This window comes from Sorex fumeus, unplaced genomic scaffold, assembly GCF_029834395.1.
Source record: "Sorex fumeus unplaced genomic scaffold, SorFum_2.1 ptg000005l, whole genome shotgun sequence".
Lineage (NCBI taxonomy): Eukaryota > Metazoa > Chordata > Mammalia > Eulipotyphla > Soricidae > Sorex > Sorex fumeus.
In genome coordinates this window covers 4,606,349-4,750,527 of record NW_026606062.1, presented here as the reverse complement: position 1 = coordinate 4,750,527, position 144,179 = coordinate 4,606,349, and the positions used below count along the sequence as shown (strand labels likewise).

Genomic DNA, 144,179 nt, shown 5'->3' with positions numbered 1-144,179 from the left:
AAGCACCCCTAATCAACAAGTCACTCTGACAATAAACCTTTGAAATAGGGGACCAGAGTTATAGTAAAGCAGTTAGGATACTTGCCTTGCATACTCTTGACAGTGGTCAATACCCAGTATTCAATATGATCCCCCTGAGTATCACCAGGCATGATCCTGAGCAGAGCCAGGAGTTAATTCCTGAGAATGTGTCTCCCCAGAAAAACAAAACAAAACAACAGCAAATAAACCCCAAAAGCCTTTGAATGTATGCAACTAGAATGAAACTAAGTTAAGTCCCAGCCCTCTTCAGATTTTGTCAGTTGCTGGCAGAGGTTCTTCCCAAATAACAACCCTCTCCTTCTCCAGAAATTGACTCCCCAAGAGAAGTTCTGGATGACAATGAGCCACACTCACCCTGATGCACCCAACCCAAAGTAGACTTTGTAACTGCCTCTTTTTATGCTGACAGTTACAGTCTTATATTAGTGTGGGGTTATTCTCCAAATAAACTCTATGATAATTATATATGATTTGATTATGTTGAAAGTGAAACCTCTTTACCCAGGCAGGAATAGACTAGAGATGGACCATATACAACAGTCAAATAGTACAGAATCATCCTAGGTTTCAATTTAGTAACTGATACAAAGGAAAGGTTAAAGATGAACTCAGGGGATTAGGGGGTTAGGATTATAAATGCTCACAAGAGGACTAGTGGGAGGAAAATGAGCAATTCACTGATGAAGCCTAAAACACTTAGGGTGAATATCCAACACTCTACCACTGAGCTCCATCTCTAGCACAGCTGGTAGTCGCCATGGCCATTGCCCCAGTCTAAGCTTGTTCAGTCTTTTCCTGTGTGTCAACTCTAATTCGTTTTCATGGAAAAACTTACAAGTAGGAAGTTCTTGAGCAAGCCATCCCAATATTAGGTATCAGAGTAAACATAAAACATAAAATGTCCTTCACTGGGAATTATCTGCTCTGGTTATGGATGTTGCTTCATACTCAGATAGTCCTCTTGATCATCTTGATTGTATTTGGCTCACTTGCGGTCAGACTTTTCTTCTGTCATTCAGCAAATTTTTATGGAAGCACCCACTATGCGCAGGTATAAGATGTTAATGTTAAGATGTCTGGGATATTCCCCTGGGGAGATGAGTTTTCATAATATCATTGTCATTTGCCTCCTGTTTGTCATTCTTTTTATATCATCCTAAAACTCTCCAAGATGTTTCCATGCATTAAAAGTTAAGTATTTTATTTTCCAACCTCGAAAATTGCTTCATTCAGTTGAAGTCAATACAAGACAAGTGAGTACAATAAAGTGCTGATTTCTGTACAAATAGTCCCATCACAGCTGGAGAAGAAATGTAATTTAATAGTAGTTCTCTATATGACAACTTCCAGTAATTGAAATGAATTAACAAATTCAAACTAGAGAGAGAAAGAAAGACCAGAATGAAATTAGCATTATAATTTCTGGCTCATCTGAAAGTCTGACAAATTTAAAAAGAGAAGAGAAAAAAGATCCTAGAAGAAAACATGAACAAATCACTTTAAATTTGTGAATTTAGCCACCATTCCACAGACAAATGCCTGTAGGCATAGAACAGTTGAAATTTACTGAACTAGAAACCACAACATTCATCCTTTTTATCATATAGACCTTTTTTTAAAATGAAATATATCATATTTTCCATCGATACTTTCTTCTATTGTTCTAAATAAGCCTCAATGTTGTATTTTTCCACCACCACATTGCACAGTGTTATAGTAGCACTGTAGTACTGTAGCACTGTCCTCCCTTTGTTCATCAATTTGCTTGAGCGGGTACCAGTAACATCTCCATTGTGAGACTTGTTATTGTTTTTGGCATATCAAATACAACAACAGGGAACTTGCCAGGCTCTGCCATGCGGGCGGGATTCTCTCAGTAGCTTGTAGGGCTCTCTGAGAGGGATGGAGGAATCAAAGCCAGGTCAGCCGCATGCAAGGCAAAGACCCTACCCACTGTGCTATCACTCCAGTCCAGTGTTATAGTAAAAAATAAAAATTTTAAAAAGACATTTAATTAGGAAAACATAATTTACTGCTAACTTTTTACCTTTCAGGCCCTGATTTTTCCCACTGATTTCCCTTTTTAGAACACTTCAGCTCAAAACAACTTGTGTCTAAATTGTGGCTAGTTGAAACCAGATGACAAATCTAGGTCTCCAGTCTTGCCTTTTCTTGTTGTAGTGGAAAGTCACCTCCACTTGATCTTGCTGAGGGGAGAGGAAGCTTTTCAAAAATCAAGAAAAACAAATGAGCCAAAAGTTTACCCTTGATGAGTTTGACCCAAGTGTGTCCATCCAGTAAGAGACTCATTAAAAGTGGTTGTTGGAATATTATCGGATTGAAATTCAATCATGAACAACTTTGTAAAAAAAAAAAAGATTAAAAAATAAAAATAAGTGAAAGAAAAAAACGTGTTTTGCTATCCTGCCAGAATGACTCTTATCTAAAAAAGAAAAGCAGAGCTCTGAAGAAACTCTTTATCTAAGACTGGCTCTCGAAAGAGGAATGCCACCTAGATGCCCTTATAGCAGCCCCTGCTGAGATAAAAATTCCACTTCAGTTGAAAGAAATCTCTAACCATCTGAAGTGTCTGAAAAGAAAATGACAGTCCTAGAAAACAGTATCCTGTCAAACTTGAGACATTACAAGGAGTGGAGGGTCCTTGACTTTGAAGAGAGTGGTTGAATAAGATGATTTTGGAGATCACTTGAGCTATGTAAGTTCTAACTCTGTGCTTTGCTTTAGTTTCTAGATGTCGTGCGGCTGGTTCATCAGAAGTCCTGGAAAGTGGGGGATATCTTTCATGCAGTTGTCCAGTACTGCAAAATGCATGAGGAGCAGGAGGAAAGGATCCCAAGTCTCTTTGATTGGCTCTTAGAACTGGGATAAAACAACTATGCCCTGTAGGGTATTCTTTTCTTTAATCCACCTTAGATTACAGTGGTTTGCTCGAAATTTTCTCAAAACATCTCATCACATTAGCAGAGCTATTAAAAAAATGAACAAACAAAATCTGCTGCTCAAGTCTCTCACACATGGAAAAATCTGAAGACAATAAAGTGATAGGTCTTTATAGAACCATAGAAATGGTAGAAGAGTTCAAAAGAGTTTGTATTAGATTGACTGGCTGAAAAAATAGAAACTTTAATGGGGTTCAAATTCAGAGCATATAACTAGTCCTAAATTCCAGGAACCTGCATTTACATATTTTTACATCTTTTTAATAATATAAAATAATGCAATGTCTTGAATTTTTGTGAATCAGTTGAAAACAAAGTGACTCATCAAAATAATTTTATAAATTATACTGAGACCTTTGTTTTACCCTTCTGAACAGTTGAGTCCAGGAAAATATGGATTAAAAAGTTTCCAGAAATATGAGATTCACATTTGCACCCCATTATCAGCAGATATTAATAGAAGTAATATCATACGAGTCTTCTACTGGGGAGATTCCTTTATTTACTGCAACCCACTGATCCCCAACAATATCAGGTTCTGAATTAACCACAAAGTATTTGCTTCTGTTGAGCAAGAGGAAGATCAATGAAAGATTGCCCAATTTCCATCTCTTTATGACTTGAGTTACATGATTATAGAATCTTATTCTACAAAAAAAGATTTCTTATATTAAACAAAAGACTTCTGACACAAATTCTGCTTGCATATTAAATTAATATAAGACAAACTTTCATTTTATTTTTATTGTAAATGATGGAGAGATAGTTATCCTAAGTAATATATTAAGGTAGTTGAAAGGGTCATAAATAGAAAGAAATTATTGTTTTATGTCATTTGTAACATAGAAGCTGGTGACTTGCTTCCTCATTAATGAATTGGGCACAAGTGGATGGTTGTGTGTGTCCTTTTTAAGGCCAAGAGTGGTATTTGACATGCCCAGGAAGGATCAGAAACATTTCCTGTTTCAGAGACAACGCTGTTAAACTTGTGGAATAAACACTTCATCTTGTTTAGTATTTTAATAATAGAGATTTACTGTTTTGAAAAAATGAAAGTGTCTGATGTCTACCTAATAACTATTTTCCCTGTAGCTAAATAAGCTAAGCTGTCTTTTATTTTCTTGATCAAAGAAGGTATTTGTTAAAGATTTCCTGAAATACTATGCTTTTACACTATTTTTAAAGATTGTGATGTAATTTTAAATGTGAACAAGGCTCGTGTCATCATTGCAAATCTTCTGTGTGATCCACACCTTGAAATATCAAGAAAGTTTCATTAAAGACAAGTGTCGTTCTCACTGTTCCTCAGTACTTTCCCAATGCTCATAAGACTATACCACACTTAGGTTGTAAGTTTAATTTGACACATTAAGAAGTATCAAACTTTAAAATTTACCCATGAGCTCAAATTGAAACATCTTTGTGACATTGAAAAATGATCTATTTATTTTAAAAATAATCCTGGCATAGTGTGTTGACTTTTTATGCTCCAATGAATGTTTACTTATTCTATAAAGCACAAGTATTGGATTGTAATCATGTGATGAAGTTATATGTGTTGTACCTTATGTTGCAGAGTTATAAATAAATTTTTGTTGCTAAAATATTGACAACTGTCTTCCAAAAATATAATCATCTATAGAAAAGCAGTCACAGAGTAAAAGCACAAAGTTTAATGTCATAGATAAGTTTTGCTATCTTTACTGAATTTCCACATTCAATTTTGGAATAAGAAAATATTCTGATTAAATTTGTAAAAAATAGTTGCCTTTATATAACTTTTTATGAGTCACATTTCTCTATTGTTGCACTGTTGAAATTTAGAGCTTAATCATTATATGATGCAGAGGGTTATCCTGCATTTTATAGGAAGTTTAGTAGCATCCCTGACTTTTAACTGCTGTACTCTAGAAACTATTTCCACAACAGACATGTCTCCATATACTGTCAAAAATCCCCTGGAGCTGGGGTTAAGGACAAAAAGCACTATTGGTTGAGGATATATGTCTCAATGCACTCATGGGGTTCTTCTAAGATTCCAGGTATCTGGATAAAAGAAGAGGAATCTATGACTCTAGTTTATGGAATTCTATGAGAAATGAGAAAACCAGGCTTATACACACACACACACACACACACATACAGACACACACACACACACACACTCCCCCAAGGCTCATAGGTTGTGACTTTTACAGCAAGACTGAGAAATAAGAGCTAGAGGGCAGAGGTCTACATACCTTGGGAAAAACTAATCTAGATGCCAGCTCACTGGCAGTAAACTCATCAAATTTTGAAATTAAAGGTCACTGCACTTTCAACCCAGGAAATAAATGATTTGACTTTATGCAAATAAGGCATGGAGAATCAAGAGCTCTTGATCCACTGAAAGGAAAACATGAGTAAATTTATGTACTTCAGAATTTGCCAGTAGGCAAGAAGAGAATATCAAATAAATGCAATCCCTGGAGGCTTGAAAGACAACACAGTGACAGGCACTTGCCTTGTGTTTGTTTTACCTGGGTTCAATTCTCCAGCAGTATGGATGGTTCCCCAGAACCACACCAGTGGTGATTGTTGAGGACGGAGCTAAGAATAAACATTGAGCACTGCTGGGTGTGGTCCCAAACCAACAACCAACCAAGCAAAAACAACAAGATGTCTCTGGACATTAGGAAGCAGAGATTGTTTTTGAAAAGTTATTGCAAGAATTTTAAAGAAAAAGAAATATTTGTATTGCCAGTGGGACTCATTAGAGAGACCATAGCAAAAAGCATGTCAGCTCTGTCATGGTCTCAGGGTTAAGCAAAAGAGGCTTCCTTTGATAGCATCCAAGCTCTAGAATCAAGTTTGGGGAAGTAGGATGGATAAGATGAACCAGTGGAGGAGAAGACCAATAGATGAGAAAGCATTTTATCGTAAACACTGTCAGGGTCGATCCAAACCATTCTGGGCACCATAATGTCTAAACAATGCTGCATCTTCAGACTCAGACATTGAATTGCCAACCAGGCTGAGGATTGAGGGCACCTAGGAACTCCTGAACAACTAACTCTTAGGAGGTTCAAACCCCTCCTTCTGCCCCCGCTCAAATGCTTGTCCTCAGTATCTTAGATTCAGCCTCACTTTCTCTCGTGTCTTCCTTGTTCTTCAATTAACCCCTTCAGAGATGGTCTTTGGCTAAGCACTTATAAGCAATTATTTATTTGCTTTTGGAGGATTCCCATCACTTTAACCTTATCCCCTTTACTCTTTTAACTGTCTTCTCTGCCATTTTCTGAAAAAGAATGTGTCAGGGACTTCAAATTCTACCAGGATGTTCTGAGTACAATATGACTCAGGTGCAAAATTATTTCCTGACAGATGGTGTTTTCTCTCAGCTGGATATCTGACCCAAATCTAGACACTCATAATGCATTCTTCTTCTGTCATATTACCAACACTGAAGCAAGACCAGTTAGGAGCAAGAGTTTCTCTCTTGCAGAGGAAAGCCAAAGGAATTTTCATTAGTAGAGATGGAATATATAAATATATGCCTCTCGGAGATCCCAGTAAGCTACCGAGAGTATCCCGCCCACACGGGCAGAGCCTGGCAAGATCCTCGTGGCGTATTCGATGTGCCAAATACAGTAATGACAACAGGTCTTATTCCCCTGATCCTGAAAGAGCCTCCAATCATTGGGAAAAGTCGAGTAAGAAGAGACTGCTAAAATCTCAGGGCTGGGATGAATAGAGATGTTATTGGTACCCGCTCAAGTAATTCAACAATCAATGGGATAACAGTGATACAGTGACAGTGATACTGAGATGGAATGGAAGTGGAGGATAGCAGGAGATTCTCCAGCTTTAAGCTTCCTTGTTTCTTCTTGCTCAAGTGCACTTTTGGTAACATTTCTCCTGCCTGAGCTTTCAAACAACAGGACAACTGTTAAAAAGCGAACAACTGCCAGGTTTAGGGGAGTGGGGTGACAGGCACAAATACGTTGCAAAGCAATAACACAGAAATGTATATGAAGGGTCTCAAACACATGGGTGATGCTGAGAGAGTAACACAGTGCGCTAAAATTGTAACCATCAATTAACAAATAATGGGAGGGAACTGGGAGAAAAGGAACATTGGGTTGGAGGTGACAGAGGAAAGGGAATAGAGTCATGAGCAACTTTGTACACCAGTACCAAAAACTTGAACCCAAGTGCCTACACTATTATTACTTTTCTAGAATTAAAGTTAGTAAAGAAGACCCAGCAACATTTAAGAGGCAGAAAGCCACCAACTGCACACCAAAAGTGTCTAACAATGCCTAAATTAGATAAGGTGTCTCTTCCTTCATTTTTGGGGCAGCAGGATATTTGGATGAGGATTTAGAGTTAAATTCAGGCGTATTTTATTATTGTAGACATATCAGGCATATTATCATAGCAACTTACATTAAGGTGCCTGCCTCATAAGCTGAAATTTTAAATTTCCAGTTGTATGTGCCCTCCAGCATTGCACTAATAGTTTCAGAAAGATCCTGTCTAATTCCATTTTCCTTCTTAATATAACAAACTATGTGGTTAACCTCGTGTATGAGATAATTACCCACTGGAATGTCCTACAAATTGCTTTTTCGTAGCGAGAAGGGAAAACATGTTCTCAACATGAGGCACAAAATCAGTTTTTTAAATGGACATCAGGTACATGAAATTTGGACTACAGCATTTGGGTTGTTTCCGTCTTTTGGCCAATGTGAATGAAGCTGCAATAAGCATGGGTGAGTCTGTGTCTTCTCCAAATCCCATTTCCCTTTCTGAGGCTAAGCACTCAGAAGTAGGACGCTGAAATATAAGATAGGTGAATGTTAAATGTTTTTGAGGAAACTCCATATTATTTCCCATAGTGATTTTGCAAACTACAATCCCACCATAGTGCATAAGGATTCTCTCTCACTGAATCCTATGTAGTATAGAAATGCCTTTTAGTTCTTCATCAACTGCCAGAGGAAAAGTTCTGTTGCCCTGAAAATTTATTTTTCCTTCATTCTAGGTTTTCTGAAAATAGATATAAAAGTTTTAACAACTGCCACTCAGAAACTAAAATATACTTTTCATTTAAACACATAACAATTATAATGTTTCAGATAATAGTTATCTTAACCATAGTAAAAGAGGCCTTAAAAATGACATCAATAATGATATAGAATAATTCCCATATATTCCCATATATGACACTAAAGAAATTAGAAGATCTAGATTTCTATGCCCTAAAAATCTATTAGTGTTTGGCTAAGTATTTCTTGACATATAGGCCTTGGTAGGGCCAGTGTCCAATTCACAGTAAAGTAAACCAAGAAAAGACCCTCAATATACCGTCTTTTCTACTGAGCATCCCACATATTTAGCTATTCATTCCCCACACGTCTTTGGGAACAGGAGTAATGAGCACTCCGATAGGCCAAGAAAATCCTAAGAATATACAAATTTCTTGTCATATTAGAATTTTTCATCAGATGATGTTCACAGCTGGTGAGCCATAATAATAATAAAATACATAGAAGTGATTATATAGCACCAATAACAAATGCAGGAGAAGAATCATAACTTGAAAAGCAAAGTGAGGGTAAAAGGATGAGAGGGTATGAATGTAGATCCTGTCTTATCTCAAAAATTCCAAGTTCCCCTCTCTGTTAAATGTGAAATCTTCTGAAGATTTCAGAAATGTCTGAAATAGCTCTTGACATCTTATGTATCAGTTAACATAAACATGTGGTTCTGGATACTCAATAAGGAGGTAGCGATAAAGTGAGCTCCCACCTACCCTTCAGCAATGAAAAGATCCTTAGCTGACTTGTAACCATGGCAACCATGACCCAGGGTAGCAGTGGGAAACACTGAGAACAGGGGTGAAACCTGAATGTATGTATGGACACTGCATCTCCACTACTCATGGAGTTTTCAATCTCATCGCCAAATCACTCTCACTCTTCTTTTTCCATCCTTAACTAAGATCTCAATGTATATCCTCACGAGTTCTTTTGAACCATTTCCAGCTCTTGAAATTTCCCCATACAGCATGGACATGTTCTACATGATCTATGGGTTAGGTAGACTGCTGCCTGAAGCAAGGAGTCTTGGTTTCTGAATTGTCTGGGACAACGCTCACATCATTGGAATTCCAATGACTGAAGAATCAATAACATTTAAAAATGAACAAAGTCCTTAAAGAAAATGAATATCCACCCACATCATGAAGGTTGGGCTGGAGCGATAGCACAGCGGGTAGGGCGTTTGCCTTACACGCAGGCAACATGGCCGACCCGAGTTTGATTCCTCCGCCCCTCTCGGAGAGCCCGGCAAGCTACCGAGAGTATTCGATATGCCAAACACAGCAACAACGAAGTCTCCAATGGAGACGTTACTGGGCCCGCTCGAGCAAATCAACGATCAATGGGAGGGCCTTTATCATGAAGGTTTCCTAAGCTCTTTTTTTAAAATTAATTTTATTGAATCACTATGCGATAGTTATAAGCTTTAATGTTTGGGTTACAATCACACAATAATCAAACACCCATCCCTTCACCAGTGAACATTCCCCACCAGCAATATCTCCAGTATAACCCTGCTTTCCCACCCTCCCTCTGCCTCCATGGTCAATATTATTCCCCATAATCTCTCTCTACTTTGGGGCACTATGGTTTGCAATACAGACCCTGAGAGGTTATCATGTTTGGTCCTTTATCAACTTTCTGCACACATCTCCCATCCCGACCGATTCCTCCAGCCATCTTTTTCTTAGTGATCCCTTCTCTATTCCAGCTGCCTTCTCCCCTTTGCTCATGAGGCAGGCTTCCAGCTATGGAGCAATCTATCAGTCTCATGTATCTACTATCCTTAAGAGTCAGCCTCATGTTATGTTGTTTTATACTCCACAAATGAGTACAGTCCTTCTATGTCTGTCCCTCTGTTTCTGACTCATTTCACTTAGCATGATACTCTCCATGTCTATCCATTTATAAGCAAAGTTTCTGACTTCATCTCTCCTGACAGCTGCATAGTATTCCATTGTGTAGATGTACCAAAGTTTCTTTAGCCAGTCATCTGTTCTAGGGCATTTGTGTTGTTTCCAGATTTTGGCTATTGTGAACAGTGCATTTACTAAGCTCTTGAGTGAGACATAGTAAAATTTGCTAGGAAACATCTAACAGACATCTGATGGTCCACATCTGACTCTGGAAACAACGCAATGCCTTGACCAGAAATTCCTCATACTTAACTAGCATATATATGGTCAGTTTATTTTTCTCCCTGTGGTCTTGTTCAGGATCTGGGGTTCATTTAGGGTGGAAAGAAGTTAAAAACCCAATTTTGCAAACAAGAAAATGAAACAGAAATGTAAGGGATTTTTCCCAAAGTAACTCCAAATAATAGCAATATTCACTGAATGTTTACTCTATATTTCATAGACATTTTTAGTTTGTTTGAGGGTCGTGTCCTGCTGTTCTTTGGGGCATAATCCTGGATCTGTGCTCAGGGTCCTCAGGGTCACTCCTGGTGGATGCAGGGAACCATATAAGGTCCAAGGAATTGAATCTGTGTCAGCCACACATAACTGGAAGCACTATAATAGCTGTAGTATGTCTAGCCCCTAAGAATAGGGCATTTTACTTTGAGGGGTCACATCTGGCAGTGCTCAGGTATTACTCCTGGATCTGTTCTCAAGGACAAGATGGGGTGCAAGAGATTGAACCCAGGTCAGCCACATGCAAGGCCACCTTATCCACTGTACCATCTCTCTGGCCCCCCAAAGCAAGATATTTTAAAGTAACTCCTGTTGGGTCTGGGAGTTAGATTAATCTTTTCCCAAGGCTATCCAGTTGGTAGAAAGAAAGGGTTACAAAATGATCACAGTTCACAGACCTACTGGAGATGTCTTCTATCTTTTCTCTAACTGAGCATGAACTGACTCCCTAAGAGAATGAATAAGAAATTTTTTCATGGTGCTCCCTAAAATAAATTGTTCAACTTTCCAGGACCACATGGTTTATTGCCAAGAGAGATAAGATTCTCATTGTATATGGTTGGCTCCTTTATGTGATTACGGGGAGTTTTGTGGGTCCATCAGCAACATCCTTTTTATTTTTTCCCTTACGTCTTTTTATGTAGGTATCCAAATTTTTCCATATAATCCATGTGATTCAAGAGAATCTGGCTCCATTCGGTGCCTGGGGTGGATGCAAAATATTCCAAGACTGTCAGAATCCAGTCTTCCAAAATAAAAAAAGGCATGGAGTGTCCAGAGCAATAGTACAAAAGGTAGGGTGTTTGTCTTGCGTGCAGTATGACCAGGGTTCTATCCTTGGCATCCCATATCATCCCCCGAGCACCGCCAGGACTAATTCCTGAATGTAGAGTCAGGAGTAACCCCTGAGCATCACTGGGTGTGACCAAAAAAGAAAAAAAAATCCAATCTTTCCTCATTCCCTCATCAGAACCCTTATATTGGTTCAAAAGTTGGACACAATACCCAAAATGATCCAAAATGAAAGAAATTAATTATATAAATTGTTAAAGAGGAAATTATTTAATTAATTAGTAATTATGTAATTATATGTTATTATTTAAGTTATAAGTATATAGTTTTATTACTATTATTAAAGAAGGAATTATAGCGGAATCTCTCTTTCTTACACACACACACACACACACACACACACACACACATCCTTTTGATGAAAAATAACAAGAAAAAATTTTCCCAGCTGCTTCCAGCAACCAACTGCCAAACGTACTTTATTCAACAGTCTCAATCACATGAGGAAAATAAGAACATGATGAATTTTAAAATTTCTTCTAGCTACTAGGCAACTATGTTTATAAGATTACTTTTAGTCACCTTATAGTGAGTCTAAGGCAGATGTTATACTTTCTAGTCATTTTCATTGCTAAAATCTCATTCAGTTCCATCCAATTTGCAGACTTTCTCTTATAGGTCATTTAAAGCTTGATCTTTCTTCTGAAAACCGTCCAGTTTCTGGATTGAGGAGCTGGAAATATATGGAATAATTGGAAAAGAAAAGATGGAAGAGGTATAGAGCAAATAAATAGAAGAAAAAAGTAATGCAATATTTTAGATAAGGTCAAAATTTAAACAAAAGATGTGGCCGTAAAATGCACTGTTAGCACTGTCCTCCCATTGTTCATCGATTTGCTCAAGCGGGCACCAGTAATGTCTCCATTGTGAGACTTGTTGTTACTGTGCTTGGCATATCTAATACATCACGGGGAGCTTGCCAGGCTCTTCTGTGTGGGCAGGATACTCTAAGTAGCTTGCCGGACTCTCTGAGAGTGGTAGAGGAATCGAACCCGGGTTGGCCACGTGCAAGGCAAATACCCTACCCGCTGTGCTATCACTCCAGCCCAAATAAATAAATAATTATAAATATTCTAAAAATGAGACTGTGAGTTCAACTCCTGGTTCCACCTGCAGATGCTAAGTGGGGTCCCTGTAGCTCCACTGTCTAGGACCCCTGGTGCCACTAGAGTGTGTGGTCTCTAAGCCCAGGGTGTGCCAACTCCGTCTTAAATGTTAGCCATTGTAAAAATTGGAAAAGATTAAACACAGTTGAAAGTAACAAAAACTCTTCCATTGATATGAAAATAAAACATTGTGGAGAGCTGGTCTGAGCCGGGGGTGGGGGTGCGATGGACACCACAAGGAACAGGGGGGCATTCCGGCCCGTCCTTCACGCCCTCCCGAGGTCACCAGTTGCCCCCCACAAGCGGCTCTCCGGCACGGCCACGGCCCCAGAAGCACAAAGACCAATCTCTTAACTATCTGACTCTCAGTAGAAATACTTGCAGGGTTAATAAATAAAATAGCAGAAATCCAAAACCGCCCGGCCACGATAGCGGCCACACGGCATCATTTAATTCTTGAACCCATCTGTAGAAAGCAAATCATTTCACAATGCTTTTTCAGCATGGCTGATTGGGGGGGGGGGGGTAAAGTCTAAATAATAATGGTAAAACTTTTATCAAAACACTGAAGCTAGTCAAAGTAGACAGAGAGTTAACTAGAATTCATCTACTCCACAGACATGGGGGGGGTTGGAGGGGTTATTGGGGTTCTTCGTGGTGAAAAATAAGTATTGGTAAAGGGAAATGTGATTGACATTTGCATGACCGAGACCTAAACCTGAAAGCTTTGTAACTTTTCCCACAGCGATTCAATAAATAAATTTTAAAAAAGCCCGAAAAAAATATAGGATACAGTTACAGGTAAAGGAAAACATGTTTTGGAATTGGTTGGAACAAAAATGTCAAAGACTTCAAATCTACAAGATGATGAATGAATTCAAGCAAATGTGCACCATGCAGGTCAATTTGAAAGTGGGTTACTCATACCTTCTGTTATTCTAGTATTCTTTTGAAGGGGTGCAGAAGGCTAAGACACATGCAGTGATGGTCAGGACCTTACTTCTGGCTCTATACTGTTATGCACAAGGTTAATAGCTCATAGTTCTCGGGGACCATATGTTTTCCAAGTGATAGAACCAGCATCAGCTTCATGCAATATAAGCACCTTACTCATCCACTGTACTATCGCCCTGTACTATTCTGGTATTCTGAATACAAGTTATGCTTTGAATGATCTGATTCACACCAGATTTCAAATCAGGTCAGGACATAAAATCTGCTCTGTTCCTGAAAAGAAAACACAATTGAATGAATGAGTATTGGTTTAGGATCAAAGATTCTAGACTTGAACTTTGGTTGACACTGAGTATATGTATATCTTTCAGAAACTCATGAAACTCCCAAACCTCAGCATATTGAACCATAAATAAAGCATAATCATACCTTTAATTGGGTAGAAAGATAATACAACAGAGATAGGGATCTTGTAATGCACGTGGACAACTCAAATTCAATACTAACACCCCAAATGGTCCCCCAAATCTTGTCAAGAGTGATCCCTGAATGTAGAACCAGGAGTAAACCCTGAGCAAAGCCAGTTGTAGTCCCAAAGTCCCAATTTCTGTCTCTCTATATATAATTTATATTTATATTAATATTTTTTTGCCCTCCCATTGATCATCGATTTGCTCGAGTGGGCCCAGTAACGTCTCCATTGGAGACTTTGTTGTTACTGTATTTGGCATATCGAATACATCACGGGGAGCTTGCCAATATATTTTTATATTTTATATATACATTTCAGGCCTATTAAAGGTATTCAGTTTGACAACATTCAGATGCATGCTTTGTAATTATTAAGATCCTTACCCAAGTTATGTGTCAGTGTGATTCCTGGGTCTTTCACTCTATTTTAAAAGTTCATGTCAGAGCTGGAGAGATATCATAGCGGGTAGTGCCTTTGTCTTGCACAGGGCTGACCCAGGTTCTATCCCCAGCATCCCATATGGTCCTCTGAGCACCGCCAGGAGTAACTCCTGAGTTACTGCAGAGCCAGGAGTAACCTCTGTGCATCACTAGGCGTGACCCAAAAAGCAAAAAAAAAAAAAATAGATAAGTAAGAGGTCATGTCAAATTGATAGCTGCTTAAAAATGACATACGAGTCTCCAGAGAGAGTTTTTTTTTTTTAAGCCTAATGTATTTATAAATAATTGCTTTCAGTCAGGCAAAGTTTATCTTTTGACAGGTGATTTCCAGGGGAAGTTTCAAGTGCCAAGTTCACAGATCTATGAATAAAGCTTATAAATGAAGGTAGTCAACTCTAGCATGAAGTAGAGTTTCTAAGATCTTGGGGAACACAATAAGTCTTTCTAAATTTTTTTTGTGATTCTTCTGCATTTATACTTTGACTATATTTTCCAGATTCCATATCTCTGCTCTATCAGAGGTCTTTGAATTATTTTGAAATTATGCACAACAAAACAACTATATAAACCTATTTCTGTGTGGCGTAACTATAATCTGGGTCCTGTCATCTTAGAAGTCCCAGCTTTTAGATAATGTACTCTAATGAAAGCAATTCTTGCCATTTTCTACAACTGATCCATGATCTTGGGGAACCTATACAGGTTGTTTTCTCTGCCGAGGATAGATATTCTTCTGCCATGGATACTTGATAAAGGCTAACTTTTTTCTAGTGTAATTTGTCTATTTCAGTCACTTCAAACTTCTGTCCTTGCATTCATTAGCTTATGAACAGTTCCTCAGCCTCCAGACACTGGAGGGAAAAATAAACATACTGTCAGTCTCCAGACATTGATTAGTACACAACTCACACTAAAATAATCACCTTTCTGGGAGGTTGTTTTAGACACAGTGGTTAACAGTGATAATCACATTACTGAACTATATGTAGTTTTGTTGTTCATAGAACTTTCAGAATTTAAAAAATATAATAAAGCTTGTGTTGATATGAAAAACTATATATAGTTCATATCAATAATTGAGATCATTATATTAGTCATATTAATTAACCATAGACTGATTAACTTTGGGATAATCATATTACTGAACTGTGACAGTTAAACAGAAGTGGTTGATTACTGTGACAAAATCAAGTGAATATGCTTGTTTAAAAACCAATGAGCTTATTTATTTTAAATTTTTTATGTTTCTAATTTTCCCACAAAGTATTGTGGAATTATAAATAGCTCTTCTGAATTTGGGTTTCCTAAAGACAAAAATTATTTCTCTCTAAAGTTTGGAGATGCTATTCTGACAACCATTCTAAAATATTTTAACCTTTATTTAAAGCACAGAATCTACAAGTTTAATAAAATATTTTCCTAAAGAATTGTCTTGCTATAATTCTATGGAATTAAATTCACTTAAGCCAGACATCTTTCCTCTGCTAGTAGAACTATACATTCCTTACTTACATTCCCAATAAGGTAAAGGTCCTCCCGTTGATTGTCGATTTGCTCGAGCGGGCCCAGTAACGTCTCCATTGGAGACTTTGTTGTTACTGTGTCTGGCATATCCAATACTCTCGGTAGCTTGCCGGGCTCCCCGAGAGGGGCGGAGGAATCGAACTCGGGTCGGCCATGTTGGCCGCTTGTAAGGCGAACGCCCTACCCGCTGTGCTATCGCTCCAGGGCTGGAGCGATAGCACATTCCCAATAAATTACTATGAAAATAATATTTGATCTATTTGATTAAATGATCATAATAATTGAAGGCTCTAATAAGAGTTGACCATAGTTAATATATAGTCCTGTATAATTTTACATAATTCCAAATAAAACTTATGATCATTTTATGTTTTCCTAGTTTCACAGTGATATTGTAAAAACTCCACATCTCACTATTACCTAAAATTTAAATTTAGAGGATGATAAATATTAGAGTGTGTAAAGCTTTAGACATCATATAAAGTAACTGGTACCTTGCAAATTGGTTGAATTAGCACAAAAATACAAAATCACATTCAGCAGTACAGGATAGAGATCAAAATTTTGCAACTGTAACTAACAATTTCCCAGATGATGACAATGTAAAAATTTTGATATAAATATATTAGATGGTATATCTAAGGCTGAATAGTTTGTTAAATAGAAGTTATGGAGATTAAAATATATCTATTAATATTATTTTATTACCATGCTGTCCCAAATAAATGTTTGAGCCATTTCCTTATATTAGATATGGAGCCTTACCAAGATTGAGCCATACCTGGGAGTATCCCATGTGATACCAAGGTCTTCAGTAGAGTTTTTGTAAGGACAGAGTGGTTAATTAAATTAATAAGATAACATAGAAAATAAAATGTCTGTCACCCATACTATTTACCATCAACTTGCATCCATCTGATCTTTATGGAATATGGTTGTCCAGATAAAATCTAAAAAATATTTTTATAGGAGCTGTGTGAGACAAGCAGTAAAAATTCCAAGCAACTTATTATAACCTAAACTTCTAAATATGAAAGTTCTAAAAAACTCATATATGATCTTCCTAGCAAGTATTCAAAAAATACTTTCTGAATAAATTATTTGCAAAGTAAATGGTATTCCTTGAGACTTAGGTGTCTTCAAGGTAGTCCTGAATTTTAAAAAAATAATAATAAAGTTTGTGCTGACAGGAAAATCTCCAGGGATTCCTAGAAATAGGAGAAATTTTAATCAATTAAAGCCTTTCAGGATACCAAGACATAGTACTGAGGGTAGAATATTTGCCTTATATCAACCAAATTGAGTTTGAATCCCCACACTATATATGATGCCCCAGGCGCTACCAGGAGTGATCACTCCTAGCAAAGTCAGGAATAAACCTGAACATGGCCCCCAAACTGAAACAAAACCAAAACCAAAATGCAGTGGATGTTGATTAATAATATTGGCCTTATATAAATATAGTATTTTTTAGTTCACTACTTAGCAAAGTTCAAATACATTAAGTTCCAAAATGAGTAGCAATTCCTAATGAAAGTAGAGAAGTATTTTGGAAATTGAGTAGAAATTTGAAGCAAGAATTTTAGGGTTAAATTTCCTGCTTATTGTCACTAGCTGGGTCACTTTGAGGTAGTTACTTAACTTCTGAAATTCCAGAGATTTTGTGAAGTTTAAAAGGAACAACCTGTACAAATTACTTGCCCCATACTAGATATTTAATAATAAATAAAAATGTCTTTGCTTTTCATTTCTTTCAGTTTCAACAACTTTTAAAATGCATCCAAATCCCAAATTAAAGTTTCAGCCAAGTAGGATTGTGGTAACAGAAGTTCTGAAATATTTGGGTAAGATTGCTCTGAAAATAAGCATTTTTGTTGCATACCAACTCCAGAATGGAAGAATATTAAGCCCTTTTGGTATCTCTAACTTCATTTTTAGAAAATTAATACACAAGGCCAAGAGCAAAGATTTATTTAGACATGCCTTTCCAAAGATGAGTGAAGCAAGCTTGGAATAATTAACCAATAAATTTTGTTTTTATTTAATAACCAAGGGAAAAGAAAATCCTTTTATATTTTTAAAGTAGGCCATCATCAGATTCTTTTTAAAACAAATATGACAACATAATCAATCAAAAAGTTTTACTATTATTTGGAGAACACATAAATGCCGAAATATGCATATAGTTTTTCACTCAATTTTTACTCTGACCAATTCTGTTTTATTTGTTAATAATTATTTGGGCAAACAATTCACAATGCAAATCTCTCAGATGATATATTTCTTTATCACAGCCATATCACATGCTGATGCTCATCTAATATTCCTGGAAATAATTATTCAGAGTCAATACATCAATACAGAACATTTCAATACAGAATTCACTTTAAATACTGAAAAGCACACTTACAAATTGGCCTTTCAATGCTCTCAATTAAAAAACTCCAAACTCAAAGAAGATTTTATAATGGCAATTGATCATATGGACTTGGGAAATATATACTTTATAATGGATATGCTATTAAACTGGAAAAGTTGACAGCTCCAAAATTTCCATATAGGAGCGATCATTTAGTTAGAAAGAGAGCTGTTGTTAAACAAATGCATTTCCCCTGGAGGACAGGCAAGTGCCTTGTGTCAAGCAAATCAACGTTTCCATTCTACAAGCATAAATGAGCCCCTGGAGTCTTTTTTTTTTTAATTACAGGCTGGTGTGCAAAGAAAACCAAAGATTACAAAGGAAATGGAGACCACACACAGACTCATCGGTCCTGGGACCAAGCACAGTGACTCCAATCTGAAAAGTACCCAAATCATAAGCGACGGAAATCCCTTTACCACTCATTCCTACAGCATGGAGGTAGAAACTTGGGGGGATTATCCCCAGGTCAGAAATCAGAGAGCATCTTGGCAATTCCATGGAATACTGTTCACTCCTCCACAGTAGAAATAGAACCTTCCCTCCCCCATCCCACTCAAGACTGTAGGTGTGTCCTCCTGGGACCACCAACAAATTGCTCTGTGGAATCTGAAGAGTGATGTACTGTGGGAATAAAAAGGTGAGATTTAGAATTTCCCAGATTAGCAAAAACCTCTAGGCATTTATCACCACTATATCGAACTTTTCAGGAAAAGTTAAAAATACATCTTTAAGTTGAAAAGTAAATCTTAAAAAAGGTACCTGTCACTGAGGCAGGTTGGCAGGATGGGAGGGATCCTGGGGACACAGGAGGAGGAAGTTGACACAGGTGGTGGGACTGGCGCTGGAATACTATGGGCCTGAAACTCAACTATGAATAGCTCTGAAAATCACAGTGCCTTAATATAATTATTTTAATAATAATAATAATAATAATAATATGTTGAAAAGCAATAGCACCAAACACACAAAAAGAAAGCAATTTCACTAGAAAAGTTATTATTCAGCAAAAGCAGTGTATTATTTGCTTATATAGTGTGTGTGAAAGTTAAAAGACAAAGGCAGGGGCCTGAACGTTAGCACAGCCAGTAGGGCGTTTGCCTTGCAGGTGGCCGACCCGGGTTCGATCTCTGGCATCCCATATGGTACCCTGAGCACTGCCAGGAGTAATTCCTGAGTGCAAAGCCAGGAGTAACTCCTGAGTTTTGCTGGGTGTGACCCCCCAAAAAAAGAAAAAAAAAGACAAAGGCAGTAAAATTATATAAAGTTGGAACTAAAAGTACATGTAGAATAAAATGCTGCAAAATGAGACATCAAGACTATAACATGTTGAGAAAGAATACAAAAGAAATAAAATGTAATTTTAAAATGTTTTCAAAGTTAAGGAATTACCAACTCCCCAAAGAATATTATTGAAATAAGTTTTCGTTAAATGATAGAGACAAACATACCCTATTAATGCCAGTGGGCTCCCACATGATTTATGTGAAGGGAAAAAGAGAGAGATGGCCACTTACTCCAGACTCACTTTAATATGGTATCTGGAAAATTCCATATAAAAGTGACTCATAAAATAACAGTACAATTTGCTGTTTGCTGAAGTTGAGGATGTGGGTGGAGGAAATGGGCAAGATGATCTAGAGGTATGAATGTCCAGATACAAGTAAAATCTAGCATAGACTATACAACATAGTGATTATAGTGATAATCCAACATTTTCTGTTTGAACATTTTCTCTTTGAAAATTTCTAGGATTGCATCTCAATATTTTCATCACTAGAGAAAAAAATGTAAGTTTGAGGTGATGATTAATAATTAAACTCAGTGTGGTAATCATTTTCAAAAAATTACATTCAATACTTTTGTTGCATACCTTATATCAAGACAAATGTTATGTGTTAATTATAATTTCTAATCGAGTTATATTGGGGGAAAGAAATACCAATTTTTTATAATAAATGCAACTGAATTTTTAAATTAAAAAATAAAATATTAGACAACATACAGCTGAAGAGAAGGAACACATGGAGGGCGGGAACCACAGATCCCGGAGAAAAAAAAAAAACAGGTTCCAAAGAGAGCCGAGATCACCGGGAAGTCCCAGATGGGATAGGTACCGCATCCCGCCTCCCCCAGATGGAACCCCGGTGACCAGCAGCCTCTACAAGCACAGCTTGAGTATGCGGGAACTAGGACTTTTTCTCAAATCTGCCGGGACTACAGCTCCCAGGTAACCTCTGATTCCGGAAGTCATGCCCACAGCCCGCCCCCCAGCGCCATCTTTACAACATACAGCCTAAGAGAAGGACCACATGGAGGGCGGGAACCACAGATCCCGGAGGAAAAAAAAAAAACAGGTTCCAAAAAGAGCCGAGATCACCTGCAAGTCCCAGATGGGGTAGGCACCGCATCCCGCCTCCCCCAGATGGAACCCCGGTGACCAGAAGCCTCTACAAGCACAGCTCGAGTATGCGGGAACTAGGACCTTTTTTTTAAACCGTGCGGCTGCTTACGCGGCCGTGCGACATCTCTCTATATACAAAGTGATCAATGGGAAGTAAACCACCCAACCTTTCTCCCTGAAAATCAGAGTTAAATTTGGAGCACGACCACAGCCCCAGAAACACAAGGACTCAATGCAGAACCCAGCAGCTTGGAGCAGAAAAGTGAAAGGACTATGCGTTAATCCAGGCCATCATGTCTGCCTGGAGGGGAAAGGGTGTTGCCCCATTCGCCCTCTCTTCTCTGGAAAGAAGGATGGCGGCCTCATGGGAGCCTTGTGGACAGCAGGTATGAGCCGGGAGTGTGGGGGCGACTAAAACCTCATGGGAAGGGGGGGCGTTCCAGTCCGTCCTTCACGCCCTACCGAGGTCACCAGTTGCCCCTCACGAGCGGCTCTCCAGCACAGCCATGGCCCCAGAAGCACAAGGACTTAATGCAGAACCCAGCAGCTTGGAGCAGAAAAGTGAATGGACTATGTGTTAATCCAGGCCATCATGTCTGCCCAGACGGGAAAGGGTGTTGTCCCATTCGCCCTCTCCTCTCTGGAAAGAAAGATGGCGGCCGCATGGGAGCCTTGTGGACAGCAAGTATGAGCCGGGGGTGTGAGGGCGACTAAAACCTCATGGGAAGGGGGATGTTCCGGTCCGTCCTTCATGCCCTACCGAGGCCACCAGTTGCCCCCCACGAGCGGCTCTCCAGCACGGCCACAGCCGCAGAAGCACAAGGACTTAATCCAGAACCCAGCAGCTTGGAGCAGAAAAGTGAAAGGACTATGCGTTAATCCAGGCCATCATGTCTGCCCGGAGGGGAAAGGGTGTTGCTCCCTTCCGCCCTCCTCCCTCTGGAAAGAAAGATGGCGGCCACATGGGAGCTTTGTGGACAGCAGGTATGAGCCGGGGGTGTGGGGACGACTAAAACCTCATGGGTCGGGGGGCATTCCGGTCCATCCTTCATGCCCTACCAAAGTCACCAGTTGTCCCCCGCGAGCGGCTCTCCAGCACAGCCACGGCCCCAGAAGCACAAGGACTTAATGCAGAACCCGGCAGCTTGGAGCAGAAAAGTGAAAGGACTATGCGTTAATCCAGGCCATCAAGTCTGCCCGGAGGGGAAAGGGTGTTGCCCCATTCGCCCTCTCCTCTCTGGAAAGAAAGATGGCGGCTGCATGGGAGCCTTGTGGACAGCAGGTATGAGCCGGGAGTGTGGGGGCGACTAAAACCTCATGGGAAGGGGGGCGTTCCGGTCCGCCCTTCATGCCCTACTGAGGCCACCAGTTGCCCCCCACGAGCGGCTCTCCAGCACGGCCACGACTCCAGAACACAGAAACCAATTTCTTAACTATCTGACTTTCAGTAGAAATACTTCCAGGGTCAATAGGTAAAATAGCAGAAATCCAAAACCAACATTTAATTCTTGAACCCAGTTGTAGAAAGCAAATCACTTCACAATGCTTTTTCAGCATGTCTGATTGGGGGGGGGGGTAAACTCTTAAATAATAGTGGTGAATCTTTTATTGAAACAATGAATCTAATCAAAGCAGATAGAGTGTTAACTAGAATTCATCTGCCTCACAGGGACTGGGAGGGGTGGGGGGTGGGGTTTTATTGGGGTTCTTCATGGTAAAAAATAAGTATTGGTAAAGGGAAATGTGTTTGATATTTGCATGACTGAAACCTAAACCTGAAAGCTTTGTAACCTTTCCCACAGTGATTCAATAAGTAAATAAAAAAAAATAATAATAAAATAAAATATTAAAATAAAATAAATACTCAAACTATAACATGAAAATAAATTACTAAAATAAAACAATAAAAATTGGTTAGCATAAAAGATCAAAAGGAGTAGAAATTGGTCATTTGAAGATCATTTTCTAATAATAAAAGAAATGTGATTGGTTTGATGTGTCTCTCTGTTCAGACCTTAGTATGAAGACAGAAAGGTAATCTAAAGATCATTAAACAATAGCATATAAAAAGAGTGGTGTTTCACTAATAAAAATAAAATAAAATAAGAGTATAGAAGTCGTTACTTTTAAAAATTCCACATAGTGTATCTTTTTCTTTTTCTTTTTTTTTCTTTTTGGGTCACACCTGGAGATGGTCAGGGGTTAAGTCCTGGCTCTGCACTCAGGAATTACTCTATTTCCTGATGGTTTATCTTTTTAACAATATCTATATCTATACATATATATATATAAATTCTAAAACTATATCAAAAATATACTGCTAAAATAACTTAGGTTGGTTTCCTTCAAGAAGTGCATCCAACAGTTGCCACTGTGTTGTTTTAAATATCTAAAAATAAATAAATATCTAAAAATAAAATTGTATTTAAGATAAAAGCTTTAAATTTATTAAGCTTGGTATATTGAAGAAAAAATATCTCTAAAGACATACTAATTCTTTCTTTAACATATTTTCAAAATAAATAATTAACCTGTAGAATTTTAAAGTTAAGAAAAATGTAGTCTAGGCCAGAGAAAAATTTCATGACATCAAAATTCTAACATTATCCAATATATCTCCTTAATCTTAATTGAATTTCATTTGTTTTTTGGTGTACCATTCTAGAAATGGAAAAAATGAATTTTTACAGGTTGGAGAAACCCTATAAAGGCCACCTTGCACAAAGGAAGGGCGCACATATGCTGCCTGAGCCCATGTGTGCTTGTGCCCACGTGGCTGAGCACATGTGGTGCCCGAGCACATGTGTCACCCACATCTCTCCTTTTGAGATGTGTGCTTTCATGCTTTCGTGTCTAATGCTACCATGTGTGTAGGGGCTCTCTCCACCCTTGGAGAAGCCCGTGTTCTCTCTTGAGTACGTTACTCTCTCTCACACTCTCTCCCCATCCATGCCTTAAAATTCCTCCCCAAAAAATCTAGTTATTTCACTGCTCGTCTACTCCTGAAATTCCTTTCTGCTAGGCAAGACAAGAACCCAGTAACCCTGGGTACTAGATGGCAGAGGCAGATTGGGAGAAAGCGACCATCTTTCTCCTCCCTGCTTCATGTAAGTGACCCATGGGGCCCACTGACATCACAAGCATTAAGGCACTTGTCTTACATGTGGCCAACTCAGGTTTGATCTCTCACAGTGCATATATCTCCCCAAGTACCACCAGGAGTGATCCCTGAGCTCAGAACTAGGCATAATCCCTGAACAGCAAGTGTCTCCCCATTCCCAGAAAATCTTTGAAAAATTGGAGGAAAGCAAAGATGCTTTGCTGCTTTAATGTCCACAAAGCAAACTGAAACCCCAGAACATTATCAGCTATCATCTTCTTTCAAATTGGAGCAGATTCCGAAAATGGGAATATAAGAAAATGTTAAAGGTAAAGGTAAAGGCCCTCCCGTTGATCGTCGATTTGCTCGAGCGGGCCCAGTAACGTCTCCATTGGAGACTTTGTTGTTACTGTGTCTGGCATATCGAATACTCTCGGTAGCTTGCCGGGCTCTCCGAGAGGGGTGGAGGAATCGAACTCGGGTCGGCCATGTTGGCCGCTTGTAAGGCGAACGCCCTACCCGCTGTGCTATCGCTCCAGCCCTAAGAAATGTTACCCACTTTTTAATATACATCAAAAGACAGGAAGTGAAGGTCATGGGTAACAAAAATAAGAACACTTGTCACCTTGTGTTGCCTCCTTAGAAGAGGCGACAAGTCTAATGAATTCCAAGTGTCCTCAGCTGACTACAAAGTCTATTGACTTGAGCCATTTCAGTAATATTCCTTATTTCCCGTGTCCTAACTTCCTTCCAGCCAAACATCTTTTCATTACTTAAAATGACTTCTACTCATAGAATTTCTCCAAAGAAATTGGTTAGCTCCTGTTTAGTCCCCTCCAAATTTGTCTTTACTTATTTTATTGCTCATATCTCACAGAAAACTGAAAGTACTACTCTTGTTGACACTCTTAATTTTAAATTATCATTTTTTCCCTATTCTCTGTCATTTTTTTCAGAGCTGTCCAGGCCAGGACTGGTTTTAGAATGCTCCTTCTCTATACTTTTGCTGCATTATGGGAGAGAATTACACAATCATAGTCCAGATGGCTATAGCAAATCTCCACTCTCCAACATTTGATGGACATTTGGCTTTGATTAGTAGCTGGGTGATAGCCATCAACAAGCATTCAATTAAATTGCCAACATAAAGTCATTAAGCAAGTTATTCCCCTTGTACACACCTCCAGACCGAAGTCATCAGGCATTCATTAGCACGATCTTGATTTACTAGTGTCCTGACGTTAGTAGCCAGAACTGGGTGTTCTCATAAACAATTTCACAGAACATCAACAGCAGCAAGGTTGTTCTGTGCTGGTGATGGATCAAAACATCAAGAAACCATTCCATTCTGCAGGAACACGGTCAAAAATGAACAACAAAATGACCAACTAATACACTCTTCTGCTTAAAATGCATAACTGCTGCTCCTTTGCAATTATAACTGCAACTAAGCTCTTCTCTGCCTTCTGCATGCATGAAACTTACGATGATATCTGAGTCTACACAGGAGTATCTCCACTTCCTAACAATACCCAATATAAAGCAAAGTCCCAAGTTCTATTCAAAAACCTAACAAGTTCAAGTTCCATAATAAATTTCCTTTAATGTTCTCTTTGGGGGGTTTCCCCATGATTCTACCCAGGAGTACATTTTCCATCCAAGAACTAATCAGTTCAGTTTGTTCTACTCTAGATATATTCCTGGCAGTCTTTATAGCTTGAGGCATTCTGTGCAAGTGCCTTACAAGTATTGTCCATTTAATCCGATGATGACTCATTGCTTTACCCATTGTTGACATGGTAATACTAAGTTAAAAGCCACTCAGGTCAGAAAACAAATATAACAAATAGAGAAATCCAGGTGTCTGGCTAAGAGCTCGCATGCTTTTCTTTTCTGGCTTTGGGATCAAATCCAGTACTGTGGTCACTCCTAGGGTTATTCAGGGGTTACTCCTAGCTCTCCTCAGCAGTTGCTTCTGTCAGTCCTCTAGAACCTTATAATGTACAGGATCAAACTCAGACATCCTACATGCAAAGCATATACTCAGCATCTAAGGAGCTATTTCTTCTTGCAGTCAAAATCAACCTCTCATTTTCTCTGTGATCACTCTATATTACTTTGTTATACGTGTGTGTGCAAATACTATGCTTGGAATATCACGTTTCACTAAAATGAGAGAAAGAATCCGGAGATCCGACCTCCATCGACGATCAAGAATCAGGGACACTGTCTCGTTTGCCAAGGCATCAAAAATCAGATGGGCTGGACATGTAATGAGACTTGGAGATGACCACTGAACTAGAGTCATTACCGACTGGATTCCTCGAGACGTCAAAAGACCGCATGGCTGCCCACCTACAAGATGGTCAGACTTCTTCTTCAAGACCCTGAACAATCAGTTTGAGGCTCTTCGTGTTCCTAGAATGAACAGACGCCATTGGGCTACAGTAGCACGTGACAGGGATGAATGGAGACCTTACTGGTGCCCGCTAGAGCAAATTGATGAATAACGGGAAATCAAGTGATCAAGTGATCAAGTGTGTGAAAATGCAAGTAATTGAACCTAAGATCTTACACTAACAAGGCCAATGTTGAGCTACATTGCCTCCCCGTCACGTCTTCCAAAACCTTTTATTCTGATTACATTTTGAAAAGTATTAAGACCAGAATATTAATTTGAGGTGTACACAATCAATTGCATCATATACGGGTTTAAGGAAATAAACTAAATTAGGTCAGAAATGTAGCTTAGGAACAGTTCATAGATGTCTATAGAACAGAAAACCAGGACATCTGAAACTATTTTATCAGTCAGCAAGTTTATATAAATGGGTGCTATGACATATCTCACCTCTTTGAACTGTTCAGAGTAAAAATTGAAAACTTCTGGCATAGTTAATTTTCTAATAAGTTCAGTATGTATATAAACATGTATGTTTCATGGCAAAGATTTTGCAGCTGTATGTCTTCTAAAGAGATTTGCTTTTAGATCTATCTATTGATATATATTTTTTCTTCTACTTCTACCTTTGCCTTCATATCAAATTTAAAAAGACCTTGTATATATTTGAAATCACGATCATGATCATGCTCATCCTGTTGTTCATCAATTGCCTCGAGCAGGCACCAGTAACATCTCCTTCGTCCGAGCACTGAGATTTTAAAAAGTGCCATATTCAAGACTCTTTCAGGGTTAGGAGAATGAGACCCATCTTTGTTACTGGTATTTGGCATACTGAGTACGCCACGGGGAGTTTGCCAGACTCTGCCATGTGGGCAGGTTACATTCGGTAGCCTGCCAGGTTGTCCAAAGTAAGAATGAGATAATAAGATGTCGCTTCCGGGAGCTGGGTTTTATAGTCTCTGGGTCTTGGCCGTTGATGGGATTACACGGCACTGGGAGGCACTTGGTGGGTGTAACCCCTGCCTACTGTATGATGGAAGATCTGGGTGGAGGATGCTCAGCCCCAATCCGAGTAGGCTTGGAGATCTCAGCCCCAGGACCCGCATGCCTTTGTTCTTCTGCTAGTACCTTCATGCATGCGGAGAGTGGTCTCAGCATGGTTGTGGCTGGTTCTGGAGGTCTTCGGCTGCCAGAACTCTGACAGTATTGGAAATACTGTCAGAAAAATAGTTTTAGATATTTAGTTCCTTACAATTTTAATACTTTATTATTTTATACTTTATAAGTGGATCGACATGCAGAGTATCATGCTAAGAGAGAGTAGGACAGACAGAATAACTGCACTCATTTGTGGAATATAAAGTAGCATAATGGGAGACTAACACCCAAGGATAGTAGAGATAAGGGCTAGGAGGATCACTCCATGGCTTGGAAGCAGGCCTCACATGCTGGGGGAAAAGCAGCTGGGCTAGAGAAGGGACCACTAAGTGAATGATGCTTGAGGGGCTAGCTTGGGATGGGAGATGTGTCCTGAAAGTAAACTATGGGCCAAACATGATGACCACTTAGTACCTGTGTTGCAAACCATAACACCCAAAAGGAGAGAGAGTAAAAGGGAATGTACCTGCCACAGAGGCAGGGGTGGAGTGGGATGGGGGGTGTCAGGAGGGATACTGGGAACATTGGTGGTGGAGAATGGGTACTGGTGGACGGATGGGCACTCAATCATTGTATGACTGAAACGTAATCACAAAGGAATGTAAGTCTATAATTGTATCTCATGATGATTCATTACTGGGCCCGCTCGAGCAAAAATAAATAAAAATAAATTTAAAATAAAATAAAATTTTAATGCGTTAGCTCAAATGGATAAGCAAATTGTCAAAGCTATTCTAAATATTGACCATACACTTTTCTTAATGAAGTCAGTAGATCTTGAGTGAGAGGAACACATTTGAGAACAGAAGGCTTTGTAGCAACATGGGCAAAGGACATTTTTGAAAGCAAGGATCTGTCTGTATTCCCTACAAGATGGATAATATGAGCAAAACCATCTTTCTCACCACCCAATTCAGCATGGATTCTAGTCCTAAAATGATGAATTCTTAGTGGAGGACTAGCCAGTCAAGGACACTTATTACCAACTATGTGGAAAGTATGGGACTAGTTTGCATTTCTCTGTGTTACCTCATATCATTACGTTTTCATTTTTATTAATGAGAAAAATCACCTCTAAAAGGTGAAATGCCTTGTCTATAATAATATTATAAAGAAGAAGCAACTCTATATTACTCTAATATACATGCTTTTTGTCACACGCCCAGTTTAGTGGGGATAAAAGAGTTATCTTTTCCACAATAACGTAACTGAAGAAACCCTTGATCTTGGTTAGAATCCTGCTGTGAGCCACGTGCAGGAAGAGGATTCCAGGCTACAATAATTGTTCCATAACAATCTATCACTTGACTGTTCCGTCTCTCTCAGGGGTCTGTTTGAGAACAAAACTGGACCAAAATTCCTCACCTTGGACATACACAGTCATCTACTAGAGCTTTAAGACATTACTTTTCACAAATTAAAATGTGAAATTTGAATCATCTTATATGTTTCAACCTGATTTTTTACTTACCGTAAGGAACCAGGAACTGTGGAACTGCAACTCTACTTTTATTTGGAGGGTTTTCTGGCCTAGAAAAAGAACTAGGCATGTCTTTTTGCCTCAGGTACAGTTAGAAAATAAGTCTTCTTTTGCCTGGGGAAAAACTTCAAGCATCATCCTCCATTCTAGAAATATGCACTCCTCTGGGTAAGACAGGAATAAATCACCCCCAAACTGAGAAGAAATTTAAGGGCTTCCACTTGCATTGTAGGCTTTCATAAATAAAAAAAACACATGAGAATGTAACCAAGTGAAATAAAATGCATAGATGAATAAAATTACTAAGGAAGGAACACCAGCACACAGGTAATCATCCTACATTTGGCATAAACCCATACCCCAACCCTACATGTCACTGGAAATGCTAACAAGCAGTTCTCTGCTCACTCCTACTGAAAGGGTAATGACATCTTTGGTTAATACTATGAGTAACTAAAATTCAAGTTTGAGGATGTTTGTCATCTTCTCCATTGTGCATGAATCACTAAGCCCTTAATACACTGGAAAACACAAGGAAATATTTCCATCTTTAACACTTTTTAAAAGAATCTGGATAAAATCCTTCTATCATTTTCTAATAAAAATATCCTCTTAAGATTAATACCCAAAAATAGCCGAGATCAGTACCAGGAGGATTACTCCATGGCTTAGAGGCCAGCCAGGCATTCTAGGGGAAAGAGACGCTCAGAGAGAGAAGGGAGCACCAATTAAAGGGTGTTTGGAGGATCCTCCCAAGATGGGAGATGCATGTTGAAAGTAGACTATGGACCGAACATGATTGACACTTAATGCCTCTTTTGCAAACCACAATACCCAAAAGGAGAGAGAGAACAAAAGGGAATGCCCTGCCACAGAGGGTGGGATGGGGGGATGAAGGTGGGAGGGATACTGGGATCCATGGTGGTGGAAAATGGGCACTGGTGGAGGGATGGGTATTTGATCATTGTATAATCAAAACCCAAGCACAAAAAGTAAGTCTGCAACTGTACCTCACGGTGTTTCACTAATAAAAATATTAAAAATAATTATCCTCTTAAGTGCTGAGAGAAAGGTTTAAAAATGATTTTGAAATTCTGTTTAAGCCATTTGTATCTTTTTCCTCATCCACTGTGATCACCACTGCAAGGCAGGCTGGAAGAAAACTTAGAAATTAACAACTTTGCAAAAAGTTCAGCAGCAAAAAGCTGGACTGGTTCTCAGCCACAATCACTACATATTTATTAAGATGAATTGAAGTTTTATCCACATGACTTAATCCAAAAGAGTTAGTGAGAGATGAACTCAGAATATTCGCATTTATCTTATTCTCCATTGTTTTCCTAGCCGATGAGTTGGAAGGTTCACCTTTTCTTCCTCCTCCTTTCTCTTCTTTTCATCTGTCTTCCCTCTCCTTCTTTCTTTCATCTCCTCCTCCTTCTTTTCTTCCTTCTCCTCCTGCACAACAAATGAATGAATAAATTTGCCTTCAACATGACTATTCCTTCTCAACTCTTGAATCCTTTACATCAAGTCGTTGAAGCAAAGTTCATAAATAATATTAACTAGGATTGAATCAATGTTTATAATGTATCAGCTTTCTCATATATCTACTCACTTATCTAATCCTTACAAACTCCATTGTATTGTCATTAGTTTCATTGTAGGGATGAGTAAACTGAGTCAAGGGGTATTTCTGACAGGGACAAGAAATATCTCCCTGGGCAGAAAGTCTTGTCTTGATAAAAAAAAAAAAGGCACCAGCATCCTGGCTCTGAAAGGTCCCAAACTGTCCCATCTCCAGCAGAAATACAAATGCAAAGAACAACCATTAATAACAAGATCCTAACTCTTCTACCTTCTGCAAAACTCCCTCATTCATAATCACATCAGTAGTTGAAAACCTTAGGTTCCCTTATATATAGGACAGGGATTTCCCCTAACCCATACCACTTACAAACCCTCTAAGACAGTTCTAAGTTTTCCAGAAAAAGGGACAAATGGTGCAGAATCTCAGTTGTAGGAGAAGGTACTGAGTTTTCCGGTCAAAGACCACCTATTAACAATTGATTCAATTATTCCACATTCTATGCACAGGAGGTAGTAAAACCAGTAACCATGTACATTCTGGGCAGTTTGTTCACTAGTTGCACACTTCTTTGAAAAAGTGTATTTCCTTCCCTTTCAATAAGCTACATCAAGAGTATTCACAAATATTTTGAACTTGCTTCTGTTTCTACATTTTCACCCTCAAGATTCTCCACGCAAGAGATAGTTGAACAGGGTATTATAACAAACATTCTATTTTTAGGGTTATTCTACTCCATACTTTTTTAATTGACAAAATCCCATCATTGGTGAGAAATTCAACCATGAGTGTGGAAAGGTCAGACTACAGCTGAATCTCACGAGGACATTGTTTATGAGAAACGGTCTCGTTCCTGATGTTCCATTCACTCTCAATGGGACAAATATTTCTGATTGCAATTATGTGTACCTAGGTCGAGAAGTCAACATGATGAATGACCTGGCACCTGAGTTGCACAGGAGGAAGAGAGTGGCTTGGAATGCCTTCAAGAGCTTCGAAGAAATAGCTAAGAGGACAAAGAACCTCCGGCTCTGGGCACATCTCTTTGATTCCACTGTTCTTCCTGCATTAACATATGCCTCAGAGACCTGGTCCCTACAAAAACAGGATGAGAACGCTATTCAGGTCTCCTAAAGAGGAATCAAAAGAGCTATGCTTAAAGTATCACGTTTCACTAAAATGAGAGAAAAAATCCAGAGTTCTGACCTCCATCGACGGTCAAGAATCAGAGATGCTGTCTCATTTGCCAAGGCATCGAAAATCAGATTGGCTGGACACATAATGAGATTTGGAGATGACCGCTGGACTAGAGCCATTACTGACTGGATTCCACAGGACACCAAAAGACCGCGTGGCCATTCACCTACCAGAATTGTCAGACTTCTTTGTCAAGACCCTGAACGATCAGTTTGAGGCTCTTCGTATTCCTAGAACAAACAGACGCCATTGGGCTACACTAGCACACGACAGGGACAAAGGGAGATGTTACTGGCACCCGCTCGACCAAATCGATGATTAATGGGAAGTCAAGTGATCGAGTGATCAAGTGGTGAGAAATTTCCAGAGGCAGCAGATCCCGTCTGCCTACCCTCACAAACAAGGACCTTCATGTCCATTCAATAACATCAAAACTCAATATGCACCGCTTGATCCAGGGAATGTTTCTCACAATAGCCTCACAACATCAATCTGTTCTTTGAAAATGTCCCCAAACTGTTTTCTTGCCTCTGTGCCTCCACAGTTTATCATAAAATGTGTGAAGACCTGGCCAGATTATAAGGTGAGGAGGGCACTTGCCTTACATGCAACTGAGCAGTTCTTGATCCTCGGAACCAAAATGGTCCCCTGAATATCACCAGTAGTGATTCCTGATCACAGACCAAGAGTAAGATCTGAGCACTGCAGGGTGTGGTCCAAAAATAAACTAAACTAAAAAAAAAAAAAACAGAAACCGAAGACTTATTGGAAAGTCATTCCATTTCCAAAGATTCCCATCTTAAGGCAAGACTTAAGGCAAGACTTCCCATCTGAAGACTAACTCAGAATGTCACCTTTATGCTAGCCAGGAAATTTAGTTATGTTAAAGATAGAAAACAATTCTGAGTAGCATTCTTAAGAAACTCAACCCACTGAGCTATATTAAAAGATAAAAAGAGAGAATGTATGATATACATGATAGAATTGAATGAAGTCTAAATATCAACACACCATTGAATATTTGATGCTCGATTGTCATTCAAAATTATTATTATTCCCAGCAGATGAATCTATAAAGAAAAAATAGATCCCTCATACAACTTAATAGTTGTTTTCTCATAAATGTGTGGAAAAATCTCTCTCTGGTACATCAGAATTAATGAGATATGTCATTGTGTCCTCATTATGCCAAGTGGTCCTCAGCTATAAGCAATGCCACAGTCTGAACATTGTTATATATCCTCACATAACACTGACCTAAAAGGACATAGAAGAAAATGTTTGTTTCTCATACTCTCCCTTAAGAGTTGTAAGAAAAAAAGCAAGAACTTGTACCTGGCAAAGGATAAATACTGCCACCTGCTGAGATAAGAGAACAAATGAAAACATAGAAGAGGGACACTTTGTAAGACAGCAACATTTTCTAATTTTCCTTATTTTTACCAAAATTTTATTATACTTTAGGTGCACATTAATAAAAATCAACATGTTTATATATCACTTTGACTTTACATCTATCCTTTACCATAATGTCCTTTTTTTCTCAACTTACCTGAAATTTTCCACCTCCCCTTCTATAGATAATACTTGACTATACAGTACTATAAAGGTTTTTTTTTTCTTGCTGGTTATTTTTATTTCATCCATGAGATTTATCCATATACAGTTATTCCTCGATTGCCTCGAGCAGGTCCCAGTAACGTCTCCTTCGTCCTAGCCCTGAGATTTTTTTTAAAAAGTGCCATATTCAATGCTCTTTCAGAGTTAGGAGAATGAGACCCTTCATTGTTACTGGTATTTGGCATATTGGGTACGCCATGGGGAGTTTGCCAGACTCTGCTGTGTGGGCAGGTTACATTCGGTAGCCTGCCAGTTTGTCCAAAGTAGGAATGAGATGATAAGATGTCACGCGGCCGCGATCCCCGCCTACTGGATTTTGGAGGATCTGGGTGGAGGATGCTCAGCCCCGATCCAAGTAAGCTTGGAGATCTCAGCCCCGGAACCCGCGTGCCTCTGTTCCTCTGCTGAGAGGAGAGTGTGTCTTCATGTGTGCGGAGAGTGGTCTCAGCATGGTGGTGGCTGGTTCTGGAGGTCTTCGGCTGCTGGAGCTCTGGGTCGGGGCGCGGAGGAAAATTCAACGCTCTCTCCTCCAAGGGGCCCCGGCAAGGACAGCCAGGCGCGGGGGCAGGAAACTCTGTTCTCTTCCGGGAGCTGGGTTTTATAGTCTCTGAGTCTTGGCCGTTGATAGGATTGCACAGTGCCAGGGGGCCAGTTGGTGGGTGTGACCCCTGCCTACTGGAATTTGGAGGATCTGGGTGGAGGATGCTCAGCCCCAATCCGAGTAGGCTTGGAGATCTCAGCCCCGAGACCCATATACAGTATATTAGTGAAATCATATAATACTTGGTTTTTAATCTATCTTGTTTTACTAAGCTTAATACTTGATAGATTCATTCACCTTGTTGCAAAATTTAATCTTCTTAAATATAAAAATATTTTTGCAAAGTTATATATATATTCAAAATTATGGATTAGTGTCTGTATGTTTATATTATGTCTTCCTTATCTACTAGTCCGTTGATGGGCATCGTTGATTTTTCTAGCTACTGGCTATTATAAAATAATGCTGCAGAAAAACATGGAATTGAATTTATTCAAATTAGTGTTTTTATATTTGGGGACTAAAACCCCCATGTTGAGTAACTGGATAATATGGAATTTCAATTTTTAATTGTTAAGGCATCTCTAAACTGTTCTCCCTAATAATCAACACAATGAACAGTATTCAAGTGTTCCCTGCTCTCTACATTCTCTCCAACTCTACTGTTACTTTTTTCTGGGGTAATAGTCATTCTCATAGGTGTGGTTTTGCATTTCTCTAATAACAGGATTTGTATTTCCCTAAGAACTGATTATAAATCCCTTTTCATGTGTCTATTTGTCATCTGTCTGTGTTATCTGCTCATTTTTTCATGCATGGTTTTGCTAGTCTTTCATAGTTCCAAATAATTTCTATGACATTTTGTGCAATTTTTATTAGAATTCCAACAGGAACTAGGATTTCATTGAACCTCTGTCTTCCTTTATGTCATGCATTTTCAGTTACTTAGCCCTGACTGATGTCAGTCCACATTCATTTCTTGCTAGTCCATAAAAAAGTTATCATGCCTGTTAGTGGTTTTCAAAAAATGTTTCATGAACTGCTTATTGTGAAAATGTTGGAAATCGTCGTTTTATGTAACAAAGACATTTTAATGATACTCATTCTTCAGTCTTTGAATATGGGAGGTTTCTACCTTTTTTAGCCTTCTATTTCTTTTAATTATGTCATATCATTTTTCATGTACATGTCTTTAATTTCTTTTGTTAAATTTATCCCAATTGTCTTTTTATACACCAATAAATTTGACTATCCTCCTGAGTTAAGTTTATTTGCAAATAGAAATGGAAAACACTTTTGTATGATTTTGCTTTGACTTTTACTCTACCATATCACTATATTATTGCCAACAGATATTTTCTGGAATCTGTAGGGTTTTCTATTTATATTCTCGTGTCATGTGAAAATAGTGATAATTACCTTTTCATTCATATGTCTTTTATAACCTTTCTTGCCTGAATGTTCTACTAGGACTGCCACTGCTATACTTAACTGTATTAGTAAAAATAGACACCTTTGTCTTGTTTCTGAAAAGGAAAGCTTTTGATTTTTCATAACTGAATACGATGTTGGGTGAGGATCTATCATAGATGCCTTTATTATTCGGAGATACATGCTCTCACTACACATTTTATTGAGGGTTTGTTAAAAATATATGTTGAATCTTGTAAAATTATATTTTGTGTTGATATAACCACATAGTTTTTGTCTAATCCTCTGTTGGTTTGGTGTGTCACATAACACATTTTTTATGATATTTGGAGTCATAATTGTATCTCTGGATACAAAAACTGTCTAATTAATCTTGATATATTGTATATCTCTGTATTGTTAAAATTGCTTTGAAAATTAAAATATTAATTTTATAATAATTTTATATTAATATTAAAATATTCACCCACATATATTTTGAAAAGAAAGCAAGCCACAGAAATTTAAAGCAGCAAAATTGGAAGATTAAAAATAAATTATGACACAGAGCTAGAAACCTTAAGATAAATGACATCACAGAAGAAAACAATTGTCCAGATAAAGCTCAGCATTATAATAATAAGGAAACTCAAAGATATAAAAGAAAACTCTGAAAATCAAGTAAAAGTGAGGAAAACACACTAAAGTTAAAAAGCAAAAACAAAGCAAACAAACACACAAACAAAAAACAAACCCAAATGAATGAGCTCAGAAATAAAATTAAAGAGCTGGAGATAGAAATTGACACTTTAATTATTTATTTATTTACTTATTTTTGCTTTTCTGGGTCACATCTGGTGATGCTCAGGAGTTACTCCTGGCTCTGCACTCAGGAATCACTCCTGGCAGTGCTTAGGGGACCATAAGGGATGCTGGGAATCGAACCCAGGTCGGCCGCGTGCAAGGCAAATGCTCTACCTGCTGTGCTATTGCTCCGGCCCCGAAATTAATGCTTTAAAAATAAAATAACAGATTCAGGATGTAAAGTAGTAAATAAATGATACCAAGAGCACTTAGGAAACTGTAAAATCAGAATAGACCAGTGGAAGAAGGAATTAGTTAACTCAAATAATAGTGACTTACAGATATCTTACAGAAGGGTAATTTTCCATTTCACATAAATGCTGAATATTCCCACTCAATGATGCATTTTACCATAATTATCAGCAAAATCATTATTAGTGTAACATCAGACTTATATAACTTAATAGCGTAAATCTTAGACTTGCAGAAGTTACATGTATAAATTCCTTTTGATTATTTAGACTTTACAGTTATAAAGTAAGGATGTGAAAATAATCTTTTTCCAAATGATATCAGTCTTCCCTTTATATGAACATATATTGATCTAAAAGGCTTTTTTAGATAATATTGGTTGAAATAGTACACCCTGCTAATTGTGAAGCCACTATCTGTATTTCTCAAATTAATGATGCTATTATATTTGCAGACTTAAATATCTCCTAGAAATTCTACTGCATTGAATTTATCTTGTTCTCTAAAAAACTATCTGTAGACTCTAATTGAATGCCATTTTAATAAGCAATGCTGTTAAAAGCATACCTAATGTTATATATTTTTTAGCTCATCAAAATTTCCTTTAATTAAACTTGATATATAGTTCAAAAATAGTGAATTACAAATAATTTACGTCAAAAGGGATAAAGAAATAAAATTAAGTTATTTCTTTTTAAGTGAAGCAATAAAAAAGTGTTCTTTATCATTTAGTAAAATACTTGGAACACCTGATCTGCTATGCATTTATTTGCTTAAGATTCCACAGTCTTGAGAAAATTGTGCAAAAGGCAGATTTGTTTGGAGATGCATCAAAACTAAGATCCAAAGAATTAAATAAATAGCAGTCCTTATGTTTATTGCATGAATAAGTTCCATGAAACTTTTCTTGGATGGATTGCCATATTCACATGTCCACAAATACTCAAAACTCATTTTAAGTTCTAAGTAATACATACTAAAACTGCAGATTCAGGATGTAAAGTAGTAAATAGATGATACAAGAGCACTTAGGAAACTGAAAACAGAATAGATCAATGGAAGAAGAAATTAGTTAGCTAAACAATAATAACTTACAGATATCTACAGGGCAATTTTCCATTTCACATAAATATTGAATATTACCATTCAATTATGTATTTTACCATAATTATCAGCATAATCATTATTAGTATACCATGATGTAATTTTATACATACATCATATTACATTATACTAGTGTAATAATACTTCATATTAGTATAACATGATGTATTTTTCCAAATTTCAGAGGAAATTTAGGACTAGAAAGAAATTCATATTTTTATCTAGATGTTCAGAACTCAAAGAAATCCCACCTTGCCCCCCACCACACACACACATCAAAGTAAACAGAAAGCCTATCTTTAACGTTTTAAGAAATCTCAATTATGATTTTTAAATTAGAAATAACTATATAAAAGATGAATTTTTAAATGTAAAGAAAAACCAAAAAGCAAGAATGATCAAGTAAACAAAAAAGAATAATAAAATACACCACCTCAAATTACAAATCCTTTATTTGTATATTATACATCTGACAAAGGTCTAAAATGCAGAATATATCAAACAAACACAGCTCAGCAACAAAGTAAGGAACACAACAAAAAATAGACAAAAGGCCCAACTAGGATTTTCTCCAAAGAAGACATATCGATCCATTGACACACACAAAAATTATCAGATCACCTATGTTTGAGAAATGACAATGAAAACTGCAAATAGATATCATCTCACCCTAGGAGAACAGCCTATGTTTTAAAATATTGGGGGTATGGACCTCACCAAGATATGATCTGCTGAAAATTTGGGTATGCAGGTTTTGTGACTGAAATCTCCAGGCTTACTCAGAGTTCAGATAAACTACCTCCCCTCACCTCCCTGTACTTCCAGAAACCTCAGCAACCACACCCACATCCCAAAGTGACCACCTAATTGAAAAAACTACTCCAGCTTTATCACCATCCTATAAAAATACTACAGCACCATAGCACTGTCCTCTCATTGTTCATCGATTTGATCAAGCAGGCACCAGTAACGTCTCCATTGTGAGACTTGTTGTTACTGTTTTTGGCATATCAATACGTCATGGGGAGCTTGCCAGGCTCTGCTGTGTGGGTGGGATACTCTCGGTAGCTTGCTGGGCTCTTAGAGAGGGGCGGAGGAATTGAACCCCGGTCAGCCATGTGCAAGGCAAATGTCCTAACCACTGTGCTATCGGGTAAAAATATTAAATACCCTAGACAAATGTGACCTCTTAGCACCTGTATCGCAAACCATAATGCACAAAACCAAAAGGTGAGAGAGAGCAAGAAGGAAAGTGTCTCCCATAGAGGGAGACTGAGGATTGGGGGGGTGGAGTGTTGGGTGGTGGTGATAGGAAAACCAGGGGCATTGGTGGCAGGAAATGTACACTGGTGTAGGGATGGGTGTTGGATCATTGTATGACTGAAACCCAATTATGAACAGCTTTGTAATGGTGTATCTCATGGATATTCAATTAAAAAATTAAAAAAAAACTATGTGGAGTTCATGCCCAATTCAATAATTCAATCAGCTTAATCAATGATTGGATTAAAAAGCAGAAGCACTGTAGCACTGTCTTCCCGTTGTTCATCAGTTTGCTCGAGTGGGCAACAGTATCGTCTCCCTTGTGAGACTTGTTGTTACTGTTTTTGGCATACTGAATACACCACAGGGAGCTTGCCAGGCTTTATTGTGCATGCGGGATACTCTCAATAGCTTGCTAGGCTCTAAGAGAGGGACAGAGGAATCAAGCCCAGGTTGACTGCGTGCAAGGCAAACATCCTACCCACTCTGCTATTGCTCCAACCGCCATGGCGCATTTGATATTCAAAAAAAAAAACAGTAACAAAAACTCTCACAATGGAGAAATTACTGGTGCTCGCTCAAGCAAATAGCAATACTCCTACATTAAAAAATATGTAGGGGCAATTATTTGTGGAGATATGGAAAAAGAGGAAACCTGGTATATTGTTGGAGGGAATATAAAGTAGAGAAATCTCTATGGAGACAAAAAAATTCAAAAATTCTACATGATTCAGCAATACCATGCTCTTTATTCTAAAGAACTTTTACCAAAGAAATAAAGGTAATTTCAACTCCTGTGTTAATAGTAGCAATAGTCAAAATATCCAAAATATGGGATCTATCCTAAATGTTCATAGACAGATGACTACATAAAGAAACTATGAACTCAGTGGAATACTACTATGCCATTAAAAAGATGGAAACTGTGCCATGTGGGGCCAAATATACAGGTCTTAAGGTCATTATTATCAACAAAATAAGCAAAGAAGTAAAATGAAACTACTAGATAGTTTCACTCTTGAACAGAACATGAAGAGCTAAAGCAAACAAACCAGGGAAAGCCAATAAAACTAGTGATGGTTACCAGAGAAAAAGAGGTTGAGGACTGAGAAAATTAGAGATGAGTCTTTCGACAATGAAATGGCACAGAAACTTTCTTGGGGAATGTTGTGAGTGTCAAACACATATACAAGTGTGAGGCTAAATCCCTGAAATCCCATAATACTATAAATCAGTGATTAAAAACATGTGCCTATCCCTCTCTTTCTGACTCATTTCGCTTAGCATGATACTTTCCATGTAGTACACTTGCATGTAAATTTCATGACTTCATATTTTCTAACAGCTACATAGTACTCCATTGTGTAGATGTACCAAAATTTCTTTAACCAGTCATCTGTTCTTGGGCACTCAGGTTTCTTCCAGTTTCTGGCTATTGTAAAGAGTGCTGCAATGAACAAACAAGTGCAGATGTCACTTCGACTACACATTTTTGCTTCTCTGGGATATATTCCCAGGAGTGGTATTGCTGGGTCAAATGGGAGCTCAATTTCTAATTTTTTGAGAATCGTCCATACTGTTTTCCAAAAGGGTTGAACCAGTCGATATTCCCAGCAACAGTGAAGGAGTGTCCCTTTCTCGCCACATCCCTGCCAGCACCAGTTGCTTTTGTTCTTTTGGATGTGGGCCAATCTCTGAGGTGTGAGATGGTATCTCATTGTGGTTTTGATGTGCTTCTCCCCATTCATCTGGGGGACATAAAGTAACAAAATAGGAGATTAATACCCAAGAATAGCGAGATCAGTTCCAGGAGGATTACTCCATGGCTTAGAGGCCAGCCGGGCATTCTAGGGGAAAGGGCAGCTCAGATAGAGAAGGAAGCACTAAATAAAGGGTGTTTGGAGGATCCTCCCAGGATGGGAGATGCATGCTAAAAGTAGACTATAGACCAAACATGATTGCCACGCAATGCCTCTTTTGCAGACCACAACACCCAAAAGGAGAGAGAGAACAAAAGGGAATGCCCTGCCACAGAGACAGGGTGGGATGGGGGGGATGGGTGTGAGGAATACTGGGATTCATGGTGGTGGAAAATGGGCACTGGTGGAGGGATGGGTATTTGATCATTGTATAATCAAAACCCAAGCACAAAAATTTGTAAATATACAACTGTACCTCATGGTGTTTCACTAATAAAAATTAATAAAATAAAAAAGACAAAAAAAAACATGTGCAAGTATAAAAGAGGGTCACTCTTCTCACTAACGATTTTAATGAGGTTGCCTTTTACAAAAAAAAAGATCATTCTGCTAGAATGTATTGAGTTTGTTATTTCAAAAATATAATACATGTATATTTTAAAATTCAAAAATAATCAGCCTTTTCAAGTAGCAGATAGTAAGCTATAATAACCAGGGATGATGAGATGACAAGTTGTAATCTAATCTAATTGGGATCATGGACTTCTTCAAAAAGTGGATGTAAGAAGAAAATTTTTCCACAATAAATTCTATGTTCCCTTTTACCATGCAACCTTGGCCTTAACCATATTTAAGTATGACAAAATTATTTTAATATGAAAAAATAACAAAATATATCTTAGTCATAATGCAAATAAAATCTGCCACTTGGCTAAAAACTACCTTGGTCACACCAAACTATTTTAAAACTGAATGTCTTGAAATGACAACCTTGAAAAAATAATAAAAAAATCATTTATATGAGTATAAAACTATGTATTATTAATTAATTATACTTGTTAAAACATCAATTTCATTTAACAAAATTAACTCAATTTATCAAACATGTAGTTTTTGTTGGCTGTGAAATCTTTTCTCTAAACTATGAACTTTTCTTTTACACTTATTTAATTTCTTTGTATCTATTAACATCAGAAAAATTTCTAAGCAATTAAATGAGCATTCAATATAACCGTATCCTTGCCTTGTAATGTATACAGTCATGCCTTTGTCATCGTATCTTTTTTGTGCCCTAAGCACAAAGCCAAGAGTAAGTCCTGAGTGCAGAGCCAGGAGTAAGCCCTAAGTACAAAGCTAGAAGTAAGCCCTTGAGCACCATTAGGTGTGATCCCAAAACAAAACAACAAAATAACCCAAGCCCACCAGGAGTTATCCTTGAGCACAGAGCCATAAGTAATCCCTGAGCACAGAACCAGGAGTAATCCCTGAGCGCTGAGCCAGAAACAAGCCCTGAGCAAGAACCAAGAGTAAGCCCTGACCACAGAGGCAAGAGTAAGAACTGAGCACAGAGCCAGGAGTAAATCCTAAGCACAGAGCCAGAAATAAGCCCTGAGCACCATCAGGTGTGACCCCAAAACAAAATAATAAAAGCCCAAAACTAAAATAAACAAACAAATAAAAACAAGATTACGATCACAAGAGACAACTAGAAAATGCTAGGTTACTTGCTGCTATCTTCACAAAATACTATCCAGAAGTGAGAAAACTTCATCAGTTTTAATGGTCATTATCTGTCAGATAAGAATAGTTTTCTTCTGGAAAGATGTATGCAATCCCGACATAGTCTTCTTATTCTCTTCCTGATCACCACGGTTGGTTACCAGGTGTGCGATGGACGGGTCTTCTTCACTCAGCGCCATATTCTGCAGGTATTATCCTTGCTGCCTGCAGACACAAATTCCACTTGTCACTTTATCTTTACTCTCCCTTTCTACTACTTGACATGTTCTGCCTCAAGGTCAATTACCATCATGGTAAATGTGCTGGACTGTCACTGAGCAAAAAAAAAAAAAGGCATTTGTGGGGGTAGGGTTAGGATTCCTATCAATATTCAATTGTGCAATTTTCTGTCTTCTACCAGAGGGATTCATGGTATCTTAGAATTGGAGAAAGCTTGAGAATGTACCGCTTTCACTGTCCCTTTGGTGCTTCCCTTAACTATGGCCACCACATGGGGACAAAGGGATCTGGAATATTAGGTTTTCAAGAAGAGAATGAGCTATGGAGGAGAATACTTTCTACTTTGGAACACTTGAAAATGTGCATCAATTTTTCTCATCATCAATTTAAATACGTAAGCCATCCTCCTGATAGACAATCCTTGTCCCTACTATGTCAACTTTCCTTTAAATGCAGCCTGGTGGAACCCAGCGGCTTCTGGCAGAAGTGCTTCTGAACTTTGAATTAAGCTATGGCAAGTGCCACCCCAGGAGGGAAAGGGCATTGTCCCTTCTGCCTTATCTCCTCGGTGGCGGCATGGTGACAGTCATCTTTCAGAGCCTATTGGACAGAGAGGTATGAGCCTGCAATGACGAGACATGCTGGACCTCATGCGATGGGGGAGAGTGGAACTAGCTCTTCTCCCTGCCCCAACGAGATCCCAAGTTGCAGCCCATGGCCAGCTCCTCCAGCTCCTGAATGGCCATGATCCCAGAGGCACACAAACCAATCTCGGAACCCAGCGGCTTCTGGCAGAAATCCCTCCGGACTTAATAAAATATCAGAAATCCAAAATCATATGTTCTTTATTATCAGAAATAGAAAATAAATTATCTAATGATGCCTTCTTGGTAGGTCTGATTGTTGTGTGTGTGGGGGGGGGGGAATTCCAAATAATAATGGTGAGTCTTCTGTCGAAAAATTGAATGTAATCAAAGTAGAGAGAGAGTAAAGTGGAAATCATCTGCCACACAGGCAGGGGGAGGGATATGTTGGGGGGAATATGGGGGCTCTGTGTGGTGGAAGATGTGCACTGGTGAAGGGATGGGTGTTTGATCATTTTATTACGGGGACTTAAATCTGAAAGCTTTATAACTGTTCTCACAGTGATTCAATTAATAAAAAAATTAAAAAATTAAAAATAAATAAAAGCAGCCTGGGTGGGTAGGTGGGTAGGAGCATGAAATAACACAGCAGTTAGGGTGTTTGCCTTGCATATGGCCAACCCAGGTTCAATCCCTGGCATCCCATATGGTCCCCCATGCACTACCAGGACTAATTCCTGAGCATCGCTGGGTGTGACCCAAAAGCTATGAATAAATGAAAGCAGCCTGGGTAAACTCGGTTACATTCCATCCACAGCCCTGGTGTGGAGCTGTGCTGAGTGGCTGACCTTCTAAACTTTGGGGACCAGTACTCAGCATCAGTATAAGCAGTGTGGCATCTATGTGGATTGTGAACGTCCATAAAAGCTGCACATGTCTGCAAGAGGTATTTCCTCTTTTTTGCAGGTAAAATGGGCCTGCTTGCCACTGCTCTTCCAGTTTGGAATCCCACTCCCAATCTCAAAAAAAAAATTTCACAAAGTTAGTAACACAAGGTTCCCCAAGAAATGACGGCACTTGAAAAACAAAAGCAATTGCTCTGCTAAGGGTGAGATAAAAGATGCATCTTCACTCCAGCCAAGCTCTGTCGTCCATATTGGTTGCATTTAGCACCTTGGTATTTGGGATGCACTAAATTAGTATGCAGGGGGATCCCAGACTAGCAATATTCCTCCCCTAAGTTCTCCAGGGTCCTCTGTGAAGAACAGTTGAGGGGAGAAGTATTGCAGATAGCACCTTGTTATTTGGGGGTGCACTAGATTAGTATACAGAAGGAACTCAAACAAGTGATATTATTCCCCTAAGTTCTGCATAGTCCTCTGTGAAGACTATTTGGGGGGGGGGTGATATTGCAGTGATGGTTTCATCAAAACCCTGGGCTCTAGAAATCAGGGCTTTGGGGGCCGTCTGCCTCCTTTCCTTGGCCACAACTTTGCAATAGGCACCCCCTCCTCTTCACCTCACAAGGGTCCACATTCATACACACAGCTAATCGTTTGAGGAGTATCATTTGAGAAATTTGTACATATTAGTAAATGCTTAACAACTCTATACCCCAGGGAAGCAGTCTGTAATTTCAGAACTCATAATTAAGGAGAGAATGCAGGTACTTTAGAGCAAGAGAGGTTAATCTCAGCAGCCCCAAAATAACAAGGACTAATCAGCCATGAGAGAAACTCAGCCTTGAGTAGGGAGCATTTAACCCTTCAGGATTCGGGAAGCAGTTGTCAATGCTCTCAAACACAGTGGGAATCTCGGAGAGGTGGACAATCTTAGGGTGGCTCTACCAAGCACTGGACACCGTGGCCACACGAGGGGCTGCCAATCCCCTGCCTGAGACCCCACAGGGGCCTCTGATTATCTTTGACTATTGCTATTACCAGTGCTGTTCTAGTATAATCATATTTTTGCATTTCTTTCTCTTTCCTCAACCAAAATTAGCTCCTTCTCCTTTAGCAACAAAACATAGCTAAAAATAAAATGCTGCCCATGGGATTAGTTCGCAGTAAACTGTCAATGGTTGACAAAGAGCCTGCATGCATCCTTTTACCCAAATATTAATGTGTTCTTTAGGGACAATCCAAGGGGAAAAGAACAACTTAAAAAAAAACCCCAAAACAGACCTCTGACGGGGTACAAGCTGGGTCTGTATTTGCCCTAGTTCTTGACCTTCCTGCCATCACCTTAATATTAACCATGTGGGAGTAGCGCTCACTTCTGAGGTTCAACTCTATAATTAAAATCCAATATAGAGGAATCAAGGTGAGTCTGGGACCATGGAGACAAGGAGGGTTAGGGATGAGCCTGGGACCATAGAGACAGGAAGCGGAAGGGGCGGGCCCGTTTGTTCTTCAGTTTGGCAACTGCCCATGTGAAAGGTTAATTGGGTGTAGAAAGTTTGCATCCCTCCTACCTGTGATGATGATGTCGCCTTTGTAGTTGAAGGCACAAGAGAAGATCTCATCCGTATGCCCCTCGAGAACCTGAACACATTGCCCCGTGTGAGCGTCCCAGAGTCTCGCTGTTTTGTCAGCACTGCCAGTGAGCAGACGGTTCCCTTGGGGATTGAAAGATATCTGGCAACAAGGAACACACAGAAAAGGGCATCGGTCTTGATATGTTTTAAATCAACAAACAGGGACATTGCCCAGCACTTGGCACCTCCCCACTCAGGTATTTTCTTCTTTCAAAAAAAAATATTGATTTTGAGTCTGGTTCACAATTCTTAAAGCTGCAGAGCATTCCATTGTGTATATATACGACAAATTTTTTTTGGCTTTTTGGGTCACACCCAGTGTTGCTCAGGGGTTACATCTGGCTCTGTACTCAGGAATTACTTTTGGCAGTGCCGGGGGAGGGGAGTGAGCAAGGGGGAGCATATGGGATGCTGGGGATTGAACCCGGGTCAGCTCCATCCTGTCCACTGTACTATAGCTCTGGCCCCCTATACCACAACTTTTTGATCCATTCATACATAATTGGGCCTTTGGGTTGTTTCCATGTCTTGGATGTTGTTCTAAGCACAGCAATGAACATAGGCATGCATGTGTCCTTTCAAATGAATGTCTTTATGTTGTGGGCATAGATATGAAGCTCTGGGTGATGGGTAATTCTATTCTTCTTTTTTTTTTTTATAAATCTCCATATTGCCTTGTATAAAGGCTGAACTGGGTGGCTCTTCTTATAGAAGGAATTTCAGTCATGATAAGAAAAACAGGATAGGCACTAATGGATTAAATGTTTTAAACTGAGTACAAGAAGCTTATTTTCTTTCTGGAACCATACCAAGAGTGAAGTGCAAAGCACTGTGATAATCTGAGTATTCCCCAGACTTCACAAAGGCTCGGGGTGGCTTTCTCCGGGAGAGGCAGAATTGGGCCTGGGTGCTAATTCACTTATCTGTACTCTGCAGCCTGATATTCTGTCACCAAATGCAAACTGTCATGGAGGATGTGAACAGCATGTCTACAAATATTACTTTGTGCCTCTTGCTACTTGGGAAGCAGTATAGAACCATAAATACAACCGCCTGAAAAATGCCAGACACAAGAACTTGGCTGGCATGGGAGACGCAGTCTAAGGAGACCGTCAGCTCATGCCTCAGTGCTTCCCTTGAGAACTCTCTCTCATACATCAGAAGCCACTTCTGTGAGTAAACAATAGACAATGTCAGGGCCATGTATTTTTGGCCTTATGCTTTCTCAAAAACTCACAATGCCTAGGATAAAAAAAATCTCAAAAAAAGAAAAGACTTTATTTTGGGCCAGAGAAATAAGGCATTCGCCTTGCACATGGCTGACCTGGGTTGGATCCCCAGCATCACATCCGGTCCTTCCAGCAGCACCAGTAGTGATCCCTGAGCACAAAGCCAGGAGTAAACCATAAGGACTTCCAGATGTTATTGCAAATCAAACAAGCAAACAAGTAAAGCCTTTAGTGAATGAATGTTTGATATATAGTCCATTGAAACACCATACCTGAATTGACTTAAACAAACATAATAGAGTTTGAGAACTCTTTACACAAACACACACACACACACACACACACACACACGGTATAAGCACTTGTTGAGTGTGATAGGAATGCCAATAATTACCAGGTAATAGGAATGTGTGATAGGAATGCCAATAGCAGTGTGATAGGAATGCCAATAATTACCAGGTAAAAAAACTTTCCAAGGCCTCGCCTAAGTCCCCTCCAGAGCCTGTCCCCCACGTGGGCGCCACCCCATCCTCATTGCCTCTGCCAATCCTAAGGTAGCTCAGCTTATAGAGGGTGTCATCTGCATCCTCAAACGCCTTCTCTGGCTTCTGACCGACCATGATCCCAGAGGCACACAGACCAATCTCGGAACCCAGGGGCTTCTGTCAGCAATCCCTCTAGGTTTATTATTAAAATATCAGAAATCCAAATTCGTGTGGCCACTATTGTGGCCACACGACATCATATGCTCTTCATAATCAGCAATAGAAAACAAATTTTCTAATGATCTCTTTGTGGCAGGTCTGAATGTTGGGGAAAATTCCAAATAACAATGTTTGGTCTTTTGTTGCAATATTGAATGTGATCAACAGGAGAGAGAGAGAGAGAGAGAGAGAGAGAGAGAGAGAGAGAGAGAGAGTAAGTGGAAATCTGTCACACAGGTAGAAGGTGAGTGGGAGGGGGGGTATACTGGGGTTCTTGGTGGTGGAAAATGTGCACTGGTGAAGGGACGGGTGTTTGATCACTGTATAACCGACCAAGACTTGAACTGAAAGGCTTTGTGACTGTTCTCACTGTGATTCAATAAATAAATAAATAAAAAAGAGGGTGTCATCTGGCAGCTCTTGGAGACCAGCAATAAAATAGCAGAGGGTGACAATGGCCAGCAGCAGATGCAGTGAGAGAAGGAGAGGGCACAACAGGGACCACTGCACTCTAGAAGGAACTACAGAGACCTGAAATTGTTACTCTGATCATTTACATAAGGAACGAAACCGGATCCCAAGTAGGAGAGCAATTAACCAGGCAGAGCTGGGAAGGAAGAGGCATTCCCTGCACCTCATATGATCTCCTGAGCCCACTGGTAGCTAAACCTGAGCTTAGAGACAGGAGTAAACCGTGAGCATCGCCCATGAGCATCAATGGGTGTGATGTAATGTCTGAGGTGTGGTTTCTTCCACAACAAATACCTTTGTTAAATTGTTTCCTTAAAAATAAATCTTGGATTTTAATACCAAGATAGGACCGAGAAGATCAGCTGAAGAACTTCACAGCAGGACCCATGGCCTAGAATGGAACGAACAGGGTGAGAGACTGTCTGAGTTCATCATGTCGACCAAGACCATCCATGGTAACTCACAGTTCCAGAAGGCAGAATCTAAACGTTGGACATGGGAGTCCCCCGGTGGACGATTCCACAACGAAATAGACCACATCATATTCAATCAACAGTTTTGCCTGACCGATGTTGCTGTTGTCCCAAAATTTTGAATGGGATCGGACCACTGTCTCCTTCGTGCAAAATTCTACTTCACAGAGCGGGGAGAAAGGGCTGCAAAGTTCAAAAAGAGAACTCCCAGAATGACCACCAACTGGGAACTCTTTGGCACTATTGAGGCAACATGGGAAGATGCCATTGTTGACAACATTGACGAGGAATACGATCGACTGGTTCAGCACCTCCATGAATGTGCGAGGAATGCCAAGAGAGAGATAGCCACAAAAAAAAAAACGCCTGTCTTCGAAAACTCTTGAGCTAATTCGCCAGCGTGGTTTGGTGCATGCCTCAGGCAACTGCAAGCTAACGTCCGAGCTCGCAAAGAAATGCAGAGATGCGATCAAGGAAGACCTCAAAGAGAGAAGAGCAGAAGTACTGGTAGATGCAGCAGAAGCTGGGAAAAGTATTCGTTACGCCTGCCTGTCCTTCGCCAACTACAAGACCAAGATGACTGCCCTCTGACGCCCTGATGGATCCATCACATCCTCCAGAACAGCAATGGAAAAGATTATCCATGACTTCTACTCAAATCTCTTCGATAGCCATGTCCACTTGCCGACACACCAAATTCCATAGGATGGATATGTCGTTCCCAATGTTCTCCCTTCTGAAATCCGACATGCCATTTTGTCGCTAAAGAAACAAACAGCACCCGGCCCAGACAAGGTCAGACCTGAACACCTGAAGAACCTGCCATCAGTACTCATCAATACACTGGCTCGGCTTTTCACTCGCTACCTGTCTGAATGCAAGGTTCCGTCCCAGTGGAAAACCAGCAGGACCGTACTACTGTTCAAGAAGGGAGACATCCATGACATTGGCAACTATCGCCCGATCTGCCTATTGTCTGTCATCTACAAGTTGTTCACTCGAGTCATCCTAAATAGGATTGGCAGAACGCTAGATGAAGGACAACGATGCGAGCAAGCAGGGTTCCGCAAAGGATTCAGCACCATCGACCATATCCACACGATAACCAAGCTCATTGAGGTTTCTCGGGAGTTCAAGATGCCGCTCTGTTTAACGTTCATTGATTTAAGGAAGGCCTTTGATTCTGTTGAGATGGAAGCGGTCATTGAAGCCCTAGCCAATCAGGGCATTCAAGCCCAATACATCAGAATCCTCCGTGAGCTGTATTGCGGATTCACTACCAGGATCTCACCATTCTACAAAGAAGTGATCGTTGATGTCAAGAGAGGGGTTCGGGAGGGTGATACCATTTCACTGAAACTCTTCAGTGCCACCCTCGAGAACATCATGCGACGACTGGAATGGGAAGGAATGGGTGTGAAGATAGATGGTCGGCAATTACACCACCTCCGCTTTGCTGATGACATTGTTTTAATAACACCAAACATCAGCCAAGCGGGACAAATGCTGGCCGACTTTGACCGTGAGTGTGGAAAGGTCAGACTACAGCTGAATCTTACGAAGACAATGTTTATGAGAAACAGCCTCGTTCCTGATGCCCCATTCGCTTTCAACGGAACGACCATCTCCGAATGCAACAGCTATGTATACTTAGGTCGAGAAGTCAACATGACAAATAACCTGGCACCCGAGCTGCGCAGGAGGAAGAGAGCGGCTTGGAACGCTTTCAAGAGCCTCGAAGAAATAGCTAAGAGGACGAAGAACCTCCGGCTCCGGGCACATCTCTTTGATTCCACTGTTCTTCCTGCATTAACATATGCCTCAGAGACCTGGGCCCTATGCAAACAGGATGAGAATGCTATTCAGGTCTCCCAAAGAAGAATAGAAAGAGCTATGCTTGGAATATCACGTTTCACTCAAATGAGAGAGAGAATCCGGAGTTCTGACATTCGACGATCAAGAATCAGGGACGCTGTCTCATTTGCCAAGGTGTCGAAAATCAGATGGGCTGGTCACTAATGAGATTTAAAGACGACCGCTGGACTAGAGCTGTAACCGACTGGATTCCACAGGATGTCAAAAGACCGCTTGGCCGCCCACCTACCAGATGGTCAGACTTCTTCCTCAAGATCATGAACGATCGGTTTGAGGCTCTTCATGATCCCAGAGCGAACAGATGCCATTGGGCTACACTAGCACGCGACAGGGACAAATGGAGACGTTACTGGCGCCCGCTCGAGCAAATCGCCGACTAACGGGAAGTTAAGTGATTAAGTGATTAAGTGAAAAATAAATGAAAATGTCAATAAACATGAACTTTTAAAAGGTCCTTATTTTTTTAAGACAAACAAATGCCTTCAAAATTTTGCACTGTAGCACTGTAGCACTGTCCTCCCATTGTTGATCAATTTGCTCGAACAGGCCCAGTAATGTCTCCATTGTAAGACTTGTTACTGTGTTTGTCATATCGAATACGTAGCTTGCCAGGCTTTGCTGTGCGGGTGCGATACTCTCGGTAGCTTGCCGGACTCTCCCAGAGGGGCGGAGGAATCGAACCCGGCTCAGCCGGGTCAGCCACATGCAAGGCACACACCCTACCTGCTGTGCTATCGCACCAGCCCTTTGCAGATAGATAAATTATGGATAACATGTGGTTATTCTTAGAGCCAGGTGTAAGCCCCGAGCACCATCCCTGATCATCACCGTATGTAGCTCCAAACAAATAACAAAAGTGAAAGAATAATCATGCTTTACTTATAACTTGAAAATAATCATTTATCTAGCACAAAGTTTTGAAAGTATTTGTCTTTAAAAAATATGGACATTTTAAAAGTTTATTTTTATTGACATTCTTAACTTTTTATTAAGGATGGTATTTGTACTTGCTTCAAAATGTCTTGATAGCTCTTATAATCCTCAGGTCACCATTGAGATGACCCTATTCAGGGAATAAAATTTGGGGGGGGGGATTTTTAGGAAATTCCAACCAACAGCCTTGGAGCTTCAAAATAGGTCATTTTATAGTCCCCTGAGCAATGCCTGGAGCAATCAGTGAGCACAAAGCTGGGATGAGCCCCTGAGCACCACTAGCAAACACCCTCCCCCAATAAACAAATTAAAATGAGGAATTTTATATACTAATAAGTATTTAAATGTTTCCAGGAAATATTTCCTCACTTGCATCTCATTTGTAGAACTTGATATTGAGACACTGCACTGGTTATTTTAGGGTGTGTATGGTTTTGTTGTTGTTGTTGTTGGTGGTGTGTGTGAGTGTATGTGTGTGTGTGTGTGTGTGTGTGTGTGTGTGTGTGTAACATAAACTAGAACCAGAAAAAGAACTTTTAACCAGTATTTTCAACTAATTAATATTTTCCTGATGGTTGAGGAGAATAGTACTACATACTTTTGGGAAGGTTTAAGAAATCATTTATGATGCAGACAACCCTTAAAAAACAAAGTCCTTAGGTAACTGATTACTAGCCATGAGCTAATTGAAACAAATCTTAGTATTTCATTTCCATTAACCCACATGTACTAACTTTTTTTTTCATTGTGTTTGTGAGACTAAGTAAGCTTCTTAGAAGAAACTCACCTTTGAGATTTCACTTTCATGGCCCTCCAGTTTGGTAATGCATTTTCTTGTGGTTGCACAGAAAACTCTTGCTGTTCCTTTTTGAGAAGAGTAAGGACATTTACACACTTATATACAGTCAAGAACTACAAACCAAATCATGAAGATAATTCCTCTGACACAGTCTCTGTGCTCAATTTGTCTATAGGAAGAGCTAGTCGCTATGATCAGGGGTGAGAGAAGAAACCAATTTTATTAGCCTATAGAGGGGAGAGGATGAAGAATTTGACTTGGAAAGCTGAAAAGTAATGACTTAATATGTACAAAGACACTTCACAACTTCTTCCATTTATCTTATAGTTTTAGATAGTAAAATATAAATAGAAAAATACACTGAAATAAATGCCACCTTACAATTGCAGCTATTTGTGCCAGTTTTATCATCAGGAAGTCACCGTTAAATGAATTCTTCCCAAATCAAACTCTCTCCCTGAGTTCCACCCTGGGACACATCGTTCTCCATCAGAGCTCAGAAGACATGCTTCTGTTGACCTGGCCTGTTTTCAGTGTTCCACTCACTGACTCTCCAAGCTGCTTTAGCTCTCTGGGCTTCTTGGAAGAATTGACTCTGTACCCTGAGCATTTAATACTGGGGACTCTTCCAGAAATGTCTAAGGACGATGGTCTCTCTTGGAGCTCTCTGGAAAGATCTTTGCCAGTGGCCTTACTGAAAGCATCTCATTCACCTCCTAGTTCATTCAGTCTTGTAGCATCAGTAGCAACTATCTCTGTCTTCCCTAATGTTCTTGACACTATGACCCCAAAGAGTCAGGCAAAATATGGCTGGTATATTTTCAGAATCTATGAGCTGTGCTTGCAGTTCCTTAGGCAAGACACTTTGATCTGCATTTTTTGGGATTAGGGACACCTTATTGGCACTTTGTACCAGCAGTTCTTCTCACGATATCATTATTACTCAGTTCCTTTTGCAAAGAATTTGCTATCATGCCTGGGTCTCCCACTGAGATTCTGGAGCATGCAAGCTGGCCCAACGATGGGAGAAACATGGAGGAAAGGAGTGCTTTTGTATTGCTGAGCTTATCAGAGGATAGGTTCCAAGATAGAAAAAAGAGAGCAACAATCCATAAAAAAATAAAGTGTTTTGCTATGTTTTGGGGGCAACATCTAGTGTGCTCAGGGATTACTCCTGGCAGGTCTCAGTATGGGATGCTGAGGATTGACCATGCAAGGTAAGTGCCCCACCTGCTATACTATCTCTCCAGACTCCAGAAAAAATTTTAAAGAGAACCTGAAAAAGAATTTTGATAGACCAGTTATGAAATAAGCAGCAAGATAAGCTTTCATATGTTATATATGAGTTAGTTACTTAATAAGGTTAGTTAGTAAGGTATGAGAGGCCTTCCGAAGAGGGAACATTTGGAATTTCTCAATAAGCAGCAATTGAAAACACTTTTCAACAGAAAGAGCTAATGAATGGTTTTTGCCTTTGTATTCCCATTGTTGAGTGTCAAGTTCAGAGTAAGGTAAAAGTTAAAGGTAAAGGCCCTCCCATTGTTCATCGATTTGCTCGAGCGGGCCCAGTAACGTCTCCATTGGAGACTTTGTTGTTACTGTGCCTGGCATATCGAATACGTCACGGGGAGCTTGCCAGGCTCTGCCGTGCGGGCGAGATACTCTCGGTAGCTTGCCGGGCTCTCCGAGAGGGGCCGAGGAATCAAACTCGGGTCGGCCATGTTGGCTGCGTGCAAGGCAAACGCCCTACCGCTATCGCTCAATTAACAAATGTAAGGTGTACAAATGGTTGGGAAGAAGGGAAAGGGTAACAAATGCTTCCTTAAAATTAAGGAGTGAAGGGGCTGAAGAGATATTGAAGCAGGCAGAGTGTTTGCTTTGCATGTAGCCAACTCAAGTTCCATTCCTAGTACCCCCTAAGATCCCCAAACCTTGCCAGGTGTGATGTCTGAGCCCAGGGTCAGGAGTAAATCATGCTTGCGATCATCCTGTTGTTCGTCGATTGCCTCAAGCAGGCACCAGTAACGTCTCCTTTGTCCTAACCCTGAGATTCTAAAAAGTGCCACATTCAAGTCTCTTTCAGGGTTAGGAGAATGAGACGACGCATCATTGTTACTGGTATTTGGCATATTGGGTATGCCACGGGGAGTTTGCCAGACTCTGCCATGTGGGCAGGTTACACTTGGTAGCCTGCCAGGTTGTCAAAAGAAAGAATGAGATAATAAGATGTTGTGTGGCCGCGAATGAGGCCACATGCTTCCGGGAGCTGGGTTTTATAGGAGTTTTTATATTTTTTAGTTTTTATATGACTATAAAGGAGTAAATCCTGACCACTAATGGGCCTGACCCCAAGACAAAACAAAGCAAAAAAAAAACATTAAAGAATGCATCAGCACAGAAGGAAAAATTGTGGTAATAAAATTTTCAGTAAAAAAAATCTAGCTATTAAGGAAGTATTTTTCTTATTGCAAATTACATTGTATAGAGATGAATTTGTATACTTAGAAACATTAAGAGCATTTTAAATATTTTTCTACTTTACTAACAATGAAGTAAGAAAGCAGATGAGATAGTGTTGTAGAATATGATTAAAAATATAAAACTGCAATTTGGTGAAACATTTCAAAAGTCTTAAAGAAAAGTGAACAATTTGCTTTTAAGAGTTTATTTAAAGAAATATTCTGCATAACATGAAAACATTTTTACAAAGGCATATTTCAAACTTTAGAAAACACAGCTAAGAAGACCTGAAAATGCAAATTTTTTAGGGATAGAAATAGTGCACAACAAAGTGGCAAATAGTCTTGAGAATAATTCCAATGAGGAAAAAAGTTGTTGTATACATACATATGTGCATAGATATATACATATATATATATATAGTTAAAGTAACCTTTAGAAAACACAGCTAATATGACCTGAAAATTCAAATTTTTAAAGCAAGAAATAAGTAGTGCACATCAAAGGGGCAAAGAGTCATAAGAATAATTCCACGGGGTGCTCCAGAGGGGGCCGGGTGTGGCCCCTCCCTGCCCCAAGGGACCCAGTCCAGGCAGTCAAAAACTTCCAGAACTCAACCGCCACCACCTCATGTCCACTCTCCACATGCTCGGGCCAAGTCTGACCCATGAGTGAACCTATTCCTGGAATGCATGGCTGTGACACTTCATAGGACACGCCCTACCCATACTCAAAGAGTACCGCACCATATTTGATGGGGTTCAAAGTAGGAGGCAACCAATCTTAGAGGGAAATATTTTTATAGATATATATGTATATATATACATATAAACATATGTATATAATAAAAGCATACAAGGCTCAAGGTACAATAACACGTTAGTGATCTCTTATAGAAGGGCTTAATGGCCCCGGGTAAAATTCAAAAATCTTCATACTTTCTTCTAAGGATGCTTTTCTGTAACAGTTTCAGATGTTTTTCATAACAAACACAAAATATATTATTTTGGTTCTGTTTTGGGGGCAGGGATTGAAGTTCAGAATGGAAACGCCCAAAATATGATGGCAGGAAGGTGTATTGGTGGTGGTGGTGGGGTTGGTGTTTGAATATTAAATGTAATGAAATATCTTGAACTACTTTATAAAATAAAAAAAATTAAAAATATAAATCCAGTAAGAAAAAAAATGTTCTCATTCATCCAGGTACCCGCCCGGTGGCAGGGACGCTTCCCAGGCCTGCATCGCTAATAGATCCCCTGAGAACTGCCGGTTTTCATCCTTGGTCTGCGAGGAATGGGAATTGAGGCACACCACATGAAAACAAAGCTGAAGTGCTCCGGGCACTCTCTCCTCATTCATCTAGGTACCCACCCGGCACCAAGGCCCCTTCTCGGAGCCACGGCTGTGTTATTCTCCCACTACATATCCTATAGGAACCATAAATTAACCACTTAGATGGAACTTTCACTAGGTTAGCTTAACCACCAGAAACACATTAGCCAATAATTCACTAAGCCCATCTCAATTCATTCTGCATCTCAAGCAGAATAGTAACAGTGATCATGAAGGTCTAAACCACACTGGTCACAATGGTAAAACAATGCAAAGGCCCACCAAGCTTTCTTATTGAAGAGGATAGCCCAGAAGACATCAACAGTAACGAAGTGCTAGACAACCTCTCTGACAAGGAATTTAGAAGAGAGCTACTGAGGATGCTTAAGGAGCTAAAAGAAACAATGGAAAGCAATGCCAATAAAAGATAAGAGGATTTGAAGATAGAAATGAGGAAAATGCAAAAAAAAATTGCAAATGGAAATGTCAGACCTGAAAAACCTGGTAGGCAAATTGAAAAACTCAGCAAAGGCCTCAGCAGCAGAGTAACAGCTGCTGAGGACAGAATCAGTGAGCTCGAAGATGAACTCCAGAGACACTCCAGAAAAGAGCAGAAAATGGAAAAGAGACTCACAATTCGGCAACAGATGGCAAGAGAAGATCGTGATGAAGCCAAGAGGGGTAACGTAAGAATTGTTGGACTCCCAGAAAGACAGGAAGAAAACCCTGATGAAGAAGAAACCGTCAAAGACATCATTGCTACAACGTTGCCAAAGCTGAAGAAAACATGTGGCCACATTCAGGAGGCCTGAAGGGTACCAGCTAGAAGAAATTTGGATAAAAATACCCCAAGACACATCCTGATCAAAATGACCAAAACCTTAGATAGAGACAAAATTCTGAAAGCAGCAAGATCAAAGAAAGAAATTTCCAATAAAGGAGTATCCTAAAGATTCACAGATGATTTTTCTGATGAAACCCTCATGGCTTGAAAACACCGGTGGGATATAGTGAAAAAAACCTCAATGACATAAATGCCTCACCAAAAATACTTTACCCAGTGAGACTCTCATTCATAACAGAAGAAACAACACACAGTTTCACAGACAAACAACAGCTCAGGAACTTCAAAGACTCAAAACCATGGTTACAAGAACAACTAAAAGGGCTACTTTAAGACAGGAGAGGCCCCTCAAATACACCAAATTTCAACAGAAAAAATGGGACGAAACCCCATAACAAAAATCTCTCTCAACATCAATAGGCTAAATGCACCAATTAAAAGACACAGAGTAGCAGGATGGATTAGAAAATTGAACCCAACATTCTGCTGCCTGAAAGAAACACATCTCAATCGTCAAAGCAAACACAGGCTCAGAGTCAAAGGCTGGAAAACAATCCTACAGGCAAACAGCTCCCATAAAAAAGCTGGGGTAGCCATCCTAGTATCAGACCACATCGATTTCAGAGTGAAGAAGATCACAAGAGATAGTGAAAGCCATTTCTTATTGATCAAGGGATCTGTACAACAGGAAGAATTTATAATACTAAATGCATATGCACCTAATGAGGGAACAGCAAAGTACTTCAAACAACTACTCATATACTTGGAGAAAGACATTGATAGCAACACAATACTACTGGGAGACTTCAACACTACTTTATCACTTCTTAATAGATCAACCAGACTCAAGCTTAGCAAGGACATACTTCATCTGAGGGAAAAAATGTAAGAAAGCGACTTAGTAGATATATACAGAACACTTCATCCTCAAAAAGCTAAATACACATTCTTCTCAAGCGTGCATGGAACATTCTCCAAGATAGACCACATGCTGAGCCACAAAACATATATCCATAAAATTAAGAAGATAGAGATTGTATCAACAATCCTCTCAGACCACAATGCACTGAAATTAGAAGTAAATCACACACAAAAACAGAAAACTAAATCAAGCACCTGGAAATTAAACAGCTCACTATTGGACAACGAGTGACTTAGAGAGGAAATCAAAAAATTCCTGGAAATGAATGAAAATGAGGACACGAGGTACCAAAACTTATGGGACACAGCAAAAGTTGTGTTAAGGGATAGTTTATAGCTCTACAAGCATTCCTCAGGAAGGAGGAGCGAGCCTACATAAGTAACCTAACCTCACAGTTTAAGAGCTTGGAGAAGGACCAACAAAAGGAGCCCAATCTGAACAGGAAGAAGGAAATAATAAAATTCAGAGCAGAGATTAACGAGATGGAAACCCAAAAAACAATCCGAAAGATCAATGAAACCAAGAACTGGTTCTTTGAGAAAATAAACAAGATCGATAAGCCTCTAGCAAAACTCACAAAGAAAGGAAGAGAGAAAACCCTAGTAGACCAAATAAGAAATGAAAAGGGGGTCATTACAACAGAAACTACAAAAACTCAAAGGACCCTCAGGGAGTACTTTGAGAAGCTTTATGCCACGGAACATGCAAACCTCGAGAAAATGGGTAAGTTCCTAGACCCTATAGACTCGCAAGGATGAACCAAGAAGACCTGAAATACCTTAACAGACCTATCACCATCAAGAAAATTGAAATAGTAATAAAAATTCTCCCCAAGTACAAAAGTCCTGGCCCAGATGGATTCACTAGTGAATTCTTCCAAATCTTTAAAGAGGACTTACTCCCAATCCTCCTTAAGCTTTTCCACAAAATTGAAATATCAAAAACACTTTCAAACAGTTTCTATGAAGCAAATATCACCCTGATACCAAAAGCAGGGGGCTGGAGAAATAGCACAGCAGTAGGGCGTTCGCCTTGCACGCAGCCAATATGGCAGACCGAGTTCAAGTCCTCCGCCCCTCTCAGAAAGCCCAGCAAGCTACCGAGAGTATCTCGCCTGCATGGCAGAGCCTGGCAAGCTACCCGTGACACATTCAATATGCCAAACACAGTAACAACAAGTTTCACGATGGAGACGTTACTGGGCCCGCTCGATCAAATCGATGAACAACAGGAGGACTGTGACCAAAAGCAGACAATGATACCACAAAGAAAGAGAACTACAGGCTGATATCCCGGATGAACAGAGATGCAAAGATCCTCAACAAACTATTAGCAAATAGAATCCAATGACTCATCAAAAATATCTTACACCATGACCAAGTAGGATTCATTCCAGGGATGCAAAGATGGTTTAACATCTGGAAATCTATCAACATAATCCATCATATTAACAAAAGCAAAAAGCACATGATCATATCAATAGATGCAGAGAAAGCATTTGACAAGATCCAGCACACGTTTATGATGAAAACCCTCTCCAAAATGGAGATAGAGGGGACTTTCCTCAATATAGTTAAAGCCATCTACCACAAGCCTACAGCAAGCATGATCCTTAATGGGGAAAAACTGAAAGCCTTCCCTCTAAGATCAAGGACGAGACAAGGATGCCCACTCTCTCCACTGCTGTTCAATATAGTACTGGAAGTACTTGCAATAGCGGTTAGGAAAAAAAAAAAGATATTTAGGGTATTCAGGTAGGAAAGGAAGAAATCAAGCTCTCACTATTTGCAGATGATATACTATACTTAGAGAACCCTATAACCCCTACCAAGAAACTCCTAGAAACAATAGACTTGTATAGTAAAGTTGCAGGCTATAAAATCAATACCCAAAAGTCCATGGCTTTCTTATACACAAAAAGTGACAGAGAAGAAAGTGACATAAAAAAAATTCCATTTACAGTTGTACCCCAGAAAATCAAGTACCTAGAAATCATCTTAACTAAGGAATTAATGGACCTGTACAAAGAAAACTACAAAACGCTACTTCAGGAAATAAAAGAGAATACGAGAAAATGTAAAGATAACCCCTGCTCTTGGATTGGGAAAATTAACATCGTGAAAATGGCAATAGTTCCCAAAGCGTTGTACAAATTCAATGTGATCCCTATAATACTACCCATGACATTCTTTAAAGGAATGGAGAAAACACTCCCGAAATTCATAAGGAACAATGAGCCCCCAAGAATAGCTAAAGCATTTCTTGGGGAAAAGAAAATAGAAGGAGTCAACCTCCCTAACTTTAAACTCTACTACAAAGCAGTAATAATTAAAACAGCATGGTACTGGAACAAAGGCAGAGCTGCATAACAATGGAACAGGGTTGAATATACTGATTTCTCCCCTCAAATATATGATCATCTAATCTTTGATAAGGGAGGAAGAAATGTGAAGTGGAGCAAGGAAAGCCTCTTTAACAAATTGTGCTGGCAAAACTGGACAGCTACATGCAAAACAGTGGGCTCAGATCTCTGCCTAACACGATGTACAAAAGTAAGATCAAAATGGATTAAAGACCTCAACATCAGACCGGAATCAATAAGGTACATTGAAGACAAAGTTGGCAAAACCCTCCATGACATTGAAGCTAATGGTATCTTCAAAGATGTATGTCACTGGCCAAGAAAATGAAAACAGAGGTAGATAAATGGGACTATCTTAAACTAAGAAGCTTCTGCACCTCCAAAGACACAGTGACCAAAACACAAAGACAGTTTACAGAATGGGAAATGATATTCACCCAATACACATCCAACAAGGGATTGATATCAAGGATATACAAAGTACTAGTTGAACTCCACAAGAAGAAAACATCCAACCCCATCAAAAAATGGGACAATGAAATGAACAGATACTTTCTCAAAGAAGAAATCCGAATGGCAAAAAAGCACATGAGAAAATGCTCTACATCATTAATCATCAGGGAGATGCAGATCAAAACCACAATGAGATATCATCTCACACCACAGAGACTGGCCCACATTCAAAAAACAAAAGCAACCTGTACTGGCACGGATGTGGCGAGAAAGGGACCCTCCTTCACTGCTGGTGGGAATGCCGACTGGTTCAGCCCTTTTGGAAAACAGTATGGACGATTCTCAAAAAATTAGAAATTGAGCTCCCACTTGACCCAGCAATACCACTCCTGGGAATATATCCCAGAGAGGCAAAAAAGTATAGTCGATGTGACATCTGCACTTGTTTGTTCATTGCAGCGCTGTTTACAATAGCCAGAATCTGGAAAAAACTTGAGTGCCCGAGAACAGTTGACTGGTTAAACAAACGTTGGTACATCTACACAATGGAGTACTATGTAGCTGTTAGAAAAGATGAAGTCATGAAATTTACATACAAATGGTTCTACATGGAAAGTAACATGCTAAGAGAAATGAGTCAGAAAGAGAGGGACATAGAAAGATTGCATTCATCTGGGGAACATAAAGTAACAAAATAGTAGACTAACATCCAAGAATAGCTGAGATAATTACCAGGATGTTTACTTCATGGTTTGGAGGCCAGCTACACATATTCAGGGAAAAGGGAGCTCAGATAGAGAAGGAAGCACTAAACAAAGGGTGTTGGGATGATCCTCCCAGGATGGGAGAAGCATACTGAAAGTAGACTATAGACTGAACATGATTGCCACTCAATGCCTCTTTTGAAAACCACAACACCCAAAAGGAGAGAGAGAACAAAAGGGAATGCCCTGCTACACAGGCAGGGTGGGACGCGGCAGGAGGATGAGGGGGTTGGAGGGATATTGGGATCCGTGGTGGTGGAGAATGGGCACTGGTGGAGGAATGGGTACTTGATCATTGTATAATTGAAACCCAAGCACAAAAATTTGTAATTCTACAACTGTACCTCATGGTGTTTCACTAATAAAATTTTTGAAAAAATTGTTATATACAGATTTGTGCTAATATATACATATATGTATGTATTTGATTAAAGTAACTGCGTAGATATCTCTATTTAATATGCATAATACAAATGTAAGGATGCACTGAGCAACAAAATTCTAAGCTAAAATAAAAACTATTAGTATAAATATCAAAACTTCTTAGATTGTTAAATGTTTACAAAACAATGTTAAATGTTTACAAAACACACTCATACTTAATAGGTACATATAAATGGCAATAAGTAGAATTATTGCTACAAAATTAGCAGATTTCTGGTGGAGAGTCTTATGAACTTTGGTAATAAAAATGCAGTAACTTTTTATATCAAATTTATTAATATTATACTTATTATAATCATGTTATCTCCAATACACTGTCACTGTCACTGTCCTGTTGTTCATTGATTTGCTCAAGCGGGCCCCGTAATATCTCCACTGTGACACTTGTTACTATGTTTGGCATATCGAATATGTCATGGGTAGCTTGCCAGGCTTTGCCATGAGGGCAAGATACTCTGGGTAGCTTGCCGGGTTCTCCCAGAGGGGTGGAAGAATCGAACCTGGGTCAGCTGGGTTGGCTGTGTGCAAGGCAAATGCCCTACCTGCTCTACTATCACTCCAGCCCATCTCAAATACAATAAAAAATAAATAAAAAATAAAATGATTTACAGGAAATGAACTTGCATTTGTTCTCATTTCAACGCATCCAGATCTCTTGATTCTGATATTTTCCCCACATAACACTAATCAACACTCAATATTCTATATAATCTAACAGTTTATCTGATACACATATGTGATATTTTTCATCCATAATATAGCTTCACAAGGTTAGGCATTCCTCTTTCTTTTGATTACTGATAAATTTCATGTTCCTAAATTAATTCCAATACAACATAGATATTCAGTGTATATTTGTTGAATGGATTTTCTACAACAATTCCATTTAAAATGAGAAGGAAATATTAATTACACTTAAAGCATGATTGCTTAAAGTCAAGATCTGAAAGAAAGATTAAAAAGCAGTAACTTTTTAAATAAAATGCTCCTTGGCTACAATGAGAAAGTCTAACGTAAACTGATATTCTCTTCTCCATCAAACAAGCTATTATATAGACTTAAGCGGCATAAAAAATTAAAAATAAATCAAATGCTCTAGAGTGAGGATATTCTATTACCAGATATAAAAAGAAGTTGTCTTTATGATCAAAGGAACACTTTGAGAAGCCTTGGTGAATAACAGAACAAGCATGCTAATGTGATTTTTGAAAAGAGAAGCAATGACAAATTAATGCCTGTGCAATTAGTATAAATGACTGGAAAAATGTTATTACCAATCACTATTTCAAAACATGCTGTTCATAAAGAACAAATACAAGCAAATATTTTTTATTTTTTTAAACTCTCTTAATTGAATCACTGTGCAACAGATCCTTACAAAGCTGTTCATGATTGAATTTCAGTCATAAAATAGTCCAACACCCATCCCTCTACCAGTGCACATTTCCAGCACCCGTGTCCCTAGATTACCTCCCAACACCCCACCCCCACTCCCTGCCTGCCTCTGTGGCAGGCGTACAAGCAAATATTAAGCTATGCATTTCTGAAAAAATGGACTGATTTTTAATGATTTTTAATCACCATGAAATAAGAATTACAAAGTTAGTTCCTTGTTAAGTTTCAGGCATAAAATGTTCGACCACAAATTATTTAACGTTTAAGAACTCCACTTTTTGATCCAGAATTTCACAGAGGACTATTAAGAAATTTATTAATTAATAACATACAATCACATATGGTCATATGGGAGTTATGCAGACTTATGTACTGTCATACTCTGAAGTGTTTGACAGAGGAAAACAATTTTTACACCATATGTTTATGTAGACCAAGACAGCCATGGTACAGCATGATATGCATACACAGGAGTAACACAGATAGAAGAAAATGATATATATGATCATTCTGGAGCTGTTGGTGACTATTAGAAGCGATGAAACATATACAATCATGATGTAACATCAGATGAGATTAATCTAGCGACCTGAGAGGTGGCATAGCATGATCCTTGGTTCCTAAAGAAGTGATGGACAAATCTATTGAGATGTACATTCTTCATATGGATTGCATACAGTGTTTACATGAGATAACACAGGTTTTATCACTGTATCACTGTCCTCCCGTTGATCGTCGATTTGCTCGAGCGGGCCCAGTAATGTCTCCATTGGAGACTTTGTTGTTACTGTGTTTGGCATATCGAATATGTCACGGGGAGTTTGCCAGGCTCTGCCGTGCGGGCGAGATAGTCTTGGTAGCTTGCCGGGCTCTCCGAGAGGGGCGGAGGAATCGAACTCGGGTCGGCCATGTTGACTGCGTGCAAGGCAAACGCCCTACCGCTGTGCTATCGCTCCAGCCCCCGCAGATTTTATGCAAATATAAAATCCTCAGAATGATTAATCATATGTAGTATAGCAACTGAAAGTCAACATGGATATGACACGCAGGCAAGGTAGATTCACTTGTACCTGAAGATGGTGCAGACATAGGGTGGCTTTCTAAAGAATACTCAGGAAATAATGGTAGAAGAGTCAAGAAGAGAGTACAGAAGTTAGGGTTCTTGTCTTGCACGCACACAACTGGTTTGATCTCAGTGCCACATGGCCTCCAGAGTATCACCAAGCATGGACCTAGAAGCACCCAAGCACTGCTGCAGCCGCCTTGGAAGCCCTTGAGTACTGGTGGAATTGGAGAACTCTGAGCAGTACTAGGGTGGCATAGTGGTTCCCAGCACCACAGGTCCTAAATAGCATCACACCCCACGGGCCCTAGACTGAACCACAATATGATTTGCAGGTATGACTGAATATGGCCCCTAAGGATATGATAAATAGTATAGCATTTTATGTACCAGAACTAGATAATATATATATATATATATATATATATATATATATATGATACTGTAATGAAGGTGGTATACAAGAACATAGCAGAGAACAATAAGTGATCATACATGTGAAGGCCATGACATTGATACTATTCCATGGTCAACAGAATGACACAGAAATATGATAGCATTACATAATGGAATGAAGCATATGGAATAGAGTGTGGTTTCATAAATTGATATTAAAGAGAGAACAGATAAAAGTAATATATAGAGTTTTTCTCATGGAAATAATACCCATAAAAACATTGTGAATGGCTAACAGAGGTACTTATCTACAAATAGATAGGCATTCATCAAGAGAGGAAGAAAATAGTAAAGTATTTTTTTGTGACTTTAACTATTATGGAGAAACATAGGACAACTGTCCATGTGGTTATCAACAGAATGACTCAGAGACAGTGGGTTATAGCATACATACTTATAGTTATAAAAAAATGAAACAGGATAATATAATCAATGGTTATAAAGGAAATGACAGACATTGAGTAGAATTATATATTGCTATGAAGGGTACTATAAAGACATTGGAGCATGAAGTACAAGTTATGTTATGATAATACATGTGAAAATTAGTGTTTATCACCATCATGGAGAAATGATCCTCAGTACAGTATGTATGGCTCTAAGAGAGATACCAAAATAACATGTAATCTTGTTTTCTAGGAAATTATTGAGTTATAGTGTGGGTTCATAATTGTAACAGTATAATTGAGAGACAGCAAAGTATATAGGTGATTGCACAGCTCATGACAGAAACAGGGTAACAGCACACACTCAAGCTTACCAGAGAGAATAGGTCACAATCATATTGTATGGTGTGTAGTTATCAGAGATAAAGCAGTCATGTAATGCTTTGTTTGTCTTGTTCTGTCAGGAATGATTACCATTGAACCATAAAGTAACATGATCAATTTGGAGGTACAGTGCATGCAATAGCTGCAAGGAACATATTGTTGCAGATACACTATAGCACAATCCATGACTATAAAGTTTATTATACAAGAATATTACAGCATTCTATGTTGTCCTGAAGGAGGTAACACAGAATTTAATATTTCATGTGGTTACTAAGCATATGGAAGTAGTTGATATGTGATTTTCAGGGAGGTAGCACTAACTCTTTAACTTCTGGGTTTTGAAGGAAATGAGAAAGACAAAGATTAAGCACATAATAAGTGATTAACGGAATGATGATGCAGACACACAGTGACACACCACATATGACGATGAGTGTGTCAGTGTACACAGCATCATTGGAAATCTAATATACACAAATTGCTCTTTATCTTGTATCATTGACAGAATATAACATGGGTATTATTTAGCATGTCCAGTGATGAGGGAGAGGATATATAGAAAAGTGTAAAAACTTACATGTTGATCACAAAGATGAATGTAACACTATATTAGATCCTTGTTGTGCACGTAAGTGATGGTGTGGTGTGGAATGGTGTGGCGTGTGTGAGATGTGGTACAATATGATATAGAATAGCATCAACAAAGAGAAACACATAGAAATAGCACATAAGAACACTTGGTTTCCATGGCACAATACACACGTAATGAATCAACATACTTGGTTTCAAGAAGGATGACAGTGTAGTAGCATGGATGGACACTGGAGAAATAATACAGATGAAAAGTAGCTGTATTTCTGGTCAAGGAGATGATATAGACAATGTAATTTCATAAGAAACCTTTAAGGAGATGATAAAGACAGCATCACACGATTATCAGTATATAACACACATCATCTGTTGTATGGCATCATCTGTTGCTTAAAAAGGATGATATAAAAAATGAGTAAGTATGTCTTTCAGTGCCGTTGATCATTGCCATCTCAATGCCATTAACCAATGTCATGATTCATAGTGGATAATTATAACTTTGTATCAAGGAGCTAATAAGTACAGAATCTTAAAAACTCAAGAAAACATGAGTGAGAAGGAAAAGACATGGTTTGTTATCCTCCTTGAATATCCAAGATGACACAGAATAGATATGTGGTATTAGAGAGTGGTAGTTTACTATCATTATTTCAAAAGTATGATGGCATATTCTAAAATAATATAACCTTCCTGAAAAAGAATACAACCATGCCCTATTGCTCATACCTGAGCCCATAGACTAAGGTCAGCCCAACTCCAACCAAATCACATATACATGTTGAAGCTCTGGTACTTTTGAAAGAGACTTTTTTAAAGGTAAGTTCTCTAAAGAAGATAGTAAGCTAAAATAAGTTCTTTAGAGTAGACTGTGATCTAATAAGTATCTCTAACAAAAAGAGAATAGAGCAAACACATATAGGAAGAGTGTGTAAAGACAAGAAAAATATGGTCACCCATGGACCTCCAATGACATTCTTGATGACACATTAATGCCCTACTTATAGTCTCCATAATCATCAGAAACTTCATTTATATTAAATTACCAAGTGATAGCACAATGGTAGGGTGTTTGCCTTGTGCGCAGCCAGCCTGGCCGAGCCGGGTTCGATTCCTCTGCCCCTTTCAGAGAGTACCTCGCCTGTCCAGCAAAACCTGGCAAGCTACCCATGACATATTCAATATGCCAAACACAGTAACAACAAGTCTCAAAATGGAGACATTACTGGGCCCGCTCGAGCAAATCGATGAACAACGGGAAGACAGTGTTTGCTTGTTTGTACCTAGTCAGAGGTATAGTCATTAAAACCTATAAAGTAATTAGTTACCAAAGATATTATTCATGTACAATACAGCATCCTATGTCTAGTCCTGGAAATAGTGTGGTATCATAAAAGTTGTAAAAGACATGCAGCCATGTTACAGCATTGTACATAGTTTCCAGGGATATTCCTATTAGTAGGAAATCAGAAAGGAATATCAAGATTTTATACAAGCCATGAGTAACTTCATTCATTGTCAAGGACAGTGAGACATAAAATAGCTTCATTTATGATTATCAAGGTGATGACCCAGAAAAAAAGTACAGCATCATTTGGTTTTCAGGGAGATTATGATGCAAAGTACAGAGTCATACATTATCATGATATGACACTGCATAATCATTAGAGTGGTAATATAGGGATATTTTATGCTCTGTAAGGATTGACAGGCACATTGTAGCCTTACAGGTGTATATTATAATATCGTAAATATGACAAATACACAGTGAAGCATCAAAATAGTCATGAGTGATACATAATCATTAGAGTAATGCATAAACAATATAACATCACATCCTAAGACATTGTATAGTGTCAAACATGTTTCTTAAGTACAAAAATACTGTAGCATGAAACTGTTAAAGAGTAGTAAAGTAGAACAGAATATGGTGACACATTATGTGCATTACATATAGTCATCAAAGAAGCGATCAGAGCATATCATTATATTTGACTATAAAGAAAATATTAGAGCATGATATATAGTCTCATGTGTCATTATGATGAAAATAGTCATAGTATAATAACATACATGTTTCAGAGAGATAACAGAATTATCATAGCATCTTGACTGGTAGACAAATGATATGTTTACCAGTGTATTACACAAACCCCATGTGTGTGTGAAGGAGAATATGAAACCACGATGTAGAATTATAAATAGAATGTACTTTAGCACAAATTTTCAAGTTGTTTTCATAGAGAGTATAATATCATAGATGCTTTCTGTAAAGATGATATATAATATGCCTTCATTCAGAGTACTCAGAGCAAGCATCATACAAAACTTCATGCAGATGTTTTGCACATAATGTATACTCATATACTTCTGTGAATTGGGTGACAGATGACTGTAACAACCTTCAATAAAAAGATGCAGTGCTTCATTACAATAATTTCTTTTAAAATTGCATACTTGGTATGGTACAATACATACTTATAGTGGAATTGATAAAGTGCATCATCGTATATGATATTTAGGATGTGAAAAAAACTGTGCATGTTAATGCACATAAGCCATTTATCAGAACTGTTTTCCACTTAAAAGAAGCACATGTTCTCTTATAAACAGTTCTCTCTCTTTCTCTCTATCTCTCTCTCCCTACCTCACATCTTAAATTTTTTTCAATAAAAATTACTTTGCTTCAAAAAGTATAGTCGAAACAACATCTGCAGTTGTCTGTTCATTGCAGCACTGTTTACAATAGTTAGAATCTGGAAAAAACCTGAGTGTCCAAGAACAGAGGACTGGTTAAAGAAGCTTTGGTACATCTACACAATGGAATACTATGTAGCTGTCAGAAAGGATGAGGTCATGAAATTTACATACAAGTGGTACTACATGGAAAGTATCATGCTAAATGAAATGAGTGAGAAAGAGAGGGATAGACATAGAAAGATTGCATTCATCTTGGTAACATAAAGTAACAAAATAGGAGACTAACACCCAAGAATAGTCGAGATAAGTACCAGGCGGATTACTCCATGGCTTTGAGGACAACCGCACACGCTAGGGGAAAAGACAGCTCAGACAGAGAAGGGAGCACCAAATAAAGAGTGTTGGGAGGTTCCTCTCAGGATGGGAGATGCAGGATGAGAGTAGACTATAGTCCGAACAAGATTGCCACTCAATATCTCTTTCGCAAACCATAGCGCTCAAAAGGAGAGAGAGAACAAAAGGGAATGCCCTGCAACAGTGGCAGAGTGGGATGGGGGATGGGGGGAAGAGGAGTAGAAGGGATACTGGGACGGGTGGTGGTGGAGAATGGGCACTGGTGAAGGGATGGGTATTCAATCACTGTATAACTGAAACCCACAGTCAGTCACAGTCCTCCCATTGTTCATCGATTTTGCTCGAGCAGGCCCAGTAACATCTCCCTTGGAGACTTTGTTGTTACTGTGTTTGGCATATTGAATACCTCACAGGTAGCTTGCCAGGCTCTGCCATGCAGGCTAGGTACTCTCGGTAGCTTGCCGGGCTCTCCAAGAGGGGCGGAGGAATCGAACTCGGGTTGGCCATGTTGGCTGCATGCAAGGCAAACGCCCTACCACTGTGCTGTCACTCCAGCCCATGCTATCGCTCCAGCCCAACTGAAACCCAAGCACAAAAATTTGTAAGTCTACAACTGTACCTCATGGTGTTTCACTAATAAAAATTTAAGGAAAAAAATTACTTTGCTTCACAAAAAAATTTATGTATGTGCTATAGGTACATTAGAATTTTTACATCATTATTAGTGGGATTACATAAACAAGGTACATTATACCTGGTCACCAGATCACCAGGTGGATGATATAAACTTAGTGTATTATAATAATCTCTAGAGAGATGACCCTGTGAAGGTAATGACTTGTAAAACTGTGATACTTATGGTTGCCAACAAGATTAGACTTCGTACTTTGATACACGAGTTTGTTGTAGAAATGAAGATAAGCCTGATTTTAACAATGAAATCACAGTCATCATGTGAATGATGCAGAAGCAATATAGGTATCTTTCTGGTTACTAGAGACACGAGATAGATTGACTGTAACTTCATGTAGGGTTATCACATGATATAGATGTCATGTAATATTTTTCATCTTCAGAAGACATATAAAGTAGAATCATCTCATCAAAGTGAACTTGAAAAACAGCAAATGTGGTTGTTTGATGCCTTACATAGTAGTAGGGACTTAAAACACTGGCCAAGGATATAATTGAAATGGAGTACAACAAGAGAGTTGAAGTATTTGTGAAGACACAAATATATCATAGTGTTACAAGGGGTTATAAATGAAATGATATCACATAAGATTGACAGGTAATGATGCATAAATTGCACAGTATCTTACCTATTTGTCAGGAATGCATGCTTCTAATGAATATAATATATTCTTTGGTATCGTAAACTATTCACCTAGCCATGAGAAAGATGGTGCATACATAATGTAGCATCTTACTTGGTCAGTACATAGCATAGCCATAGGCAATGATCAGTGTTGCATCAGTGAAATAAATGCGCAACATAATCACCAGTAGATTTCAGGGATATCATGTAGATATAACACAAAATCAAACTTGGTTTTAAAGAGTTGGATGAATACCCACCATAGAATTATATAGAGTTTTCTAGATTATGAAGATAATATTTAATGTAGCAAGGGTCCCAGGGAGATTATATGGACATAATATAAAGGTATACATAGTCAAAAGAGAAACTGCACATATAGTGTAGCACCAATTAGAGCTATTAATATGATGATATAGACAGTATCAAATCATTCATGGGAATCACTCATGTGAATCACTCATGTAATTTTTTTAATAGAGGTATGGCATAGTATTCCGTAGGTTAATCACAAAAATTAGCATTTGGCTATAAAAGAGTGTCATTTTATTATCACACTATCAATCGTGAAAGATAAAAGATAAAAGAACTGGCAGAGGAACCCAGGTGTGTGGGACCCGGGGCTAAGATCTCCAAGCCTGCACGGTTTGGGACTGGACCTGTCAGTAGCTAGACAGTTACACCCACCAACTGCTGTGTAACCCCAACAACGGCCAGGATCCAGGGATTATCACAAGCTCCTGGGAGCGCGTGGCCGCATTTGCGGCCACACAACTATTTATTTGCTTTTCTCTAAGTTTTCAGGGTACCTTTAAATATCCTGCCCACATGGCAAGCTATCCGTGGTCTATGCCAAATAGACCAAATTGATATGCCAAATCCAGTAAAAAATGGATCTCATTCCCCTGACCCTGAATATGGCAGAGTTGAGAAGGATGTGGAAGGAGAGGCTGAGAAAATCCCAAGGCAGAAATAGGCTGCCAAAATGAAGAAAGACAAAAATGATTGTCTGTACTTTTAATGCTCGTACGCTGACATCTGCTGCATCCATTGAGGACCTGATGGTACAAGCACGAAAGATCAAGTACGACATCATTGGTCTGACCGAAATGAGAAGACATCAGTCACATCATGCCATTTTCGACACTGGAGAAAAACTGTTCCTTGGAACATGTGATAAAAGAGGCATCGGTGGTGTCGGTATCCTTGTCAACACAAACTTAGCCATGAGCATTGATTCATTTGAATGCCTAACAACCTGAATCAGACGATTACACTTGAATAGATGTGGCTCACTACCGGCAGTTTCTATCTTTGTTGTCTATGCACCAACATCCAGTTATGGTGAAAGAGAAATTGAGAAGTTCTACATGGAGCTGGAGAAGTTCTATAAAGAAGATCACACCTTCTACAAGATCATTGTCGGTGATTTTAATGCTAAAATAGGACCAAGAAGATCAGCCAATAAACTCCACATTGGGACCCATGGCCTAGAATGGAATGAACAGGGTGAGAGACTGTCTGAGTTCATCATGTCAAACAAGACCTGCCATGGTAACTCACAGTTCCAAAAGGCTGAATCTAAACGTTGGACATGGGAGTCTCCTAATGGACGGTTCCACTACAAAATAGACCACATCATATTAAATCAGCAGTTTTGCCTAATCGATGTTACTGTTGTCCCAAAATTCCAAACGGGATCAGACCACCGTCTCCTTCGTGCAAAATTCTACCTCACAGAACGAGGAGAAAAGAATGCAAGGTTTAAGAAGAGGACTCCCAGAACGACCACCAACTGGGAGCTCTTTGGCTCTGTTGCGGCAACATGGGAAGATGCCGTCATTGACAACATTGATGAGGAATACGATCGAATGATTCAGCACCTCCATGATTGTGCGAGGAATGCCAAGAGAGAGATAACCACAAAAAACCACCTTTCTTCGAACACTCTTGAACTTATTCGCCAACGTGACTTGGCACATGCCTCAGGCAACCACAAGCGAACATCCGAGCAGACAAAACAATGCAGAGAAGCCATCAAGGATGACCTCAAAAACAGGAGAGCAGCAGTGCTGGTAGATGCAGCAGAAGCTGGGAAAAGCATTCGTAATGCCCGCCTGTCCTTCACCAACTACAAGACCAAGATGATTGCCCTCTGACATCATGATGGATCTATCACATCTTCCAGAAGGGCAATGGAGAAGATTATTTATGACTTCTACGCAGATCTCTTTAATAGCCATTCCACTTGCCCACATACACATTCCACATAATGGATATGTCGTTCCCAATGTTCTCCCTTCCGAAATACAACATGCCATCTCGTCGGTAAAGAAACAAAGGGCACCTGGCCTAGACAAGATCAGACCTGAACACCTGAAGAACTTACCATCAGTGCTCATCAATACACTGGCTCAGCTCTTCACATGCTACCTGTCTGAATGCAAGGTTCCATCCCAATGGAAAACCAGCAGGACTGTACTACTATACAAGATGGGAGACATCCATGACATTGGCAACTATAGCCCAATCTGCCTATTCTCTGTCATCTACAAACTGTTCACTAGAGTCATCCTGAATAGGATTAGCAGAACACTAGATGGAGGACAACCATGTGAACAAGCCGGATTCCGAAAAGGATTCAGTACCATCAACCACATCCACACGATTACTAAGCTCATTGAGGTTTCTCGGGAGTTCAGGATGCCGCTCTGTCTAACGTTCATTGATTTAAAGGAGGCCTTTGATTCTGTTGAGACAGAAGTGGTCATGGAAGCCCTAGCCAATCAGGGCATACAAACTCAATACATCAGAATCCTTCGTGAACTCTATTGCAGATTCACTACCAGGATCTCACCATTCTACAAAGCAGTAATCATCCATGTCAAGAGAGGGGTTGGGCAGGGTGATACCATTTCACCAAAACTCTTCAGTGCCACCCTCGAGAATATCATGCGACGACTGGAATGGGAAAGCATGGGAGTGAAGATAGATGGTCGGCAACTACAGCACCTCCGCTTTGCTGATGACATCATTCTAATAACACCAAACATCAGCCGAGTGGCACAAATGCTGAACGACTTTGACCATGACTGTGGAAAGGTCAGACTACAGCTGAATCTTACGAAGACAATGTTTATGAGAAACAGCCTTGTTCCTGATGCTCCATTCGCTCTCAATGGAACCACCATCTCCGAATGCAACAGTTATATATACCTAGGTCAAGAAATCAACATGATGAATGACCTGGCACCTGAGTTGCGCAGGAGGAAGAGAGCAGCTTGGAATGCCTTCAAGAGTGTTGAAGAAATAACTAAGAGGACAAAGAACCTCCAGCTACGAACACATCTCTTTGATTCCACTGTTCTTCCTGCATTAACATATGCCTCAGAGACCTGGGCCTTACGAAAACAGGATGAGAATGCTATTCAGGTCTCTCAAAGAGGAATCGAAAGAGCTATGCTTGGAATATCACGATTCACTCAAATGAGAGATAGAATCCGGAGTTCTGACATCCGTCGACGATCAAGGATCAGGGACGCTGTCTCATTTGCCAAGGCATCAAAAATCAGATGGGCTGGACACGTAATGAAGTTTACAGACAACCGCTGGACTAGAGCCATTACTGATTGGATTCCACGGGACATCAAAAGATCACGTGGACACCCACCTACAAGATGGTTAGACTTTGTCAAGACCCTGAATGGTAGGTTTGAGGCTCTGCATGCTCCTAGAACGAACAGATACCACTGGGCTACGCTAGCCCGCAACCGGGATGAATGGAGACGTTACTGGCACCCTTTCAAGTTAATCGATGAATAACGGGGATTAAGTGATTAAGTGATTAAGTGACTATCAATCATTGAAGAGTAGTATAATGTCATGACCATCAGGGAGTTTAGCCAGAATATAGTCTTATGTTAAGCTCTCATGATGATGGAAACTCAGAATAAGAATATAAGTGACTATCAAGAAGATAATCAATGTTGTATAGCAACATATAAAGTTCTCAAGAATATATTATAAATATGGTATAGTAACATCCACAAATGCTCTAAAGATTATACATGTATAGTTTCTATCATAAGTGGTCATGAGGGAGTGAAGCTACAGTTTATAATTATACATGTTTACTAAACAAAACATAAATCCCCATAGATTAAATTTATAAACAAATTTCCTACCATCAGCTGAAGCTGTTGCAATGAGCTTTCCAGTGTAATCAAAACAGCTGTCTAGGATTTCATCATCATGGTCTGTTAATGTTGCTACACATTTTCCATTTGTAGCATCCCATAGCTACAATTAAGAAAACAAAAAATATATATATATATATATATATATGGTCCTTTCTAAAGTGTAAAAAGTGGCCATAAATCATCTTTATTATGTGCTAATGGCAAGTTAAATAGCTTCCTCAGAATCATGTTTACATTTTACCTATTTTGTTAATTAATTAAACCTAGATTCATGACAACAAAGCCCATAGCTAATCACCTAACAAAATGCATAGCCAATCACCTAACAAGGCACATCTTTGTCTAACAAAGATAGACATTTAGAGTGGATCAATTCATATTTGCTACTGTATTAGGAAAAAGTCCTAAGTACAAGCTTCATTGAGCAGAACTGAAGTATCCTGTTTTTGTATGAAGTCATTAAATGATAAATATAGAACTCGATCTAAAAGCATAGTGCTAATAATTGAAAACTAGGTTAAGATTATCATGCCTTTGATGCATAATAAAGTAATAATCCCAGAACACAAACCCAGAGTAACTTGGAGCTGCTGTACTACAAATTCTGAGATGAATCTTTGTTCTGAACAATGAATCTGATCAATCAATGGAAAGAAATTAAACAAAAATGACATATATCTAAAATTTTAAATAAGATCTTTCAGAACATCTGAATCAATTGAAATTATTTTACTTCTTAGCATTATTGTTCCTTGAAACTTGGGGAATTCAGTAACTTCACATAAAAACTGCCAACTTTTGATAGTAGAGTGAGTGATAGTACACTGGGTAGGGCACTTGCCCTGATGCCTCGTATGATTCCCCAAGCATCTTCAGGAATGATCTCAGAGCATGGCTGAGACTGGTTAAAAAATACACACACACACACACACACACACACACACACACACACACACACACACAAATACGAACACACACACAACTATGAATTCTTAAATCACAAATTTTTAAGCTAATATCTTAATTTTACCGGAATATTTTTTAGTTTGCTATTTATTTATTTAAATTTTATTGAATCACTGTGAGAAAGTTACAAGCTTTCATGCTTGGGTTACAATCACACAATGATCAAACACCCATCCCTCCATTAGTGCGCATTCCCCACCACCAATCTCACCAGTATACTCCTCTTCCCCACCCTCCCCCTGCCTCCATGGCAGACAATATTCCCATACTTTCTCTCTCCTTTTGGGCATTATGGTTTGCAATACAGACACTGAGAGGTCATCATGTTTGGTCCATTATATACTTTTGGCACACATCTCCCAACCTGACTAATTCCTCCAGCCATCATTTTCTTAGTGATCCCTTCTCTATTTCATCTGCCTTCTCCCCTCCACTCATGAGGCAGGCTTCCAGCTGTGGGGCAATCCTCTTGGCTCTTGTATCTACTGTCCTTGGGTGTCAGCCTCATGTTATGTTATTCTGTACTCCACAAATGAGTACAGTCCTTTTATGTCTGTCCCTTTCTTTCTGACTCATTTCACTTAGCATGATACTCTCCATATCTATCCACTTATAATCAAATTTCATGACTTCATCTCTCCTAACAGCTGCATAGTATTCCACTGTGTAGATGTACTAAAGTTTCTTTAACCAGTCATCTGTTCAAGGGCACTTGGGTTGATTCAAGATTTTGGGTATTGTGAACAGTGCTCCAATGAACATATAGGTACAGATGTCATTTCTAATGTGCTTTTTTGCATCCTCAGGATATATTCCCAGAAGTGTTATTGCAGGGTCATATGGAAGCTCAATTTCTAGTTTTTGAAGGACTGTCCGTATTGTTTTTCCAGAAAGGCTAGAACCAGTCGGCATTCCCACCAACAGTGAAAGAGCGTCCCTTTCAATGGGCTAGTTTGCTATTTATACAATGACTATATAGCACTGTAGCACTGTCCCCCTGTTGTTCATTGATGTGCTCAAGTGGGCACCAGTAATGTCTCCATTGTGACACTTGTTGTTTCTGTTTTTGGCATATCAAATACATCCCGGGTAGCTTGCCAGGCTTTTGCCATGTGAGCAGGATACTGTTGGTAGCTGTAGCTTGCTGGACTCTCTGAGATGGGAGGAGGAATCAAACCCAGGTTACCCGCATGTAAAGCAAATGCCCTACCCGACTAAAAAAATTACAGATACAAAAATTGTAAAGCACAGATAATGCTTGAACTCACCATGCAGGTTTTATCCATTGAGCCCGTTAATATCAGAGAGCAATCCCAGTTGAATAAGGCACTACTGATCTCCGCAGAATGCCCAATTAAGGTGAATACCTTCCTAGAAAGTAGAAAAGGCTTAACTGTGAAGGTGAAGATTTCTCACTTTAGTATATGCATGATGGGCATGATAAGTGATGATGCCAAGACCATCAGTCTTGATTCAGTCTAGAGTTTACATTCTAGTTCTATAAAACAATATCTTTTGGAGCAAAGGAAATATGTTTTCACTGTAGCTACAAATAATGAGAGATAAGACATAGTAAGACAACATTCTAAGAACAGGGTAGAAAAAAAGAAAGTCATTCTAAAAGTCTTCTCATACCTGATGAGTGGACCTTGGCTGCACATAAAATACACATCTATGCATTAAAAACCCTCCCCTCTCATTTCTTGTGGCATTCTTGATGGGGACCTTTGTTAAAGAGCCTGAGAGAGGAGTTTTACAACACAAATCAATGGATTCAGTTAATGTCTTGGCCACCAGGATCAAAACTATCTAAAAAGGAGATAACAGTTTGGGGTCTGAAAGATTATTCAGAATATTCCTCAGTTCTTGTCCAGTGTGACTATTCCCAGCTATTATTGTCATATTGGTCTCTTTTCTACCTTACCTACTCTCAGCCCCACACACACTTGTAGTTAGTTCCAACCATTGACCAGTCTTCCTAACCTCTGTTTTCCCTGGCCATGGATATTATTCTTCTACTATTTATATAGTTTTATATACCACAAGGTGGAGGGATGGGTGTTGGAATACTTATACACTGGATGACTGAAATCCAATCATGAACAGCTTTGAAAAAAATTTTTTTAAAGTTTGGGGGTTGAATTAAATATGAAAAATTATCCATGGTTTTATTTTTCTACAATATCTGAGCTACTATAATAGCACTGATATTTGATGACACATTATACATGGAATAAATATAATGAGGTTATTGCTAATGTTCTCCTTTTGTGCTGTTATTCTGACGTATTTGTCCAGAATACATCAGAACACCAGCACAAAATGTTTTCCAGAATTCCAAGAAAACATTTGTGGATGAGCAACACGGTTACAGAATACATTTAATTTTTAATATCACCTAGTCCTATAAAATTCCAAACATATCCCAAACTAGGTTAGGCAAATAACAAAAATGGTCTTTTATACTTTCTGGCCCAGTTTAAAAATTCTCAAAAATCAAGGGTACCTTCCAGTATCTGCGTCCCACACTGCAACTGTGTGATCAAAAGACCCCGTGATGATTCTGTTTCCTGGGGTGTTAAATGACAAAGAGATGATTTCAGCTGAATGTCCCTAAAAAATGAGGAGGTATGTCAGCAGATCTTCTACAAGTATACAATATCATAGTTTGAAATAAGATGTGAGAGAAGGCAAAACTATCAAGTAATTTCTTACTGTAGAAGACCTGTGCTATCGCTCCAGGGCTGGAGTGATAGCACAGCGGGTAGGGCGTCTGCCTTGCACGCAGCCAACATGGCCGACCCGAGTTCGATTCCTCCGCCCCTCTCCCAGAGCCCAGCAAGCTACCGAGAGTATTCGATATGCCAGACACAGTAACAACAAAGTCTCCAATGGAGACGTTACTGGGCCCGCTCGAGCAAATCGATGATCAACGGGAGGGCCTTTACTTTACTTTACTTAGAAGACCTGTAGGAACCTTGGGGCAAGAGAAGAGGTAACCATGCATTTGGGTAGCATGAATGGAAATTTTCAGTGATTAGGTTTTGATGACTTCACAATCCTATAAATACATGGAAAATTGATCTGTGAACAAAACCAGTCCATTTTAAGCCAGTAACTGAGGTTTATGAGCTTTTGGGTTTAGGGGTACATGGGGTTGGATTTGAAATAGAGAAGGACCACTCAGTATGAGTAATGGAACCTAGGGTTCATATTCAGAGCATAGACTCCAGGCCTTTCAGCCATCTCCCCTGTAAAGGTTTGCTTGTTTCTTTCTTTGTTTTTTGAGACAAGGGAATATACTTTGGGAAATCAGATTTTTTTCGAAGGACAATACTCCTTTTACATTGTCATGGTAACAGTTGACAAAGACCTCTGCTTTATGAGATAATGAAAAGTGATGGTCAAAAGAAAAATGTTTGTGAAATAAAGTTGATGCATTTTAAAAGGAATTTCTAGATGACTGGATAAATATGGTACATCTATACAATGGAATACTACATAACTGTGTGAAAAATGAAGTCATGAAATTTGCCTATAAATGGATGGACATGGAGAATACCATGCTGAGTGAAAGGACTCAGAAGAGGAAAAAACATAAAATGAGTGCATTCATTTGTGATATATAAGAAAAGAAGTATGAGACTAATATCCAGGCCAAGGCAAACAGGGGCCAGGAGGACTGGTCAGTGGTTGGAATCCACAAATATGTGGGGGGCAGACAGTAACTAAGATAGAGAAGGGACCAGTATGACAATAATAATTGGAAATGATCACGCTGGACAAGAACTGAGTGTTGAAATAATTAAAGGGATATACATGATAGCCTTTGAGTATCTGTATTGCACACCATAATTCCAAAAAGGAGAGTCAGGAGAGAGAGAGAAAGAGAGAGAAAGAGAGAGAAAGAGAGAGAGAGGAAAGGTACTTGCCATACAGGAAGTCTGGGAGAGCATTTGGGGTGACGGTAGGGAAACAGAGGACACTTTGATGGGAAACATACTTTGGTGGAGGGATGGGCCTTGGAATACTGGGTGACTGAAACTCAATCATGAATCTCATGGTGATTCAATAAAAATTTTTTTTAAAAAGAAGGAAATTCTTACAATAATTTTACATGAACTACACTAACAAACATATAGCTTTTGGCAAGGCTTTCAATGGATTGCAGAGTCAAGACTCTGGGAAGAAGACTTCCTATGGCATAAATTCCTTAAAGCATACCCCTCATTTTCTCATTATGTCAATAAATCAACATAATTACTTTCTACGTTTAAAAAAAGGGTTCAATTAAACATTAAATTCTGCTTAGCTCCATACGAAAAAAAATTAAATGCAGCTGACAAAACCTCTGATTTGTGCACACCTATATTCATCAAGGTGCTATTTAGAGTTGCTTCAAGGTCTGGAAGCAACCCAAGTGCCCACCAACATGTGAGTGGATGAGAAGTGGTCCATATGCACAATGAAATCCCACGCAGCTACCAGCCGAGATGGCATCTTGCCAGATGCAACAACATGAATAGAATCACAGGAGGGTCAGCCTCAGTGAAATAAACCAGAAGGCAAAAACACAAATACCAACTGAATTCTCCCACCCACGGCCTCCATAGAAATCAAGCAGGGAAATAGACATGGCCCAGTTAAGACAAACACTTATGGGGCCTGAGTGATAATACAGCGGGTAGGGCATTTGCCTTGCACACGGCCAACCCAGGTTCAATCCCCAGTATCCCACCGGTCCCCCAAAGCACCATTAGGAGTGTTTCCTGAGTGCAGAGCCAGGATTAAACCCTAAGCATTGCTGGGTATGACCCAAAATAAAATAAAATAAAATAAAAGACAAACACTTACATTCTGACTTTACTACTGAGGTTACCAAGGGGCGCAGAGGTTGTTGGGAAGGGGGCGCTGTATATGGCAACGAATCCTTGAAGACCTGGTATGTGAGCGAACATTTCTACGAGGGGTGATACTGTACCTCTAAGATCTATTCAGTCTTGCAAACCAGTGTGATTTGGATACAAAAACAAGTAACTGTGGCTGAGCACTTCACTCAAGTGCTCAGCACATTAAGCAATGCACCCTCTGGTGGCAAACGGGTACTAAGAGCAGGGCTCTCCCACTGGGCTGCATGAAGAGGTAATGACCCACAGCCACGTGCCCTGTGATCAACATGTGTACTCATATAATAAAGCTAAGTGTGCTGCCTGCAGAAAGGAAACAAGCGTTTGGTTAAAAAAAAAAAAGTGGCATTCTGGTCTTTTAAAAAACTTATTTAGTGACTGCACTCATTTGTGGAATATAAAGTAACAGAATGGAAGACTAACATACAAGAATAATAGAGATAAGAGCCAGCAGGATGATCGCTTCACAGCTTGGAATCCGGCCTCACATCTGGGGGAAAAGCTGGGATAAAGAAGGGACCACTACGTAAATGATGCTTGGAGGGCTCACTTGGGATAAGAGATGCATGCTGAAAATAAACTATAGACCAAACATGATAGCCACTTACCACCTGTATTGCAAACCATAACACCCAAAAGGACAGAGAGAGTAAAAGGGAATGTGCCTTCCACAGAGGAGGGGGTGGGGAGGGATGAGAGTAATGGGAGGGATACTGGGAATATTGGTGGTGGAGAATGGGCACTGGTGGAGGGATGGGTACTTGATCATTTTATGACTAAAACATAATCACGAAAGTTTGTAAGTCTGTAACTGTATCTCACGGTGATTCATTTTTAAAAAATCCTTATTTAGGCAAATTTTTCCTACGAAAGGAGTCCTCCTTTTAAAAATCCATTCATGGAGCTGGAGAGATAGCACAGTGGAAAGGGCGTTTGCCTTGCACGCCCTTTTCCCAGCATCCAATATGGTTCCCTGAGCACCGCCAATAGTAACTCCTGAGCGCAGAACCAGGAGTAACCCCTGTGCATCACCGGGTGTAACCCAAAAAGAAAAAAAAATGTCCATTCATGTTCTGCAAAGAAAAGCAGATACTCCTACCCACTCTGGAGGGAATGGAGCTGTCTTCCGTAGTTCAGACCTGGGAGAGAAGTGAGGGCAGGTGCAAAGCTGTGGCAGCAACAGGCAGGTTCACTGAAATGAATCCTGTGGTTTGGTGCTCTACTGCCTTATTACCACCTGACACTTGTTCCTGACCAAAAACTTAAATATTTTTTGTGGCACAAAAGTCTCTTAAAAGTGGAGGGTTGGTTCGTACATAGTTTGTAGGAATGTTGCCTGGTTCAGCCTCTATGAAGATTTTTCAATAAATCAAAATAGATCTTCCAAAGGGCTCAGTAGTTCCACTTTTGGGCATCAATCTCTCCAAAGATAAAAAATATTAATACAAAAAGATATATGCATGATGCATTCATTGGAGGCTTTAGAAAAACAGTATGGGAACAACTCAAACATGAGACAACAGATGACTGGATTAAAAAGTTGTGGCCTGCCAGTACTCCCCAAAGGACTGTACAAATTCAATGTGATCTCTGTTATGATACCCATGACATTTTTCAAAGAAATGGAGAAAACACTCCTGAAATCCATATGAAACAATAAGCCCCCAAGAATAGCTAAAGCAATTCTTGGGAAAAAGAAAATGGGAGAAATCAACCTCCCTAGTTTCAAACTCTACTACAAAGCAGTAATAAATAAAACAGCATGGTACTGGAACAAAGACAGAGCTGCAGACCAATGGAACAGGGTTGAATATACTGACATTTCCCCCCAAGCATTTGATCATCTAATCTTTGATAAGGGGGCAAGAAACGTGAAGTGGAGCAAGGAAAGCCTCTTTAACAAATTGTTCTGGGAAAACTTGATGGCTACATGCAAAAAGTGGGTTCAAATCTCTGCCTAACACCATGCACAAAAGTAAGATCAAAATGGATTAAAGACCTCAACATCAGACCGGAATACATAAGGTACATTGAAGACAAAGTTGGCGAAATACTCCATGACGTTGAAGCTAATGGTATCTTCAAAGATGTCACGGCACTGGCCAAGCAAGTGAAAACAGAGATAGACCAATGGGACTATCTTAAACTAAGAAGCTTCTGTACCTCCAAAGAAAAAGTGACCAAAATACAAAGACAGTCTACAGAATGGGAAATGATTTTCGCCCAATACACATCTGATAAAAGTATACAAAGTACTGGTTGAACTCCACAAGAAGAAAACATCCAATCCCATCAAAAAATGGGGCAATGAAATGAACAGATACTTTCTCAAAGAAGAAATCCAAATGGCAAAAAGGCACATGAGAAAATGCTCTACATCATTAATCATCAGGGAGATGCAGATCAAAACAACAATGAGATATCATCTCATACCACAGAGACTGGCCCACATCCAAAATAACAAAAGCAACCAGTGTTGGTGCGGATGTGGTGACAAAGGGACCCTCCTTCACTGCTGGTGGGAATGCCGACTGGTTCAGCCCTTTTTGAAAACAGTATGGATGATTCTCAAAAAATTAGAAATTGAGCACCCATTTGACCCAGCAATACCACTCCTGGGAATATATCCCAGAGAGGCAAAAAAGTATAGTCGATGTGACATCTGCACTTGTTTGTTCATTGCAGCACTGTTCTGGAAAACTAGAATCTGGAAAAAACCTGAGTGCCCGAGAACAGATGACTGGTTAAAGAAACTTTGGTACATCTACACAATGGAGTACTATGTAGCTGCTAGAAAGGATGAAGTCATGAAATTTACATACAAGTGGTACTACATTGAAAGTATCATGTTAAGCAAAATGAGTCAGAAAGAGAGGGACAGACATAGAAAGATTGCATTCATCTGGGGAACATAAAGTAACAAAATAGTAGACTAACACCCAAGAATAGCAGAGATAATTTCCAGGAGGTTTACTCCATGGCTTGGAGGCCAGCCACACATGCGAGGGGAAAAGGCAGCTCAGATAGCGAAGGGAGCACCAAATCAAGGGTGTTGAGAAGATCTGCCCAGGATGGGAGATGCATGCTGAAAATAGACTATAGACCGAACATGATTACCATTCAATTCCTCTTTTGCAAACCACAGCACCCACAAGGAGAGAGAGAACAAAAGGGAATGCCCTGCCACAGAGGCAAGGTGGGATTGGGGGGATGGGGGAGAGGGATACTGGGATTAGTGGTGGTGGAGAATGGGCACTGGTGGAGGGATGAGTACTCGATCATTGTATAACTGAAACCCAAGCACAAAAAAGTGTAAGTCTACAACTGTATCTCATGGTGTTTCACTAATAAACACTGAAAAAAAAAGTTGTGGCCTGCACACAAAATAGAATACTATAGAGTCATAAGAAAATACGAAATCATGCAGTCTACTGCTACTTGAATGGATCTGGAAACAAAGGAAGTCAGAAGAAGGAAAATAAAAACCAGGTATCACTCATGATGGTATATATATAGGGAAGAAAGTCAGGGATGCATACAGAATGATAATAAATCATTCTGGATTTGTTATTACCCTGGATTACAAAACTAAGAATGCCAAATTAAGGGAGGGGAAATTGGGAAGGAGGAAGATGATGAGGGAGACTGGGTGTAACTAAAGTGAGGAGCTTTAGTTGGTTGGGTAAAGGTGAAGAAAATGTGTAAATGAAAATCATAAACATCAACACTGTTATAAACGTGGTGATAATTAAAATAAATATTCTAATTTTTTTCAATGAATTTTCCAAGACTTGGGAGGAGACCAAGAGACCCTGGCGGAGGGACACTGACAGTGTGGCAAGTGTGAGGTTGGAACATGTTTACCTAAAACTATTAAGGAAGCAGAAGTAAGGACATGCTAAAACCTAGAGAAGAAATCAGCCAAGTGGAAAGTGAAAATGCACAAGATCACAGTTTCTTTTTCAAAGATAAACAAGATTGACAGACTGTTAACTAGACTCATGAAGGAAAAGGAAAACTCTATTAGTCCACACCAGGATCATTTCCTCTGACTTGATACAGGTGAGATACAGGAGATAGTGTCAATCTCCCTGAATCCTGGAAGAAGTTCCCAGGTCAACTGCCCTGTCTGCCGCTTCTTGGCCCATAGAAGAGTGCAGAATGTGAGAGAGACAAGCATAGAGTGATGGCTTTCATTTGCAGAATATAAGGAAAATTATGAGCATAATAGTCAAAGACAGTAGAAACAAGGGCCAGGACTTTTCCATGGTAGGAAGCTTGTCACAAAGGGAAGGGGGTGAGGTTAAGATAGAGAATGGATAGCTATGACAATAATAGCTGAAAATGACCATTCTGGCCAAGAACTGAATGCTGAAAAGTGGTAGATACAGTGATATGCATGATACCCTTTCAGTACACTGACAAAGCACGGAATGCCTTGAAGAGCGTAAAAGAAGTTGTTAAGAGGACGAAGAACCTCCGGCTCTGGGCACATCTTTTCGACTCCACCATTCTTCCTGCACTAACATACGCCTCAGAGACCTGGGCCCTATGAAAACAGAATGAGAATGCTCTTTGGTCTCCCAAAGAGGAATTGAAAGAGTCACACTTCACTCAAGTGAGAGAAAAAATCCAGACTTCCGACCTCCATCGACAATCAAGGATCAGGGACACTGTCTCACTTGCCAAGGCATTGAAAATCAGATGGGCTGGGCATATAATGCGACTTGGAGACAACCGCTGGACTAGAGCCATTACCGACTGGATTCCACGGGATGTCAAAAGAACGCCTGGCCACCCACCTATGAGATGGTTGGACTTCTTTGTTAAGATCCTGAATGAACAGTTTGATGCTTTTAGTGTTTCTGGAGAAAGCAGATGCCATTGGGCCACACTAGCACATGACAGGGACAAATGGAGATGTTACTATCGCCTGCTCTAGCAAATTGATGAGCAACAGGATGACAAGTGATACAAGTGATACCCTTTCATGAACAGTACTGCAAACCACAGTGCCTTAAAGGAAAAAAGGAAAATGAGAGAGAGATAGTGACAGAGACAGAGAGACATGTCTGCCAGAGGTAGGCTGCTGTGGGGATGAGTAGGAGGTGGAAAGAAACTGGGACATTGATAACAGGAAATGTACACTGGTGAAGATATGGGTGTTGGAATACTGTATGACCGAAACTCAATCATGAACTACTTTGTAAATGTATGACTCATAGTGATTCAATTAAAAACTCATAAAATAAAAAAGAATGCAGAACACTTCCATCCCAATGCCATTTCTCTGTGCCCTTCTACTCAGCTTCACCTCACCCTGCTGTGACCCTTGGCTCATTGCTTTCCAATGAGCCTCTCCTGAAACTCCAGCCCAACAGAACAGTAGGGTCCTCCCTTGGTTTTTCCAGAAGCTGTGCAATGCTTCCCTCTTTCAAACACCACCGGAAACATTTCGGACTCCTGAAGTGATCCCTCAGACTCTAGAGTGGCTTGGCTGCCCAACCACATGACACTGATCACTTAACCATTGCTCCAACCACCTTTTCCCACAGAAACTCACATAGGTAGCCATGGTAGTAATAAATCATTGAACCTTAAATTATAGCCCTAGCGGGGGCAGGGCCATTGAGAGTGCCAATCCCCCAGGATCCTCATGTGGAACTCTATCTGGATAAAAGCAACAATATAGGTTGGGGTAGAGCTCTTCCAGGGAAGGAAGAGAATTACACTCATTTGAAGCTCTCAGAGAGCTCCTGGAGTGTGGGTAGTACATTAGAAAGACTCACTCCTAGGCTGCATCAGACACAATGGGGAAGCAGTGTAGAACCTTCCCAAGCATAGTCAGTGAACATGGTAGCCTGCAAGACTTGTCCAGCACTAACAAGTTTAATAACCTGTCAGATAAGGACTGTAGAGATTTTAAGCAAACAATTCCCTAATGGAGGCCATGTGGCCATACTTAAATGAGATATACAAACTTCAAGATTTAAAAAAAAGCATTATAAAAGACAGGGATTATCATTTCTTAATGATCAAGGGACATATACCGCATGAAGAGCTCTCATACCTAAATACTTATGTACTGAATCAAGGATCATCAAAATATTTAAAGCAGTTCCTAACAGGTCTGAATAAAGGCACTAGTGGCAATACAATAGTACTTGGAGACTACTACAACACCACTTTTTCGACTCTGGATAGATCAACTAGATGAAAATTCAAATAAAAAAATAACACGGACTTTGAAAGAAGAAATGAAAGAGATAAGTTTAGAAGACATATGTAGTCTCTACATTCCCCCAAAGTTGAGTACATGCTACTCTCTAGTAATAGATCACATACTGGTCACAAAATGTATCTCTATAAAATCAACAATATAGACATGCCTCAAAACACTAGTAATTGATTCAGTAACTCCAGTTCTTGGTATGTAACCCAAGGGCCTAAAAACTGTTCCAAAAACACATTTGCACTGCTATGTTCATCACAACACTTCATAGCAGCCAAAGTTGGGAACAACCCATGCCCAATATCAGATGATTGGATAAAGAAACCAAATAGATAGATAGATAGATAGATAGATAGAAGATATATAGATAGATAATTGATAGATAGATAGATAGATAGATAGATAGATAGATAGATAGATGATAGATAGATACTACTAGGCAATAAGAAAGGAAAAATTCATATATACAATTTGCTGTTATGTGAACAGGGGTTGGAGCGATAGCACAGTGGGTAGGGTGTTTGCCTTGTACCCAGCCTACCCAGCTGACCCAGTTTCGATTCCTCCACCCTTCTCAGAGAGCCTGGCAAGCTAATAAGAGTATCTTGCCCAAACAGGAAAGCCTGGCAAGCTCTCCAGGACGTATTCCATATGCCAAACACAGTAACAAGTGTCACAATGGAGATGTTACTGGGCCCACTTGGGCAAATCGATGAACAATGGGAGGACAGTGACAGTGACAGTGAATGGGTTTCATAGTAGTATCATGCTGAGTAAAATTAGAAAGAAAGGAACAGATTGAGTATGATAATTCTCATGTACTGGAAATAAAGGAACATAGTAAGAGAATAAAAAAAATGGCTAAAGTTAACAAAACATGAGAACTGATCTATAAAATTGAACTTTACCAATGGTGAAGGATGGATAGAAGAGGACCCTGAGATAATGGTGGATAGCAAAGGACACTCTGGTAGAGGGAGTGATATTACAATGCTTCAAAAATCCTATCATTAACAATATTGTAAATCACAATGTTTTGGAAAAAATAATGAGTTTGCCAAGTGAGCTGTAGAGGAAATCTTGAGATATTGATGGAGAGTCACTAACATTGGTGCTAAGTGTGGAGTCGTGACATTGTATTGAATGCCTGAAACTTTATTAACAGAACTAATAAAATAAACACATATATAAATACCTTAATTCCTTTGGGGCAAATACAAGACTAGAAGGTTGAGGCCAGGAAGATATCTTAATTTTATGAAATATAAGCTTTTTGTATAAAAGATCAGCTTCAGTTCCCAGTTCCACAGAGTCCCCTGAGCACAACCAGGAATAACCCATCTGCACTATGCAAGGAGTAGAACCTAATCACTGCCAAATAAGACCAATGAACAGCAATAAAAATGAGGAAGTAGAGAAGAGTGTTGGAAGTCATATTTTTGAGGAACCTTTCCAGCAGGATTTCCAGATCTCCTATTCCAAAGAGTGTCACCTCTGTCAATCTGCTTTTAGTCAGATAGGTGACAATGGGCTTTAAAATCAAGTTAGTTTCATTTCCATAATTAATCTAATCAAAATGAATAGCCCGGTGGCTTCCCATGTACCCATCCATGCATGCATCCATTTTAGTCTTTCAGATAGGCCAGGATACTGACTGGTATATTTTCTCACTATATTCTGAGTTCCCAAATACCATTTAGCTTAGAGCCCATTCTGTAGTAAAAAAAAAAAAAGTAACACAAATAACTGGCTTATTCAAAGAAATGTAAAATGCACATAAATAATTCTTGAAGTTATTGAGAGTCTGCACATACCGCTAAAGAGAATACTTCCTGTCCATTCTGAATGTCCCACAGCTTGGCCTTTGTGTCCATACTTCCTGTAGCTACCAATGTGCTTTGAGGGTTGAATGATAAACACACCTGAAATAAGGAAACATAAGAGGCTTCAGACAGAGTCTTAAATTGCTAACTTTATTCAGGAAAGCTTCCAGGTACAATTACGTCAGCAGACTGAGTCTCATTCTTGTGCATTATGTAGCATTGCCAATGGGGATAGCACTGTAGCACTGTCCTCCCGTTGTTCATCTATTTGCTTGAGCGGGCACCAGTAACATCTCCATTGTGAGACTTGTTACTGTTTTTGGCATATCGAATACATCAAGGTTAGCTTGCCAAGCTTTGTTGTGTGGGCACTATACTCTTGGTAGCTTGCCGGGCTCTCCGAGAGGGGCGAAGGAATCCAACCGGGGTCGGCCCGGATCTGCTGTGTGCAAGGCAAGTGCCCTACCCGCTGTCCTATCCCTCCAGCCCGCCAATGGGGATACAAAATATACAACTATGAATATTAGCTTTCTCTTCCCTTGGTGGGAGGTTGTTTTTTCTGCCACATCACCCAAGGACCACGGGGCCCTTCTTGTCTTTGCTATTTCCAGATCACACTAAGAGTGGGACTAAAAGTATAACCCATATCCTTTGAGATTCATGCCATCTTATTTGCATACTTATTACAATCCAGTAACAATACAGTCCTTTCAATAACACCCTCCTAATTCATGAAGGATTTGAGTTATTAAATCACAATATTGTCTTTAAGTCTATGTGGCAGACATGTGTGAAATCATGCAGTTACCTCAGGATTCTGTCGTGAATCCCTTGTCAGAAGTCTCTTCCATGGCCATACCCCGGACCTTAAGAGTACCTCTTCTCAAAGACTCACTATCAACCCTTCATCTCATCTCTATAATGCTCCCCTATCTTTCACCTCATTAAGAAACATTCTTTTTCTCATGGTCTTTATCCCCGTTTAACTGATACCTTAGAAACACCCCTCCAAGCATCCTGATAACTCTCAGTCCTTTTAGTACAATGTAACCCTCCAGAAAACTCCTACCAAGATTTAAGAGAGACCAAGCTGGAATTTTACCCACTCACTCACTCACACTCTACTCCATTACCTAGTGAATAGTTTAGGAAAACTGCTTAGCAAAGTACTACTGGAGTTCATTCATGCCTCTGTCCTCTATTGTCTGCTACTTGATATCATGCCCTTCTTTGATCAACTTGCTTTCAGCTCATTGGCTCTACCACGATCCTCCCTCCACCCCTACCTTCATTTATCCTCTATGAATAGCCTGATCTCTGACTACCTCCCTGAGAAATTTCACCTCCCAACCAGGAAATTCCTCGACTGACCCTCACTGACCTTTCCTTCTGTCTCATACTCAGAGGACTCTTCTATTTTAAGATGCTTCCTCCCTCTCCTTGAACTTGGAGGAAAGATGTTCCCATTAACTTTCCCTTTCTTCTCATCTAGGTGCTTATCAATGACCTATAAATATGCTTACATTTTTTTCAATATAAAAACTAAGTCTTTAATAATCTTAAGTTCCCAGTTTTAGCTATTCTTTCTCCCTTTGCAACCAAATTTTGTGGGAAAAATAGCTTACCATCACTCACTGCCAAATAGACTTGATGGCTCCCCTCCTAATTTCTAGTACACCTGTGATACACCTTTAAACTTACTCAATCTACTTTGTCTACTAAATTGTGAAATCCCGGAAGGCTAACAACAATGCCTGGTAGCATTTTCTATCTCACACCGTTGATATTTGGCAAATATTTGGCTATTTATGTTACTGACTGTAAAACTATTAGGAACCAAGGAACTATTTAGAAATAAACATTTTTTTAATTGAAGGGAGAATGAGAACATGATCTTCCACAAGAATGATAACTAGGGGCTGGAGCGATAGCACAGCAGGTAAGGCGTTTGCCTTGCACGCAGCCAACATGGCCAACACGGGTTCGATTCCCAGCATCCCATATGGTCCCCCGAGCACCGCCAGGAGTGATTCCTGAGTGCAAGAGCCAGGAGTAACCCTGACCATTGCCGGGTGTGACCCAAAAAAGCAAAAAAAAAAAATGAGAACTATGTCTACCTTATCATCTTGGACAAGCTACTTGAGCTCTTTATGCCTCAATATGCTCACCTGTAAAATACCAAAAATATCTACCTCTTCAGTATGGTATGAGGCACAATCAAGCTAACATATGCAAAAACATAGGACCTTATTCACGTACACAATGTCGTTAAAGATTAGTTAGAATTTTTCACTGCAGTTGCCCTAGTGTCTAGCAAATTACCTTGAGCTTAGAAGAAGCTACTGCTGGATATCATGAATCTGAAGAATGAATATAAAATGCACTCCTAGAATAATCTGTTTATATTTAAAAGCTATCATTTTTTTCCTGAAAGGGTGCCAATTATCTCAATAATTGCTATAAGATGTAATGTAGAGTGGGCAAAGGGCAAGGGCTATCCAATAGAAATGAAAACTATTTAGAGCATCAAATTGCTTATGCAAATTTGAGCTCCTATGATAGCCAGAAAACGATTAATGTAAATATTTCACTTGATATAAAAAGGCTTTTTGCAAAGCTATTTTAAGAGCTTGATTAAGACTCATTTAGTTAGCCCTTTAAAGGCAAGCCAGTGAAAAAGAAAAAGTTCGTTTGGAAATTGTACTGGAGAGTGGTTTGTAAATTATATTGAGACCACCATATAAATTATACTGAGTCCACCACATAAAACATAGACTATAAAACAAATTAAATTACAAATAGAACCAGTAGTCTATAACAGGATCCTTAAAAATCAGCAGCTCTGGTCCTTGTGAAAGCATGCTGGTCCTTGTGAAAGCATCCCTACAGGCCCATCAATTGTAACAAATGCAGCATCCTGTTGGGGGGTGGGGGTTCAGAGGCATGTTTCCGGAAAGGGGAAACTTTCTGAGGAAGCTCCATCTTCTACTCAAATTTACTGTGAACTGTCTTGGAAATAGAGTCAATTTAAAAAGAGAAAAAAATTATTGTTGTTGTTTCTAAAAGCATTTATACTATACTCCCCAGACTCCAATGATTTCGATAGATAACTGGATAAAAAAACAAACTGCAGTACATATACACAATGGAACACTACTCATCCATAACAAAAAAAAAAAAACAAAGTCACCCAATTTTGCTGTTATGTGGATAGATAGGGAAAGAAACATACTGAGTAAAATTAATCAAGGGGAGGGCAGACAAAGAAAGACCTCTTTCATATATGGAATATAAAGAAACATAGGAAGGGAATAACACATGCCCAAAGACAATAGAAATAAAGTTCATGAAAACTGGTGTTCGGTAAGAACCTTGCCACTGGGGTGGGGTTGGGAGTTGTGTAGGAGAGTTCAGGGATGAGAACATTATGATAATGGTGGGGGAGGTGGTCACTCTGGAGGAGGAAGGGATGCTGAAAGGAGGCAAAGTGATATGCATGAGACCCTACCAGCAACAGCATCATAAACACATTGCTTAAAAGGAGGGGAAAAAGGAGGAAAAAGTGCCTGCCAAAGAGATTTAGGTTGGGAAGTGGGCGGGAAACTGGGGATACTGGTGGAAGATAGTGACACTGGTGAAGGAATGGGTGTTGCAACATTGCACACTTGAAATTCACTCATGAATAATTTTGCAATTCATGGTGATTTAACAGAGCACAATAAGATATCGCTAATAAATATACTCACTATTTCTGCTGTATGGCCACGAAATGTATGGTAGCATTTTCCTGTTTCTACACTCCATAGTTTACAGGTCTTATCAAAGGACCCAGTGGCAATTTTGTCACTAAGATTAAAAAAAAATTGGGTTTAAAAATTCAAAGTATATGACATATGAAAGAAAACAAGCTATGTTAATACATAGGACACTATTGAAATTTACTTTTAAAATAATAAGAAACCTGATTTTTAACTAGATTATAAAAAGTAAAGGTCTAATATTTCAATGGCATAAGGTTATTTGTATAATTTTGAGGGTTTTTTTACCTTATATCAATTCGTGGTTAATTTTAACAGGCAAATAAATACAGAAAAATAATTTTACATTGAGAAAATTTTCAACAGCTGAAAACAAAGTGTAATGACTTCTATAAACACAGAGACATTTTATTATCAGGACAACTGGAAAAAGAACATTTTTTTATTTTGAATGAATGGAAATGAAAAGATAATAAGAGATAAAAATCTAACAATATGGCTAGTTAAGGTCTAAGTACATTAAACAGGAAGTATCTACTTAGAAAAATAATACCACTTCGAGTGATGCTAAGTTCATTGAATAAGAACAGCATGTAAAGAGGAGATAGGAGAAAAAACCCATTTCCTTTAAAATTAGAGGTCCTTCTATTTGGAGGACCAGCTCGCTAGGGTTGGGAGATGCAAGCCGAATGTAGACTATAGATCGAAAACAATGGCCACTCACTCAATGCCTCTACTGCAAACTACAACACCCAAAAGGAAAGAGAGAACAAAAGGTAATGCCCTACCTCAGAGGCAGGGTGGGTATGGGGTGATGGGGTGGGAATGGTAGAAGGGATACTGGGATCATTGGTGGCGGAGAATAGGCACTGGTAAAGGGATGGGTATTGGATCATTGTATGACTGAAACACGAGCACGAAAGTTTGTAAGTCTGTAACTGTACCTCACGGTGATTCAGTGTTGATAATAAAGAGGATAGTTGTCCAGAGCTTGCTTTATCTTTGACCCACTTTCCACTGTCACTGTCACTGTCACTGTCCTCCTGTTTGTTCGAGTGGGCCCAGTAACATTTCCATTGTGAGACTTGTTGTTACTGTGTTTGGCATATCAAATAAGTCACGGGTAGTTTTGCCATGCGGGTGAGATACTCTTGGTAGCTTGCCAGGCTCTCTGAGAGGAGCAGAGGAATTGAACCCTACTATCCAAATATTTTTATCTCCATCCATAACTATTACTTGCATAATAAAGTCATCAAAGTGTTCGCTCGGGGCCCAAGGTTTGTTGCTCAATGGTAAGAACATTTGTATTCTGTGAGGTCCTGAGTTTGATCCCCAGCGCCTCAAAATTTAGAAAGGAAATGTTAACCTAGCTGGTCCATCATGTACAATGCAATGTTTATTTTTCAGAAGTAAAGTGTACCCAAAATACAAATTCCAAAAAAAATGATTAATTTGCAGCACTGCATATTTTTCTACACTGACACTGACACTTTGCTTCCCCCTTTCTTCTCAGAACACCCACTCAGTATTGCTCTGGTAGCTGGAAACAACAAGGTCCTTCCTGGGCATGTTTCAGAATGCTGCTCAGAGAAATGTCTACCCACCAATTCTAACTCAAGGCTGCTTCTCCACACAGACGCTATCCTGGATTTCTCCTTTGGCATCCCACCCTAAGGCATATCCTATCAGCTGCTGAGGACTTTCAACCCTGCTCAAGACACAGTGAAAATCCTCTGAGCTCTTCCTCCATGTTCTTCACTCTACTTCTCTTTTTAAAGCCCCTCATGTGATCTTAAGTCACAATCGTTTCCTGATCAATTTGTCATTTATCATTTATTATCTATTTCACTGTGACACATTGTAACATTATTAAATATAGTAAGTTCAATACCTTTTATAATGATTTATTGAATCAAAGTCTTAATTCTGATCTTATGTGCATACCACATAAACACTGAGATGATATTCTCTCTCTACATTTCTGTCTCTCTCTCACACAAAGAAATGCACACACACATACACACACACACACACACACACACACACACCTCAGTCTCTCATTTATCTCTCTCACACACCACCTTCCTGTTTAATTTTTTCTTTTTGTGGATCATTTAAACTCACTCAGCCAAAACCCCAGAGCCCCCAAATCCAGTGAAAATCCCTCCTTTTGTCCATTAACAAATCATCAAACTGTGTGTCATTCAATAAGCCACTTTTTCTTCAGGACTACAGACAGAATCTCAGTAGAAGGTCCAAAAAGTAAGGAGTGTTCCTCCCATTCCTAAGTTCTCAGACAAACATTAAAAATATCGCTAGTGTGTTAAGCATACTGTGAAAATACATGGCATTATATTATAAAGAAAGAGCTTCCAACCTTCATTAAATAGGATTGCAATTAAACTAGGAATCTGTTAGTAATAACATCTACAATAATTTTTTTCTCTCCCTTCATTATGTGTAATAAGGTACAATCAAAATTAAGGTCCAAGCAAGACAGAAATAGAAAGGGCCCCCTGATGGAAAAAAAAGACAAACTCACTACATGCAGATGATATGATACTGGACTAGAAAACTAAAGACTCAAGTTTATAAAAGTTCCTAGAAATAATAAGATCACACAGCATCATTCTGCAGAAATCCACGGCACTTTTATATCATACAGTAAAAGAGGAAGATTAAAAACCCAAAGCATTCTCAATTCTACCTCAGAAAATCAAATACCAACTTAACAAAAGAGGTTAAAAATTTATACAAAGAAAACTGTAAATTATGACCAAAGAAAGTAAAAGAACACATGTGGAAATGGAAACAGTCTCCTGTTCATGGGTCAGAAGGACAGATATTGTCAAAATGACAACCTTGCTCAAAGCATCATATAGATTCAATGCAGTTCCTCTGAAAATACCCAGGCCATTTTGTAAAGACAGAAGCAACACACTGTTGAACTTATATGGAATAATAAATTCTATTCCCCCACATAGCTAAAGTCATCCTAGAAAAAAAGAAATGGGAAATTGCTCTTTCTCCAACTTCAAGCAATACTATAATGCTGTAGTAATCAAAACAATGTGGTAGATGGATAAGGGTAGACTCTAAGACTAATGGAATGGAATTGAGAGTTCAGAGATAGATCCTCAGGCATCTGGAGAGTTCATCTTTTACTATAGCACTATAGCACTGTCCTCCCATTGTTCATCAATTTGCTTGAGCAGGTACTAGTAACATCTACATTATTAGACTGGTTGTTACTATTTTTGGCATATCAAATACACCATGGGGATCTTGCCAGGCTCTGCTGCGCGGGTGAGATACTCTCGGTAGCTTGCCGGGCTCTCCGAAAGGGATGGATGAATCAAACCCAGTTCAGCCGTGTACAAGGCAAACGCCCTACCCGCTGTGCTATGGCTCAAGCCCAGTCTTTTACAAAGTAGTAAAAAATATAAAGTGGAACAAAGCCTCTTTGACAAATAGTTTTTGGAAAATTGGTGAGTCACATGAAAAAGGAAAAAAAAAGACTTCAGATCCCTAATACCGAGCACAAAATTGGACTAAAGACACATATAGCAGCCCAGAATTCAGAGATTATATTGTGGAAAACATAGGAGGAAAACTTCAAGGCACTGCATCTAGAGGCTTCTTCAATTTGTCAATAATGTCCTTGGCCAAGCTACAGGAAGCAAAGATGAAAATTTGGGGTTACATTAAACTCAGAAGCTTCTGCATTGCAAAAGAAATGATCACCAGAGACTGGGAGAAATTATTTGTCCACCACTAATCTGATAAGGTGTTAATATCCAAGATATGTAAAGCACTGGTAGAATCTTAAAGAGAAAAGAAAAGTGTCAACCCCATCAAAAAATGGTTGGGGTTTGGGAATTGCAAGTAGATGAACAAAAACTTCCGCAAAGACGACTTGCAGATAGTCAACAGTATATGGGAATGCTCAGAATCATTTATTAGAAAAATACAATGTAAATGAGATACCAACTTAGTGAGAGTGGCACACATCACAAAGAACAAAACAGCCAGTGTTGGTATGAATGCAGGGTGGGAGGAACCTCCTTCACTGCTGGTTGGAATGTTGATTGGTCCAAACTTTTTGGAAAGCAATATGGACACTTGACAGAAAACTAGGAATTAAATTCCCATATGACCAGCAATTTCCTTCTCAGAATTTATCCAAAGACCCAAAATCTCTATTTAGAAAAGACATAGGCACGAGGACATAGGCACCCCTATGTTCACTGCAGACTGGAAACATCCCAAGTGTCCAAGAACAGATGACTGGATAAACTATGGTTCATCTGTACAATGGAATACTACTCAGCTATAAAAATTAATAATAGAAGCACACAACTGGCTACTACATGGATAGATCTGGAGAATATCATATGAATGAAGTTAGAGAGAAATATAGGGACGTGAACAGAATGATCTCTCTCACATATGAAATATAAAGAAACAGAGTAGGGTAATAACAAATATCTAAAGGCAACAGAAATAGAGATCATGCAAACTGGTCTTCAGTAGGAAACTTACCAGGACAGGAGGCAGTGAGATTGGGGGAGGGGGGTTGTGAAGAATGCAGAGGGCATAGAATGGGGGGAGGGGGGACACTTGAACAATGGTGGAAGGAAGTGGATGGTCTAGTGGGGGCGGTGGTGCTAGAAGGATTCATTCAAGACACTCTACCATTAACAGTACTGTAAACCACAGTGCCTAAACAAAAATAAAATTGTTCAGTTTTTATTAAAAAAGAAAAAGGGAAACGGTATTTTCTATGATGTAAAGGTGCATATATCAAACTTAAAATTTCTGTAATTTATTTTGCATATATGATTATTTTATTATAGCAATTAACTTTATTGTCCATCACAATGTGCTTTGAAAGAATATTGCATTTTTAAATATATGATATAAAATGCAGGATATAAAAACCTAGACTTCAATATTTTTTTTAATTTTCTGGTATAAAAGTTCTATTCTATGTCTATTAAAATGTTATGAAACTCCCATTGCCTCTGTCATCATTCTAGACTAAATTTCTGTCATGGCAAGAATTATTGTGTCTGTCTCATAGCTAATTATCTTGTCCCCTGTTGGTGTCCTACCACAAAACCTATAATCCTTTCTCTCTGCAAAACAATCCTAAAATAGCCTTTTCATTGTGCCATTCTTTTGTCCACAAACCTTTCATAGCAATTCATTCCTTCAGGACAGAGGCTGAATGCCGTGAAATGCTCTGATTGCGAGTATTTATGTTTCTTAATGTTTGCTAGGTGGATAACCATGAATGCACTTGACAATGCTCTGCCTAAATCAGAACTACTAGTCTCTCTCTATTCCTCACACTTTCTTTTTCAAACATCCACTTTAACTTCAGACCATCCTTAAAGATGTTAGTTAGAAGAAATTATCAGACTCTATCTCCTCTTAGTTTTTGGTGATTGACTGTTTTGTTCTAGTCATCTTAACACAGCAGAAAAAGAATCATCTTTATTGTACCAGCATGGTTAATGCAAAAAGCCAGTGAAAGTGGGAAATAATAGGAAAAGATAAATGTTTAGTTTTTTTTTACTCAAACTGGTGCAAAATGTAGTTATTAAGAATCTTTTGACAGTAAACTATGATCTTTTTATTTTGGACTATGGGTCAGCTAATTGGAGTTCATTATCTGTCTTACAGAAGTCATGTTCAACCAAAGTAATTTCCAAACTGGGAGGAGGAGGCAAAAAGACCGGTCCAAGTTTTTAATGAAATGCTATTTTAAATAAATTATTTTCCAAGAACAACCAAGCAGAATTTTTCTAAATTTTTACAAAATATTTTCTAACTTTCATAATGATCTCAGCTTCATCTAACAAGATATTTTTTCAAATAATTACCTTATTTTTTAATTTTATTTTCACCCTCCAATGTCATGAATTTAAGCAGAATTTAATTAAAACACCTATTAAATTACATAATTATCATTGTAATCATGCCCAACATTAGCAATTGTTGATAAAGACAATGAAATTTTGTTTAGCTCATAACTGAACCAGTATGAAAAGAAGTTTGGTATACTATACTTTGATAGGAAAAATAAAATTAAAAATAAATATTTAGGATATCATGAGTGTCATTCATGTGATAAGCAAAAATGATAAGTAGAAAATATTTAGTTAATCTGATCTGGTTAAGCCAGAAGATGATTTTACACTGTGTCTATTGTACTATTTAGCTCTTCAGTATGCTCCTATATACACGTGTTTTTGTCCCACCTGGTGATATTTTAAGTTAACTTCTAAGAATATTCTGCTGCTATAAACATCAGTGCTAGAGCATCCCAAAGACAGGCTTGCTTAAGTCTATCTGTCTCATTGTTACTGCAAGATCCTGGAAGAGGATTCAAACTCTGTTTTATTTAATTAATTTATTTTTTTATTGATGGTGGATGTAACGCCTACATACTGGAAGATGGGGGATCTGGGTGGAGGAGGCCCAGTCCCAATCCGAGCAGGCTTGGAGATCTATGCCCCGGGTCCTGCACACCTGGGTTCCTCAGCCAGTTCCTTCATGCATGAGGCTCGTCCGAAAGTGTGGAGAGTGGTCTTAAGCATGGCTGTGGCTGGAACCGGAGGTCTTCAGCTGCCGGGGCTCTGCTCAGGGTGGGGAGGGAAACTCAACCCACCCTCCTCCAAGGGGCCTTGGTGAGGACAGATTCTCCTGCCTCCACACCTGGCTGTCCTCACCGGGGCCCCTTGGAGGACGACCCTCACGCATGTTATCATCTAGTTCTTACTCTGGAGAAACTGGCAGGCTACCAAAAGTATTCTGCTCACACGGCAGAGTCTGGCAAACTCCCTGTGGCGTATTCAGTATGCCAAAAACCAGTAACAATGATGGGTCTCATTCTCCTGACCCTGAAAGAGCCTTTAATGTGGCACTTTTTAAAATCTCAGGGCTAGGACAAAGGAGACGTTACTGGGGCCTGCTCAAGGCAATCAATGACCAACAGGATGACAGTCATACAATGTGACTTTTATTGAATCACTGTGAGCTACAGTTACAGCACTTTCATGTTTTAGTTTCACTCCTACAATGATCGAACACTTATCCCTCCACCAGTGAACATTTTCCACCACCAATGTCCCCAGTGGACACCCCATCCCACCCCTCCCACTGCCTCTATGGCAGACAATTTCTCTCTCTCTCTCTCTCTCTCTCTCTCTCTCTCTCTCTCTCTCTCTCGGCATTATAGTTTGCAATACAGATACTGAGAGGCCATCATGTTTGTTTCTTTATCCACTTTCAGCACACATCATCTAACCCAAAGCTCCTTTGAGCAGTGAAGGGCATGTTCAGAAGACTTCCAAATCATGCATTGAGCACTCACTACATTTTAGCTATCTTCTCCTTTCCCTTCCCCAGAGGTAAAGGTAAAGGTAAAGGCCCTCCCGTTGATCATCGATTTGCTCGAGCGGGCCCAATAACGTCTCCATTGGAGACTTCGTTGTTACTGTGTTTGGCATATCCAATACGTCACAGGGAGCTTGGGCTGGAGCGATAGCACAGCGGTAGGGCGTTTGCCTTGCACGCAGCCAACATGGCTGACCTGAGTTCCCCAGAGAGGAAAGAAAAAAAGTATAAATATGGAGAGAGGCTTAAAGAATAAAGGAAAGAGAGAGGCTTCTCTCACCCATAGGGATTGTTGAATGCTATGGCGTAGACCACGTTCCTGTGCCCCTCCAGAGTGTGGAGCTCCTCGCCAGAGGCTGTGTCCCACACTTTGCATGTCCGATCATAGCTCCCTGTGATAAAGCTAACACAAACAAGAGAACTCAATTACAAGGCAAGAACAGCAGTGTGTTAACAAACAGTTCAATTTTTTTTTTAACCTGGCAGGAATAAGGCCCCACCTATTTTACCTTTTGCAGCACAGCGGGTAGGGCGTTTGCCTTACAAGCGGCCAACATGGCCGACCCGAGTTCGATTCCTCCGCCCCTCTCGGAGAGCCCGGCAAGCTACCGAGAGTATTGGATATGCCAGACACAGTAACAACAAAGTCTCCAATGGAGACGTTACTGGGCCCGCTCGAGCAAATCGATGATCAATGGTAGGGCCATGGAAATAGTGTATTCAAACAAACAGTTCAACTGGGATAAGTATACACATCTTCTCACAAAAAAAAAAAATCACACACAAAAGAATTGAGCACAGATGCCAAACGAACTCATGAAATAAAGAGCCATTCCACCAGCAACCGTTTGCAGGGTATAAATCAGATCATTTAAATAACATTGGTGGTGTTGGGGGCTGGAGCAATAGCACAGCAGGTAGGTGTTTGCCTTGCACGTGGCCGACCCAGGTTCAATTCCTGGCATCCCATATGGTCCCCCGAGCACTGCCAGGAGTGGTTCCTGACTGCAAAGCCAGGAGTAACCTCTGAGCATCACAGGGCATGATCCCAAAAAGCAAAATAAATAAATAAATAAATAAATAACCTTGGTGATCAAGAACATTTTCTGAAACAAACTCATCTTGATACTCACTTCTAAAAGGGGCCTGACCAGAAAGTGACAGCGCCCTCCACAACTCCATTCTGTCCCTTCCATCCCACATGTGTCTTCTGAAATTCTACCTGAAAATCTCAAAAAAATATATTTCTAGGAGCTCCACAACCTCCATCTTTTTCCTCAATACATGAAACTACTTTCTAATGATTCTTAGTCTATCAGCCTTCTAAATTTCCTCTAAGAACCTAGTGTTCCTTTTGAAACCTTCCTCTAAAGGTTTCTGAGCCAGTCAGAGAAAAATTCAATCTTCTGCTCAAGGTATATAAAGCCATCAGCAGCCACAACTACCTCGGAGACCTCAACTTTCCCCTAAAACATACCCACACCAGCTATGGGCACCTTTGTGCTTATCTCTGCAGAGTTGGGCTGTTTGTTTAAGGCACATAATCCTTCTACTCATCTAGTTTACCATGACGACCATCACCAGGACCTGGAACAATACCTGGGACACTAATAAATGGTCACAAATATTTAGCAGTGGACTGATTAACTGGGACTTAATTCTACTACATCCAATATTTTAAAAGTCAGATAACAGCATCTTATTTTCTTTTCCTCCCGTTGTTTGTCAATTTGCTCGAGCAGGCCCAGTAACGTCTCCATTGGAGACTTTGTTGTTACTGTGTTTGGCATATCGAATACGTCATGGGGAGCTTGCCAGGCTCTGCCGTGCGGGCAAGATACTCTCGTAGCTTGCCAGGCTCTCCGAGAGGGGCGGAGGAATCGAACTCGGGTTGGCCATGTTGGTTGCGTGCAAGGCAAACGCCCTACCGCTGTGCTATCGCTCCAGCCCTTATATATTCTTTAAATATCTTAGTGAAACTTTGTATATGACTCAGCAGTCTCTATAAAATTCATGCAGATTTCAGTATATCACAAATATTAAAGAAAATTCAGGTTAGAATAGAGAGGAACAGGACCTGTTTTACTCTTAAAATTCAGCAGATTAAGGCCAGAGAGAAAGTACAGCAGGAAGGGCATTCGATACCCAGAACCCCATATGGTACCCAAAGGCTGCCTGGAGAACAGACCCTATGCACCATTGTTTGTGGCCACAAAACAAAACAAAACAAATTTCAGCAGGGTATTGAAATGAGAGGAATAAGCAGGTCATATACCTAATGCCAACTTCTTGCAAAAATACTGTAGCACTGTAACCCTGTCCTCCCATTGTTCATCAATTTGCTTGAGCGGGCACCAATAATGTCTCCATTATGAAACTTGTTGTTAATGTTTTTGGCATATCTAATATGCCACAGGGAGCATGCCAGTTTCTGCTGTGTGGTCATGATACTCTCGGTAGTTTGCCTGCTCTCCGAGAGGGGCAGAGGAATAGAACCTAGGTCGGCCATGTGCAAGGCAAATGCCCTACCTGTTGTGCTATCTCTACAGCCTTGCAAAAATCACAAATGTTTTTATTCCTTAACCTTTAATACACTGTTTATAGAAATGCAACTGGTCCAGCTGTGAAAAACAGTAACTAAACACGTGTTTGACCGACTCTATCAACAAGATGAAAGAATCCTTTTGCATTCCTGTCACTTGGCTGTTGTTTGAGACTATAGTTCAGCTGGGATGGAAGTAGTCTAACTGGCAACACTGCCATCTTCCATTGTCCACTTTCAAAGACCCAATCACTTCTCCTTTCATTTCTAGGTCAGTCACTCTCTCCCCGGCTATACCAGCCATAGATTCGTGATGCACAAAACAGCATCAGGCCAAATCAAGCGCAATAAGAAATGATGTTACCATGGCAAACAGAAGATACACAAGAACAGCTGTTGCATCATTAGGCCACAAGCATAGGGAACCATTGGCGTATGTGTAGAACATCCCCAGCACTTGAATGTAGATGCCCATCAATCCACAGAAAGGAGACAATCAAGGGTGAACCCTCTTGCACTCTATGAACTTTGAGAGATGAGAGTGTGTCCACTTAGGTACGAGAACTGCAGCAAAGATGTGACAGTGAGGAAGGTCATGCATGGGGATAGAGGTAGGTGGGAAATCAACGAGCCTTCTGTTCATTTATCTCTCCTTTTTTTTCTAAAATAATTTTAAAATCTTCTCTTAACATTTAGCACAGCAGGTAGGGCGTTCGCCTTACACGCGGCCAACATGGCCGACCCGAGTTCGATTCCTCCGCCCCTCTCGGAGAGCCCGGCAAGCTACCGAGAGTATTCGATATGCCAGACACAGTAACAACAAAGTCTCCAATGGAGACGTTACTGGGCCCGCTCGAGCAAAATCGACGATCAACGGGAGGGCCTTTACCTTTACCTTTACCTTTACCTTAACATAAGTCAAGTGAGCCTTACCATGAGCCTGATTTGTTAAGTGCAACATTAGTCAGTGGCAGGATGTGTGCTCGGAGAACCTTCAAGGAAAGAAAGTTTAATTCATTCATGTTAGCTCCAAGCCATCAAAAAGTTCAAGTTTTTCATAATTATACTTAATACATAGAGAATAGCTGAGCAAACAAGGAAAATACCTTTCACCTTCTATTATTTAGACGCAATAGCACTTGAGAGTTTTGATAATTATATATATGTATATGTATATATGTGTGTATATATAATATATATATTTGTTTTCTACCCATTGGTTCTTAATAATGGTATATAAGCTTTTATTATAAGTATTGCACATGGCCTTTTGTATTTATAAAGAAAGCATACAGAAAAGATGTTTCTAATTAAGACTTTACAATATTACTATTTAAAATCACTCTCGGCAGCTTGCCGGGCTCTCCGAGAGGGGCGGAGGAATCGAACTCAAGTCGGCCATGTTGGGCTGGAGCGATAGCACAGTGGTAGGGCGTTTGCCTTGCACGCAGCCAACATGACCGACCTGAGTTCGATTCCTCCGCCCCTCTCGGAGAGCCCGGCAAGCTGCCGAGAGTATCTCGCCCGCACGGCAGAGCCTGGCAAGCTCCCCGTGACGTATTCGATATGCCAGACACAGTAACAACAAAGTCTCCAATGGAGACGTTACTGGGCCCGCTCGAGCAAATCGAAGAACAACGGGAGGGACTTTACCTTTACCTTTACCTATTACTATTTAAAGTCACTATTACTATTTAAAATCACCTCTATTTAAAGCTCCAATATGTTTTCTAGCACATATTTAAGTGGGTCATCTCTTTAAAGATAGCAATTTGCTGAATATGAAGAGTACAGTTGGGGACCACAGTAGAACTATTAAGAGCATCACATATCCAGGGCACAGCAGGTAAGGTATTTGCCTTGCACGCAGCTGACCAGGGTTTGATTCCCAGCATCCCATATGGTCCCCTGAGCACCGCCAGGAGTGATTCCTGAGTGCAGAGCCAGGAGTAACCCCTGAGAATCTCCAGGTGTGACCCAAAAAGAAAAAAAAAAGAGCATCACATGTCACTACCAAAAATGATCCCATTGTCCCATTGGAGGATAAATTACAGTGACTTGAGTTATAGAGCAATTTGTTGTGAAATAGTGCCATCTTCTGGAAATATTGCGAGAGGACAATCAGAAATTTGAAAGGACGAATACAATTTAAAAAAGATCTGTAATTTTTAGTAACAGCTGAAAAATAATGAGTTCATGAAAAATATACACATTATTATTATAAAAATATTTTAATAAGAAAAATCAGTAGACTATGACTCAATTCTAGAAAAAATATTAAATTTGTTAATAAAAAGTTGTTCTTCAAAGAAATAAATGAATACAGATATTTCAACTTATTCATCCAAAACTATAAAAAACTAAAAATATTCAATTTCATTATAATAAAAAATTATCTGAGGTTTTGTTAAGTTCACATAGAAACAGGTAGTTCAAAACATGAAAGAACAATTTCTATATTTTTTTTATCTTTTTTTTATTAGTGAAACACCATGAGGTACAGTTATAGACTTATAAATTTTTTGTGCTTGGGTTTCAGTTATACAATGGTCAAGTACCCATCCCTCCACCAGTGCCCATCCTCCCCCACCACGGGTCCTAGCATCCCTCCCACCCCCTCATCCCCCCCGTCCCACCCCGCCGCTGTGGCAGGGCATTCCCCCTTGTTCTCTCTCTCTTCTTTTGGGTACTGTGTTTTGCAAGAGAGCCATTGAGTGGCAATCATGTTTGGTCTATAGACTACTTTTAGCATGTCTCTCCCACCCTGAAAAAATTTTTACTGGGTATTGGAGAAATAGCAAAGTGGGAAAGGAGTTTGCCTTATAGCAGTCAACCTGGGTTTAATCTGTGGCATCCATAATGTCCCCCAGTCCACCAGGAGTGATCCCTTGGTGCAGAAGCAGGAGTAAACCCTGAGCATCATTGAGTGTGGTCAAAAGAACAAAAAAAATTGACTAACTTAAAATGACCTTAATAGATATCCTAATAAAAAAGATCATGCACTTACTACAAATTATTTTCTATCCTTTCAAGAAATAAAAGCTTCAAGTTCCTTTGTTCTATCAATAAGCTATAACTGTGCTACTGTTCTTGGGCTAGAGCGATAGTACTGCAGGTAGGGTGTTTTCCCTGCATGCGGGCGACCTGGGTTCGATTCCCAGCATCCCATACGGTCCCCTGAGTACCACCGGGAATTATTTCTGAGTGTAGAGCCAGGAAGAACCCCAGAGCATTGCTGGGTGTGACCCAAAAAGCCAATAAATAAGTAAATAAATAAGTGGTTACTGTGCAACATTCCCAGTAGATCCATGTGAAACATTGAGGGAAAGAGAAAACATGATTTAAATTTTACAACAATTAATAAAGGATCAAGTAAAGACTTAAGTGCTCCCACCAGTATTTTTTTAAATACATATTACCTTGAAAAGATAGAACTTGTGGTTGGTGTGCTGGGTGAGTTTATTTTGCAATCTGTGTACCAAGAGTTTAACTTGATCTGTCCGCGAGGCTGTGATTAAAGGCTCTGCTTTCTGTATCTCTTCTACTAAGGCATCGACATCGGTACTGAAAGTCAACCAAAAGGACAGTTACTCACTCTAATGCCAAAAGGTGCATTCACTCCATGAAGGAGCGCAGTGCTTTGTGGAGGGTATTCCTGACTCTGTCATCTTTATCATGAAGGGGCATGGATACCCTACTTTATCAGGGTAGTGTGACATGCTCAAAAAAGAAATTGAAAATTCTTGTTAAGGGATATAAATGATAACCTTTCAGTACCTGTACTGCAAACCATAATATCCAAAAGGAAAGAACGAGCAAGCAATTGAGCACATGAGAGAGGGAGAGAGAGAGAGAGAGAGAGAGAGAGAGAGAGAGGGAGGGAGGTGGAAGGAGCGAGGGAGGGAGAGAGGGAGGGAGGGATAGAGAGAGACAGAGAGAGAGAGAGAGAGATGTATGTGCCTGTCATAGAGACTGACTTGAGGCAGGGTGGTAGGAGGGAAACTGGGGACACTGGTGGTGGGAAATTACACTGGTGAAAGGTTGGGTGTTGGAATATTGTATGACTGAAACCCAATCATGACCAGCTTTACAACTATGTATCTTACGGTGATTCAAAAAAAATTAAAACACAATGAAATTTCTTGAATTATCTGGCAGTTTTCATGAAGGCAGAATTCTCTCATGGAAAGTATACAAGATTTAAATTCCTTTTTTCTTTATGTCTTGCCTTGCGTGCAGCCAGCCCAGTAGAGCCGGGTTTGATTCCTCTGCCCCTCTCGGAGAGCCTGACAAGCTTGCCTTTTTTTTTTGCCGCTGTCTTTCTTTCTTTCTTTCTTTCTTTCTTTCTTTCTTTCTTTCTTTCTTTTGTTTTTTGTTTTCTTTCTTTCTTTCTTTCTTTCTTTCTTTCTTTCTTTCTTTCTTTCTTTCTTTTGCCCGAGTGGGCACCAGTAACGTCTCATAACAAATTGTGAGACTTTTTGTTACTGTTTTTGGCAAATCGAATACCAGGATTTGCCTTGCAGGTGAGATACTCTCAGTAGCTTGCCGGTCTCTCCAAGAGGGGCAGAGGAATCAAACCTGGGTCGCCATGTTGGCTATGTGCAAGGCAAACGCCTTACCTGCTGTGCTATCGCTCCAGCATAGCACAGCGGTAGGGCGTTTGCCTTGCACGCAGACAGCCCTGCCAAGCCAGATTTTATTCCTCTGCCCCTCTTGGAGAGCCCCAATGTGCCACAGTAACAAGTCTTGAAACGGAGACATTACTGGGCCCCCTCAAGCAAATCCATGAACAAGGGGAGGACAGTGTTTGTTTGGTTTTTGTTTCTTTTTATTGAATCACCTTGAGATACAGTTACAAAGCTTCTATAATTGGTTTTCGGTCAATGTTCCAACACCCAATCCCTCCACCAGTGTACATTTCTCACCACCAACATCCCCAGTCTCTCTCTTGCCATCCTGCCCCTCGTCTAATCTCTATGGCAGGGGTTTTCTCTCTCTCTCTCCCTCTCTCTCTCCCTCGAACACTTCCTCTCTCTCCATCCCCTTTCTCTCCATCTCCCCATTTGGGCATTATGGTTTTCAATACAGATACTGAGAGACCATCATGTTTGGTCCTTTATCCACTTTCAGCACACATCTCCCAACCAGCACTATCCCTTCCAGTCAGCATTATCATAGTGGTCCCTTCTCTATCACAATTGCCATTTCCCCCTGACTCCTGGCCTTGAGGCTGGTTTCCAACCATGGACCATTTCTGGTCCTTGTTTCTACTTTCTCCATCTCTCACGTATTGATGACTGTGGGAGTTCTCCCTGGCACAACCCCCTGACCACTAGAGGTTGCTGGGCCTGTAGGGAGCGCCCTGGGTCCGGACTTCTATGGGAATGGACTGTTGCCAGGGAAACCTGACATTCTTCTAGAATAACATACTGTAACTGGCCTTTATCTGCAGGCGCCAGTGGCTTGAGATTTGGGAAACACACCTTTGGGTGTCCGCCATACTTTAACCTTGCCTCTGCCTTAGAGCATCAAGGACAGTGTGCCAGCAGCTTCCTTCTAGTCATGATAATACCCCACCCCCCTTCGACACGTGCTCCTAGTGCACGAGGCCTTCTCCCTGAGTCTCTGTCTAACCTTTGCTTTTCTTAAGAAACTGTCTTGTGACTATGAGTCTACGGCCAGTGTTGGTGAGTTGGTCTTGGCATGCTGTGTGCCTGATTCTCTGACACACCATCTCCTCATTCCCAGGGTCTCCATAGTTAACAAGGTAACTACAGATGGCAAATTTCTATACCACAGATGTGAACCTGGGGTAGGGGATGGAGGCAAGTGACCCTGGGTCATCACCGAATAACAGAAAGAGGTACAAGTCTGGGCAGTCTCTGCCCCATAAACAGGAAGAAACAGCAGGTTCTGCTCTGGACACTGTCTATGAGCTGGCAGAGACACAGCAGTGCCCAGCTACTCTGGCCTGACCCTACTGTGTCATCAGGGTCATGTCCCAATAGCCTTTGACCTCCCCTGTGGGCTTCATCAGCTGCTCCCCAGAAACTGAACTGTTAATAATAAACAGTTAGGGGTGGGAGGCTGGAGGGATAGTATAGTGTGGAGGGCACTTGCCTTGCACACAGCTTACCTGGGTCTGATGTCCAGCACTTTATATGGTGGCCCTTTCCTGATAGGGGTGAGCCCTGAAAGCAGAGCCAAGAAGAAGCCCAAGAACAGTCAAGTGTGGCCCCAAAACATAACTCACTGTCACTGTCCTATTGTTCATTGATTTGCTCGAGCGGGCACCAGTAATGTCTCCATTGTGAGACTTGTTGTTACTGTGTTTGGCATATAGAATATGCCACAAGGAGCTTGCCAGGGTCTGCCATGCGGGTGGGATACTCTTGATAGCTTGCCCGGCTCTCCGAGAGGGATGGAGAAATTGAACCTGGGTCCGCCACATGCAAGGCAAACACCCTACCCGCTGTGCTATCGCTCCAGGCCCCAGGAAATAAAGGCCCACACAGAGGGTGAAGTGGGTCCTTCCCTGTGCCCTCGTAGAAAAATCAATCTGGATGCAAAGTACAGGAGGGACTTTGTCTTCAGACCTTTCCTAAAACTAGTCTACATTATCAGGTTTATGTTTTTAAGATTAAAATAAATAAAGCAGAGCAGATTGATGGTCTTTCTTCTCTCTCCTCCACTTTCAACTAGATTGTCCAACAGAACCATCAGGAACAACTAGGAAATAAAATGCTACAGGGCAAGTATCTCAGGAAGTGCCATCACATTTATGGAGCTCATTCACAAAGAGCTGGTGTCAAAAATATATATATTCATTAAAAATACACACACACACATATATCAGATAGGACAATCTGTTGCATTATGGAACCAGCTTACCTGGGATCAAGATCAAGCAAATCTATGGACTTGGTCTTTAATTCTCCACCCTTTTCATATTCCAGCATAATCCCTACACAAAGAGACAAATGTTATCAAAGTCTATTTTTGGCATCTGACTACTTCAAGAATTTCTTTTATTCTCTCTAATGTTTTTGATTTTCAACCTAAAATATACGTGAAATATTCCACAATGATTGCAGAGACCTATAGTTTCCTGGTCTTTTCTCCTAATAGTTCAAGATACAGCGATATGATTTGGCAATCAGTATCAGAACATTGATTAGAGGAAGATGGATAGGGAACGAACTTGAAAAACGGCAATGTCATGAGCTCCCTGGAGTTTTTTTATTTCTCATATTCAGCCCTAAACTGAGGTCCAGAGGGGCTTGCTGCCTGGAAGCCCCCAAGAATATGTACATGACCAAAAGCTTGTTCTCTATAGCCAAAAGACGAGGAAAAGCATCACACAGGAACTAATGGGAATTCCCAAATCCTGCTCGAACACTTGGACCCTGTAGGCAATTTCCCCTTCAAGGATGCTGAGGCAGACACAGTCTTGATTGCTTGGACTGGGCTCTAGCAGCGTCTGACAGCTGCGACTCTCCCCATGGCTAGGGCTCTGCAGGCACATCAGCCAGGCCCCGTGTGTCCAGACCCCAGTTCATCACAGGTCATTGGCCGACAATCCCACCTATCTGCAGAAGGGACATCATAGAAGACCTGGAATGTCCCTGACTCCATTCCAGCACCAAGCACCAAAGTGAAAAGGTGCTTCGAAGGTCCCTGTTTTCCAACCCGTGCACAGCAGAACCAGGGTCTTTGGCTGGCACCCACAAGACGTCGCCCGGTGAGAATCAGCCAACTGAAAACATTCCTTCATTCCCTACAGGTAACAATAGCAGGAGCAGAGTGGAAATCTCAGCAGCATCGAACTAGCAAAGCAGACCCAATCAGCAAAGGCTGAGACAACTAAACTGTTTTTGGAACCAATATCTACTATTTCTGAGAGTCGCTGCTCTAGACCATAATTAGATATACAGCTAAGATTCTAGCAGAAGTTCATATAAAGGTAAGATTGGGAAATCCGTCAAAACACTGTATTTGCTTTTCAAAAGCAAAGGATGACTGAGAAGGAACGTAGCAGAGTGGAGAAGGCAGTAGATGTGATGGCTTGACTCACAAGTCTTTGTCTCTACAATGGTGCTGAAGTGATAGGTCATTTCGTAAGAACCGTAATTGGAACTTTGTTTATTGAAGTTTAGCAAGAGCCACCTAAACAGATGTCTAGCTTGAGTCCCTACTTCAAAGGCGTGGCAAGCTGAAACCCTCCTTCCTAAGATAATCAACTGTGCCAGAGGTTCTAGAGGTCCCCACCTGACATGCCTCACAGTTCCTACAGCTGCCGTAGGCACACCACTGCTTTATCAATGTGACCCAGAAGGACATACATTCTGTGTCACCTAAATTCCTAGAATTGGTCGCATTATTCCCATCCTGAGATAGGCTAAAATTATTTTATGCATATTTTATTATTTTTATGATTGTCTTGAAACATTTCATAGTTGATCCAGATTATTATAGGTAGTTCTGATCTTCTTTATGTAACTGGCTAAGAATATTTTGTATACAATTTATTACCCTCCCCCAAAAAAATGAGTATGTGTCTCCTGCTTGCTCCCACAAAGGATTACTCTATAGAGGGCAGAAGTTTCCTGCCTGAAGTATGCCAGATGAGTATCTCTCTTTAAGGGCCTCTCTGCTGTGTCTGTCTGACCAATGCATACTCTGTCAATAGATTGACTTTGCTCTGCATAAGCCATCTTGATCCTGGTAAATTATTTTACCACCACATGGTTTGGACCCAGCGGCCTCCTAACCCTTCACTTATCTATTTCTTTATTCTTTTTAGCTCATACCTAATTGATGCTTGGAAGACTACTCTCAGTTAAGTGTTCATGGGTCTCTTGCTAAAAGAGACCATGCAGTGACAGGGATCAAACCTTGTCCTCCTGTATGCAAAACAGGAGCTCAGTGCCTTGACCTATTTATTCAGTCCTGTAGGAATTAGAACCTCTAAACTGTCGTCTTTCTCCGGGCTGATGATCTGACATAGGAGATGAATGATCCCAGAACGTGATGGCAAGATGTAACTAACACCCAGAGGCTCACAAAATAAGTGACTCCTGCTCCACTGTGCACGTTGAAATTGCTACATCCCAGATATTCTGGCATCTGTCTTTAAAAAAAAGAAACAAACAAAAAAAACCCTTTTTCTTGTGCTAGCTTTATCAAGATGAGAACCCACTGTAAGTCGAGCAAGAGCTGTGTTTGGCATCAAGCAAATCCAAGTTTGAATTTCATCTCAACATACTTCATGATCAGTGATCTCCTTAGATCTCACTTTCTCATTTGTGGGGAACCCCTGAGGTTGGTGAAGATGAAATAAAATGTATGTAAACCACCTGGCATATGGCAAGTATCATGGAATCATGCATCATCTCTAGATCAATTACAACTTCTTGACAGACCCTTCATGGTCTCCTTTGTATTATTTAAATTGCATCAATGCCTTTTCTCCCCAGAGGAAAAAGAAAACATTCATGCTTCTTTCTACTCCCAGGAGAATTTTTCCCTGAGTAAGTAGTGATGTTTATGCACAGAGGGCTCATAGACACCCACAGACACTTGATGTGACTGAATCCCAGTGCCAGTGACACTGGCATTGACAGGCACTCCCACCTTCCTCTCTGTTTGCTCTTCCCCGCAATGCTGTGTGCCTTTGTCTTCAGGAGGGTTTGCTTTTCTCTCTTTTCTAGCAACATCTAAACTACTCTATGTGCTCCTGTGTCTTCTTAATATCACTGAGTGTCTACCACGACATTAGAAAGGCAGGGGATGTTCAAGTGGTGCTTATGGGGACCCAGGGCTAATGATGGGTTGTCTGGGGGGATTGGGGGATTACCCTGCAGCGCTTCAGCCAGTGGCCCCTCCTTATCTTCACAGCACATGTTCTTTCAGAGAGAATCAATGTTCTGACCTGCTCCCTCCTTCCTTAACTGGTCCTCAAGAGACCTTTATGTGTTTATTTTTCTCAATTTTGTTACCTTTCACTTGCTTTTCCTGATCTCCTCTGCCCTATCTGTAAATGCTGATGGCCCTTAGAGCTCATATGTAGGGACTTTCTTCTCACTTCCTGTTTCCCCCTCTCTCCATTCACCCACACCTCTGGCTTAAGTCACCAATATGGCTCCAGGGATCAATTGTTGAACTTCAGCAAAGATCTCCATTCTTTCCTGACGTGATGAAGTCTTGCCTGAGCTTCCAACAAGCTCAGGACCTTCCCCTTTAATCTTGCTTTTGATCCAGGGTTTCTCTCTGAATCAGACACCATCTAAACCACTGACTTAAAAAAAAGAAACAAACAAAAAAAAACCCTGCAGAATGGGAAAATATTCATCATAGTACAGTCTCAATGATCTTGCTTGACATAATGCAGCAGGTAACTGTTGAAGCAGTTATTGTTAATGAAGTGAGACATTTTGGAACAGAAAAATCATTCCAGAGGCTTTTAATGCCTCAAAGAACTACCTAGACCCCAATACACATAAGAGGCAAACTGACCCTAATTAAAAGCTAGTTTGGCAGAGCTTTGATATTTTTCTCCTCAAGAAATAATTTTTCATACCAAGGACTTTAAATAGTAATTATAGTCTAAGATGCAAATTTACAGAAAGAAAGAAAGAAAGAAAGAAAGAAAGAAAGAAAGAAAGAAAGAGAAAGAGAGAGAGAGGAAGATTAAAAGATATAGAAAAAATAAATAAAAAGGGAAATAAAGATGAAAGGAAGGGAGGAAGGAAGGAAGGAAGGAAGGAAGGAAGGAAGGAAGGAAGGAGGAAAGAAAAAAAGGAAAGAGTGAGGGAGGGAGGGAAGGAAGAGAAGGGAAGGGAAGGGAAGGGAAGGGAAGGGAAGGGAAGGGAAGGGAAGGGAAGGGAAGGGAAGGGAAGGGAAGGGAAGGGAAGGGAAAGGATTTATTAGAAAGTCAGTCACTACAAATAATATTCTAATTTCCTTAGAGGGGAAAATAGGTCTCTTTCTTGTACCACATTAAACTTGTCAGCCAAATATGGCTATTACAAAATTATCAAAATATTTTCCAAGATGCATTTATATAATACATGCTTTATCAAGGAGCTGGAGCGATAGCACAGCGGGTAGGGCGTTCGCCTTACAAGCGGCCAACATGGCCGACCCGAGTTCGATTCCTCCGCCCCTCTCGGAGAACCCGGCAAGCTACCGAGAGTATTCGATATGCCAGACACAGTAACAACAAAATCTCCAATGGAGACGTTACTGGGCCCGCTCGAGCTCGAGCATGCTTTATCAAGGATTTAAGGGGACTCAGAGAAATAAACAGGATACAGAAGCTAGGATAGTAAATCCATAAGAAAAAATAAAATTAGATGGAGGATGACTCAGTGGCCTGACACATGCTTTGCATGCAGAAGACACAGGTGCCAGCCTGGCATTACGTGGTTCCCCAGACACTGTCAAGAGCTACCCTGGAATACTGAGGTAAGAGGAGCTCTTGTACACTGCCAGATGTAACCAGAACCACCAACAAAGACTACATTGGACTGGGGAGATGGTTCAAAGGATTGGAGCCATTCTTCACACGTAGAAGACCCAGGTTCAATCCCCAAGAAATTCTGGAAGTGGCAGGAAGTATATAAACAAAATAAAATAAAAATAAATACATACTTTAATAAGGGTTTATGCAGTTAAGAGTGAAAATTACATTTGTAATTATATTAAGCATGTCAGTATAAATTTGGCAAGAAATGTGTAAAACCTAGTTTTACTACTAGACAAAAAAGAATTTGCAATAAATGGAGAAAAACATTTCTGTGTTTCTCTAAAGTACTCAATATTAAGGTGTCAATCAATCTGTTTTTAAAGTAACTAAAAATAATTTGTTTTGGAAATTTGAAGTTTTATCAAACAACTATAATAGACTATAAAAGATATAAAAGATTTTATAAAAGATATAAAATGTGATCATTATAAAACTCACCCATATATAGGAACTTAAAAGTATGGGGAAAGTAGGATTATTCATAAATAATGATATAATCAGTTAAATTGGAAAAAACTGATAAAATTTTACATACAATGTAAAAAGATATTCTAGCCCATTGAAGATTTTATGCTAAAAATAAAATATGAAATTCTCCAGATAACAGAAAATAGATTGCAGTGACTGTATTTCAGTTTTGAATAATTTTAAGTATTTTAAGGATGCAGTTTTTTTTTAAGAAAAAACAACTTTAAATATATTTGTCTGCAATACATTTTGAGCTTCGACAAATAGCTGAGATAAGTACCAGGAGGATTACTCCATGGCTTTGAGGCCAGCCGCACATACTAGCAGAAAAGGCAGCTCAGATAGAGAAGGGAGCACCAAATAAAGGGTGTTGGGAGGATCCTACCAGGATGGGAGAAGCATGCTGAAAGTAGACCATAGACCAAACCTGATTGTCACCCATTGCCTCTTTCACAAACCACAACACCCAATAAGAGAGAGAGAACAAAAGGGAATGCCCTGCCACAGAGGCAGGGTGGAATGGGAGGGATGGGGGGTGGGAGGGATACTGGGATCCATGGTGGTGGGAAATGGGCACTGGTGGAGGGATGGGTACTCGATCATTGTATAACTGAAACTCAAGCACAAAAATTTGTAAGTCTACAACTGTACCTCATGGTGTTTCACTAATAAAAATTTAAGGGAAAAAAAAGTAGCATACAAAGTAAAAGAAAATGAACAATCAGCAAATCAAAATAAACCAAAAACCCCTAAAGGTGAAAACCTTGGGCTGGAAATAGTGTAGGAAAAATCACTGCTTGCCTTGCATATAACCCACTAGGGTTCAATCTCCATCACAGAGCACAGAGCTAGAAGTAAGCCCTGAATACAGTAAGTGTGACCCAAAAACCAAATAAACAAATGAATAAATACAAAGCTTAAACAAGTTGATATAAATAACTCTAAAAATGACCTTGAAAGCAATGAACAAAGACTTCAATTTGCAAAAGCAGGGAAAAAAACACAATACTGATTGTCCAATGGGAGCACGGACAACTAAATGGGACAGTAGCATAGAAACCCACTCAGCTCAATAAGTGAAAACAATAGCACAGAAGGCTTAGCCAGCACCAAACATGTCAGCACATCCTCAGACAAGGACTTTAATAATACCATCGTGATGTAGAACAATTTTCACAGATTTTATGAACTATATTTGATAATAATTTCTTATAATTCCATTTGCCATTTTGTTGTAATATGCAATATAAAATAAATTATTCTGTGACTGCTACAGGGGTACATTTGGCAGGAGGTGGTAGGAAATGAACAACACTGGTGGAAGGTTGCCCTGGGGGTGAGATGGTGTGTGAACACTGAATGCCTAAAACAACTGTATTATGAAAAATTTTGCACACCAAATGTTTACATGAATAAAACAAAAAGGAGAAAATTGTTCCTAGTTTGTAAATGAGAAATGTTGAACAAAATAATGAATATAATTTTTACTCATGGAGATGATTAAGATTACAATAACTGCTAATGTTCAGTATTAGCAATTGCTGCTGGTGAATGTGGCAGGCAGTTCTCTTCACGGGGCTACAACATCTTCAGTGGGTGAAAGGCATTCTGAGCTACCCATTTGTGTAAAGGTAAAGGTAAAGGTAAAGGCCCTCCCGTTGATGGTCGATTTGCTCGAGCGGGCCCAGTAACGTCTCCATTGGAGACTTTGTTGTTACTGTGTCTGGCATATCGTATACTCTTGGTAGCTTGCCGGGCTCTCCGAGAGGGGCAGAGGAATCGAACTCGGGTTGGCCATGTTGGCCGCGTGTAAGGCGAACGCCCTACCGCTGTGGTATCGCTCCAGACCCATTTGTGTAATTCTCAAAATTTGGTAACAATTAAGGTTTGTTTCTACAATAAAATCAAAGCAAGAGATAAATAAGAACATGGAGAACAAGGAAGAAAAATGATTGGGATCAAAGTTATTAGAATAAAACTTTGAAGGTCAAGATGCCCAAAAGTCTATTTGTAAAGTCTCTGGGCATGTGCAGTGTTCCATCAGCTCAAGACTGTTCTTATCAAGAGTGGAGTGGAGTGATTCTTCTCCTATTCTCTAATATCAAGTTTGGAGTTTATACATGAGAACTCAATATGCACTATTATTGAGGAAAGGATATCTTCAATAATCTCCAAGTACATAAATAATATAAAGAGTGGGCAATAAAATAATGAACCAAAACTGAGAAAAAGTTTGGAAGGAATCCGTGACAATCCACAAAGCATAATCTACTGTTCTAAGATACCCTGCTACTCATTTTTTCAATAAGAGTTATCCAAGAGTCTGCCTTATTTATTCACAACTGCCTAGAGTCCAATAGAGGGAAAATGTTTAGAAGACCATATGCCCATAAAATTAGTTGGATTGCAACTGAAATGGCTCTAGAAAATGCAAAATTTAGAACATGTAGTCCAAGCTGCTTTCTTTTGATATTGTTGACAACCCCTGCCCCTCTTATATCCCCCTCACTTCCTCACTGAGGCCCAAGATTATTTGCAAGAGACTTAATGTGTGCTGGGAAGAAAACAAACATGATCCAAACACAAGCCAAGAAATACCTGCGGCTCTTCAGTGATTGTTCCCACAGTGCCTTGCATGCTCAAAATTCCCCTCGTTGAAACTATTACACAACAGTCACAAATCCCAAAACACTTAGATAAGAGGCCTCTACCCCGAAAATTCTGAAATATACCAAATAGCTAAGTTACTATACATATTTGAGACATATATGTCTCACCCCGATTGTATTAAAATAGAAATCCATCAAGTGTCCAGAAGATTAACCAGTATAATTCATGCCTATTAAACATTAATAATTAATGATTATAATGTTAATTAATGCTCCTCCAGGCCAAAGATCAATGGGGTGGTACATGATTTAAAAAGAAAATCACAGATTGTCATAATTGAGTCAGCTGAGAAGCACGCATTCAACACCTACTCTTTGCAGTTTTAAGTCACATGCGAATTAATGAATAAAACCGAGATAAAAAAAAAGGGAAGGCATTGTGTCCAATTAGCTTTATTACATACTCAGTTGCTCATACAAGTCAGAGGAATTTAGATTAGGAAGAAGAATAACTCAGTGGATGCTAAAAGAAGAATGTGTTCAGCATATATTTTGTTCAAAAGAAAGCAGGAGAACTGAAATAAGAGAATTAAGAAGTGAAACAAAATTATTTTATATTAGAAGAAATAAAAGTAATCGGGGAATAATTCAGTGGTGAGCGACTAGTTTTTCCTCTTTGACAATGTTATTGCAACACCCACCTTCTCATTCAGTCATACCTGAGAAACTTGTGTATTATAAGGCTCGCCGAAGACTGGAATTCCAAAATGAAGCGACTCACCTGCTAAGAATTATGATCTCATGGGATAACCATTATGGCAAGAGCTATAAACAGTATGTGTGAATTCTTACAGGAATCCAAGATTGCAAGTAGAATCTTAGAATTTATAGAGCCAAAGTGAACCAAAAAGAGGCTTCATCGAACACATTTCACAAAATGTCTAGGTGCCTTTCTGCCTGATAGATACTAGTTTCAATAAATTCATTCATTCATTCATTTACTCATTTATTCAAAAATATAAGAGCCTCCCCTTTTCCATTAGTGTTCTCTGCTTGACCAAAGATAAAGTAGTTGACAAAGTAAACAAAGTCCCTGCCCTCCTGAAGGTTTCACTCCAGTGGCAGAAACTAGGCAGCACTTAAAGTATGCAGAGTGGAGGTAAAAGGAGGAAAAGAGGAAGTCAGGATGAAAATTGGAAACTCTACAAAGGTGGGTCATAGAAAGTTTGGGCTGGAGCCATAGCACAGTGGGTAGGGCATTTGCTTAGCACGTGGTCGGGTCGGCTGGCCTGAGTTCCATTACTCCGCCCCTCTTGGAGAGCCCAGCAAGCTACCGAGAGTATCTCGCCCACACAGCAAAGCCTGGCAAGCTACCAGTGATGTGACGTATTCGATATGCTAAACACAGTAACAAAGAGAGGGAGGGCCGGAGGTGTCAGTGGTACAGAAAATGCAAGCCATGGTTGACACATAAGCTGTTGAATTCTGTATGGATCTTGAAGATGAGGTGAGTCATTATGAAAAGAAATGGGGAGTGCATGAAAGGAGAAAAGAATGAGCCCAAGGTTTCCATGTGAGCATGGAGAGGATGAAGATGATCGCTGACTGATATAGTGAGGGAGACACATTGGACATTCAATGAAGGACCAGACAGGCAGGTAGATACACAAGACTACTACAGTTGGCCTTTAAGCTTCCAGAGAAGAGTTCACCCCCAAAAATCTGGATGTAGCCAGGACAGAGATGTCCTAATGAAACTCTGGCATACTTCCAAGTAAGAGATCCTCAGAAAGAAGAGGGTGAAAATCACCAAGATGGACCAAGCACTGTAGCACTGTAGAACTGTCCTCCCATTGTCCATCAATTTTCTCGAGTGGGCCCAGTCACATGTGAGACTTCTTGTTACTGTGTTTGGCATATTGAAGACGTCACAGGTAGCTTGCCACGCTTTGCCGTGTGGATGAGATACTCTCAGTAGCTTGCTGGGCTCTCTGAGAGGAGTGGAGGAATCGAACTCGGGTCAGCCGGGTTGGCCAAGTGCAAGGCAAACGCCCTACCTGCTGTGTTATTGCTCCAGCCCTATGAACCCAAAGTTTCCAGGTGAGCAAGTAGAGAATGAAGATGACTACTGACTGAAATAGTGATGGAGGCACATTGGTCATCCAATGAAGCACCAGACAGGCAGGTAGGTATGCAAGACTACTAAAGCTGGCCTCCAACCTTCCAGAGAAGAGTTCACCCCCAAAAATCTGGATGTAGCCAGGACAGAGATGTCCTAATGAAACTCTGGCACAGTTCCAAGTAAGAGACCCTCAGAAAGAAGAGGGGGAAAATCACCAAGATGGACCAAGAAGGAGTGAAAATATATATAGTGTGTATCCTGGAAGCCCAAAGAAGGAAAATAGTGGTATCAAATAGTGTGACAGCAGCACGTTGTCAGGTTATGCCAGAGGGACAAGAACAGAGGGGGCAGCGAGCGATTTAGCCATATGAGAAGGGATTGGGGATCTTGAAATGGTAAGTTTGTGTGGGGCAGTGAGGATGAAAACATGATCAGAGTAAGTTCAAGACAGAAGAGCAGATATTGCGGTTTTCTTTCCAAAGAGATTACTCTCACAGGAAAGACATACATGGAAGGGTGAGTGAACCAACTCATACTATTGTTACTATCTCACCCATATCTGAATAGATCAAAGAAAACTGCCCATGTTTCTGTTTCTTAAGGTCAGAGTCAGTTATTCTGGTACCAAAACTTGGATTTCTAACCTGCCAAAGGATGAAGGAAACACCAAATGTTCATTTGAAAGCTGACCTCAGAAATCCTCTGTGTCCTGTGTTCAAGCACAGCCAATCAAGTTGGAGAATGTTTAAGAGAGGAAGTTACACATTTTAATAAAAATTTCTTCTACACCATCTCTCAAATCGAGGATCTTTTTGTTGTGTTGTTGTTTTTGTTTCGGGGTGACACCCGGCGATGCACAGGGGTTATTCCTGGCTCATGCACTCAGGAATTACTACTGGCAGTGCTCAGGGGACCATATGAGATGCTGGGAATCGAACCCGGGTCAGCCTCATGAAAGGCAAACACACTACCTACTGTGCTATCACTCCCGACCCTCAAATAGAGAATCTTTTTATATTATTTTATTCTGAATTCTGATAGGAGAGAAATTTGTAGCTTCAACTAGAAATGATCATCTTCCAGTGAAGAGGGTCTAGATCCATTTTTGTAGGAGTGCAGAAGTAGCTCTCTTTGAAATTTTAAATGTTTATTCACCACAAATGCCACACCTTTATCAACTTCATTTATAAGACCCACTCATCTGCCTACATCATCACTCAGCACTGAAGTTTCCTGCATCACAAAATTTCCTCTAGGACTGGGAAAATACAACACTGAAGCAAAGAATGAATCTCTGTGCTCACCAGTTTTTTATTTTTTGGATGAGGCAGACATTTACAATGTCAACAACAGACTTTCAGATGAGAATAAATGCAATGAATAGAATCCAATGACTAGAGTCCAATGTAGGAAGGCAGCATTAAGGGACAGCCAACAGGGAGTGAATTAATCTCTCTTAATTCTTGAAAGACTAACCACAGAATTCTCTAATGAAACAAGAGTAAGCAGAGAAGAAGGTTCTAGAAGGCACAAAACCCAAATCCTGCAGATTGTGGTCTTATTCTAGATATGATCAGCATAGTCCAGATCTGGTGTACTGTGAGTGGCACTCAGACTTCTGATGTGAAAATAGTTTTTCTGAGTCACTGTATCACTGCATCACTGTCATCACTGTCATCCTGTTGTTCATCGATTTCTTCGAGCAGGCACCAGTAAATCTCCTTCATCCCAGGCATGAGATTTTAGAAAGTGCCACACTCGAGTCTCTTTCAGGGTCAGGAGAATGAGACCCATCATTATTACTGGTTTACTGAATACGCCACGGGGAGTTTGCCAGAATCTGCCATGTGGGCAGGATACTTTTGGTAGCCTCCCAGGTTCTCCAGAGTAAGAACTAGATAAGAAGATGTAGTGCAGCCGGGAATGCAGCCACGCACTTCCGGGTGCTGGGTTTTATAGTCTCTGGGCCTTGGCTGTTGACGGGATAACACGGTGCCAGGGGCAGTTGGTGAGTGTAACGCCTACATACTGGAAGATGGGGGATCTGGGTGGAGTAGGCCCAATCCCAATCCGAGCAGGCTTGGATATCTATGCCCCGGTTCCCGCACACCTGGGTTCCTCTGCCGGTTCCTTCATGAGTGAGGCTCGTCCGAACGTGTGGAGAGTGGTCTTAAGCATTGCTGTGGCTGGAACTGGAGGTCTTTCAGCTGTGGGGGCTCTGCTAGGGGCAGGGAGGGAAACTCAACCCACCCTCCTCCAAGGGACCCCGGTGAGGACAGCCAGGTGCGGAGGAAGGAGACTCTGTGCTTTTCTCTTCCAGGAGCTGGGTTTTATAGTCTCTGGGTCTTGGCTGTTGATGAGATTACCTGGTTCCAGAGGCAGTTGGTGGGTGTAACGCCTGAGTCACTATGTAGACATTTTACCATGTGGTACACACACACCCACACACACATACACACACACACAGACTCTTACTCAGATAAGAACCCCTGTAGGATTTTCTCAAGTTCCATTTTGCATCTGCCCAAGATGCCATTTAAAATAACCACTCAGATGGGGCTGGAGCAATAGCACAGCGGGTAAGGTATTTGCCTTGCATGCAGCTGACCCGGGTTCGATTCCCAGCATCCCATATGGTCCACCGAGCACCGCCAGGAGTAATTCCTGAGTGAAGAGCCAGGAGTAAACTCTGTGCATCGCCAGGTATGCACAAAAAGCAAAAATAACAACAATAATAAATAAAATAACCAGAGTTGAGACTCCCCCCCCACACACACACACCTTCACAAATAAATAGTGACCCACTCTCCAACAATCTTATAAGTTCTTTCTATCTTGCTCTCTTACCTGGAAGAACTTCCCTTTTACTGAGTCACAGCACCCTACCTTCACACACTCCTCCCTAAATACCCCCATCTGAGAATTGTATGTAATAAACCTCCTTTATTACTTCTTTTCTATGAGTATATAGAGACGGTGGCTTCAATTGAAACTGAAATTTCTACTTCCCCAAAGTGGAAGCTTGGATGCTGAAGGAGTGATCCCTGCAGGTGGCTTCTGCCTCTTAATTCAATGTCAGATGTGTTCATTCTTATATCAGTTATGGGCTCCCCAATGGAAGAATGTAGGGAATGAAGGTGAATAGCAAGAATCTAGTGGGATAATTGTTGAAGGAACCTAGCCATAGCAGAAGTAGAAGGAAATGTGGCATTTCTAGAAAGATGATGATGAGGGTTTGGAGACAGGTGGTTTGAACACTGTTTGGGTGGAGACATCTATGTCACGGAAGTGGAGGGAATCTGATGGCTGCATGGAGCACTCTGGAAGTGGTGCCCACAGAATTCTTTGTGTGTGTGTGTGTGTGTGTGTGTGTGTGCAAATAGTTTTACTGAAACATACTTAGAAAGATGTGAGGGAAGAGGAAGAGAGGAGTGTGTGATCCAGAGAGAATACAGGCTTCTCCAGAGTGAAAAGAGGGAAGCAGACGCAAGCAAAGGAACAGAGAGACAAACAGGTTGAAGAGCAAGCCCCTCAGAATCCTTGATGTGCTGACGAGGGAGGTGCAGAGACAGACAGGGAGCCACCACCAGAGAGAAATAATGAATGATCCAGGTTTCTGTCAGAAAGGTAAGTGATGATGCCATTCACTGGGATACCTGAGACCCAAGTCCATTTCATGTCTCTGGGGAGAAGTGGACTGCTAAGCAGTTGGAAGTTTTCCTGGGAGATGTGAGGCATCCCATGTTAAGTTCTTTAAGTCCACCTCACATAAATTTTTCCTAAATCCTACCCATTCAGAGCAATCCTTGCTTTAAAAATCATACTATACTGCTTATTCAAGCTTTTCACTGGGTATCTGCTTCTTTGTGGAGAGTTTTCAGGATTTTCTGTTTTCCTCTTTTTTTTTGTTTTATGTTTGTTTTGTTTGGGTGGGGGGGGGGGGCAGACCTGATGATGCTCAGGGCTTATTCCTGTCTCTGAGCTCAGGGATCACTCCTAGTGGGCTTGGAGGACCATGTAGGATGTTGGTTATGGAAAGCAAAAAAGTCATGTGAAAGATAATCTACTTGCTGTACAAGTCTTTAATTGTTTAATAAGAATTCTCCATCTGAGGCCAAGCGTTCTGCCTTTTACCTGTCCCAAGAAAAGCAAACCAAAGGACTAGACCAAGCTTCCCCGTTCTAAAGCCACAGAATCCTGTGAGTTTATTTCATAATTTAACTCAGTGACATTGAACAATTTCATGACGTCCTCATGATATGGAGTGTCCAAGTGCTCAACTTGGCAGTTCTCCATAAGTGTGTGCAGTGCCTGGTACATAGAATCTGGACTCATCACTCAAGAGTGGGCTCCCAGTATGCCCTAATTTCTTCATCAACTAAATGAAATTTCAGTTGATCATGCTGGTGTTGTGGGTTTTTTTAATTACTTTTATTTTTGAATCACCGCAAAATACAGTTACAAAGCTTTCATGTTTGAGTTTCAGTCATACAATGATCGAACACCCATCCCTCCACCAGTTCACATTCTCCACCACCAATGTCCCCAGCATACCCTCCTCCCACATCCTACTTCTCCCCCTGCCTCCATGGTAATTTCCCTCTTACTCTCGTTCTACTCTGGGGCATTATGGTTTGCAATACAGATACTGAGAGGCCATCATGTTTGGTCCTTTTGTCTACTTTCAGCACACATCTCCCATCCCCAACAATCTCTCCAACCATCATTGGCTTAGTGACCCCGTCTCTGTTCCAGATGCCTTCTCATCCAGCTCATGAGGCAGGCTTCCAACTGTGGAGCAATCTTCCTGGCCCTTGTGTCTACTGTCCTTAGGTATCACTCCCATACTACGTTATTTTATACTCCACAAATGAATGCAGTCCTTCTAACTCTGTCCCTCTCTTTCTGACTCATTTCACTTCAAGCTGGTGTTTTGAAAAATAAAAATCAGTAGACCTTATAGATTTCCAGACACCATCCTCGCCTCTCCAGAAAGCAATGCATGCAAAACTTTTAAAGACATCTAGAATTATTGAAAATAGTTTTCAGAGGGAGCTTTCGAAGATTTTTAAGGTCCCTGGGTAGGAAGCACCTGAAGCCCCCACTGAGGAATCCCCGCCTTCCTAACCTCCCGAGTTCCCAGTGTGCTCCCCACTGTCTGGCCCAGGGTCCAAAGAGAAGGGGAGGGTTTTCTCCATACCTGGTGGATAATAACGGAGCAGAAGGCTCTTGAGCTTCATGGTTTGCGTCTGGGATTTCCCGGCAACAAACCCCGTTGCCATGGAAACGGCCAAACACCGGCGCAGCAGCAGGCGCGCCTGCGCGGAAGCCCCCCCCCCCCATCCACCCTCCCCCATCCCCCGCCCCGCGGGCTGTCAGAGCGCAGCGGAGGGGAGAACTCCTGCTTGGGGTTCGGGTGCAGTCTTGGGATTTGTCGGGGGTCTCCGCTCAGGGAGGAGTGGAGGAGGACCGTGCCTGATCCCCGCGGCGGTCCCATATACTCGGGGCCCGCGGCCGCCACCCAAGTCTGCGCCCCGCGATCCCTGGGGTGTGCAGAAACAAGATACCTACCCGGTGGGCCCCTAGTTTACAAAAGACAGGATAGGGGTCAGAGCCGCGGTACAAGGGGGACGGCGTTTGCCTTGCAGGCTGACTTGAGTTAGATCCCCTGTGTTGCATATGGTGCCCCGAGTACCACCTGGAGGAATTCCTGAATGCAGAAGCCAGGAGTAACCCCTGAGCATCACCAGGTGTAGACAAAAAAGCCAAGGAAGGAAGGAAGGGAGGGAGGGAGGGAGGGAGGGAAGGAAGGAAGGAAGGAAGGAAGGAAGGAAGGAAGGAAGGAAGGAAGGAAGGAAGGAAGGAAGGAAGGAAGGAAGAGGTGGGAGGGAGTGGGGGAAGAGGGGGCAGGGAGGGGGGCTGAGAGGGAGGGCAAAGGCAAATACAAATTAACAGGACTCTGCTTAGGTTCTGCTTAAACTTAGCAAATGTTGTTAATATGCTTCAGTAAATGTGTCAAAAATTAATTCAATTTGAGATACCTTCAGGACTCTATACTTCCTCATGATCCTGAGGTCTCTAAGTCTAGTTTTGCTTTGAGATCCAGCCAAATGGTTCACTCAGGGCTGCATGAAATTGCCACCCACCCTGTAACACACACATACACACACACACACACACACACACACACACACACACACACACACTGCAATCAGGTCGTCTGTGTATTCCAAACAGCCCTCCCTGATATAGACAGTAAACTACCTTGTCATCCCTATAGGGTCCCATGAGCCCCATCAGGAGTGGTATCTGAGCACAGAACCAGGAGTCATCCCTAAACACAGACAGGTGTAGCCCAAAATCCAAAATAACTAACTAAATAAATAAACCTTTAGTTGGGTTTGAAAATATTAAATCGGTGGGGAAGAGACCTGTTTGTAGGTATCACCACATTTAAATTCACTATTCTGACACGCAGGTTCCACTAGGATTAATAAACAGTAGCTTTTGCCACTTGTCATTCTTAAAGCCCAGCTCTAGCATCTGTAAACCTTGTCCTCTGGAGGAGGGCCACGATCCTCTGGGTTAAGTTTCCTCAGAGGAATGATATGAATGAGAAGCACGCAACTAATGGTGCCTTTATTATCTGAAATTGTTTTTTTTTTAAGAATGGAAAAAAGTGCATTCTCTTCTCATTCTGATTGATAATAAAGGGTCAACAATTCCTTTCATAATCACTTGAATGCAATTTGTAGTCTGTGTCCCTTACCAATTATGCCAATTAACTCTAAGTATTAAAACTAACTTGCATTCCTTTTTTAAAATTATCCCTTCATTATTTTTTTAACTTGCATTCCTTAAGACATAACTACTTTCTTGGTAGATACAAAAATTTTGTAAATAAACTCGCTGTGGAGATTTAGAGAGAGAACGTTCTACATTAACAAGCTGAATGTGGTCTAGAGAAGTGTTTAAACTTCTTCCAGTAGGAGACTGGGAGAAATAGAAGACATATTTCTCAGTCTAACTGATAGCTAAGACAGAAACAATCAAGAAAAAGAGGTGGCATTTTATTTGTTAAATCTGGTGGTATAAAATTATAGTTTCAGTTAGCTTCGGACTGGAGCGATAGCATAGCGGGTAGGATGTTTGCCTTGCACTCAGCCAACATGGCCGACCCAAGTTCGATTCCTCCGCCCCTCTCGGAGAGCCCGGCAAGCTACCGAGAGTATCTCCCCCGCACGGCAGAGCCTGGCAAGCTCCCCATGACGTATTCGATATGCCAAACACAGTAACAACCAAGTCTCACAATGAAGACATTACTGGGCCCGCTCGAGCAAATAGATGAACAATGGGAGGACAGTGACAGTGACAGTTAGCTTCATATGCTGCTACTCTTATTGAGGGTTTCTTTTTGCAACCTACGGACCACAGATTAAAGAACAGGCACCTAGAGAAAACCAAAAAGGTAGGAAAAGACCTGAGATCTAGAACATGGAGAAGACACTGGGGGTTGAAATGTTTGGCACACAATAGGGCCTTCATTAATAGTTGATGTTTGATGGACCAGAGAGATATAAAGCAGTTAGGGTAATGTGCCTTGCATGCAGCAGATTCTGGTTGAATCCAAAGCATCATATAGTTCCCAGACCATTGCTGAGTATAGCCCTAAATGTACTGAGTGACCCAGGAAATTCTGGGCACTGCAGGCCCTGAGCAGCATTACATCCTCTGATCCTTGTGCTGAAGTGCTGGCCTGGTGGATGAGGAATCACTGGTGGGACCCCCTTGCTATCTGAGCACTAGGAAAGCTACATACACACCCCCAAATAGTTGATGCTTGAGGATTGAAAGGCTTCATTTAGGAGAGAAAATGACTGATTATACATAGGGCTAAAAGGTAGGGCTGAGAGAGCCAGACGCACAGATGTAGATGCAGATTTTCACTGTATCACTGTCATCCCATTGTTCATCAATTTACTCGAGCGGGCGCCATTCGTCCCAGCCCTGAGATTTTAGCAGCCTTTCCTTACTCGTCTTTCCCAACATTGCCGTATTTGAGGCTCTTTCAGGGTCAGGAGAATGAGACCTATAATTGTTACTGGTTTTGACATGTTGAATACGCCATGAGTAGCTTGCCAGGCTCTGCTGTGTGGGCGGAATACTCTCGGTAGCTTGCTGGGCTAAAACTTGGGGTCGTTTTGTTTCCAAAAGTTAGGACAGTGTCCTGGTGGAGGAAAATCTGATCCGCTGTGAAGATTGTTGTAAAACACTAGGAGGACAAGACTGGGAGAAAGAGATCTGGTTTCTCTTTGGATTCTACAGGGCCATTATTACACGTGTCTGTGGATTTTCACAGGAGAAGAAAGTTAGGAACGGGGATAATGGTGATTCACTGACTGAAGACAGAATTTCGATCCTGGCCCTCCCATCATTCACCTTTTAGTCAGTATTTAGTATTCTTTAAGTTACACATCTGCAAAGCATTGTCTTTCATTCCATTCAGCTCCAGCACAGCACAACTTAATTTACATTTTTACTTTTTGTCATTCTTTCCACTGATAAGCCTCCCACTTCATCCTTTTCCCTGAGGCAAAGACTAGAAACACCTTCTCCACAAACTCAGATCACTGTCATAAGTGATGTTAATCAAGTGTGCTGGATGTGGTTTTACATTCTTGACTCTGAAAGGTTCCTTCTGGGTAGTTTTTTTTTCTTTTTTTCTTTTTGGGTCACACCTGGCAATGCACAGGGGTTACTCCTGGCGGGTGCAAGGCAAATGCTATCACTCCAGCCCTGGTAGTTTCTTGCCTCTGGTTCTCATCTGGAAGACTGCCTGTAGTTGCTTTCAGGTTAACTCAGCTGAACCTAGTGATTGCTCAGTTATTTTATGTTTAAAATTGCATTAAACATGGTTCTATGCAAACTCCTCAGCCTGCTATTAGGAATCCATGGAGAAATGAAATTCTCATGTTGGTTGGCCTTGGTCCTGATGTAGATACTGTGTCCTGCTTTATATCCCATATGGACCACCTACCATGACCCTTTTGCTTCTGGTCCTCTAGGCTTGGGCTCTTTGAAATAAAACATTGCTCTCTCGTTGCTAATTTCCTCCTGTCACTGTCGCTGTTCTCCCATTGTTCATCGATTTGCTCAGGTGGGCCCAGTAATATTTCGAGAGTTGTTACTGTGTTTGGCATATCGAATACGGCTTTGCCGTGTAGGCTAATTTCCATATCAGGAAAACCCTTGAACTTTCTCAGATCTGAACTCAGCAGTTCATTTTCCTTTAAAAACAAAACAAAACAAAAAAAGCAGAGGTAATATTGGTCCACAAGAATGTAAATGTTTGTATATTTTAGAGGGACAAAGTTAAGCGTATAATATATCCAGAGGGCGGCCGGGCAGAGGCCCACTGACTCTCCCTCTGGCTGTCCGTGTTCGGGGTGGGCCCTGGGCCGCTTGCCCTTCCACCTTATCTCCCATGGGGCAGACAGTGCAGAAAACGAGGGCCAAGCTGGTTGGTTGATCAGATGTCGCTTATTCCATTCTCCCCAAGTGCCTGCCCATTCTAGCCTCACACTGCCCCTCATTCCTGTCTCCTCCTTTCTCTCCTGCTCATCTCTGCGTGCTCCACCTCTCAGGCTAGGCTCTCTCTCTCTCTCTACGTACCTGCTCCTGTGTTCTTCTTCTACTTTCTTCTACTGTAAGTATCAAAGACCACCCCTCAATATTCAGAGACAAAGCGGGAATGCAGACCGCTCATCGAGATTTTATGTTACCAGCTAACTGGGGCCAAGGTGTACTGACTTCGCAGTCAGGTTGGAGCTCAAAGAAAAACAATTCCAAAGGCAAAAGTAACTTACAAAGGGTTCAAAGTGAACAAAGGCATACAAAAGCAAATTATGAAGAAAACAAATACTCCCAATTAAGAAAACATTCCCAGTTCCCAAACATCAAGAAAGCATCTTATCAGCTAGACAGGAAAGCATCAAAGTACACATCTCAAGAGGGGAGATGCCAGCACATGTGCTCGGCCACGTGGACACAAGCAGCACATGGGCTCGGGCAGCATATGTGAGCCCTTCCTTTGTTCAAGGTGGCCTTTATAGGGTCCCTCCAACTTGCCCCTATGTGGGCTTCTGCCTAGATAAAAGTCCGTTGCTGAGGCAGTTACCAGGGGGGTTGGGAATGGTGATGGTCTTCTTTGAAATTCCTCTCCTGGCCTTATGTTCCTGCAGGAGCTTCTCTAGGTCTGTTGCTGTAAACTAGTTAACTCAGTTAAATCATTTTTCCTGCTTGGCCGGAGCTGCCCCCTACAACTTTTACAACCAGGGTGAGAAGAGGTAAGCTAGCTGCTTCTCACATTCCCCTTTTCCTACGATCTCACTGAGGAATCTTCTGCTTCTCACACTTCCTCTGTCCCCCTTGCTAATGTCTCCCAGGTCAATTTTGCCACCCCACTCTTTCTCACTCTCTCCAGCTATCTCCAGGTCTCTCCAACTCCACAGCACTCTGGGCCCACACTATACTCAGTCAGATAGCAAAATCAACATAAGAAAGCCCTTCCTGGTTTAAAGGGAAAGCCCACCAAGTTTAAAGGGAACACCACCTAAGAAGTATTCCAAAGCCCTTCCTGACTGCTACAGGCAAAATACCTCTTAAGGTGTTTTTCTCCTTTCCTCAGTCCAATAACTCTATCAACAATCTTAATACTAGGTTTTTTTTTTGTATGGACACAGTAAGAGATACACTGAGGCTTGTAGGGCAGATCTCCTGGGAACATCTTGCCACAGACTCAGACTACAGTGCTCAGGCCAGATTAATCTTTCCTGACCCTAGCAAGGTCTGAATCTAGTTATTACTTTTTGGATCATGACAGCATTTGCCCATGACCAAGCTCTTAACCTATAGTTAAGCATTATGGCACTTTGGCCAGGCCCATCTCGATGCCAGTGTAGTACATAGCTTACTGCTTGCTCTGGTTCCATCCAGTCCCTCTTCGGGACCCTGCTTTTGGAGGTGCTAGGAAGTAAGTGCAGCTGAGGCTTAGGTCGAGAGAACAGAAGCCCAGGAGGGAAATATCACTGAGAACCAATAAACTCCCATTTTACAAAAGGTAAAGGCCCTCCCGTTGATCGTCGATTTGCTCGAGCAGGCCCAGTAACGTCTCCATTGGAGACTTTGTTGTTACTGTGTTTGGCATATCGAATACTCTCGGTAGCTTGCCAGGCTCTCCGAGAGGGGCGGAGGAATCGAACTCGGGTCGGCCATGTTGGCCACTTGTAAGGCGAATGCCCTGCTGCTGTGCTATCGCTCCAGCCCTATTTTACAAAAAGCATAGCATTTGCTGTCTTCTTGTGTCCATACAAAAGGACATTGCTCTGAACTAGCTATGCAAAGGACTTAAGGAGACGAGAAAAACAATATTTACAAGTCAACAGAGCACAAAAAAAAAGTTACAAATAAACACAGGAATGGGAGCACTGTGTTGGGAGCCATCCAATAAACCTAAACTACCTGAGGCCATGCAGGAAGAACAAAACAATGTTATCCTACAGTTAAGCACCCTTATGTGCCAAGATCCTTCTAACCACTGTCTATAAGACCCTCCCCATTCACTCTCCAACTCCTGGGTAGCTCAGGTTCTGGGTCAGGGTGGAAGAGATTGTTATCATTGTGTTGTCTATTCCCTTGCTTTGTGAGTGATCACTTAGTCTTTTCCCTTTTGACTTATTTCACTTACCACAATTCCTTTAAGTTGCTTCCATGATGTAGCAAAACCAAGACTTAATCTTTCCTTAAAGCTGAATTGTACTGCATTGCATGTACATATCGTATTTTTATCCATTCAGTCACTAGGCACGTGGGTTGTTTACAGATCTTGGCTGTGGTAAATAGTGGTACGGGGAATGTGGATGGACATACCTCTTTCTGGCTGTGTGTTTGTGCTCTTGTGATGGAGATCTAGGAGTTGTTGACTCATCTGATGTTCTGGTTTTGTTTTAGTTCATTTGGTTTTGGTGCCTCCTCGTAATCTTCAGAGGATGCTTCTAGCTCTATGCTTAGGGGTGCTTCTGGTGGTACTCAGGGGACCGTGGAGTGCTGAGAATGGAATAAAGCCTTCCTACATGGGAAAGATTCTTAGTTTCTTGAGGAAAATTCCTACTGTTACATAGGGACTGAGCCAGTTCATGTTCCCACCATCACTAAGGTAAAACAACAACCTACTGAATGGGAGGGAATAGTCACATATCACATATTTGGCGAATGATCTCAAGTTAGACACAAAGTACTCACAAAACTCAATGACATCAACATCAAAATAATTCCATCAAAAAAATATATGGGTTGGGGGCCAGAGCAATAATAGTTCAGCAGGTAGGTCACTTGCCTTGCACACAGCTGACCCGGGTTCAATCTTCAGCATCCCATATGCTTTCTCTTTGTGCTCGGGAGTAATTCCTGAATGCATAGGCCAGGAGTAACCCCTGAGCACTATTAGGGCATGGATCAAAATCTCCCTTTAATGACAAAGAGACTCAAGAGACTGCAAACAGCAAGCAGGGTTTATTGTAAGACTGGCTAGCCAGGGTCCCACCGCCTACACAGACACGTAGGTCTGGCAGGTTGGGTAGAAGACCCCGAACTTCTTCAAAGGAGATCTTATATAGGCCTTCACCAACCATTACAGCAGAGCCCACGCATTTCATAGCCAATAGATTTGTAATAACAGATACTTTCCTAACCAATCCAATTATGGGTACATCACTTCTTAGCCTATAGTTTAAAGATCAGCATTTGCGTCAGTGCTTAGGAACGTCCTGGTTTTTAGGGCAGTCCTGGGTCTTGCAACATGTGTCTTGTGAGAGACATCCAGTTATCTGGTCTGACCCCCACTCTTTGAGTACCTGTATCTGAATTCCTTGCTCAGGGGCAGAAAAACCAGTTACTTTGCAATGCAGGTTCCTATTAAGCTAAGCTAAATTAATTCTGGTGGTGGTCCATTTTGGGCCTGTCCCTCACAAGCACAGTGCCCCTGAGTAACAACACTGCCTGGTGTGCCTCCCCCCAAAACAAACAAAACAAAATGGGGGAAAGATCTGTACAAACACCTTTTCATCCAGCCAGCCAACAGGCACATGAAAAAAATTGCTTGTCATCACTGATTATCAGAGAACTGTCATTCAAAATGACAGTGAGATGTCAGCTCTCACTCCTGTGAATAAAATTAACAGTTTAAAGGGAGAAAAACAGAGGGTCTTTGCCATTCAAGTCCAAGTTCCATTTCTAATGCGTCTCCTTCCATTTTTGTGATGCCTGGGACTCCTTTGCGGGGTTTGTTACCTTTCAGTCTCATGTCTAAGAAGCATGTCCAAAACTCTTGCCTCAACTTAATTGCGAAAAACACCAAACAAAAACTGCCTTTGTTCTTCTTCCCACCTCTCCTCTAAAAGAGTCATTTACTGATATGCTGGCAGTAGCAGTGTAGGTGGGAGGGATTGGTTTAGATCAGTTCTCCAGTGCCGGCAACCTACGAGTTACAGACAGGGAGATAAACACATCTTAGTGTTTCCCAAAACGAAAGCCATGTCCTAAAGCAAGTTATGAAATCCCCTGGGTCTGAGAATGACAAAGGGATAGCCCTTCCCCTCCAGGGCTCCCCCGGCCAGGCTCACTCTGGATGCTTCCACCACTGAAGAGCAAAGCTAAAAATGGGTCAGTTTTCACCAGACTGCCAGGTTCTACTTCCTTACCCAGACTTCCAGTGAAGCCCAGGGGATGGTGGCATCACTAACATCAGTGCCCAGGAGGGTATTGGTCCTGGATAAAACTCCTCACACAAAGCCTCCATTCCTTATAACTTTCTTTTTTTGGTCTCCTACGGGAATGCAGTACACTGGCTCAAAAATTTCTTCGTGTTGTCAAATTAATGGGGTAAATGATGATTGATTCCTTTAAAAAAAAAAGGAAAAGAAGAGAAAAGAAAAGAAACATGATGCTATTGATGACTGCTAGTCCTTGAGTCAGCGTTGCCACTTACTAGCACTGTCACTTTTAGAGACTCAGTTTCTTCGATTTACAGGAAAATCATATCATCCCATCACAGGATTCTTGTGCAGATTAAATGATTATCTCTCTGTCTCTCCATTTGTATACCATTCTAAACTACTGTCACTGTCACTGTCCTTCCGTTGTTCATCGATTTGCTCAAGCAGGCCCAGTAACACTAGTAGGCACCTAAAATATTTCTTCTCTAAACATTGTTATACTACAATTATCTGCCCAAGTAGATGAATCCTTTAATTCTGCAACATACATTGGATGCACAATATGTCTAACCATCTATTCAAAATTCAGAAGTACCTCATGGCATTACATTTTTATTGTGCTTTAGCAGACTGTGTTCCTTACAAATAAAAGGTTAAGGAAAGCCTTGGGGGGGGGGGGAGTCGTGTCAAACCAATCTATGGGTATATGGGCACGTTTTCTTTCTTTCTTTCTTTCTTTCTTTCTTTCTTTCTTTCTTTCTCTTTCTCTCTCTCTCTCTCTCTCTCTCTTTCCTTCTTTTTTTTTCTTCTATTTTTTCCTTTTGGGGTCACCCCAGAGATGTTCAGGGCTTATTTCTGGCTCTGCACTCAGGAATTACTTTGGCCATGCTCTGAGGACCATACCCAGAGTTGAACTCAGGTAGCGCACGTGCAAGGCAAATCCCCTACCCGCTGTACTATTGCTTCAGTCCCTATGTATACTTTTATTCTATCTCATGTACTATTAAGTACTTCACACTTAAACATACTGCTGTTGCACCCGTAATAGACTACAGTAAACTTGTAAATTCATTTCCAAACCAAAAATATTCCTTACTGGTCATATTGTGATGTTAGATTTATTCTGGGATTCTGGAAGAGAATCCATAATTTCTCCAAGGGGTGCCTATAAATGATCACTTTGAGGTATTTCTCACAATATAATCCACAGCTATTTCTGTGCTAAGCAACCTATGGACAGTAGGGGGCAGCAGTGCACATAATTATATCTGAACAGTGACTGTTTCTTGATTTGGACCTATAAGGTTTCCTGAAACCCATCTTTTTTTTTTTTTTTTTGACTTTGCTTTTTTTGCGGGGCGGGTGTTGTCACACCCAGCGATGAACAGGGGTTACTCCTGGCAGTGCTTAGGGGACTATATGGGATGGTGGGAATCGAACCTGGTTGACCGCGTGCAAGGCAAACTCCCTACCCACTGTACTAACGCTCCAGCCTCAAAACATTCTTATTTTTATTTTGTTTTGTTTTGGGGTCACACATGGCAATGCTCAGGGGTTTCTCCTGTCTCTTCACTCAGGATTTATTCCTGGCTATAGGGAGTACCTGTGGGTGCTATAGGGAGTACCTGTGGGATGCCGGGATCGAACCTGGGTCCTCCCCGTTGAAGGCGAGCACTGTATGTGCTATACTATTGCTCTGGCCCCTCTGAAACCCATCTTTGAAGATCACTTCCGGGATATACAAAAATGGTGCATGAGGCAGATTCTTGTTTATCTTTTTATAATTTTTATTTTATTCAGATTTTATTTGAACACTCTATGCTTGAAAAATTTTTCAAAATTGATTGTTTCTTATTACATTTAACTTTTCTTGGGGCATTACTGTTGCTTTCTTGGCCATGGCATATAATATTATTAGAAATAACTTTTTATATACAAAATTTAAGTTACTTCACTATAAGAAATCAACGTGTTTGGTTTTGAATAGCCCTGCTAACAATATGCAGAAACACTAGCAATAGTGACAGTGATGAAAATTAACCCTTTCACACACCGGGTTAAGTAACTTCTCTCTCTCTCTCTCTCTCTCTCTCTCTCTCTCTCTCTCTCTCTCTCTCTCTCTCTCTCCCTCCCACCCCCCATTTAGGCATTATGATTTGCAACACAAGTACTGAAAGGTACGATGTCTGTTCCTTTACCTACTTTCAGCTTGCAGTTCTTTTCCAGAGTAATTATTTCCAGCTCTCATCATAGCTGTCCCTTCTCTGTCCTCTCTGTCCCAACTCTCCTCTTCCCCTACCACCTGTGTCAAGTTTCCAGCCATGCACCAGTCCTCCTAGCCCTTGTTTCTACTGTCTGTGCGTATCTCATTCTTGTAGCCCATCAGTCGGCCTTTCTTTCATTCTTAAAGCTTCTTTGGTTTCCTCTAGCCTTTCTTGAGATCATTCTCTTTCTCATGGCATGCTCCATCTCTCAGTCCGGGAGACAGGAATGTCTCTACATGATTTCCAGAACCATGGAGGCTAAAGATAGAGTTTAGGTCATCCAGAACAGTGGCATCCCACAATATCGTGTCCCATAACCATCATCTATGAGCTGGTGTCCTGTGTTCCTGCTCCCTTAATGGGGCAGAGCTGTTTAAACTCTTGGCTGAACAGCTCTGCAGTGTCTGTTTGGTAAACTTAGCTGGAATTTCTACTTCACGTTCATTCTTTTAACCCACTGATGACTTTGAAAACTTCTTACTCTCTATTTAAGCTCAAACTGAAGTCCAGGACCGGAGAGAGAGTGCAGCAGGGAGGGTTCTTGCCTTGCACTCAGCCTACCTAGGTTTGATTCCCAACATTCAATATGGTCCTTTGTGCACTGCCAAAGCATCTCTAGGTGTGGTATACCATCCCCCCGAAAAATAAACCACCAAAAATCAAATTAAAGTCCAGTTGAATGATTCACTGGCAAAAAGAAATGATTGAAGGTAACAAGCTTTTCAGGAGGGAAACTGGGAGTGGGTGATGGTTGGAGCCATTACAGGGTGAGAACTGAAAGGTTTGAGTTTGGTTTGAGCTTTTGATCATGTCACCAGTCCACAGAAGATCATGCTGACTCAGTGGGAGATGAGACCTTGTTAATAAGATAGAATGAACAGAAGCTTCAGCACTCCTTAGGTTACCAATGATTCAAAAGCAAAATTAATTCCAGTAAGTGCAAGGATCTGCTCTCTGACATATTTTTTCCCCTGGGAGACTACCATTTTTGCAATTGTTGAGATGTTTTCTTCAAGAGAAAAATAAGTTGATGCATCATGTTCCCTAGTCAATTAAGAGATAACTTAATGATCATGCAAGGATGGTTTGAGTTAACAGTCTCAATTCCTTTACTGAATAATCTCTGAGGCACTGTAAATAGCTATACCATTTAGTCTTTAGGAGCCAAGGAGTCTCCTGGCTGCTCAGAATAGAGTGAAGAGCCCATGGAGAACCTCAAAGCAAGAATCACAGCCCAGATCCTTGAGTTTTGAAGGAAACCATGCCATCTTCATTAAGAAAGTCTTGTTTCTTGGTGCTGGGAAATGTGCACTCGTGGAAGAATGGGTGTTGGACTGAAACACAACTATGATCAGCTTTGGTCTATCTCACAGTGATTCAATTTTTTAAAAAGTTTCAAAGTAGAGTCCTTGGCTTGTTATAGAGTCCTGGGAGAGACTTAACACCTGACCAAAAGTGCTTGATAGCTTTGAGTTTTCTTCAGATGCCTGAAATGGGTGTCATCTGACTCACCACACAATATTGTAGGTGTCCCCAGTACCACATTGCCAACAAGTTTGTGTGGGGAGCCTGAGTGATACCACAGCAGATAGGATGTTTGCCTTGCACACAGCTGACTTAGGTTCAATCCCTGGCACCACAAATGGTCTCCCAAGTCCTTCCTGAAGTTATCTCTAAATGCAAAGCCAAGAGTAATCCCTAAGCACTGCTGTGTTGGGTCCAAAATTAAACAAAATTTCCCCTGCCGAAAACAAACAAGTGGGTGCAAAGATTGAGGCGTCCAGCCAATTAGTGCAGATTCCCAAAGTACAAATCAGTGGTATGAACAAAGCATATACACTCTCCTTTGCTCTGCCCCAACTCTACTGCATCTAGACCTTCTCTGTCCACACCAACGGATAAGTGTGGAACTCCCACTAGTAAACTGAATACAATGTATATATGCCTTACACATAGGAAGTGAACTACTGCAAAGTGATAGTCCAGGCAGAGGTGATCCACATGGTCTGTGTAGAATGGAAAATCACACTCATGAATGCTTCTTTGTTTAAAGTGGGATGAATGTCTGTTATGTGAGCAGTTTTCTAAAGTTTGGACAAATGTGTGGAGAATTAGTGGAATCCAGTGGCAAGGAAACCTAAGAGATGAGAAAGGTGGGGAATTGGGGCCAGACTGTAAGAATAATTACATTTCAAACTCAGGTATGTGGGTTTTGTGACTTAATCTCCAGGCTCTCACAGAACCTGGAATGGGTGACCCCCCTCCCATCCCTCTGTTCTTCTGGGAGTCTGGCAGTCACGCCCACAAACTGCTTCTGGTTCAATATAAGCTCATTTTGGGGGCATGATCCAGAGACTCACAAATAAATGTGACGAGATCAACAAAGTCACCATCCAGTTAAAAATTTAACTGCAACTCTATCACTCTAATAAAATTTTAGAATTCCTGGGGTTCTGATATCTTATACTCTACACCACTGATGTATCAGGAATAGCACACCACATTGGATGGGGTGTAAAGTAGAAGGCAACCAATCTCATTCAAAATTAAAAAAAGTATTAGCACATAAGGCTATACTTAACATGTAACATGTTAGTAATCTCTTAGATGGCTTAATGGTTCCAGGGTGTGATACAACAATCTTCACACACTTTCTTCTAAGGAAACAATTTTGATCATTTTTATCGAATTATTCATAACAAACAATACAAAATAAATTATTTAGGACCTGTAATTAGGGCAGGCTTGGGTGACGTTTGGGAAAATTTGAAATAATGGTGGTGGGAATTCAAATGAATTCTTACCAAAACCCTCACTGAAGTTCAAGCTTTCAGTTGTTTAGATATATCTTCCCTTCCAACTCCACATTTTGTTCATGAATAAAGTGATTATGGAGGCAGGCATGGACCTGATATTCTCTCACCAACTGACTTATTTGTAAGCAATGGAATGGCCTGCCTATAGTCACTGGTGAGTATTTAAACCATCTGCAGAAACTGCCAACCACTAATTCCATGCTAGTGCTGTACCCTAAGGAATATGCTGACTTTCATTAGCAGGTTGATTATATCAAAATTGCTCCATCACTGGGGAGGTGAAAATTATTCTCCATGGAAAAAACCAATTTGTGGAATAAAAATTGTCCTTGTTACCAATTTCACTACTTTCTAGTGGTATGGTCTGCAGAATAGGTATTGCTCTAAATGAAATGCTTGCATCTCTCTAAAATCCGTAGTTTGAAATCTTAGAGCCTCTGGACACTGATTAGCTCATAAGGTGGCATCTTAATCAGTGTGGCTAGATGGACCTCGTCCATAAAAGAGGTTGAAGTGAGCCCATCTTCTCTCACCCATGTGAGTGCAGAGAGAGATAACTGCAACCCAGAAGAGGGTACTCACCCAACCCCCTCAGACTCAGAAATAGATGTCTATTATCTCGAAGTCTATTGTTCTGTGGTAATTTGTTATGGCAGCTCAAATGTCAGATATGAATCCGCATAGTCATGAGCAAATTTGCTTCTGTACCAAAAAAAAAATCCATGTCCACGCACATGCACACAAGTTAAGGTATTCCCACTCTTACAGAGCCTCACTTCTGGGAAGCAACTGATCTCAGATCACTTCATCCCAAGTTGCAACATCTGGTTACTGAATAGTACTCTTCTTTTTGGGTTCTTTGCAGTGAGTCAGAAACCCATAATGGAAGCAAATCTTCTCTTAGTCAGAATACACTGTGCTGGGATAACCTAAGGATGGAGATCAGAGTGACTAAAAATTCCCTCACAAGAATTTCATTATTAGATTTTCAACTGTGGTGCTATGATTTATGTTTACATTGAGAAAAGGAGCCCCACTAGACACATCCATATTCTCAGAGCCAATTACTTCCTATGTTCATGAGCAAAGAAAAAAAGAACAGAAGCCAAACTATAAGTTGGGGAGATTAAATTGGTCATTAAGGAGAAATGGAGTTCCTATTAAATTAGATAGCATGGTAGCATGGTCCTCCCGTTGTTCATCGATTTGCTCGAGCGGGCCCAGTAATGTCTCCATTGTGAGACTTCTTGTTACTGTGTTTGGCATATTGAATACGTCACGGGTAGCTTGCCAGGCTTTGCCCTGCAGATGAGATACTCTCAGTAGCTTGCTGGACTCTCTGTGAGGGGCGGAGGAATCGAACCCGGCTCGGTTGGGCCAGCTGTGTGCAAGGCAAACGCCCTACCACTGTGCTATCACTCCAGCCCATTAAATTAGATACTCAAAAGAAAATATTGCTTGAAGCAAGACATTTCTAGATCTTGCCATGCATGGCATGTCATAAAATGTCAATGGAAAACCATGAGAATAAATTCATAAGAATCTCCTTTGATGCATGCCCTTCACAAATGTAAGTTTGATTTACTGCTTAAATAACAAATTCCTGAACCAGGAATTAGCACAGCAGTTAGGGCATGTTCTCTGCATCACTGGGAATGGTTCCCTGAGCACTGCTGGGTGCAGCCTGAGAGGCTCTCAAGCAAAGCAGGGCATGGCTCACGTGTTCCACACAGGACCTGAGCTGTACCACACCCTCTGCTCTCGCACAAAACCTCCAGTTGCATTAACTGAGACTTCTGGTCAGAAGCCCCCAAAATAAAAATAAAATATAAATAGATCTTAAACTGCTATTTGGGAAAGAAGGATCCGGCTGAAGGCAAAGGAATATGGAAGTGGAATAAGATCTGTATCACTACTCAGTACAAAATCAAGCCTCATCATCTGTTGCAGAAACGAACATTGTAGCTATTATAGTTCTTTCCATTTTCTCTTCTTAGTCCCTGCTGTACATCAGGTGCTCTGGTGAAATTTAACTGTTATGTTTTTTTAAAAATTTTTGTTATAGGTTATTGTATATTTGTACACACCTGTGATTAAATTCAAGGAGAAAATAACAACACCCAGAGAGAAAGAGAGATAAATGTTGCTCTAGTGTCATTTGGGGCTTCTACTTTGGGATAAAAGTTCAGTGTTTTCTCATTGACTTGAAGGATGGTTTTGTTGCAATAATAAGCCATTGGTGTTGCTATTGCTGTGATTTGAAATGTTCGGTGGGAAAATGTGGGAAGAAGGGTTTGAAAAGATTCTGATGAATGGTCTGTAGAAAGACCTGGATATTGGCTACTGGACATATTGTCCAGTCTTACTGCAAGTTGGAAGCTAAAATGCCAACATAAGACTACAATTCCCAGTCAGCTATCTAGCTTAGGTTTTCATGTGATCTTACCACCTATCCTTGTCTAAAAAATGAGGGTGAATGGAAGGGAAAGGGTGTTGCTCCCTTCTGCCTTTTTCCCTCTGGACAGCAAGATAGAGGCCGCCTCAGAGCTTTTTGGAAAGCCAGGTATGAGCCAGTTGTGATGGAGCTACTGAAACCTCATGGGAAGGGGGGGAGGGGGCGTTCCTGGCTCGTCCTTCACGCCCTACTGAGGTCACGAGTTGCCCCCCACGAGTGGCTTTCCAGCGCGGCTATGGCTCTAGAGCCACAGAAACCAATCTTCTAATTATCTGACTCTCAGCAGAAATACTTCCAGGCTTAATAAGTAAAATATCAGAAATCCAAAATCGCGTGGTCACTATTGTGGCCACGTGAAATCATTTGGTTCTTGTAACCAGCTGTAGAAAACAAATTATTTCACAATGCCTTTTCAGCAGGTCTGATTTTGGGGTGTAAACTCTAAATAATAATGGTGCATCTTTTGTCGAAACAGCGAATCTAATCAAAGTAGATAGAGTGTTAACTAGAATTCATCTGCCTCACAGGCATTGGGAGGGTTGGGGAGGGGTATATTGAGGTTCTTGGTGGTGGAAAATAAGTACTGGTGAAGGGAAATGTGCTTGATGATTTCATGACTGAGACTTAAACCTGAAAGCTTTGTAACTTTTCCCACAGTGATTCAATAAATAAATAAATTAATTTTTTAAAAAATCAAAAAAATAAATAAAAAATAAAAAGTGAGGGTGAAGATGTTTATTACTGGCCCCATCAGTAAAATAAAGTCCAGGGTTCTAGAGCCAGAAAGACAGGTCTTGAGCCCTATTTTTTCCACTGAGTCTTATGATCTTATCAGAGCTAACCCTCAGCATCTATAAGTATAATGCAAACCTCTCCGTGAAAGAACTGTTGTAAGAAATTACTGAGATCATGCATGTAAACCACCTAGCACGTATTGTCCAATGTTGGTTTCTTATTTCTTAACCCAGATAGATCTGTTTGTCAGTTTGTCAACTGTTCATATCTTTATCAATGATATTATGAATTAAAAAGTGTTATTGCAAGATTGATTAGGAAATTTAAGATATAATCTAACAAGGCATAGAAGCCAGTGGAATATCATCCCAAATGGGATCTGATTGACTGGAAGAGCTAGAAAGTCATTCAGACAAACAGACAGATACACACACACACACACACACACACACACACATACACACACACACACACACACATACATTTAAAATGCAGATCCAGTATCAGACCAAGTCTGCTGAACTACTACTTCATTTAACCAGATGTGTTAGATGAGTAGTTTACAAATGGAAGAACCATATTATTACATAACCCTCTGCTTCCTCTGCCACCTCTATTTTTCTCTGGGAGCAGAAAATTAAATCTATTTAATACATAGCAATTGCCTGGAGTGAACTATTCTTTTTAAGACTTTCCAAGTTAAAGGTCTGAAAATGTGTTGTTACATGTTCTCTACTTTCATGTAACAACAGAACTGTTTGTGGTGCTTTGCTCAAACTGTCTTTAGCCCTCAAAAGTAAAAATAATAAAGAAATTCAAGCTGTTTCTTCACAGTCACAACTACCACATTCGAAACCATGAAATTAGTCTCAGAGCGGTGGTTATTATTGCATAAATATTTGGCAGCTGATAATGTGGAGCAGAACAAGAACTCCATTCATTATTGAGTAATAAAATGTACGTGTGTGATGTGTTTTCTGACATAAACTAGGCAGTGCTTCACATGTCCAATGTGGAGGGAAGAAGTTAACCTTCGAGTTTTTAGAGGAAATAAAGAATCATATTTTCTCTTTACTCAAAATATGTTGTGAATCCGGTGGAAATTTACATAATATATGATACTTAAATACTTTACATGCATTATTTCTCCTAATAGGACTAGGAATGTCATAGACAAAGAACATCTATTTAGGTATATACCTAGATAACTAAAAATTAAATATTTTGATAAATATGTTAATTACACCTACTAATAGGTAAGAAAAAGGGGACAGGGAAGAAAAATGATGAAAGTGAGATTTTAGCCAGAAGAAAAATACAAAAGACACTGAATCAATACTTTTATTACTTATAGTTTATGAATGCAACAGCTATGTGTACCTAGATCGAGCAGTCAACATGACAAATGACCCGGCACTGGAGCTGTGCAGGAGGAAGAGAACGGCTTGGAACGCCTTCAAGAGCATCGAAGAAATAACTAAGAGGACAAAGAACCTCTGACTCCGGGCACTTCTCTTTGATTCCACTGTTCTTCCTGCATTAACATATGCCTCAGAGACCTGGGCCCTAAGCAAACAGGATGAGAACGCTATTCAGGTCTCCCAAAGAAGAATAGAAAGAGCTATGCTTGGAATATCACGTTTCACTCAAATGAGAGAAAGAATCCGGAGTTCTGACATCCGTGGACGATCAAGAATCAGGGACACTGTCTCATTTGCCAAGGTGTCAAAAATCAGATGGGCTGGTCACGTAATGAGATTTAAAGACGACCGTTGGACTAGAGCTGTTACCGACTCCATTCCACGGGATGTCAAAAGACCGCGTGGCCGCCCACCTACCATCTTCGTCAAGATCATGAACGATCGGTTTGAGGCCCTTCATGTTCCCGGAGCGAACAGATGCCATTGGGCTACACTAGCACGCGACAGGGACAAATGGAGACGTTACTGGCGCCCGCTCGAGCAAATCAACGATTAATGGGAAGTCAAGTGTGATGAAGTGTGTGTTTATGAAGTTATAAGGTTAAAATTTATGACATCAATATACAAAATTACTATATCCATGCACTACCAAATTGCCCAGTTCTTCCCTTACTGTCTCTACATATTTTCTAGTGTGATCTCACCGTCTCTCCCAGCACTGTTTCTTTTTTTTTTTTTCAATTTTTATTAGTGAAACACCATGAGGTACAGTTGTAGACTTACAAATTTTTGTGCTTGGGTTTCAGTTCTACAATGATCAAGTACCCATCCCTCCATCAGTGCCCATTCTCCACCACCACTAATCCCAGTATTCCTCCCACCCCCCATACCCCCATCCCACCCTGCCACTGTGGCAGGGCAGTCCCTCAGCACTGTTTCTTAATGGTTGTGATACCAATGCCCATGTTATTTTCTTGTTCAGTACCAAATAAACACTAAACTTAGTGAAAGTGGAGAACTATATGTATATATATATATATATATATATATATATATAAAATGTATGGAGATAGCCTAGTTTTATAATATAGTTTGGGAGACTAAAGATATGGGCCAAAGTGGTAAAGCACGTGCCTTAGAAATATGAGGACTGAGTTTGATACCTGAGCACCACCAGGTGCAGGCCTTATAAAAATGTATTAAATAAGATAAAGTGTTATAGGCAACAGAGATAAATCATTTGAATTCTAATTCTAGGTCCTAGAATGTGGTCAGAAATGAAGGATGGAATTTTATCTTTTTTGGGCCCCTACTTGCTTGTTATCACCACTGCATCTGCCATGCCTAACCCCAGAACAACTGACTCTTGTTGAATAATCACAGAACAAGGAAAGGCCCATCTCAAAGTCCTTATCAGCCTCATATTTCACTCTCCTTAGTCATTGTTCGGTCTCTCTTTACTCTCTTTGGGAATGAAGAATATGCCTCTCAAGGTTGTTAGGAGTCATTTTCCTCCCTTAGAATAACATTTGTATTCATTATCAGGTTTCCCATGGACACTGGACCCTGTAAGTCTAAATTATCTACTACATGATGGTCCTTAGATAAGGTCGAATATGACCTCCTCCAAATGTCACTGATTCCTCAGTCCCATGTCCAGGATCCCCATTATTAAGACCCTGCCCTCTGAAAATGTTTCCTGTCTTAAATATGCAGCATATTCTCTTTTATCTTTATTTTTTAATTTTTTTTTAAATTAGAGAATCACCGTGAGGTACAGTTACAGGCTTACAAACTTTCATGCTTGTGTTTCAGGCATACAATGATCAAGTACCCATCCCTCCACCGGTGCCCATTTTCCACCACCAATGGTCCCAGCATCCCTCCCACCATCCCCACCCCATCCCCTCCACCCTACCCCACCTTTGTGGCATGGCATTCTCGTTTGCTGTCTCTCTCTCTTTGGGTGTTGTGGTTTTCAACAGAGGTATTAAGTGGCCATCATGTTTGGTCTATAGTCTACTTTCAGCCCACATCTTCCATCCCAAGCAGGTCCTCCTAGGACTCTTTACTTGGTGG

At 40.4% G+C, this 144,179-nt stretch overlaps 2 protein-coding genes across 4 annotated transcripts in view; one reads left to right on the top strand and one right to left on the bottom strand.

The window, feature by feature from the left end:
* SPHKAP (SPHK1 interactor, AKAP domain containing) overlaps window positions 1-3,429 on the top strand; it is a 174,412-nt gene extending 170,983 nt beyond the window's left edge. For 2 of the 3 annotated variants that reach the window (XM_056121583.1, XM_056121575.1), the window contains one exon: window positions 2,788-3,429. In XM_056121583.1, coding sequence (XP_055977558.1) covers window positions 2,788-2,931 — 144 coding nt within the window. In that variant the 3' untranslated portion in view covers window positions 2,932-3,429. The remainder of the gene's footprint in view (window positions 1-2,787) is intronic. The other variant, XM_056121591.1, reaches the window with a different exon arrangement.
* Window positions 3,430-42,131: 38,702 nt separating this feature from the next.
* Window positions 42,132-108,870, bottom strand: DAW1 (dynein assembly factor with WD repeats 1). Its single transcript, XM_056122062.1, has 12 exons — window positions 108,803-108,870; window positions 105,331-105,475; window positions 102,845-102,903; window positions 99,650-99,772; window positions 91,954-92,053; window positions 88,199-88,306; window positions 77,752-77,858; window positions 76,514-76,616; window positions 74,265-74,379; window positions 51,841-51,917; window positions 45,306-45,468; window positions 42,132-42,233 (listed from the first exon to the last, which is right to left on the bottom strand). Exons 1-12 carry the CDS (start codon window positions 108,868-108,870, stop codon window positions 42,199-42,201), a joined length of 1,203 nt encoding a protein of 400 aa, XP_055978037.1. The 3' UTR covers window positions 42,132-42,198.
* Between the last annotated feature and the right edge of the window lie 35,309 nt (window positions 108,871-144,179).

Excerpts from the sequence above, each read along its gene's own strand:
- DAW1 (XM_056122062.1), bottom strand. The coding sequence starts at position 108,870 with ATGCTGGAATATGAAAAGGGTGGAGAATTAAAGACCAAGTCCATAGAT. Across the intron at positions 92,054-99,649 it reads GCATTCAACAATCCCTATGG|TGACAAAATTGCCACTGGGT; the intron begins GTGAGAGAAGCC and ends TTTTAATCTTAG. Across the intron at positions 76,617-77,751 it reads TGGGACGCAGATACTGGAAG|GAAGGTATTCACCTTAATTG; the intron begins GTACCCTTGATT and ends TCTACTTTCTAG.